The sequence below is a fragment of the Hemiscyllium ocellatum genome, chromosome 6 (assembly GCF_020745735.1).
Source record: "Hemiscyllium ocellatum isolate sHemOce1 chromosome 6, sHemOce1.pat.X.cur, whole genome shotgun sequence".
In the NCBI taxonomy this organism is placed as follows: Eukaryota; Metazoa; Chordata; class Chondrichthyes; order Orectolobiformes; family Hemiscylliidae; genus Hemiscyllium; species Hemiscyllium ocellatum.
The window spans coordinates 16628275-16772453 of NC_083406.1; the positions used below are offsets into that span (position 1 = coordinate 16628275).

Genomic DNA, 144179 nt, shown 5'->3' on the forward strand with positions numbered 1-144179 from the left:
TGAGTAACGCGCTGTGGATAAAGGGGAATGTGGATGCATGCTTTAATTGGATTTCCAGTGTCACGTCAAAGATTATTAGGGCTACCATATGGATAGAAGATCAACTGGCCAACGGAAAACAGAGGGTATGCATAAATGAGCCTTTTCCTGATTGGCTGGAAGCAATGATTTGAATGCTGTCAGAGTATATACTGGGGAGTCAGCATTTTGCAATTCATATCATTGATAAGGGTGTAAAGGCAAGGTAGGATGTTGTGAAGAGAATGTAAGGAGGTTGGAGATTGATATAGATAGGTTGAATGAGTGGATAAAAATCTGGCAGATGCTGTATAATGTGGTTGCTCACTTTTACAAGAGGAATGCAAAAAAAAAGCTAAATGCTATATTGCAGGTAAACTAAGTCCCCGCTTGCTCTCTCTGGGAGGCATATGTCATTATCTCAAAAAAGAGCAGGAGAGTTAATCCTCAGCAGTCCTTCGATAAAATGCTTTGGAACATCCTGACATTGTGGAAGGCTCTGAAGAAATATAAACTCTTCAGTCAAATATGGCCGTTAATTCCAACAACATAAGCGAACATTTTTAATTTTCACAGGTATTTATAATCAATCTCTGTCTGACCAGTTTAACCAAAATCTGTAAGAGTAAATTACTGCAGATGCTGGAGTCTGTATTGAAAATGAAAAACTGTGGAGATCACAGCGCATCCATGGAGAAAGAGCAAGCTAACGTTTCGGGTCTGGATGACTCTTCATCAGGCCTATGCTGCCAGATTTAGTGTGTTGGGTAAAGTACTAGTTCAGGTTTTACAGACCTCAGTTTAATTATGTATCTCTAATTTCTCATACATTGCCTATCTTTTTGGAAAATAAGAACGAGGAGTGGGAGTAGGCAATTCAGAGCCTGTTCCACCATTCAGTAAAATCATGGATCTCACTTCGACCGCAACTCCTTACCTGCCCGTTCACCAACACCCTTCAATCCGTTATCAATTAAAAATCTCTCTCTCTTCCTTAAATGTACTCAATATCCTGGCATCCACTGCACTCTGGGATAGTGAATTCCACAGATTCATAACTCTTTGTGATCAGTATTTTCTCCTCATTTCTGTTTTAAATTTGCCACCCCTTATCCTAAAACCATGACCTCTTGTTTTAGATTGCTTCCCCCCCCCCCAACAAGAATCAACTACACTAAATTAATTTCATTGTGATCATTTTTAAAAAAAATGTAGGCATATTATTTCTATGGGAAAGAAATCATTTAACATTTCTAATGTTTAATATTGACAATTCCAGGAGTTCTCAAGTGTTTTGCACTTAAATACAGCACTTCTTTTAAAAAAAATGTGCTCATGGTTGTAAATGTTGAAACCACCACAAGTGATTGCTGCACAGTAAGCTTTCACAAATGGCAATGTGATGATGATAGGACTATCTTTTGGTGATGTTGTTCGAAGGATAAATATTGATGAGGACACCAAAGCACAATGCTCTGTTCTTTTTCAAAATGGGCTCCTTTAAGTTTACCAGAGAGTAGAAATGGAGTCTCAACTTATGAGCATAAAACAGAAGGGAAACATTCAGGTGCTGTAATGTTAGCCCAGAAAGGTGTTGACAGTGCTGCATTCCCTTAGCCTACATGTGTGCAGGTCTCTGGAATGGGTGGGTGGAGGTCTCGCATCCATGGGCTTCCACTTCAAAGGCAAACGTCCTACCCACCAAACCACGGATGTACCACAAATTAGCTGCTCTGCCATCAAAAAATAATTGCAAATATTGTGCTAAAATTGCAAATACACATGATATTCGTATTCAGTTTGAGTTGCCGCTGTGCAAACCTCAAGCAGATTGTGTGTTGAACTAAACTAACCACACGACAAGTTGTACCATGTGTTCACGCCTTAATGCAAAGAAAAAAAAGAAAATCCCCTTAAAAAGTCACATAACCTTTGACAGGCAGCCCAATCCTTACGCTATTCATTTTGAAGCAAGAAGATGGGCAATAAATCTGTTTACTGCACAGCCCTTAGTGAAACTGGCATTGCTACAGGTAGCACACACAAGTTAAACTTTACAACATTCACCATCCAATGCAGTAAGGATTTCCTATCACCTGCAATATTGCAACCTGACATACCCATGAGGGAAGAGATATGCAGTTACCTGTTACCTACGCTGTTTGTTGGTAAAGCTGAAGTTGTAGCCTTTGCAGACACCCCCTGCAATTTCTCAGATGCGAGGAAACATGCATGTCAATGTTTAAGCAGAACGATTGAGCATCTTGTTAAAATATTGCAAATAAAATCAGATTTGGAAGTTATACTAAATATTTATAAGTCACTGCTTCAGCACCAAATGGAATATTATATCTAATTTGGGCTGCACTTAGAATCCCTATAGTTTGGAAGCAGGACATTTTTAGTCCATCAAGTCCATACTGATCCTCTGAAGAGCATCCTACCCAGACAAACCTCCTACCCTGTCCCTGTAATCCTGCATACCCCTTAGTTAATCCACCTAACCTACACATCCCTTGACACTCAGGATAATTCAGCATGACCAATTACTGATGAAGGGCTTTTGCCCGAAACATCAATTCTCCTGCTCCTTGGATGCTGGCTGACCTGCTGTGCTTTTCCAGCACCACTCCAATCTTGAATCCACCTGATCTGTACATCCTTGGACTGTGGAGGAAACCAGAGCACCTGGAGGAAACCCACGCAGACATGGGGAAAATGTGCAAACTCCACACAGACAGTCATCCAAGGATGGAATCAAACCCAGATCCCTCTTGCTGTGAGGCAGCAGTGCTAACCACTGAGCCACCATGCTATCCCAAAAGGATTGGAAGAATTTTAAGGCCTCAGAGAGGGTTTACAGGAGGTATATTAAAATAACACCAGGGAGGTGAGCTGAAGGGAGATCTGAGAAACTGGGAGTCTTTTCCTTTGTGTAGACAAAGTTAAAAGGAAATTTAACAGAGATATTCAAAATCATGTGTAAATACAGAGAGACTGCTCCAGTGACAGGAGGTCAGTAGTCAGAGGGATACAGATTGAAGGACATTGGCAAAAAAAAAGAGCTGGAGCTGAGGATTTTATTTAATGCAGGAGTTTTTTTTGATCTGAAATGGCATCCCTGAACATACAGGGAGCAGGTTCAATGCTGTAGTAACTTTCACAAAGGAATTGGACAAACATTTGGAAAGGCAATATTTTCAGGGCTATGAGGAAAGGAAAGGGGTGTGTGAGAGAAATAGCATAGCTCTTTGTAAAAAGCTAGTCCAGACACAATGGGCTAGCTGGCCTCCTGTGCTGTAATGGTTCATTTTGTCAAAATTGGCAGCACATTTTAGCCACGAGGGATCTGATATCTCACTGGCCAACAAGCAAAAAGTGTGAACTATTTTCAGGTTCAGCGCTTTCAGAGAGTTCCATAGGCATCAAGAATTCTGGGGATGCACAAAACCTTGATCTCACATATAAATTCCTCTCTTACCTCTGTTCCAGTTCTAAAGAAGACTGATATAAACAAGCTGAATAGGGAAGGGAAAAATGGTGGTTCCAATCCTGAATGAGCCTCTGCTATTCCCTTCCTCACTTTACTCCCATTTTGCACTAAGAAGGGATATTTGCTGATCATTTCTGATGATCTCCATCCGAATTATTCCTCTCAGTGTGACGATTGTGCAGTTTGAAAACATGAGCATTGAAAGTAAGCATCTAGTGGAGGCAGGGACAAAATATAAGATCGGGAAATCCCAAGCCAGCAACGTGTCCTAACTTAGTTGCAGAAGAATCTTCGAAGTATAGCTTGACATTATTGGTCACCTATGTGTCCAATGAAACCCTACCAAATACCCCAAATGACCAAAATGTTCATTTTCGGCTCAAAGGACAAATTAAAATACAGTTTACAGTCCTGGATAACTACAGAAATGTGGACATGTTCAGTCATTGTTTGGAGGTGGCCGTAGACATCTCTCTCGGTCAGAGATTGATTAGGGCAGGCAATGACCTACTGGTGTTATTGTTAGATTGTTAATCTAAAGACCCAGGTAACGTTCTGGGCATCTGGGTTCAAATCCAGCCACGGCAGATGGTGGGACTTGAATTCAATAAAAATCTGAAATTAAGATTCTAATGATGACCTTGAAACTATTGTCGATTGTTTGAAAAAAAAACATCTGGTTCACTTATGTCCATTGGGAAAGGCAAGTGCCATCCTTATCTGGTCTGGTCTATATGTGACTCAGACCCTTGATAATGTGGTTGACTCTGGGCAATTGGGGATGGGTAATAAATGCCGGCTTAGCCAGTGCTGCCCTCATCCTGTGAATTAATTAAACAAAAGACAAGTGGCTATGTCTTCCAGATGAACTATTGAACATGGTTGTGCAGGAGCTTCTCCTGCTCATATTGCCTGCCATTCAAAGCAGGTTAATTATCAACCAGCAGGAGGCGACTAACTTGAAGCTAACTGCTGGGTCTCGAGCTAGTTTATTTATAGATGCCAGGTGTCTTGGCTTGCAGCCCAAAGGAACTCAGATTCTGTTACTGAACCAGTAAAGGAAAGTTGGTAGGTGGTTGAAGAAATTACTGAGCGGATTGTAAAAGCCATGTTAACCAGGACATTCTCAGTTGTTCTTTCATCCAGTTCCCAATATGTTAAATGTAAGGTTGCCAACTCTGTTTGCCTGTAATCCTTTCTCAAGGTTTCTCAAAAAGAACTCCCCACTCCCAAATGAAGGGCTTACGCCTGAAACGTCGAATTTCCTGCTCCTTGGATGCTGCCTGACCTGCTGCACTTTTCCAGCAACACATTTTCAGCTCTGATCTCCAGCATCTGAAGACCTCACTTTCTCCACTCCCAAATGATCCCAATTAAACTGCCTGTTCCCCCACAGCGGAGCACATTTATGTCTAACAAATAAAAAATATGCAAAGAAAATGAAATGAAGTGAAAGCTTTTATTAAACACTATATTTTTCCCCTGTGTTTTTCTCACAGCAGTGAGATTTAGTGACCCCCTCAGATTAAAATAAAACAAAGAACTGCTGGTACTGGAAATCTGAAACAAAGACAGAAACTGCTGGAGAAACTCAGCAGGTCTGACAGCATCTTGTGGAGAGAGACAGCAGAGTTAACTCAGTGAGCCCAGTTCTGAAGAAGGGTCACTGGATGTGACACGCTAACCTTGTTTTCTCGTCACCGCTGCTGCCAGACCTGTTGAGTTTCTCCAGTAATTTCTGTTTTTGTCCTCAAGGTTAAATTTTAATTTTGGAAGATTCCAAAAGAGTCTTGTCAATCTTGGAGGATTGGAAACGTGCGTTTGATGCTAAATCCAAAGAGTTTTTAAAAACAGTTATATTGGTAATTCCATGGCATATTTTAGAGAAGTATTTGTCTATGCTTATTTCAGATTTCCATCTTGACACCATTATGCTGTAGCTACTGCAAATGGTCTGAAGCAGTCAAAAAGGCAGCTCACCACCATCTTCTCAAGGAATGGCCAACAATTGCTGACACTGTTGGCCATGTCTTCAGAGAGTCATACAGCATGGAAACAGACCCATGGTCAAACCAGTCCATGCCAGACATAATCCCAAATGAAACTAGTCTCACCTGACTGCTCCTGGCTCATATCCTTCAAAACCTTTACTATCCATGTACTTCTCTGAGTGTCTGTTAAACGTAACTGTGCCCGCATCCACCATTTCGTCAGGAAGTTCATTCCATCTGTAAACACCCTCTGTGTGAAACATTTGCTGCTCGTGTCTTTTTATAAAATCTCTCACTTTAAAAATATGCCCCTGAGTCTTGGAATCCTCCATCGTAGGGAAAAGATACTTACCATTCACCTTATCTATACCTTCATGGTTTCATAAATCTTTATAAGGTCACTTCTCAACCTCTGTACTCCAGTGAAACATTCTCAGCCCATCTAGCCTTTCTTTATAACTCAAGCCTTCCATGCTCAGTAACATCTCTTCTGAACCCTTGCTAGCTTAATGATAACCTTCCTATAACAGGGAGACCAGAAACTGCACTTTTCTTGTCTATATTCTTTTAAATATTCTGCAAATTGCCTTTCTGCATTTCCAGTAGAACTCTACTGTAATCCATGTTTATTTAATCAGTGCAAATGTCACTTCTTTAATGTGTGAGAATGGTTCCTGTGATGGAAGACTTCAGACCTTAGGAGACACTGGATAAGCTCGGATTGTTCTCTATGGAGCAGAAAAGGCAGGTTAGGGAAGAGTTAATGAAAGTATTCAAAAATCATGAAGGGTTTTAATAGTAAATAAAGAGAACCTGCTTCCATTGGAATGTGGGTGATGAGTTTTGGATGACATGTTGGCTCAGAATTTCCTGTTCTTGTGTTTTTCTCTGCCAATATCTCTTCATTTTTCAGTAGCACAGAGAACTTGGTTCAAAAATGGACAAAACCAGAGGTGAGGTTAGAGTGACTGCCTTTGACATCAAGGCCATATTTGATTGAATGTGGCATCTGGAAGCCCTAACAAAACTGGTGTCAATGAGAATCAGGGGAACATTCTCCACTAGTTGGAGTCATATCTGGCATAAAGGAAGATGATTTTTGTTGTTGAAGGTCAATCATCCTTCCTCCAAGACATCTTTGCAGGACTTCCTCAGGGTAGTGTCCTAGGTCCAACTATCTTCAGCTGCTTCACCAATGCCCTTCCCCACCATCATAAGTTCAGAAGAGGGGATTTTTGCCGATGATCGCACAATGTTCAGCACCATTCGAGGCTCCTCAGATATTGAAGCTGTCCAAATTCAAATGCAACAAATCTGGACAATATCCAGGACTGGATAGATAAGTGGCAAGTATCATTCATGCCACACAATTGCCAGGCAATGACCATCTCCAACAAATGGGAGTCTAACTGCTGCCCCTGAACATTCAATTATGCTACCATCATTGAACCCTCCAATATCAATATTCTGGGGATTACCATTGACCAGAAGTTGACCTGGACTAGCCATATAAACACTGTGGATTAAAAAAAACAGGTCAGAGACTAGGAATCCTGACTAACTCACTTTTCCTGACTCCTTAAAGGCTGACCTATCTACCAACCATCACACTCCACAGGAGTGTGGTGGAAAACTCAAAACTTGCCTGGATGACCGCAGCTCCAACAACACACAAGGAGCTTGACACCATCCAGGATAAAGTGGCTTATTTGAGGAGCACCACATTCTCAAACATTCATTCCCTCCACCACTGATGCTCAGTAGAAGTAGTGTGTACCATCTATAAGAGGCAGAAATTCAACCAAGCTCCCTGAATGACACCTTTCAAACCCATGACCACTACAATTGAGAAGGACAAGAGCAGCAGGTATGTGGGAATTTGAATTTGATTTATACAGAGATTGGTGAATACTGCAAATCCCATCAAAGCTCTTCTCTATGAGGGCAAGACAAGGTTTTCCTGAGAGTTTAACAAGTTAATCCATTGAGACATTGCACTAAAGATTCTACGTTTGTTCCCAGACAGTATTGGGATATCATAGGGATTTCACAACAGTATTCGAGGGAAAATTGCATCATGTTGAATCTTGCTGCAAGCACATGTGAAGAACAACAAGGCAATTTGTTTTTTCTGTGGCATAGCACAATAGTTTCCAATATATCATGTCAATGTTCACGTGATTGAAAAGAGGAAGGGATTTGTATTCATTTCGCCCTTTAGCAACCTGAGGGCATACATTTTAAAACAATGAAGTATTCCTCACATTATAGTCACTACTGGGGTAATGTAGAAAACTGGGCAGCCAATTTACTCAAAGCTACAAGTCACAATTAGCAATTGTTTAGATCATCTATTTAATTGATGCGATTGAGTGATAAAAATATGACAATGGTGAGAAACCCTTTGTTCTCCTTTGAAATATTGTCAAGGGCAGGTTTACAACAGCTGTGAAGGCAGCTGGGGCAATAGGTTAAGATATCATCTGAAAAACAACACCTCTGACAGTGCAGCACTCCCTTAACATAGCAGTGGGAGTGTCTGTCTGGATTATGTGGTCGATTGTGGGATTGAACCTATGACTCAGAGATACATTCATTCATCTTGCAAATGAAATAATAATTTCTCTATGCGAGAATAATAATTTCTCTACTTCCGCCCACACAGTCAACTAGGGAAGGTTTGGAACCTGCAAACAACACATGCTTGGAGTATGCTTTTAAAATAAAGTGCAATGCTTCCCACAAAGGAACCATCTTGATTAATGTTCCTGCTTCCTGTTCCCACCTAAACAGTTTTCTCACAATCATGATGACTGGCAGATAAACTGTGGTTTGTGCCTGCAGCCACAGTCACTAAAGGCATCGTTTGAAGCTATTGTAAGTAATATTTCCACTTTATACTCAAGGGTGGCATGGTGGCTCAGTGGTTAGCACTATTGCCTGACAGTAGATTCAAATCTAGCCTTGGGCAGCTGGCTGTATGGAGTTTGCACATCCCTGTGTCTGTGTAGGTTTCCTCCCACAGTCTAAAGCTGTGCAGGTCAGTTGAATTGGCCATGCTAAATTGCACATAGTGTTCATAGTGTAAGTTAGGTGCATTAGTCAGGGGTAAATGCAGAGGAATGAGGTTGGGTGGGATACTCCTTGGATCTGTTCGCCGAGCTGGGAATTTGTGTTGCAGACATTTCGTCCCCTGTCTAGGTGACATCCTCTGTGCTTGGGAGCCTCCTGTGAAGTGCTTCTGTGATGTTTCCTCTGGCATTTATATGGTTTGTCTCTACCGCTTCCGGTTGTCAGTTCCAGCTGTCCGTTGCAGTGGTCCAGGTCGATGTGCTTATTGATTGAATCTGTGGATGAGTGCCATGCCTCTAGGAATTCCCTGGCTGTTCTCTGTTTGGTTTGTGCTATAGTAGTGTTGTCCCAGTCGAACTCATGTTGCTTGTCATCTGCATGTATGGCTACTAAGGATAGTTGTTTCACGGTACTCTCACAAATCTTCTCACAAATCTTCTCACAAACATCAAATACTCCTTGGAGGGTTGGTGTTGGCTTGTTGGGCTGAAGGGCCTGTTTCCACACTGTAGGGATTCTAATGTATTAAGACCAGGCACTCTGACCTGTATGGAGAAACACGAAACACAGTTAAAAGTTTACTTTTTACTTTCTAATCCATGAAGCTGCAAAGTGGAATCTGTGTCTTGGTGTGTCATGAAGGCAAAGGCAACTCAAAAAATATCCAGGCAGTAAGGCACCAGTAGGGTCAGGAGCAAACCATTCAGGCCCTCAGCTCTTTTCCATTCATGGTTTCAATCATGGCTGATCTGCACATTAATTGCACGAATCAGACAGCACGAAACAAAAGGCTATTCAGCCCATCATGCCCATCATGTGCTGTCTCTTTGAAAGTGTGATCCAATTAGCCCCACTGCCCTGATCTTTCACCATGGTTTTGTGAATGTTCTCCTTCTCCGCTAGTTATCTCTTTCAAAAGTTACTATCGAATTTACTTCCATTGCCCTTTCAGGCAACCAATCTCAAGATTCAAGACAGGCTCCATCTAACGTGCAATCTTGTCAAAAAGTTGCAGTTTTTGAAGTTAAACTCAACTAAAATGTTAATTGGAAGTGCAAAAAGATGCATTTTGTTCCAGCAAAAGTGCTTCATGCCATGCAGGAAATCTCCATCCTTCATGCTGAAAAAAGGTGTGGCATGGTGGCTCAGTGGCTAGCATAGCACCAGGGTCCCAAGTTCAATTCCAACCTCGGACAGACTGTCTGTGTAGAGTTTGCACATTCTCCCCGTGTCTGCATGGGTTTCCTTCCACAGTCCAAAGATGTGCAAGTCAGGTGGATTGACTATTCTAAATTGCCCACAGTGCTAGGTGCATTAGTCAGAGGGAAATGGGTGGGTTACTCATCGGTATAGACTGGTTGGGCCAAAGGGCCTGTTTTCACACTGTAGGGAATCTAATCTAATCTTCACTGAGGACATCTGTGAGCCTTTACTCATCCCACTGCTACTGCCATCCATTGTGACTTTTGGTACATGTACTGTACCGTACTTAGATCAAGATTTGAGCAACTGACTTGCTGTGTTTCAGGTGAATGTGGGACATGAAAGCTGATCTATCTGAAATGTCATCAACAGAATGAAGTCCTACAATATAATTATCCCATGAAAAATCAGCAGCAGATTTCCATGGCTTGTTGGGGAATAATTTGTAGCTATAAAGAATTTTTCTGGTTAGGAAAAAGAATGGAAGCCAGACACTGGGTAGTACAAATATGATCAACATAATTTCCTGGATTCATCATGTAAGTGTTAAAAATATGACAATGTTGAGAAGTCCTTTGTTCTCCTTTGAAATAGTGTCAGGGGTAGGTTTACAAATAGCTATGGAGGCATTGCTGAGGTATTAATTTTGATTTTCTTATTTGCTGGTGGGGAGATAGTGAAAAGTTAACAGAAAGAGTGAACGTGTCTTTCAATAGCATCTTCCGCATCCTAAGAATGGCCCAAAGTGATTTACAACCATTGAGACACTCTATCTTTGGTAGTTGCTGGTGTGAAGTAGGGAATATACCAGGAAACTTGCACACAGAAAGATCGCACAGGCATCAATGCAACAATAACCCGATACTACTTTTCTTCAGTAATGTCGATAAGGAATAAGTATTATCCAGGACAACGAGGCGAACTTCTTCTCCTGAACCCCACTCTTTATCAAACTGTGAAGCTGCCAGTATTGGACTAGATTGGACAAAGTCAGAAGTCACACCACACTGGGTTATAGTCCAACAGGTTTATTTGAAATCACAAGCTTTCGGAGCTCTGCCCCTTCATCAGTTGTTTTCACCTACTGAAGGAGCAGCTGTCTGAAAGCTTATAGAGTTATAGAGTCAGAGATGTACAGCATGGACACAGACCTTTTGGTCCAATCCGTCCATGCCGACCAGATATCCAAACCATTCTAGTCCCACCTGCCAGCACCCGGCCCATTTCCCTCCAAACCCTTTCTATTCATGTACCCATCTAAATGCCTTTTAAATGTTGCAATTGTATCAGCCTCCATCACTTCTTCTGATAGCTCATTCCATACACGTACCACCCTCTGCGTGAAAAATTTGCCCCTTAGGTCTCCTTTATATCTTTCCCCTCTAACCCTAAACCTATGCCCTCTAGTTCTGGACTCCCGACCCCAGGGAAAAGACTTTGTCTATTTATCCTATTCATGCCCTTCATAATTTGTAAACCGCTATAAGGTCACCCCTCAGCCTCTGACGCTCCAGGGAAAACAGCCCCAGCCTGTTCAGCCTCTCCCTTTAGCTCAAATCCTCCAACACTGGCAACATGCTTGTAAATCTTTTCTGAACCCTTTCAAATTTCACAACATCTTTCTGACAGGAAGGAGACCAGAACTGCATGCAATATTCCAACAGTGGTCTAACCAATGTCCTGTACAGCCGCAACATGACCTCCCAACTCCTGTACTCAATACTCTGACCGATAAAGGAAAGCATACCAAACACCTTCTTCACTATTCTATCTACCTGCAACTCTACTTTCAAGGAGCTATGAACTTGCACTCCAAGGTCTTTTTGTTCAGCAACACTCCCGAGGACCTTACCATTACATGTGTGAGTCCTGCTAGGATTTGCTTTCCCAAAATGCAGCACCTCGCATTTATCTGAATTAATCTCCATCTGCCACTTCTCAGCCCATTGGCCCATCTGATCAAGATCCCATTGTAATCTGAGGAAGCTTCTTTGCTGTCCACTACACCTCCAATTTTGGTGCAATATATTTCAGATAAACCTGTTGGACTATAACCTGGTGACATGTGACTTCTGACTTTATCGATCTGGAATCTTTTATATTTACCCGAGAGGACAGATTGAACTTCATTTTAGCGTTTAGTTCACTCTAATTTACACAATGTAAATTCTTTCAGTATTCATGCATTTAATATTAATTAGTAAAAATATTTGCTTTAAACACATTTGTTAAATAATTATTATGTAAGAAATCCAAATTTAGAGCAGGTATCTGTAAATCATTCTTCATGTGACAAACATTTTACAAAAACAATCAAAATCACGTTAAGTTCCATTCATTGTCTAATTTAGTTATAAAAACTTAAAATATACAAATAGCCTCTTGACACAAGCCATTGTTCCTTTGAAAGCAGTGTCCTGTGCTTTGAAAATGAGTCTCCTGTGTCAAGTATCCAAAACCAGTGCAGTAAAATGTCCTTCTCTGGTTCAATGGTAGGATTAGATGGAATGAGAGTAAGGTGACATTTGCACTCTTCATGGTTGCTCCTGCTCATTGACAATAGGCTCGTTAAGTGAATTGTAAAGGGGCACATTCTTTGTAAATCCGGAACATCTCAAAATTAGTCAGATTATTTTGAAGATAGTACATGGAGCAAAGCACCTGTAAAGAGAGTTAGGATGCCCAGGTCCAGCGTAAGTCTTAAAAACAATAACAGAAAAAGAGCCGTCCTTCACCTTTGGTGTCATCCTTCTTACAAAAAAGAAGCATTGTTTAATTTTTAATATTTATGGCAGCATATTCTGTATCCTCTTCATTAGAGGCAGTGATAGATGACTTTCTGCATAACATAGACGTGTTCAATGAAGCATAAATAATTGTACAGTCTGAATCAGTGTTGGAGCAGCCAGCATCATTTCTGTGATTTTCAGGAGAATTGCAATTATCAACAGTTAAGGAGTTTGGAAATGCAGGGCCAATGCCTTCAGAACATTCATTTGTGTTTTCATAGATTGTAGATTTGCCATTAGCTTCAGTCATAGCCTTAAAACGAGAAGAAAAAGAAGCAATAATTTTTTTAGAGGTTTAATGAAACTGTGTGTGTAATGAGAACTGTCAACTTTGATTAACAAATATTTGCTTTTCAACAGAGTAATAAAAGTTTCAATATTAATTTTCAGTACTGACATCTATGTACTCAAAGTCCATGGTAAAATATAAACCTCAGGTAGTTCAGAAAATATGGAGGATTTTTCAATTAGAAACCATCTTTCTTTCTGTCAGGTGGCAGACATGAATTTAGGAAGAGGGGAAGGCCATTCAGTCTCTCAATCTGGTTCTATCATTTAATCAGTTGGTCTGCATTTAACTCACTGAGATCCTGGGAGTGGAGGGCTGTGCGTTGCGAAGGTGAGAGGTTGGAGTGGTAAGAGGGGTGGACAGGTTCAGGTGGTCAACGTCATGGCAGCAGTTGGAGATGAAGAGATTGAGGGCGGGTAACAGAAGGGCTTATGCCCAAAAGGTTGACTCTCCTGCTCTTTAGATGCTGCCTGACCTGCTGTCTATTTCCAGTGCCACACGTTTTGACTCTGCATTTTAACTCAACCTATGCACATTGTCTGTGTAACCCTTGATCACCTTACCTAACCAAAATCTGTCAATCTCACTTTTGAAATTTTCAGTTTGACCCAATTTAACCTCAACCCCTGGGAGACCAGAATCTTAGACTGACATTCTTCGGGAGATGGTATGGAATATGGACTGGATAGACACATTTCCCTCGGAGCAGGTACACACCATATTATGGACTTCCCCAAGCACTTATGCTAAAACTTTTAACAAAAAGCCTGGAGAAGGAAGTTAAGCAAAATTCGGAAGTAACCTGACAATTTCATTCAACACAATCAAGGGCCAACGGCAGACGATATTTTTTATTTAGGAAAGGAATACATATAGGCACAGATTGCTAATGATCTGCGTCCATTTCTAACCTGATAATGTTCCATCCCTTTTGGTGTGTGTATGTATGTATGTATGTATATAGGAGATACGAGGTACAATTCTCCTGCTCACTTCCCCCACTCTTCAACATCCCACTCCATTCTCACTTACTACTCCCTCGGGAGATGATGGCATTGTCATAATGTCATTGGCCTTATAACTCAGGACCCTAGGTTAATGTTCTAGGGCCATATGTTCAAATCCCACTTTGGCAGATGGGAGAATTTGAAGTCAACCTGAAAAAAACAAATTAGCCTCAGGATGGCTATGTTAGTTGCTGTACAAACCCATCTGGTTCACTGTGCACTTTACGTCATTCTTATCTGGTCTGGTCTACATGTGATTCCAGATGCACAGCAACATGGCTGAATCTTCTGTGCCCTCTGGGCAATTAGGGATGCCTTAAAAACCTTGTATCCTTCACTCCCCATACCCTTTATATCCCAGCTCGTCAAATAACACTCTCTTCTCACTACCCATACCGTCAAAGATTCCATTTTCCAGACTGTTTCAGTTTTGTAGCTGAGGTTTTTGTGTGTCTGTCCTGACCCTATATGGAAAGTATATTGGATGCCATAGTGGCACAATGGTTAGCACTGTTATCTCACAGAGCTCGGACCCAGGTTTGATTCTAACCTCAGGTGACTGTTTGTGTGGAGTTTGCATGTTCTTTCTGTGTCTATATGGGTTTTTGCTGGGTACTGCAGTTTCCTCTTAAAGTCCAAAGGTGTGTGGGTTAAGTGGATTGGCTAATGCTAAATTGCACTGTAGTATCCAGGGACGTGTAGGCTAGTGGATTGGCCATGTTAAATACAGGGATAGGGTAGGTTGCTTCTTGGACAGTCAGTGCAAACTTGATGGGCTGAATGGCCTCTATCTGCACTGTAGGGATTCTATGAAAAGGTCTTCTCAATTCTTATTGTGATTATGGTCAATTTGTACCTTCTTGTATCATCTGTGGAAATGATTATCATTTGTCTATCAGAACTCTTCATAGTCAGTGAGCCTTCTATTAGGTCACTCCATAACTTCCATTAATGAAAAACTGATTCAGATTTCGGCACTCCTTCCTCAGCAGCTGCAGTGTGAATAAGTCTGATTTGTTTGTGGCTGTCTCAACAAAGGCGTAACCAAAACAACTAAACATATGAATACAGCTAAGTATCGTGTCTAAGTGGCTAACCACTATTATCAAAGACCTGATAGATGCATTGTGCTGAATCTCCCTCAATTCTGTGCCTCAGATTTACAGCGATGTAACTGGAAGTAAATTTCATAAATATTATTATTTGTTTAACATATAAGTTTTCACAATATAGTTAAGCAATAATGAATAAGAATTTAACTTGGGAGCACTCTTATCTGCATACTGATTTAGGATAAAGGTCATTTGTAGCCTTCTAAACCTTGAATATTCTCACATTGACTTATTTCTCATTTTGTGGTGGAAACATAATGTTTTGTTCCACATAATGTGTGGGGTTTGTTGTGAATTGTCAATAAACTATTCAACAAGTCCAAGAGACTTGTAGAGCAGTTCGAAATGCATAGTTCATTGAAGGAGTCTGACAAACAGCACTGTTTAGCTGGGCTGCTGAAAAGGTGGTTAGAATATATTATACCTGTGTGGTTGGGAAGTCAATGAGAAGTTAAAGATAATTCTGTTGATAGAACTCAGGCAGAAATTCTAAGAATTGGTAGGAGCTAAGTGTTAAAATCATGGCTCTGGAAAATTCCTGGGGACTGTAGGGCTCAGAAGAAGCTGTTTGCCACTCAGAGTGAGTACAGCAGAGAGTGGGGTTGAAGGCCCACCAGCAATAATTGTTTGATACAACTCAGCCAGCTTAGAGCTCACTGAAATCAATTAAAAAGTCCAGGATCTGTATTGGGTTTGTGTAGCTCTTTGTTTGCATAAACTTGTGCCTGTGAGGATGTGTTAAAATGTGGTTTCCAATAATCCAAGTGAATTTAGTTTCAGGAAAGGCAAGAGTTAATCAGAACATGACTAATCATCGAGACAGTTCATGATGCAATGATTTTTGAGGAAATGCTGCAGCAAGATCCTTGAAAGAAAAGGATTTGGAATCTCTGATGTTTAATGAGATTTGGTGAGCCTGAGGAATTGCTGAGAAAACTGAGTTATGGCTTGTCCACATTCACAAGTTAATAGACTCTATACTGTGTTTGACCACAGTGTGTCTGCTATTCATATTTGCCTCAGGTTAATTCTGGATGTTAGAGTACAACTTGTATGTGTGGTAGATTATATGACAGGTCTAACTTTGTATAATAAAGTTTATTGCTGTTTGTTCAAAACGTTGGAACCTTATGACTCCATTCTCTCGGCGAGTACATGGGATCTCAGACTGTGTTTACTTTTTTTGAAACATTAGCCAGTTTGTAATATAAATTTGGATGAGTTGGTGTCAGTTCTAACAATTCCATCAAAGTGGAACTCCACTTTGTTAGAACTACTGCCTCACAGCGCCAGGGAGCTAGGTTCAATTCCAGCCTTGGCTGACTGTGTCTGTGTGGGGTTTGAACATTCTCTCCATGTCTGTGTGGGTTTCCTCTGGGTGCTCTGGTTTCTTCCCACAGTCCAAAGATGTGCAAGTTCGGTGGATTGGCCATGCTAAATTGCCCATAGTGTCCAGGGATGTACAGGTTAGCCATGGGTAAAAGCCCTATGTGGGATGATGGCGTGGGAGTTGGGATGCTCTTCAGGGTATCAGTACAGACTTATGTACTGATAGCCTCTTTCTGAACTGCAGTTTAGTTTTCTTTTTGGGTTTTTAAATCTATTTTATATTGACTGATTCTTAACTTTGACCTCACCCACAAGTGAAAGCATCTCTACAATGGCCATTTGAAACCTTTCATAACCTTGAAGTCCTCAAGCAGACCAGTGCCTCCTGTCTTTTAATGATAATGCCTCCAACCCCCCAAACCAGTTTACTCTTTCCTGGAAGATCACCACTTCTTAAAGAGCTGTGCTGCCTCTGCAGATTAGAGCAATTAGGGAGGGGCAAAAGCCTTACAGGGTTCTGAGGGATGAGAATTTGAACATCAAGGTTTTTCTCAGCAGAGAGCCAGCCAGTGAGCACACGGGATGCTGGATGAATGGGATTGGCAACAAGGACGCAGCTCGTTGGTGAGCTGAAGCATCTGGAAGTTGGAGGGAGGGGAAGGAGACAGCTTGGGTTGTGGGGCAGGGTCTTGGTGTTGGAGACAAACAAGAGAACATTATAATATTTTACTGTCGATGCATTAAGATATTTTGATGTGTTTCATCAACAGATGACTGCAGTTGGGGTTGAGATGTATGTGGAAGACAACTATCTTAAAGCAGGAAATTGTATCCAGACATCTTATAGGGCAATATGGTGGCTCAATGGTTAACACTGTTGCCTCACAGTGCTAGGAACCTGGGTTCAATTCCAGCTTTGGGTGACTGTCTGTGTGGAGTTTGCACATTCCCCCCATGCCTGGGTGGGTTTCCTCTGGGTGCCTAGGTTTCGTCTCACAGTCCAAAGGTTAGGTGAATCAGCTGTGCTAATTGCCCGTAGAGTTCAGGGAGGTGTGGGCTGGTTGCATTAGCAGGAGAAATGGAGAGTAAAAGGATAGAGGAATGGGTCTGGGTGGGTTATCCTTTGGAGAGTTGGTGTGGACTTGTTGGGCCAAATGGCCTGTTTCCACACTGTAGGGATGATATGATTCAGGAACAAAAGCCTATTTGCCCTAATCTGTTGCAGTCAAAATTTCAGCCTTGTGATTTCATTCAGACCTTTAAAGGATTAACTCAAAATGTTTATAACTCACTGTTTAGGCCTCAGCTGGTTAAAAACGGGCAGGAGCTCGAGGCCAGATTTGGAGGAAGACAGAGATTTCCAAGGGCTTGGGGATATGAGGAAACAGCAGGACAGTGGAAGTAATTGCATAGCTCCTTCAAGGAGAGCAACCTCACTTCGATTTTCAGCTCTAAATTATCTCCCTAACGTAACTGAAACATTGAAAAAATCCAGACTTACATGACATTCACTTCTTTCACACTTGTCAGTAGGTTCTTTAGTTTCTTGAGATTCTAGAAAAATGATGAAAGGCATCAATGCCACTGGAAGCGCGTTTGAAAATGAAGTTGTTATCGAATGGAAATGGCAGTGATATTTACTGCACTGGAATTCTCACCATGAAAGTTTTTGATGCAGAAATATGTGAACAGGACAAGAAAGAGGACTGTGCCCAAAATTCCCATGACGATAATGCTGTAAAAGATCCAAATCGGGGTACCGAGAGGATTGTGTCCCTTCATCGTAGAGTTTGTGGCAGTTACTGTAAACACAAAACATAGATGAATTTATATCAAGCTGACCACATGTGACCCAGAGATATTTTGCAAGTCCCACTCCCAGTTATATTTTAAAATGTGATCGCCAGGAAAGAATGTCTTGCATTTATATAGCACCTTTCATGGCCTCAGATCCCAACGAGTTTTGCAGCCAATTGACTGCTTTCAAAGTGCTGAGAAAGCACAGCATCCGAGGAACTGAAGAGTCGATGTTTCAATCATAAGCTCGTCATCAGTCGTCCTGCTTCTGAAGTGCTGTTGTAAGGTTGGAAATGTGACAGCCAATTTGCACACAAACAGTGATGAGTTAATGACCAGATTATTGGTGTTGGGATATAGCTGAGAGATAAATGTTCATCAGGAGAAACTCTTCTTTGAAACGACAGCCGTGGATGTTGTATTTTTGGCTGAGATTGCCCCTGAGATATTGCTGATGCTATTGAAAAAGAGAGGAATTGAGCAACAGCAGAATAGATACAGCAGAATTGAGATGAGATGCAATGTGTGATGAGATAGTCAATACAGTGCACTGCACAATGTATCAGTCTTGATGTGGTGCTTAGTGCATCAGATGTTGGAATCAGTAATTGGAGGTGCTTAAAACACAGGTAAGGTTCTCCACATCTCTCTTTGATAACTTGACATTCTAAAGGAGTTCACGAATAGGAACTGGACAAGGCCATTCAGTTAGATCATGTCAGATCTAACTCCGTCTCCCTTGGTACAGTAACCCCTTAGTGCCCCATCCCAATTAACTCTCAGTCTCAGGCTTGAAATTTTCAAATTGATGGCTCCTGCAGTTTTTGGTTTGGGGGTTTTTGAGGGAAGAGTTCCAGAGTTGTTCCAGAATCCTTATGACCTGGGTCTAATTTTAATGATTTCGCCCCTGCTCTGGACTCTCCCTCATCGGTGGAAATAATTTCATTTAATAATCCCAACTACTCAGTTAGATGATCCTGAAGCTTCTATATTCAAGAGAATATAATCCTAGTCAATGCAATCTTTTAGCCTGAACATCATTCTGGCCAATCAGTGATGAACTCCTTCTGCTGCCAATATTTCTGAGATGTCAATCTCAGAACTGTACATATTTACACCCAATTGGGATCTAATCAAAGCTTTGTATGAACTGTAGCACAACGTTCGTCCCTTTTTATTACAGCTCCTGTTGCAAAAAAAGGGGATTTCTGCTGTTTCTTGTACTGTGTCCTCAGGTTGCTAAGCAACAGAACAGCAAGCCAATAACAATGGAGACTGGGTATAATGTGGATGACAATATTGATTGAAATGAGAATCAGTGGCTCAGATCATTCAGTCGCTAGGCTAGTGGAGACTCAATCTAGAATCAGAGATATGTGTCAGGACAACTCTGGAGTCCCGACACAGCAATGTCATGGGCCTTTCCCAGGAAGCCCTGAGCGTCTCCAAGAAAACGACAACTCAGACTTACTTAACTGAGTAATTAACTGGAAATATTAGACAAATTAAAACCATAACTAACTCCTGGGTAACTATATAATTGATGCCCCGCATCCATCCAGACTTCATCCATTGGCCATCCAATGCCAACCCCTGCCTGATCCAACCTGACCAGACCCAAATTTGACAACCCTTTCCAACCTTTCAATCATCCCGCCAACCCACTCAACAAACACTCTCCACCAGTTTACTTGTCACCCTAGCCGACTTGTTACCCTAACGCCTTTCCTTTCTACCTGCCCACCTCCCCTACCCAGCTTCCCATTCCACCCAGTTATTTCACATCCCTACCCCTCTCTCACCTGCTTAGCCCACCCACATTCATTCATTCACTGACACACTGAAGAGCTGGTGGAACATCTCAGTGCCTAGTGAATGAAGACCGAGCAGAATGTGAGAGCAGAATGTGCGGGCTGGGAGCTTGGCTTGTCCTCCAGAAATTATCCTACACCAAAGGGAAGGCCTTTGATCTAACATGTGCTCAGCATTTCTGAAGAGATTAGGATTGGAAGATCTAGCTAGAAATGTGGAGCTCCACTTTTATGGGAAGAAACAGGAACTTAATGTGATCTGACAGTGTTCACCACTTAGTGATAAAGAGCTATACAGCAGGGAAGAGGTCCTTTGATCCATTGAGTCTGTGCTGACCTGTCTGCACTAGTGCTACCTTCCCACACTAGGCCCATAGACTTAAAGGTTCTGAGACTTCAAGTGCTCATCCAAGTACTTTTTTGAAGGTTATGAGGTGTTCTGCCTTGACTACCATCCCAGATAGTATATTCCAGATTCTCACCACCCTCTGGATGAAAACACTTTTCCTCAAATCCTCTCAAAACTTCCTGCTTTTCACTTTAAAAATATGCCTGTTCCTGGTTGACCCTTCAACTAAGGAGAACAGCTGCTTGCTATCCTCCCTGTCCATGCCCCTCCTGATCTTATACATCTCTGTCAGGCTCCCCCCAACCTCAAACTTCTTCATTCTAAAGAAAAGAACCTGAGTTTATCCAGTCTCCCTTCATCACTGAAATGCTCCATCCCAGTCAACGTCCTGGTAAAACTCTTCTGCACCCCCTTCTTGTACAACCATATCCTTCCTCTAGTGTGGTGACCAGAACTGCACACACTACTCCAGCTCTGACCTGACCAAAACTTTGTACAACGTAAGCTCCAACATAACCTCCCTGCTCTTAGAATCAATGCTGCAATTGATAAACATGATGTGGAGGAACCATTGTTGAACTGAGCTGGACAGCATTAAAAATCACACACAACCAGGTTACAGTCCAACAGGTTTATCTGGAAGCACTAGCTTTCGGAATGCTGTTCCTTTGTCAGGTAATTTTGGAAGAGGATTATTAGACATAGAATTTATAGCTGAAAATGTGTTGCTGGTTAAAGCACAGCAGGTTAGGCAGCATCCAAAGGAATAGGAAATTCGACGTTTCGGGCATAAGCCCTTCATCACCCACTCACCCTCTCACCCACTCCAACCGCTCACCCTCTCACCCACTCCAACCGCTCACCCTCAGAAGGATTTCATAGAATTTGTAGTGAAAGATTACAGTGTCATGCAACTGACATGATATATTGAATAAACTTACATTGCTGTTAAGTCTTTCATCTTGAGAATTGATTGCAGTTTTTGGTTCATTAATATGTAAACCCCAGAACTTCGTTTAAGTCAGATTATTGAGATAACTTAAGGTTTTATAAAAATAGGTGACATCTCAGCTTAGATAATGCATTAAAGGTGTGAGGTTAGAGTCTGTTTGTATCCCAGTCTTGAATCAGACTGGTTCTATTTCCAAAGTAGAAAATGTGTTGCTGGTTAAAGCACAGCAGGTTAGGCAGCATCCAAGGAACAGGAAATTCGACATTTCGGGCCAGAGCCCTTCATCAGGAATACTATTTCCAAAGTAGGAGTTTATAAAAAAATTACATGGATTGACTGCTTGCATTGACTGTCTGCAGGTTGTGTGCCTTTACAGCAAAATAGAATGTATCTGCAAATACAAATACACCCCATAGACTTATAAGTGTGTGTGCATGCATATGTGAGAGAGAGAGAGAGAGTCTACATGTGAGCATGTGCATGAGTCTGAGTGTGTGTGAAAGAGTGTGTGTGTGTCTGATAGTGTATGCGTGGATGCGAGTGTGGGGGCTGTGTGTGCGCATGTATGAGAGAGATCATGTGTATGAGAGAGGGTCTATATGAGTGTGTGAGTATGTAAGTGTTCATGTGTGTGAGAGAGTGTATAGTGCAATGGGGTCACCCGTAGTGCGACATGAACCCAAGGTCCCGGTTGAGGCCATCCCCATGGGTACCAAACTTGGCCATCAGCCTCTGCTCAGCCTCTCTGTGTTATTGTGTATCCTGAAGTCCGCCTTGGGGGACGGTCACCTGAAGATCCGAGGCTGAGTGTCCCTGTCCGCTGAAGTGTTCCCTGACTGGGAGTGTTCCCCAAATAAACGTGTTAGACTATAACCTGGTGTTGTGTGATTTTTAACAATTGATAAAATGTCCTGTATGCCTAACCACCCCATTAACCTGTCCTGCTCCATTCAGGGATTTATGGACAAGTATCCCAAGATCCCCCTGATCCCCTCAGAGATTCCTAGTGTTCTGCCACTCATTGAGTCCTTCTTTGTTGGAAGATTTGAGCCATTGTAACCTGACTGATATGTCATTTCATGAGAATTTCGTGAGGTTTCAGAGTAAATACGGAATAGCTAAAAGATGCTGCTAATAAGAAACAATTCATTTGCTTTTATTACAAACACACCAAGGGTTTGTCAGATTAACACAGAAGTGAAACCAAAAGCATAAAACTCATCTTCCAATGTAAACTAAAACATTTAGCTTAGGACTCACCAGTGACATTGATTGTGAGATTCTGCTTTTTTGGTTCTAGAGAGACAAAGAAATGTAGTTTCAAAACAAATATCTGAAAATGCCAGATATAACACTCATTGCATTTATCATCTGTAACTCTACATGGGCTTATGTAACCTTATCATAGCCCCTGAGCACAAACCCTACCAAGCAGGTTCACAAATGTTACATTTACCCAGGCAAGCAACATTTGGAGTTAATCAGGAGCAAAGCAGGAATTAAGAAAGATGTCAATAAATTAAAAAGCTGATCCTGAGTTTACTTTAAAGTACGATGAGTATCCATCCAGCATCTTAATGTGCAGCAGCAGTAGTGTGCACAATCCACAAGATACATTACAGCAACTAACCAAAGCTCCTTAAACAACACCTTCCAAACCTGCAATCTTTACCACCAAAAAGGACAAGGACAGCAGATACATGGGAATACCACCACTTTTAAGTTTCTCTCCAAATAACACACCATCCTGGCTAGGAAATGCATAACTACTCCTACACTGTCACTGGGTCAAAACTCTAGAACTTGTTCCCTAACAGCCCTGTGGATACCATTACACCTCACAGTCTGCACACCAACTTTTCAAAGTGTCACTGGACTTGGAAACAAATGCCAACTTGCCAGTAGTTCCCACATCCTGAATGAAAATAAACAACTTACCTTTGTAACAGGAATTTGGTTCAAAGTAAAGAACACGAATATAGACACAACGTAATGACTATGGCAGATGAGAATTAAAACTTCACATCTGCTGCACATCAATCTGAACCTTCAAGATTCTGAATTAATCTAAACCTTCACCCATGGTTGCTTTAATATTGTGTACATATGGTTGGTTATTATGCATTAATTGTGATATCACCCGCCTTAGTGTCATGTGGAGAATGCATTCTGATGTAACAATAAAGGGAGTGGTGGAGACTCAGTAATGAAGCATTGCACTATTAGTGGGGAGGGGTCAGTACTGAGGGAGTGCTGCACTGTCAGAGGGTCAATACTGAGGGAGTGCTGCACTGTCAGGGAATCAGTACTGAGGGAGCACTGCACTGTCAGAGGGTCAATACTGAGGGAGTGCTGCACTGTCAGGGAATCAGTACTGAGGGAGCGCTGCACTGACAGAGGGTCAGTACGGAGGGAGTGCTGCACTATCACAGAGTCAATGCTGAGGGAGTGCTGCACTGTCAGAGGGTCAGTACTGAGGGAGAGCTGCACTGTAAGCAAAGGCATCAAGCAGTCCTACCAGAACTGAAATCAGAGGGAATCAGGGACTCTCTGCCAATCCGAATCACACTAGACATAAAAGAAGATGGATTTCATTGGTGGAGGTCAATCATCTCAAACAGGACATCTCTCCAGAAGTTTTCCAGGGTAGTGTCATAGACGCAACCATCTTTAGCTGCTTCATCAATGATCTTCCCTCCATCATAAGGTCAGAAGTGGGGATGTTTCCTGACGATGGTATAATGTTCAGCACCATTCATATCTCCTGAGTCCATGTGCAAATGCAGCAAGATCAAGACAAACACCCAGACTTAGACTGTTAAGTGTCATGTAACCTTCACACCACAAAGGTGCCGGGCAATAAACATGTCCACTGATTCCCACTGATTCAAGTTCTGGGAGGACTGCTTGATGCCACATGCAGTCAAATGCAGCCTTGATGTCAAGGGCAATCACTTGAACCTGACCCCACAATTCAACTGTTTTGTCTATGTTTAAAGCAAGGTTATATTGAGGTATAGAGATATAGTAATGAGATATAGCATCTTCAGCTTATGAAACATCTCAAAGTGCTTTAGAGGAGTGCAAGTTGGAAAGAAAGAAATTATACTAAACACGTTAGGGGATATCAAGAGAAATATGGTGAAAGTTTGGTCAGAGAGACATGTTTTAAAAAATGCCTAAAAGGAGGAAAGAGATGTAGGTTTGCTCACTGAGCTGGAAGGTTTATTTCCAGATGTTTCATCACCCTACTAGGTAACATCTTCAGTGGGCCTCCGGGCAAAGCACTGCTAATAATTCTTGCTTGCTAATTATATGTTTGGGTTTCTTTGGGTTGGTGATGTCATTTCCTGTTCTTTTTCTCAGGTAGATGGCGTCTAACTCGATGTGTTTGTTGATAGATTTCTGGTTGGAGTGCCATGCTTCTAGGAATTCTCATGCATGTCTCTATTTGGCTTGTCCTAGGATGGATATGTTGTCCCAGTCGAAGTGGTGTCCTTCCTTATCTGTATGAAAGGATACTAGTCAGAGAGGGTCATGTTGTTTTGTGGCTTGTTGATGTTCATGTATCCTGGTGGCTAGTTTTCTGCCTGTTTGTCCAATGTAGTGTTTGCTTCTCACAGTTCTTACAGTTCTTGCAAGGTATTTTGTAAATGACTAATACTGATTTTATACTGGCCAGCTCAGCGAGCAAACCTACATCCAGAACCTCCACCTGAGCTACAAACCTTCTCAAAATTTGCTCAGAGGAAAGAGAGCATAAAGGGTCAGAAAGGTTTAAGAAGGGGTCACAGAGGCACCAATGGTTCTGCAATGCAATTTTGGGGAGGGGTGCAGCAAAGGCCATATTTAAGGCATACAGAGGTATTGGAGCAATATAGGACTGGAGGAACATCAGTGAGACCATGCAGAGCTTTGAAAAGAGCAATGGGAAATGTTGGACTGGGGACCAACATGGCTCAGCAAGCACAGGGGTTGATGGGTAAACAGCCTCTGGTGTGGAGGGGGAGAGTTTTGGATGGGTTCCGGTTTACAGACAGTGGACAATAGGAGACCAGTCAGGAATGCATTGGAGTAATTGAGTCTGGAGGTAACAAAGATGAGCTGTTTTGTTTGGTGTTGCTGAGGTTATGGGCTCAGAGACACAGCTCAGCTGAACTGGCAACATTTCAATTCCTCGGGTTCCGCTTCAGTGAATTTTCAGGCAACATGAAAAATGCAATTAAATTATTTTCCTTAAATGCAAAGGAAAAGTGTTTCAGTTGAAAAGTATCCTTAGTCACGCAAGTATCAACACTTACCAAACACATTCAAATTGATGGAGTGTCCCTTTGCTGTTATAGCATTTTGTTGAGCTTCACATCGGTAGGTGCCATTGTCAGTCAAGTTGATGGAAGAGATTGTGTAAACTACAAGCATTTGTTGCTCTGTAGCATTGGTATCCGTTAACTGATGTTGTGTTATTTTATTGACTGACTGACAGCTATTTGAGTGAATTTTACACCAGTGTACAGTCAATTCGATACCTTTACAATACACGACAGTACAATTCAATGTCAGACGGTCTCCAGTAGAACAATTGAACATCGCCCTTGGATATCCCACTCTTACTGGACACGAATGATTTTCTGTGAAAGAAAAATGCAGATATTTTCAGTTATGCTAATTTAAAATGTGAAAAACACGCTTGTTACAAACTGAGTGCATTGTTGTCACCACAATCACCCCTTGATTTTGTGCCGCTTGGTATGACCAGGAGTAGATTTTCATCCTCTTTATGTCCATTACCCCAGTACTGCTCCTCACGCTGGGGAGTCGTCCAGGATAACAGAGGAGGAAAGAGTAAAGAGAATAAGAGAGAAAGCAACAGGGGGAAAATGGGAAAAAAGAGTGATAAACAAGCAGAGCCAGAGATAGAGCAAGATAAAATCAGGGAGAAGGTGAGGGTGGGGGAAGTGAAAAAATGAAAGAGAGACACAGACAATGACAGGAACAGAAGACAAAAGCAGTGAGAAAGTGATAGGCAAAAGCAGAAGAGACAAAGAAGTGCCATTTCTCTTGAATTGGATATCAGGCAGTGACTGGGATGTGATATTGCCAAGTGTCCTGATTTGAAGATTGGATACTGGGGAATATCCTGTGAGTTGGAGATGGTGCTGTAGCAGTAATGTCATAGAGTTATAGAGTCGTACAGCACAGAAACTGACCCCTCAGTCCAATCAGTCCATGCCGAAATTAATCCCAAACTAAACTAGTCCCACCTAGCTGTCCCTGGCCCAAACCTTTCCTATCCATGTACTTACAGAAGTATCTTGTAAATGTTGTAACTGTGTCCCCATCCACTATTTGTCACTGAATTAGCAATATAGAGTTCCAGGTTAATGTTTTATATAGGATCAAATCCCATACAGGAATTTGAATCCAGTTAATAACTTTGAGAATTGAAAACTAGTCCCAGTAATGATGTCCATGTTACATCGACTGTTGTAAGAGCCGATTGGCTCACCAATGCTGTTAAGAGAGGAAATTTGTCTCCCTCACCTGGTCTGTTCTTAACTACCCTCTGAAACTGCCCAGCAAGCAACTCAATCTTTCATCGTTTAAAAGAACATGTTGGTTTCAGTTCTTTCATATGTAAATCGCAAAACTTTTTTAAAAAGTTAATTCTCAAGTGAACTGTAACAATTGGTGTCATGTCAGCCCAGATAAGGCAGAGAAGGTGTTAGCTCCCTGTGAGGATGTCTGTGCCACAATGGTCAGACTGATTCTAATCTAAAAAACAATGGATTTATAGAATCTTACATGGATTCATGCAGTTTTTGAGCAAAGTAAAATGTAATTCACTTGAAGAATTGAACTGAAACCAACATGGTCATTCTAAAAGATGAGAGACTTAATAAACAATCTAGGTCTTTTTCAATATATGATTTCAGTTACATCACACTGTAAATTCTGTGTCTTACAATCTTATTCTCCACAATCACCTGATGAAGGAGCAGTGCTCTGAAAGCTAGTGGTTCTAAATAAACCTGTTGGACTATAATCTGGTGTTGTGTGATTTTTAACTATGTTTTGAAGCAGCATCTGAACTGAAGTGAACCACGAGCAAACCTTTTTGCCGTATTAAAATAAGCAACTTCACTGCTTTCAATCTTGAGGAGTACAGTTTTCCTCAGAACCCACAAATATCTTTGATATTTTTCATGCAAAAAATTCATATAATTTATTTTTCTTGCTGATAACATTTGTTAACATATCTTATTTAAAGTCAGAAGAGGTACAATGGGACATGACATGATTTAGCTGAATGGCAGAACAGGCTTGGCGGATGGGGAGGGAGGGGGAGATGTTAAAGGTCTCTTCCTGTTCCTATTGACTTCTGATAATTGATTTGTTACGTCATGGTCAAAACATCATCAAGCAGATAAGCTAATGTATCAGTGGTGAAGGCTGTTAAGAAGAGAGATTGGTAAATAATACATGGAAAATACTTTAAAAGTGGTGATTTTGGTGTGCAGTCTCTTGTGCAAATAGCTCAAGATGAAGAGCTCTAGTAACCAGTGGTGGGGTGTGGTGGACTGGGTGTGGCTGTCAATGAAGTGGTCTGAGGTCAGTGGCAGGGACAAATAAAACAAGACAGAGTGATATGCTTGAAATAAAAGTGCACAAATACAGCTTTGTTATCAAATTACGACCGCCAAAATAAATTTAAGCTCTATTTTAAATCTTTTAGCTTTATTTTCAAAATCTCCCCTTCCAACCCCTCTCTGTAATCTCATCCACAACACTCTAAGATCTCTGCAATTCTTCAAAGCTAACTTCTTTTGCACCCTCAATATCTATCACTCTTTCACTGGTGGCCGGACATTTGCAACGCTGATTTTCTCTCCCACTCTCCAATTCACTGTTCTCCTTAAAGGCCCACTTTATGATCTACCTCTTTGATCAATGGTCCTCGTATGTGGCTTGATATCAACTTTTTGAACCTTTCCCCTGCCAAGTCTCTTGAGATGTTTTACAGCATTTAAGAAGCTATATAAATGCAAGCTATTGTTCAAAATCAACTACTTATAAATCAATAAAAAATGAATCCTAACTATCCATTTATTTTGTGCAATTTAGTTAGTTCATTGACCATTATGTCCGAGTTTTGATTTGGTACAGAAGAGTGTGTTAAAAATTATTACACGGTCAACCCTTATTCTTTGTGTTTTTGCATTTATAATTATCAAAAGGAGTTGAATAACTACTTGAAGAGGGAAATCTCTGTGGGTCTGGGAAGAAGGAGCAAGTGAGCCAGACTATTGGGATCACCTTTTGAAAGAGCTGGCATGGGAATAATGGCCTGAATGCTGCCCTTGTTGAACGGTACTATACCCGTCACACTGAATAAACTGTGCTGTTTAGCTGTATAAGCTCCCGAGAGTGAGGAAATGTTCAATGCAGACTTACAAAATTATTATTGAACACCACCCGATACAATAAATTGAGGATTTGTATGTTTAAAACATTTGCTGCTCTTTTTCTTTCCAGAAACAGATCCATTCCAGTAGGAAGTGCAAACATTATTTTTCTTCTTAATTTGACTCCCAAGTCTCAATCTGAAGTGTGAGATGTATTTTCCAAATGTGCAATTTGAAAGTTGTGCCCTTTACCTAGTCTTTCTGCACTGAATTTGAACAGGATGTGGGAGGATGATGCTCATAGGCTGTTCTGAAACCACCCCACAACAATGTCCCACCAGCAAAGGTTTCACCACCTCAGTACTCTCTCCGATCTATTGTTTCCACTCTGCTCTTCAGAAGGTGTATCTTCGCACGGCTGCAGCTCAGTAATTGTTTTGCAAGCATTTCACATCCTTCATAACCTCGCTTCGCTTTCATCTTCTGTTGCATTCAGGCAAAAGAAAGTGGATTGATGAGAGTTAAAAGTCATAAAACAAACATGAGATGGAGATTGCGGTTGTTTGTTGTGTGATTAACAGGAGCTCAAAAGTGTAGGAGTGCTGAACTGGGCAGGGCCAGAACAGGTACACATGTCAGAAAAAGAGTGAGACAGGCTGAAGGAGAAAAGCAAATAGCATAGAAAGCAAGAGCAGGAGAAGGTCTTCCAAGCCCACCCTGCCATTCAATAAGATCATTGGTTAGAGACAATAAAATTGCAGAGTCTGGACTCCAAGGTAGACAAGCAGGAGGCTGGAGGAACACAGCAAGCCGGGCAGCATCAGGAGGCAGGAGGAACACAGCAAGGCAGGCAGTATCAGGAGGCTGGAGGAACACAGCTAGGCAGCCAGCATCAGGAGGCTGGAGGAACACAGCAAGGCAGGCAACATCAGGAGGCTGGAGGAACACAGCAAGGCAGGCAGTATCAGAACGCTGGAGGAACACAGCAAGGCAGGCAGCATCAGGAGGCTGGAGGAACACAGCAAGCCAGGCAGCATCAGGAGGCTGGAGGAACACAGCAAGCCAGGCAGCATCAGGAGGCTGGAGGAACACAGCAAGGCAGGCAGTATCAGGAGGCTGGAGGAACACAGCTAGGCAGCCAGCATCAGGAGGCTGGAGGAACACAGCAAGGCAGGCAACATCAGGAGGCTGGAGGAACACAGCAAGGCAGGCAGTATCAGAACGCTGGAGGAACACAGCAAGGCAGGTAGCATCAGGAGGCTGGGGGAAAACAGCAAGCCAGGTAGCATCAGGAGGCTGGAGGAACACAGCAAGGCAGGCAGTATCAGAACGCTGGAGGAACACAGCAAGGCAGGCAGCATCAGGAGGCTGGAGGAACACAGCAAGCCAGGCAGCATCAGGAGGCTGGAGGAACACAGCAAGCCAGGCAGCATCAGGAGGCTGGAGGAACACAGTTAGCCAGGTAGCATCAGGAGGCTGGAGGAACACAGCAAGCCAGGCAGCATCAGGAGGCTGGAGGAACACAGCAAGCCAGGCAGCATCAGGAGGCTGGAGGAACACAGTTAGCCAGGTAGCATCAGGAGGCTGGGGGAACACAGCAAGCCAGGCAGCATCAGGAGGCTGGAGGAACACAGCAAAGCAGGTAGTATCAGGAGGCAGGAGGAACACAGCAAGGCAGGCAGCATCAGGAGGCTGGAGGAACACAGCAAGCCAGGCAGCATCAGGAGGCTGGAGGAACACAGCAAGCCAGGCAGCATCAGGAGGCTGGAGGAAAACAGCAAGCCAGGCAGCATCAGGAGGCTGGAGGAACACAGCAAGGCAGGCAGCATCAGGAGGCTGGAGGAACACAGCAAGCCAGGTAGCATCAGGAGGCTGGAGGAACACAGCAAGGCAGGCAGCATCAGGAGGCTGGAGGAACACAGCAAGCCAGGCAGCATCAAGAGGCTGGAGGAACACAGCAAAGCAGGTAGCATCAGGAGGCAGGAGGAACACAGCAAGGCAGGCAGCATCAGGAGGCAGGAGGAACACAGCAAAGCAGGTAGCATCAGGAGGCTGGAGGTACACAGCAAGGCAGGCAGCATCAGGAGGCTGGAGGAACACAGCAAGGCAGGCAGCATCAGGAGGCTGGAGGAACACAGTTAGCCAGGTAGCATCAGGAGGCTGGAGGAACACAGCAAGCCAGGCAGCATCAGGAGGCTGGGGGAACACAGGAAGCCAGGCAGCATCAGGAGGCAGGAGGAACACAGCAAGGCAGGCAGCATCAGGAGGCTGGAGAAAAACAGCAAGCCAGGCAGCATCAGGAGGCTGGAGGAACACAGTTAGCCAGGTAGCATCAGGAGGCTGGAGGAACACAGTTAGCCAGGCAGCATCAGGAGGCAGGAGGAACACAGCAAGGCAGGCAGCATCAGGAGGCTGGAGGAACACAGCAAGCCAGGTAGCATCAGGAGGCTCGAGGAACACAGCAAAGCAGGTAGCATCAGGAGGCAGGAGGAACACAGCAAGGCAGGCAGTATCAGGAGATGAAGAATCGATGTTTCGGGTGCAAGATGAATCAATAAGATCATGACTGATCTGCCTCAGACTTCAACTTCCTTTTCATGCCAGCTCCTCACAGATCTCAACTACTTGATATTTCAAAAATCTACCTCCTCTTTAAATACTTCCAGTGATCTAGCCTATGGAGCACTCTATGTTAAAGGATACCAGGCGTTCAAAAGCCTCTGGGAAAAGAAATTCCTTTCCATCTCAATTTTAAATGCATTTCCCTTTATTCTTTAATTATGCCCCCCTACACCCCAAGTTCAAAACTCCCCAAACATCTTCTCAATATCTATTCTCTAGTGAGCAAAGGTATAACCTGTTTAGCTGTTCTTGATAAGTCAACCTCTTCTTTCCTGGAATCGGTCTAATGAGGTTCTTTTGAACTACCTCCAGTGCCAGTTCATCTCTTTTTAAAAATGGGAACCAAAACTGTACAATGTTACAGGTGCAACCTTACCAACAACCTGCAAAACTCCAACCCTCTAGCAATAAAGGCTAAAATGCTATTTGTCTTCTTAACTACTTGCTGCACTATATGCTAACCTTTTTGTGTTTCATACACAAGAACACCCAGATCCCTCTGTGCTACACTTTTTTTGGATTCTCTCTCTATTTAAATAATAGGCTGCCTTTTGAATCTCCCTGCAAAAGTGCAAAACATCATACTTTCCTACATTAAACTCCACCTGCCAAGTTTTTTGCATACTCACTCAACCATTCTATATCCCCTTGCTGATTCCTCAGGACCACTTCATAGCACATCTTATCACCTATATTTGTATCATCAGCAAATTTTGATACATTACTCTTTGCCTTTTAATATAGTAAATAACTGAAGTCACAGGACTTAATCTTATAGCAGTTCATTGGGTTATGTCTTTCCTACCAGAAAATTACTCATTAGCCCCAACTCTGATTTTTGTGTGTTAACCAATCATCAATCCTCTCTGATACATTATTCCAAAACCTTGAACTCCTAACTCGGATAATAACTTTTTGTGTGGCACCATAATAAACACCTTCTGGAAATCTAAATTTACTGGTTTTCCTGTTACCAACTTCACTTGTTGCATCCTCATAAAACTCTAGTAAATTTGTCAAACATGATTTCTCTTCCATCAAACCATGTGGACTAAGTTTGATTGTGTTAAACCTTTCTAAATGTCCTGCTTTTTTTTCTTCCTTAATAATGGACTCGAGCGTATTCCCTATAAAAGATGTTAGGCTAACTGTCCTATAGTATCCTGCTTTTCATCTCTCTGCTTTGTCGAATAGGAGCATCACATTAGTGTTTGCTAATCCACTGGGACCCTCATTGACTCCAGTGAGTTCTGAAATGTTTCAACCAATGCCTCCACTATCTCAGCAGCCGTTTCCTTTAACATCTTTGAATACAGACAATCAGATCCTGGTGATTAGTTTGCCTTTACTCCCAATGGTTTTTCAAATATTTTGCCTCTTGAGACAGACCTGCTTCCTCTCATTAGCAACTTGTTTACCTGATATATTTGAGATATTCATAAAGTTCCTCTCTGTAAAGACTGATGCAAAATATTGATTTAAATTTACGACCTATTGCCAGTTTCACTTAATTCATTCCCCAATTAAATCCTTTAAGCGTCCCACACTTACTTTAGCAACTCTTGTTCTTTTTATGCATCCAAAGAAGCTTTTGCTGTTTGATTGTATATTTATTGCTAATTTACTTTCTTAATCAATTTTCTCTCTCTTCATTAGCTTTTTAGTCATCTGGTACTGGATGCTAAAAATCCCAAATCCTCTGGCCTGCCACTAGTTCTAGCTGCTTTGTGTGTCTTAGTTTTTTATTGGATACGCTCCTTGATTACCTTTGTGCACCATGAATGGTTTGTCCTTTGCATCAAGTTCTTCATTTTGACCAGAATTTATTTTGCAGAGCGTTACAAAATATTTGTCTGAATATCTGCCACGGCTCATTAATTTACCTTCTCCTTCATCTAATTTTTGCAGTTTGCCTTAAAAATCTCTTTCCGTGCACCTTTGTAATTGCCCTTTTTTTAATTTGAGGTAATTGCTTTGAGAGTGAGTTGCTCTCCCTCAAACTGAATTTGAAATTTTGCTTTGTCATCGCCTCACCCTGGAGGATCCTTAACTGTAAGCTCTCTGATTAATTCTCCCTCATTCCTCATCACTAGATTGAAAACAGTCTGGTCCTGGATAGATTGATAGAATATGTTTTTCTAGGAAACAATCTTTGATATCTGTTACAAATTTGTCTTTCATGTTATCTTTGCCCCCCTGATTTGTCCAGTGAATGTGCAGATTAAAACGACCCGTGATAATTGCACTACTCTTCTTACATGTCTCCATTATTTTTTGAAACATTTCACTCTCTACAGGTGCTGCCAGACTTGCTGAGCTTCTCCAGTATTTTGTTTTTATTTGTGTTGAAATATTGCGAGGGGTGTTATCACACGACTTCTCACTGGCTGCCAGCCCTGTCCATTCTCATGATGCCCTGTCTTCCATGAGTAATTGATGACCAAATTCACTTTCCATTCAACAGTAGGATGTTTCCTGACTGTCAATCAAAACTGCCTCCTCTCCAATTCTAAACATTTTTATTTCAGTGTGGAAAGCATTCAAATAAGTGCCTTTAATGCCCTAAGGTTCTTTCCCTGTATTTGCTCACAGCGGTGTTGAATAGTCCAGCGTCTGGCGACCCCATCTGTAAAGGTTGGGAATCCAAGGACGATAGATACACACACACACACACACACACACACACAAAACTCATTAGGATTGAGTTTAGTTCAACAACCTGTCCTGTTGGGATTTAAACTCTTACTTTCCAGGTTTCCAGTCTAAGACCATTTCCACTAGACACTACTCACACAGTGCTACAAAATGGCATCCAAAAATACAAACAATAACAGGAAAGTTAATTGGGTTAGCTTTATAAATACTGCGTGGAAGTGGGTACTGCAGATACAAGAGATTAGAGGCAAGATCAGAGTCGTGTTGGAAAAGCACAGCAGGTCAGGCAGCATCTGAGGAGCAGGAAACTCCTGATGAAGATCTTTTCATGAGCGAGTTCCCCTTCAAGTTACATGCCATACTTTAAAATACTCAACATAGTTTTCAAATCTCACCGCTCCCTGTTTCTGTATTCTGCTTCAATCCTAGAATCCTCTGTGATTACTATGATCCTGCAATTCTGGCTTCAAGCATCCCCATTACTTATCACTCTACCATTGGCGAATGTGCCTTCTGGTGTCTGAACACTAAATTCTGAGATTCCCTCTTTGAATCCCTCGAACAACCTCTCTTCTGTTCGGATGCTCCTCAAATCTATCTCTTCAACCATACTTTCAGTCACTGTCAGAGGGTCATCTGGTTCAATTTTGTTTGAAAAACCCTCCTGCAAATAACTTGTGATAATTTTGCTACATTAAAAGAGCTGGATAGATACAAGGTATCAGTTGTTTGTCGCATTAACAAATGTCATTCTCTGGCTGACAATATAAAAGCATCAAACAGAGAGAAGTAAAAGTTCAACAAGAAATTGCGGTGAGATTACAGTGAGACATTGATTAACTGAGAGCTGAGCATTGACTCATTAAAAAGCGGAAAAGATGTTCAGACAATGGGATGTTTTTTTCCAATATGTGTGCCAGCCATGACTCTGTGACTCACAGTCACTCTCACCTCTGACTCATGTGTTTGTGTGTTATAAGCCCCTATTATAACCTCTTTATAAACTGCTATTCTACAAACAGACCATCTCATAATGAGGAAGTGCGGCATTGCTAGAGGGTCAGTAATGAGAGAGTGCTGCACCGTCAGAGTGTCAGTACTGAGGGAGTGCTGTACTGTCAGAGGGTCAGTACTGAAGGAGTGCTGCACTGTCAGAGGGTCAGTATTGAGGGAGTACTGAACTGTCAGAGGGTCAGTACTGAGGGAGTGCTGCACTGTCAGAGGGTCAGTACTGAGAGAGTGCTGCACTGTCAGAGGGTCAGTACTGAGGGAGCACTGCACTGTCAGAGGGTCAGTACTGAGGCAGTGCTGCACTATCAGAGGGTCAGTACTGAGGGAGGACTGTACTGTCAGAGGGTCAGTACTGAGGGAATGCTGCACTGTCAGAGGATCAGTACTGAAGGAGTGCTGCACTGTCAGAGGGTCAAAATGCTGCACTGGCAGAGTATCAGTACTGAGGGAGTGCTGCACTGTCAAAAGGGTCAGTACTGAGAGAGAACTGCACTGTCAGGGGGTCAGTACTGAGGGAGCACTGCACTGTCAGGGGGTCAGTACTGAGGGAGCACTGCACTGTCAGAGGGTCAGTACAGAGGGAGTGCTGCACTGTCAAAGGCTCAGTACTTCCGAATTACAGCAGTAAGTATAGTCCAAATGCATTTAATGGGCTATAAAACATTTTAGAGATCTGAATTCACAAAAGGCGTTATAAAAATGCAAGTAAATATCCCTTTCGTAATGTTGTCTTCCTGCAATTGCCATCTCACATCAATTCAAATCCAGCACCTGCTCCATGTGCCATTGTGAGCAGGAATAAACAGGCTATGCAGAGGGCCATCAATGGATTCTTGTAGCTCATTAATGGATGTCGATTCCTTTGAAGAGTCGTTAAGATCACAAGATGTTGGAGCAGAAATAGGCCATTCAGCCCATCAAATTTGCTTCAACATTCAATGAGACCATGGCTGATCTGATAATCCTCAATTCTGCTCTTCAGCCTTTTCCCCATAGTCTTTGAGACTCTTACTTACTCTTCACAATCATATTAGTGTAGAACCCATGAAAATTCAGCTGGCCATTGTTTTACTTTCACAATATGTTAAGGATATTGGACTGCTTCACTGACAGTGATGTTGCGGGTAGGGGAAGAGTCCAGAGCAAAGGTGGGGGGGTCGGGGGAGTGTGCAGTTGCTATGAAATAACAGTGAGGCCATTCAGCAGTAATATCAGGAAGCAGTTCTTCATGCAAAATGGGAGGGGGTATCTGGAACTCACCCTGCTATCCCAATCAAAATTAAAACTGTTGGTGACGGTTGGGAGTGAGGGGGTTCTATGCGAAAATGTTAAATCTGATTGATTGACTTATGTGGGGTAAGGAGATTAAGAAGCATGGAACAGATCTGGGTGGAGGCAATCCTTCTTCTATTTGAATGGCAAAACAGGCTCAAACCTCTGAATAGCATCTTCCTGCTTCCTAATGCTGCAATTGGATAGCAGGTAATTTCTCTTGTATGAGGTTGATTGGCCATACTAAATCGTCCCGTAGCCCCCTGGATGTTAGGTGGATTAACCACGGTAAATGAGGGATTACAGGTTTAAGGGGGGAATGGAGGTGTGGGTGTGGGTGGGCTGCTTAATCGCCCCATAGCACCCAGAATGCTAGGTGGATTAGCCACCGTAAATGAGGGATTACAGGTATCCGATGGGGAATGAAGGTGTGAATTTGGGCGAGCTGCTTTTCAGAGGATCAGTGCACACTTAATGGGGCAAAAATGGCTGCTATCTGCACTGTAGGAGTTCTATGATTCTATCTGGTTTAAGACCATAAGACCATAAGACATAGGAGTGGAAGTAAGGCCATTTGGCCCATCGAGTCCACTCCGCCATTCAATCATGGCTGATGGGCATTTCAACTCCACTTACCAGCGTTCTCCCCGTAGCCCTTAATTCCTCGTGACATCAAGAATCTATCAATCTCTGCTACTGCACTCTGCGGCAATGAATTCCACAGGCCCACCACTTGAGCTTCAATCACGAATATGTCCTACCAGTGAACAACTAGAAACTCCACCCCATGCATTGCCTGGAAGTCCTTGTCACAAAATGCTCCCTGGAGTGGCTTTATCAAACATAGGATGTATAATGGATGTATCTTCACTGTATTAAAACCAGGACTGAGGTAGTCAGAAGCTTTTCCTAAAAAAGAGATCAATTTCTGACTAAGCAGGGTCAGTTCAAATTCTAATATTACTTACACTAAAATAATTCAGTTAAATTATTTTATTTTCATTTAAAGTTAATGAGCAAAAGTAAGTATCTATCGTGCTAACAATTTGAGCAAACACCTGGCTTGTTATCCGAAGAAAATACAGAGAGAATGTGGAAGTATAGTTGGAAATGATGAGCCATCCAGCCTTTCCTGCTTGAAGCACAGAGAGAGAGAGAGAGAGAGAGAGAGAGAGAGAGATGGTGATTGACAGTAAGATTTGCATGTCGTTCACATCTTTCATAACCTCATGATCTCCAAAGCAGTGGTTTTGAACCTGATCACTGTTATGTTGTATATCCAAACTTGCACACAATAGTATCCACAAAACTCATGTTGCAGTTGTATAAGACTCTGGTGAGGCCTCATCTGGAGTATTGTGTGCAGTTTTGGTCGCCATACTATAGGAAGGATGTGGAAGCTTTAGAACGAGTGCAGAGGAGGTTTACCAGGATGTTGCCTGGAATGGTAGGAAAATCTTATGAGGAAAGGCTGAGGCACTTGGGGCTGTTCTCATTGGAGGAGAAGGTTTAGGGGAGATCTGATAGAAGTGTATAAGATGATTAGGGGTTTAGATAGGGTAGATACTAAGAACCTTTTACCGCTAATGGAGTCAGGTGTTACTAGGGGACATAGCTTTAAATTAAGGGGTGGTAGGTATAGGACAGATGTTAGGGGTAGATTCTTCACACAGCGGGTTGTGAGTTCATGGAATGCCCTGCCCGTATCAGTGGTGAACTCTCCTTCTTTATGGTCATTTAAGCGGGCATTGGATAGGCATTTGGAAGTTATTGGGCTAGTATAGGTTAGGTAGGATTCGGTCGGCGCAACATCGAGGGCCGAAGGGCCTGTACTGCGCTGTATCCTTCTATGTTCTATGTTCTATGTAAAACACAATTGGAAATTGAAGCTGTGAAGGGTGCTAAATAAATAAAAATAGTTATACTTTTTTTCTTTCCAGGCAATTTTACATTCTAAGGAAGGGTTGGTTGACATTGGAGGGGGTCTCCAGGAGGTTCACAAGAATGATCTCGGAGATGAAGGGCTTGACATATGAAGAGAGGTTGGGGGCTCTGGGTCTGTAATTAGCGGAGGTTAGAAGGATGAGGGGATTTCTCTCATTGAAACTTACAAAATACTGAGATGCCTGGATAGAATGTATGTATCTCTTAAGGATATGCTGCATATTAATTGTGAGACATAACACAACATAGAATCTTGGAATGCCTACAGTGTGGAAACAGACCATTTGGCCCAACAAGTCCACACCGACCCTCTGAAGAGTAACCCACCTACATCCATTCCTCTAACCTATTACTCTATATTTACCCCTGACTAATGCAACTAACACATACATCTCTGAATACAATGGGCAATTTAGCATGGCCGATTCACCTAACCTGCACATCTTTGGATTGTGGGAGGAAATCCACACAAACATGGGGAGAATGTGCAAATTCCACACAGACAGTCACCCGAGGCTGGAATTGAACCCAGGTCCCTGGCACTGTGAGGCAGCAGTGCTAATCACTGAGCCACCATGCTTCCCCAGCCTGGCCACTGTGCAGCTTTGTTCTGATAGCAATGATACAATCAGCTATGTTACAACCACCTGATGAAGGAATGGCGCTCTGAAAGCTAGTGTGCTTCCAATTAAACCTGTTGGACTATAACGTGGTGTTGGTGACTTTGAATTTTGTACACCCCAGTCCAACACTGGCATCTCCAAATCGATCTTCAGACATGGAGAGATATTTCTACTAGTAGGAGAGATGAGGAACTCAGGGCACAGCCTCAGAGTGAAGGAATGACTCTTTAGAACTGAGATGAGGAAGAAGTTTTTTTACGCCAGGGGATGGTCAATCTGTGGAACTCATTGCCACTGAGGGCTGTGGAGGCAAACTCATTGAGTTTATTTAAGACAGAGATAGACAGATTCTTGATTGGAAAGGGGTTCAAGGGTTACAAGGCGAAGGCAGGAGAATGTGCCATTGTATCCTGCCTTGCTGGATTTAGCACTATAATACTACTGATCTCTCTGCCTTAATAGGCTAATGTAGGCTGCACACGCACTTTCCTTTTTATGTATGGAAAATTCTGACTCATGGACACTGTTCAGAAAAGTTTCCAATGAGAGTAATTGTTTACAAACGGTTTCAAGAGGGGATTCTGACATATTTGCGGCAACATTTGTAACACTTCTGTATTGGTGCTGAAATCATTGTTGGATCAGAATTACAGCCATTTGTCTGTGGCCAGACATAACTCTCAGCTCCACAGCCAGTGGAGAGCAAAGAAAATCAAATCTGGAATTAAATGTACAATATTTTCAATTTGGTGAAATTGTCCAGCATTGGATATATATTTGGTGTTGCTAACTTTGGTCATGTGTATTCCTAGAATTTTAATCTCTTGATCTTCTCCTTCAGTTGCTGCTTTCCCACCCAATTTTCTCATCATTGGCCAGCCAACAGTTCCATCCTCATCATCCAGAAGCTAACTATCAGAAACCATCCAATCAGTGGAACCAAACTTTCTCCTTGTCTCCAATATTGTTATTGCGCTTGTGTTATGCCTGACGGTTAGTATGCAGTATACCCTTCAGAGATAGGCTTCTGATTTCACCATCATATCAGAGTATGTGACCCAATCTCGGACTTATCTTAGCTAGGGCCACTTGAGACATGACGTGCTAAAGGAAATGAGCTACTATTTGTAACTGAATAGCTAAGTATTAACTGATGTGTCCGTGACTACTATATACATATACCAGTAGCTGCAACGAACATCTGTTTTAGTAATTTGTTGCCCATGTCTTGTTTTAATATTACGGGAGCGAACCTAAGTATTACCTCATAAAGTAAAAATACTGTATTGGAGGCAAAGCCAGCAATGAAAAAGAAAAACATTTTTAAAAATCATCTCGACCGTATTATTTCTTTGTCCCCTGGTTCCACCCCCCCTCCCCCTGCAGCATCCTGGAGATTAATCTTCAATCCCTGCAGACTTCATGCTTACTTTGGGTGGTTTCATTATAAATCATCAGGACTGGGGTCCATTTTTTTCACTACTATATATGTCTTGCTCTACATTATTCATATCTAAACTAAGAAGTGTTAGCCTGGCACAGGGGCTATAACATCACTAGATAAGCCAGGTGCTGTGTTTTCACTAACATTGATTGAATAACATGAATTCAGTTTATTTGAGAAATGCAAGCATGTTTATTAACAACTTAGAATACAGCTCGTAGTGACAGATGACAGCACGTGCAACATCCTGTTAGCATGGTTTCTGCTGGGCTGTTTATGGCAGTTGTTCATGTGGTTTACATACTTGTCCTTGGCTTATTAGCACTTCAAGCTCATAAATCAACACAGCTGCTAAAGCATCAACACACGAAGAACACTAACTCGGGTTACGAGTCACCTTCCCACCATCATGAGATCAGATTGCACAATTATCATTTGTGACTCCTCGGATATTGAAGCAGTCCATGTCCAAATGCAGTAAATTTTGGACAATATCTAGTCTTGGACAGACATGTGGCAAATAACATTCACATCACATAAGTGCCAGGCAATGACCATCTCCAGCAAGAGAGAAGCATGACACTCAATGGCATTACCATCACTGAATCCCCCACTATCAACATCCTGGGGTTGCCATGAGCCAGAAACTGAACTGGACTTGCCATATAAATGCTATGGTTAGAAGAGGAGGTCAGATACTTGGAATTCACCAGTGAGTAAGTCACTTACTGGCTCCTGAAAACCGGTCCACTACCTACTGGGCATGTGTCAGGGGTATAATGGCATACTCTCCATTTTCCTGGATGAAAGCAGCCTTAACAACACACAAGGAGCTTGACAACATCCAGGAATGAGCAGGTGACTTGATTGGCACCACATTAATACACATTTACTCCCTCTGTATTGTTGCACAATAGCAGCAATGTGTACCATCAACAAGATGCACTGCAGAAATTTACCAAGGCTGCTTAGCCAAATTTTTCAACTCATAACTGCCACTATCTAGAAATACAAGGACAGCAGATACGTGTGAATACTATCACTTGCAAGTTTCTCTCTAAGTCACTCACCATCCTGATGTGGAAATACAGCACCATTCCTTCAGGGTCACTGGGTCAAAGTACTGGAAATCACTATGACTGTTGGTGTATCTACACCAAATGGACTGTAGCAGTTGAAGAAGCCAGGTCATCAACCCACCTTTTCCTGGGGAAATTAGGCCATAAATGCTAGACTAGCCAGCAGAGCCCACATTTCCTGGATTTAAAAAAAAACCCACAGCATTCCCTTTTACCAAAATAAAATTGCATGAGTTCTGCGCGAAAATATATTTACATTAGAGTAACTGCAAAACTATTTACACAGAAACAATAATTAAAATGTTTAAGTGTTTCAGAGTCTATGAATCTATATCATATAAAGGTGTGTTGATAAGTAATGATTTCGCCAGAGATGGAAACTTCACGCTTGGGTGTTCTCGACTCACAGATGTGCTAGAGTCTTGTAATGTTAACATGTTGATTATTGTCCTGATGATAATCAGATCTTCATTATGCGAGCTTATTTTGCAATATGCAATCAGAGTGTAGTACAGTTCTTTGAGTTGGCTTCTGTTTCTCCTCAATATTGCTATGTGGTGACTTTGTAGGACCTAGGCTCACTGCACAGTTTGGATATTTCAGCAGGAAACCAGCAGGTAATCTCTGCATGCGCTTCATACAGATTAGGCAGCTGCACACTATCTTTATTCTCTTTTATTTTGAGAAGGATATCTTCTGAGAACTGGGGGCAGGTGATGACTTAGTAGGGTTATCTTAACCTGCTTTCCAAACATGCTCTGTGTTGGTCACATTAAGCCCATATCCTGAGGTGTAGCCATTTTGGTGCCAAGTTTGTAGCAGATGTTAAAGTCACATCCCTGTACTCTGATGAGAGGTCACTATAGTGCACCTGTCAGCAGTTTGTACCAAATCATTTTCAGTGGTTTGTAATTGAATGCCACTGTGAACTGGGAGAAAATCAGAACTGCAGATGCTGGAGATCAGAGTCAGAAAAGTGTGGCGCTGGAAAAGTACAGCAGGTCAGGCAGCATCCGAGGAGCAGGAGAATCGATGTTTCCTGATGAAGGGCTTTTGCCCGAAACGTTGGTTCTCCTGCTTCTCAGATGCTGCCTGACCTGCTGTGCTTTTCCAACACCACACTTTTCAACTTCCACTGCGAACTGCTTACCGAATAAGCATGCAATTTTGTGACACTAACAACCTGAGCTTGTGTTTCACGTTCAATGGAGAAAAAAATTGGATCTTGCATAAGATAGACTTTTGAATCTTGCATAATTCAAAATCCCAGCCTTTACAAGGATGCATTGACCCACAGGAGACCTTTTCCTTGGGTCATAATACTGTAGCACTCTTTTAACGTCAACACTGTGCCAGAAAAGGTTGATATGTGTGGCACTAGGAAATTAAATGTACAAAGCATCTATGCAGATCCTCTTTGCCTTGTGGCGTAGGCACGTATCACACACCTTCGACCTTGCCTAGCAGGGTAGGCATTGCGGGTAGTGAGGGGAAGTGAGGGTGGGGGATGTGACTAAATTAAACCCATACCTTTAATAGATAGAGCCAAAGGGTGATCTGATATCTCTTGCTGTTGAGTACAAGACCTTCATGATGAGCTACTACCATTGGTAAATGTTAATTTTGAATTCTCCCAATTCCCATTGTGAATCAGGAGAAAATCAGGACTGCAGATGCTGGAGATCAGAGTTTCCTGATGAAGGGTTTTTGCCTGAAACATCGATTTTCCTGCTTCTCGGATGCTGCCTGACCTGCTGTGCTTTTCCAGCATCACTCTAATCTCGACTCTGATTTCCAGCATCTGCAGTCCTCACTTTTGCCTAAATGTAGATTTTGGTCATCCTGTGTTTTGGTTCTGCCGAACATTGCAATATCATTGGCAACACATGGATATCCAGAAATATTTACTGTCGTTCTGTCCATATGCTGCTGGTATACATCCTGACTGACAGGTAGACTGAAAGCTGGTCTCTGTAAGCGATATCTTCTAGCAGTAACTTTACAATGTGCTGTCCTAAAGTAGTGATTTCTTGAGATTTCTTTGCCTAGTGATCCCAGGGATATGCCAAAATCCATGTTAGGCATTCAGCTCAGAGAGAAAAAGAAATCTTCTGAATTTGGCATTCAGTTCCTTCAATATTGGAATTTTCTGTTGGCGTCTCTTTTGAGTCCTTGGGTCCAAACATATTCTGATTGTGCCATCTTTCTTTAGCGTACCCATGTAAAACTGTCCAACCTGAGTTTTGATATATATAATGGATTACATCACTACATTCCATAAAACCGAGTGCGCGTTTAAGCTTCTCTTATAAATGAACACTTCACCTTCTGGGAGATACAGAATTGCACCTTCACTGATGTGCAGTACAACATCCCCTTTGAAGTTTCTCATGGTGTTGAATCTGCCTGAGTATATTTACATTAGTCATAGACTGACTCAATATGGCCATTTCTGTTACAATTGGTACCTTGGCATTCTCAGGGATAGTCACAATATTGAGACTTGTGCATGCCTATACTCTTGGTATTGGTGGTATACTCACATCCACAAGATAGAATGCTTTTTGGTCTTCATACAGAATTGTTACAGCTGCATTTCATGAATGTACCATTAGGAGGAATGAATGTCCCATTATATACAATTAATTTTGCCATCGTAGGTTGTAATATTGACTCCCAGTGGCCCAGATCCTTATTATTCTGGATTCTGGTTGGTAGTGTGACTACAATATTTTCCCTGCTAACTTCAGCCTTGGGAGATAACCCCTCTATTCAAGGAGGAAGGGAAACAGAAAACAGGAAACTATAGGCTTGATAATATGACACCTGTCATGAGGAATGTGTTAGAATTGACCATTAAGAAGATAATAGCAGTGCACTTAGAAAAACTCAAGATAGTTAGGAAGATTCAGAATGAGTTCATCCAAAGGAAATCATTTTTAACCAATTTACTAGGGTTCTCTGATGGAGTACCATTGGTTGTGGAACCTGTTATCACACAATACTTGGATTTTCAGAAGGCTTTCACTAAGGTGCCCCTTCACGACCCATACAGAAAGCAAAAGCTTATGGTGTAGTGGTTAACATATTCATTTGGATAGAAGATTGGATGGCAGAAAACAGAGAATATGCATGAATAGATCTTTGTCTAGTTGGCGGAATGTGATAAATGGAGTCCCCAGGGGTCTGTACTGGGGCCTCAACCTTTTGCAATGAACAAAGGCATGGTAGCTAAATTTGCAGACAATGTCAAGATAGATAGAAACTTATACTGTGAAGGAGACATAAGGCAGATGAGGATGGATCTAGATAGGTTAAATGAGTTGACCGATAGAGTATAATTTGGAAAAATGTAAAGTTGTTCACTTCGGAAAGAAGAACAAAGAAACAGAGTGTTACTTAAATGGGAACAGTTGTGGATTGTGTGGTGCAGAGGGATCTAGGATCTCTCATGCATGAGTCATAATACATTCATATGAAGGTGCAGCACAAGGCTATCTCTTATTATGAGAGGAATTGAAGATAAAAATAAGGATTTTATACTCCAATTTATAGACAATGGTGAGATCCATGTCTTGATTATTTAAATAAGATGTAAATGTCTTGGGTAGGTTTCAGAGAAAGTTTACTAGATTGATACTGAGAATGAGAAGGTGGTTTTATGAGAATACGCTGGGCTTGTACCCATTGGAGTTCAGAAGGACGAGGGGTTGCTTTTTTGAAATGTGTAACATCCTGAATGACCTTAACAAGATGGACATCAAAAGGATGTTTCCCTTGTGGCTGAGTCCAAAATGAGGGACCTGCCATTTTAGGACAAAGATGAGAAATAATTGCTTTCCCTCGGAGGATTTGTGACTTTGGAACTCTTTGTTTCAGTAGGCATTGGTAGCTGGTTATGAATATTTTTAAAATACACGTCGATAAATTTTGTCAGGCAGTGGAATCCAGGATATTAAGGGCAGTGGGAATGTGGAACTTGAAACACAAACAGATGAGTCATGATCGACTGAAAGATGGTGCTGACTCAAAGGGCTGAATGGTGTATGCCTGCTCCTATTTTGTATGATCATAGGAATATGCACTTGCCAATTTTCTTAGCTAACTGTTCGATTTTGTTCATGCAATGTGCTATATGCACAATGTGGAAACCTGTTTGTCTTCTGCTTGAAGGTTTTTTCACTCTGAATCGTAACACTGGTTAGTCTTTTCGCTAACTTCATTTACAGACTTGTGTTTGTACTGGCCTGCTTCAGTAGTTTGTGTTGCTGCTGTCGGCATGCTTCACATGCTTTTTGTTTGGTTGCATCCCTTTGTAGCCTCTGTGGAACTAAATTTCTATACGCAGTGTTTTTTTGCACTGTCTGACATGCAAAGCTCTTGAAACACAGACAGCGTTGCGATTGGTGTAATAGACCCCATTTCCCACACAGTTGAAAATGTGTTGCTGGTTAAAGCACAGCAGGTTAGGCAGCATTCAAGGAATAGGAAATTCGACGTTTCGGGCATCAGCCCTTCATCAGGAAACCCATTTCCCACACAGCTTGGTTTGTGACTATGTCCTGGCCACTGTCAATATTGATGATTACTCAGGATGTTTGCAGCTGTCGTCCGTTTATAATACCTTCATATTTTCTGCCATCTTTAAGCAATGCGCTAATATAATTTTCTTCAAGCAATATCATTAAAACAGTCATTTTGGAAACTTTCAATGGGAGTTGAAGCTAAATTCAACTCAGACAGCTCAACTATCGAAAAATCACAATTATCGCCCATGTCGCAACGCCTAACGACAAACTTATCAATTGATTCTTCTAGCTATTGGCTATAGGACTTCAGGGCCAGACAGTAAATTCTAAAATGCACGTTTACTCAAAGCTGATTTTCCAGAATTTCCCACAAGTTAAGCTGATTTCTCCGCCCTCATTGACACGGTTCCTCATTTCTAATCGCTGTCTTTGTTTTCACTGTGTTCTTGGCTGGTTCTGCAACAGCCATATGGAAAAAGGATAGCTCCATTCTTTCATTCAGATAAAGTGCCTGTGGCCTTCCAATTAATGCTTGGGAATCTGGTTGTCATCTTTTTGATGCACCCTGCCTTTTGCAAATGTTGTGAATGTTTCGAGATTGCTTTCTATATAAAAAAAACTCTGCTGAATGCTATTTTCAGCTGCAGCTTGAAATTCTATTTTCCACCACCAATTGAACAGTCACAGTTAATGTTGCAACTTTTTTCCGAGCTGTCCTGGTGTAGCTGTAACGTCTGCGTTGCTTCAGGTCTTGTAGAAGTCTTTTCCTGTGGAATTAAATCTTGTAGAGTGGCTATTATCAGTGCAGCAAACTATATTGTTTCATTTTGTGCTTTCAATTAGTAACAAATTGAGTAGCATGGATTCAGTTTACTTGAAAAGCTCAAACAGATTTATGAATACCTTAGTCACCTGCAACAGTAATTATAGTCTATGTATGCAACCTCTGCCAAATGGCACATGGCATTTGGGCATGTGGTTTATATTCTGGTCTTTGGCTCACAAACACATCAAATTCTTAAATCAACAGAGCTCTTAAAGCACTAACACCCGTGAAGAGTTTATGAAAAACTATATAAGTTGCGACTGAGATGGTAACATTCTCATCTCAGAGCCAGAAGCTTGTTAGCTCACTTTGAGTGGATAATCTAAGCAGGCACACCTCTTGCCTTTCTGACTGAGTGCTACACTGTCAAAGGTGCCCTTTTTTTTGGATGAGATGGTAAACTCTCTGCTACCTCAGGTGAACATAAAGGTTCCCAGGCAAAAGAAGAGCTGAGACCTTCTTCCCTGTGTTTTGGCCAATATACATCTAGCAACTAACATCATTTAGACATATGATCTGGTCAAGAACTTCAAGTGCGTATGAGAGCTTGCTGTACACAAATTGGATACCCCTGCATTTCCTACATCACCACAGTAACTGTACATCAAAAAAAAGCTTCACTGGTTACAAACTGGCTTTGGAACATCCTGAGGTCCTAACAGCCGCAATAGAAATGCAACTTTGGTATTTTCCTTTCAGACATGGAGAGTTTGAAGTATCCTGGGAGGTAATTAATTCTGATGAAAAGTCAATGATTGACCTGCGATGTTAACTCTATTTTGCTTACCACAGATGCTGCTAAACCTTCTGAATATTCTGAGTACATTTTGCTTTGATTTCTGTAAAATAGATTCTGTTTAAGGTAAGTCCAACTCATTAGCTGGAAAATGGAGTCAACGCTCACTCGATTAGATGAATGAAACAGCTTTTATCTAAAACAATCCCCTTAAATTGTAAAAATGTTTCTAACCCATTTTATAAATAGAACGCCACATGGTCAAGTGGGAGACCACATTTTAACTGATCATATAGTTGACCAGATAGATTAGATTTATGCTTCATGGCAAGTTGCCCATATGTTACTTGGTGTTATGTGGTCAGATAGCTCGTGTGTTATCTGAGTATAACCATCCATCAATCAGACCTCACTTTTATCAGGCTGCACTCAGAAGCTAACACATTTTAGGTAGCTGCTCCTGTTACATCATAGAAACTACCATTAATTAACATTTGTTATTAATTTTAATAACCTGCTGCTGTTCTGTTGGAATCCATTCCAGGAAAAGTCAGTGAAGGCAGATTCTACAATAACTTTCAAACATACTTGAGAAAGGACATATCTGCAGGGCTATTGTGAAAAAGTGAAGGGTGTGGGATTAATTGGATAAAAAGCTTTTAAAGAGCGATCAGAATAAATGGGCTGAATGGCCCTCTCTCTGCTGTCTGATTTTATGAAGCTGTCTCAGGTGATGGTGATATACTAGGATGCATTGTGGATTGCAGTTAACCATACTTACAGCACCTGACTTTGGAGGCAAGATCAGTGGGCCAGCTCTCTGTCTATCAGGACACCACAGAGAATCTGAAAATAATCCAGCCTTGACAGAAGGCATTTGGCCAGTTCAGCCTGGGCCCACTCTGCGTATGCACTGTCAAAACTAACCCCACTCCCTCTGCTGTTGCCTGACAAATAATTCCTCTTCAAATATTTACCCAGTTCCTATTTAGATGTTACTAATAAATCTACCTTCTACCGACCTTCAGATAGCCCATTCCAGATCCTGCTGCCATGCTGCAGCAAAATAATACTTCTCATCACTGCCTCTGGTTCTTTTGCCAATTATTTTTAAATTTATGTCTCTCTGGTTAGCAACTTTTCTGCCAACGGAAGCATTTTCTCTCCATTCCTCTTATTGAAATTCTTCATCGTTGTGAACACCTCTATTAAATCTCCCCAAGCCTTCTCTCCCCACAAGAGAACAGCCCCAGTTTCTCTAGGCTGTCTACATAATTGAATGTCTTTGGATTTGTAAACAGATGAAGAGCTCTGAGCCAATACCTCCAAGTACATAGCAACAAAACCCACACAAGTAAAAAGAAATGTTAAAATTAGAGTTATACGTTTTTTTTGTAACAATCTGATGCTGCAATGCGCTTTTTTTTTGCAGCTGCACTTAACAGGTTCAATCAGATATGGCAAAACACTCAATCTATTGCTCATATTTCATTGGGTAATCATGATCTTCACTCAATCTAACTCCAGGGTGCGCACAATAATCAGCAGCTTTAAAATGAATCTAACCCAGAGTCCCACTGCGAGAGCCATTTAATTCAGACAGTGTCAATGTTCAGTATTGGTACAAATATAGAGGCTGGCATTCTGAATCTGCCACCTGGTAGACTCCCTGCCAGGCTTTCTTTCATAATGAAACACTTCAAATGTCAAATACTCTATTTGTGAAGCATTGCCAACTGTTGTATTCTGTGGAGTTATTTAAATCCTAAACTGCAGAAAGAGAGAGTGTACTGAAGGGGCTCAGTACTCTGTTGGACAATCAGTAGCGACAGAGTGCTCCAATTCTTGGAGGGACAAGAGCTGCATGTATTGGAGAGGCAGAAATGAGGCACTGCCAGAGGTGTGCCACCATAGTCTTACCAGGCCTGCTCTCTTACTAAAGAGAAGCAACTGGTGATGATTTAGCCTGAGGGCCAGCAAACCTGAGGCAAGGGAAGCAGCTGAGGAGACTCTTTCATTGTATTTGCAAACCAGTGATGGGAACTGAACCCATTCTGCTACCATCACACTACTGTACAAACCAACCATCCAGCCAACTGAGCTAAACTGATTCCTCTGCCCACTCATAAACAACTATTGATGAACATTGATAAAACCTTTAATTATCTAGGGAACAAAAATTTGAAAGGAATCTGGATTTTGCATTTTAAATAGCAGTCTAGCGTCTAACTGATTAAAGGATTCTCCAAAGGCAGCTAGTTGTTAACTTTTTGCTTATAAATCATGTGGCTTATACTTCTGTATCATGCCACACCTGAGGAAGGAGCTGAGCTCCAAAAGCTTGCAATTTCAAATAAACCTATAATCTAGTTTTGTTTGATTTTTGACCTTGTCCACCCCAGTCCAACTCTTCATCTCAACGTCATCCCCTATTGTACTGAAAGGGTAGTATGAACCATCTCTCACAGGAGACTACATACAGAAGAATGTGGTCCCCTGTGACGTGCACAGACATGACGGCCCTGGCATGTGTGGAGCAGGCCTTATGGCCCACATGAACTTGCCTTTAGTTGTTTAGCTCTTTGAAAAAGCAGAGATACATTGGATGCAAAAATTGCCACAAACAGGCCCTTTGGCCCAACAAGTCCACACTGACCCACAACCCACCCAGATCCATTCCCCTACACCTAACACTACAGGCAATTTAGCATGGCCAATTTACCTGACCTACTCATCTTTGGACTGTGGGAGAAAACCAGAGCACCTGGAGGAAACCCACGCGGACACAGGGAGAACGTGCAAACTCCACACAGTCAGTTGTCTGAGGTAGGAATTGAACCTGGGTCTACTTGGTATTGTGAGGCAGCAGTGCTAACCACTGTGCCACCATGCCACCCAAAATTGTGATTGAAGCATTTAACAAGAAGGCAGGGAGAGACTTCAGGACTGGTTGAAAGTAGAATATTCAAAATGATTTTCATTTTTATGGCATCTTACCTGATCTCAGGATGCCTCAGTGTGCTTTATAACCTACGAAGTACTTCTTGTATGTCATCACAGTTGCAATCTTTTATGACCTTGGAGGTTTTTTACTATTTGCAATGTTTTAATGACCATAGAGATTTGTTTGGGTGACCTGGGGGAGTGGGGAGAGGAGGGTGAGGGTCGGCGGTGGAAGGGTTCTATGTGTCTGAACCACCCAGACCTGCTGAGGTTCATTTTGCCAGAGACAAGTGGACTCTCCTCTACTTGAGCTACTAACGCTCAGAGGGCTGCAGGAAAGTTGAAGGTGGAGGGCCCTGGCCATTTCTGGAGTATATGGAGAGGAAACCTCTGAGGGGACTCTATATAAGGTGACTCCTCACATTGCCCAGTCTCCTAGTGAGGAATGGGCAACTGAAGTGGTGTCAAGCCTCCCCATTTCCCTGTCATCATGCCTTTGTTCCTGAGGACTAATGACCGTGGCGATAACATTCGGGTCTGTACATTTCTCCTTCAGACCTTGATGGTGCTGGACCCAGTTCTCCATGCAGCCCAATCTGTCCATGGAGGCAGACAGACAATCGAAAGCTTGAGGCAGTTAGATCCTCCCATTGCCTAGCTGCTCTCCTTCAGCCTCTGGTCAATGATAACTATTGCTACTAACACTCTTGCCTGCTGCTCTGGTTCCTCTTTGTGCATATGGACAAAGTCTCTGAGTGCAGACACGACAGGGTCCTCTCCTACCTTGTGCTGAATAGGGTGTGTGTGTGTGTGTGTGTGTGTGTGTGTGTGTGTGTGTGTGTGTGTGTGTGTGTGTGTGTATGTCTATGTCTACTGTTGTGAATGTGCGAGTGTGCATGTGTGTGTAAGTATGTATGTGTAAGTGTGTTTATGTGTGTGTGCACGTGTGTATGTGTGTGTGTATGTGTGTGTAAGTGTGTTTATGTGTGTGTGCACATGTGTCTGTGTGTGTAAGTATGTGCATGTGTGTGTGAGTTTGTGTGTGCATCACATTTATGTGTGTGTGCGCGTGTGTGCACACGTGTGTGTGTATGCTATGTGTGCATGTGTGTGTGTGTATGCTGTATGTGCGTGTGTGTATGCTGTGTGTGCGTGTGTGTGCGTGTGTGTGTATGTGAGATTGATTGATTGATTGATTTATTGATTTCAGGCATGCTTCCAAGTGCCAGCAACCTGAGGAGGTTCTTCCTTGACCACCTATGGAGCTGTCATAATGATGTGCTCACCAGCTTGTGCTACCCCACTCTCTGAATCGGACATTCCCGCTCAGATTCAGTATCTGAGGTGATTTTGGGAGGGCCAGGAGAGGTGGCATGGTTAGCACTGCTGCTTCACAGCGCCAGGGATCGAGGTTCAATTCCAGCCTCGAGCAACTGTCTGTGTGGAGTCTGCACATTCTCCCCATGTCTGTGTGGGTTTCCTCTCACAGTCCAAAGATGTGCAGGTGAGGGTCGGTGTGGACTAATTCGGCCAAATGGCCTGTTTCTACACTGTAGGGATTCTATTCTATGATAGGCAGCCTTGCCAATGCTTCTGAATTCTCTTCCTCAGAGGTCAACGTGACGGCTCCTGATAAGAGCTTGCTGTTTCTACACAGGGACCACAGACATCCCATTTGTACCTGCAAGACATGAGGGAGAGACAGTGTCACAGCCAGTGGTTACAAATGCTGTGCACTGAATGACACTGACGGTGGGGTTACTGTGAGAGTTGCAGTGGAATGATGGTGGGACATAGGTGCCTCAGCACTCCCATAGCCGTTGGTGTTGTGCAGATGGTTGAAAGGCGGTGAGGTGTCCCAAATGAATGAGTAGGCTGTGTAGAGAGCAAGTGAGGGAAGAGTTGCAAGCAACAGTGAAAGTGGTACAGCATGACCCTAGCTGGGAGGTGGGTGCAAAAGCAGAGATTGTGTGCGCATGAAGTAACAGAGAGAAGATGGGGGAGCACTTACCCTGATGGAACAGAGAAAGACATTGACCTTCTTTCAGCACTGTGGGCCATCCCACTGGACAGTGGATATGTCAATGACCCAAGTGGTGACCTCAGGCCTTGCTGCTAGGGTTAGTGCCTCCTCTAGGTCCCATTAGGAAAATGACAGCTCTATTTTCCCCTTCTCCAACATTTTTGGAAAAACTGCCCTTTGACGAGCAGGGCATCTGCAGAAAGCTTCAGGTGCACAGTGACCTATGAACTATGACACAGGCTCTGAGGATGCCAATCTTTCAGCAGAAATCCCACGAGTTACAAGTTGTTCTGGGAATTGACATGTCGCAGGATGGAGCTAGCATTGGACGAGAGGAGCACCACAGCGATAAGGAGCTAATAACATCACTTTGGTGAGATAATGGCAAGAGATGTCGCTAGACCTCGGGCAGAGAAGCACTCCTGAATTTCAACTTAGCCAGATAAATATCCAACTTTCCACAGTACCTCGATTAGTACGGCACCCCCATCTTTAGCATCAGCCTGAATTATTCAATCATAGCTCTGGAGTGAGAGATGAGCATACAGTTTTCAGATTCAGAGACAAGAGTATTAAGCTTGACATCGGTGTAATGATTATGTTGCTTTGTTTGTGAAACCACAGGAAACGCTTTACAGATCACCCAAAATTGAGTAGGGTGATATTTCATTAAACAGACTCTCAAATTTCTTGGTTAAATTCTCAATCTTTATTTTCCACAGAATACAGTGTGGAAGCAGGCCATTCAGCCCATTTACTCCACACCAACTCTTTGAAGAACATCCCCCTTAGACCCAAACCCCCCACCCTATCCTTGTAATCCTGCATTTCCCACTTTAAAGCCACCTAACTGGGCGGCATAGTGGCTCAGTGATTAGCACTGCTGCCTTACAGCGCCAGGGACCTGGGTTCGATTCAGCCTCATGTAACTACCTGTGTGGAGTTTAGGTAGTATGTCGGTAAGGTGCATTAGTCAGGGGAAATGTAGAGTAACAGGGTAGGGGAATGGGTCTGGGTGGGATAATCTTCAGTGGGTTGGTGTGGACTTGTTAGACCAAAGGGCCTGTTCCCACACTGTAGGGATTCTATGATTCTAACCGAGACATCCCTGGATACTATGGGTAATTTAGCACAGCCAATCCACCCAAGCTGCACATTGTTGGACTGTGGGAGGAAACCAGAGCATGCAGACACAGGCACAATGTGGAAACTCCACATAGACAATTGCCCAAGGCTGAAATCAGACCAAGGTCCCTGTGCTGTGAGGCAGCAGTGCTCACCACTGAGTCACCATGTCAATCATTCATCAATTTGCTTGCCTTTATTTTGTGAATGAGCTGAAGCTTATTAATGGGGAAACGGGTGGGGATGATGTTTCAATATAAAACCTGACGCAACTTCTCCAAATGGGTGATTGCTTAAATTCCTTGTATTTTACCGAAAAAATAGACAATAAAGAGAAATTTAATTTGTCAAGTAGTTGCATTAACAAGCCTCATTTGAACAGTCTACATGGGCATAATTTAAAAGTTTCAATTTATTACTTCTCATTTCTGAATATTTTCTGATATTTGGTCAGCATGCTGTCGAGTATACACACAAACCCAAATGTAAGGATAAAAAAAATTAGACAAGCAATTAGAACAAGATTCTGTCTGCACTTTTGGGAGAAAAGAAAGATCCCACAGCCACTATTTCCAAGAAGAAATAGGAGTTATTGATGCCTCAAACAACTTCTGTTAATACAAGTTAACTCGTCATTGCTGTTAGTGGAACTTTGCAGTGTACAAATTAACTGCAGTATTTCCTATAGCACAACAATGAACACATTAAAAAAAGTATGTTCATTGTAATCATCTTTGGGATGTTCTGTGTGAAAGGTGCTATATGAATGCAAATCCTATTTTATGGGTCAATTGCTGGATGCCGTCTCAGATTGCTGTTGTTACCCAGAATTGTGGTAGCTATGAAATGAATCTTTTGGGCACGGTAATATTTATGGTCATGGGTGCTAATTACAGCACATTATCCCAGCGTAGAATCATTCCAGCGCAAAAGGATAGCAGTTGGCCAATTGCGTCCATGCTTTTTGGAGGAACAGCTTCAGTTAGTCTGACATCCTGCCCTTTCCCAGAAAGGAACTTCAAAAGAAGAAACTCATCCACCCAGTCAACCGAGACGAGTTGTCAAACTGAGGTTGATAACGCTGCTCAGTGTGGGCTAGTGACGACTACGGAAACAGTTGGCTCATCATTTCATTCATATCTTTCAGGGCAGTGAAGTGTTACCCTCTGAGTGTTGCTTTTATGTACTTCCAGAAGATCATGGTTGAACCTAATTGTGATTTCACAAACCATTCAGTTAAGCTCTGAATTAGGGGTTTGGGCATCATACAATTATAAGAAAACATTATTACCAAATAGTTTAGCGTCCAATAGTAATTTGAACAAATTGGAAATCCCAATCAGTCTTCAAGTCGAAACGTAACACAGAAGAGGAACTAAACTCCCACATCACTTTCACTAACCCACTGTGTGGTTGAAAAGAAACAACATGTACTTTTACATGAAAAATCCCAACAAATGCCTGGCTGAGGTGTTGGTTATCATAATCATAAAAAAATTTTGGTGAGGACACACAACTAGAGTATTGAGCACAGCAGGTTAGGCAGCATTCGAGAAGCAGGATAATCGATGTTTCAGGCATAAGCCCTTCATCAGGAATGAGGCTTCTGGGTCGGGTCTGAGAGATAAACGGGCTTTTGAGGGAAAGTAGCTCAGAAAGCAATAGGTGGCTGAAGGTGAGGGAGAAGGTGATACGTCAGAGAGGGGAGTGATGGACAGGTCTGGAGGGTGGTGCCGAGTTGGAGGCTTGGGACTGGGATAATGTAAGGGGAGGGGAAATAAAGAAGCTGTTGAAATCCACATTTATCCCGTGTGGTTGCAGGGTCCCAAGGTGGAATATGAGGCGTTCCTCCTCCAGGCATCAGGTAGTAACGATTTGGCAATGGAGGAGGCCTAGGACCTAGGACATGCAGGATTTGCTGCCTGACCTGCTGTGCTTTTCCAGCACTACACTCTCTACTCTGATCTCCAGCATCTGCAGTCCTCACTGTCTCCACAGCTCGAGTATTGTGCTACATAATATAGGAGGGGTGTGATTGCACTGGAGAGGGTGCAGAGGAGATTAACCAGGATATTTCCTGAGCTGGAGAGTTTGAGTTATGAAGAGAGATTGGTTGGACTGGTGTTGTTTTCCTTGAAGCGGAGGAGACTGAGTGTGGCAGGGACTTTTTTTTAGATTAGAATCCCTACAGTGTGGAAACAGACCCTTCAGCCCAACAAGTCCACATCGACCCTCTGAAGAGTAACCCACCCAGACTCATTCCCCTACATTTACCCCTGACTAATGCACCTAACACTTTGGACAATTTAGCATGGCCAATTCACCTGACCTGCTCGTCTTTGGATTGTGATACATAATTGTGATGTATAAAATTATGAGGGGCACAGATGGGCTAGACATGAAGTAACTTGGCAGAGGGATCAATGACCGGTGATTTAAGGTAATGGCAGGAGGTTTATAAGAGGTGTGAGGGAAAAGTTTTTCACCCAGAGGGTGGTGGGAATCTGGAACTCATTGTTTGTGAGTGTGGTAGAGACAGAAACCCTCATTATGTTCAAGAAGTATTTAGATGTGCACTTGCAATGCCAAGGCATATCAGCTATGGGCTAAGTTCTAGAAAATGGGATTAGAATAATTAGGTGCTTGTTTTTGACTGGCACAGATTCAATGGGCCGAAGAGCATTTTACTATGCTGTAGACCTCTATGACTTTACGCCTCTTAACAAAGATTATGTAAGGAAGTATCATAAGTCAAATGATTGGATTTATTGGTAACAGATTGCTAATCCCTTTCACTAATTTAGGCTGATCCAAAGCAATCAATTGAACCTTGGAAAAGTGGTCACATTTATTTGTGGACCAAACCAGCGGTTGGCTAATCTGTTTGTCAAATGTGTGGTCTGGTCACTGAGAGATTTCCCGTTCTCCTCTTTGAATAACGCACAAGAGAAGCTATATGCCCAGCTCAGAGGGCAGATACAATCTCAGTTCAGTGGCTGATCTGAAAACTGGCAGTGGTTCCCTCTATGGCTCTGCTTTCAACATGTCCTCAATAATGACCTTCCAACAGTGTAATGTTCCCTCCCGAAAGAACAAAGGAAAGTCTGTTCTTCAACATCAGTGGACATGAAATAAAAGATCTACTCCTTAATACAGGACAATTAAAATAACTGCAAATAGGTGTAACCCTGTATTTGTCTTCATGGGAAAGATTAAATAAAGCTGAACCTGTTCATTCAGATGTACACAGAAGATCCCAAGGTTTTGTTTGTGCAATGTGTGTGCATGTGTGTGTTAGGTGTGTGTATGTATGTGTGTGTGTGTGTAAGTATGAGTTGTGTGTGTGCATGCTCATTAGTTCTTCAAAACAAGATGACCACTTGTTTATGATAACAAACCGTATGTTCAGATTTTTACCATGGGAAGGTAGTTCCACTGCAATATCACATGGTTCTGGCAACCCAGAAGTTCTCCCACTCTTATGATCCATCATGGGTATATTGGAAGGACTTCCAGATTAGTGATCAATGTGTTTGGCCATCCAGTCCTGAGATGAGACTTCAATCTGAGGTGTCAAGCCCAGAAGTATGAACCATACCCATTGCATCACAGGATCTCCTCCCAGAGCATTAGTCCAAGAAGCACAGGGGAGATGTCCTCAGAGTCCTGACCAATATTTGTTCCTCATTTTCCATCACTTAAACAGATTATCTGATCATCTCTGTTTATGGGAGCTTACTGGAAAGAAATGGACTGCCTTGTCTCTTATTTTGCAAAAGCGATCAAAAGTTAATTAATTGGTTGTGAGAGCTTTAGCGAGTGATAAGGTTGTGAGAATAGTGCTGTCAAAACTCAAGACTTTCTTCCTTTAGTGAGAACCAGAGGGCAACTTTTGGGGCAGTTTTACTAAAAGGCAGTTATTGGATACCAACATAGTTTATCTAATCAGTATTAGATCCTGCTCTGTTCTGTAATACACTCCGCAAAAACTGTATGCACTAGTTTTGTTTCTCAATTTCAAATGAGACATTGAAATTAGTCATAATGTTTTCAGTTCCCTGATCAGCATCCTTTCAACAACTAATTCCGCATTTATATAGCGAAGTCAGGAAAGGATTTAAAAACAAAGATATGGCACAATTTAACCTGGAGTAGTCTAAGCAACACCAGTGTGACAAATAGTTGAACAGTTCAAGAAATGAACCATCACCATGTACGAAAGACATTTAGGAATGAGCAATATATGTCAGTTTTATCAGCAATCCATTACTCAAGAAGAAATATACACAGTACGGTTTATCCTCTCCATTGCTTTTGACACACCTTATTCAGAGACCTATTCAGGACACAGGTCGGGAGTGTGATGGAATATTCCCTGCTTGCCTGAATGGGTGCAATTCCAACATTCAAGAAGCTAATCACCATACAGGAAAAAGCAGCCTGCTTGATTGAGATCCCCCTGTACCTTTAAGATTCACACTCTTCATCACTGGCACAGAGTGGCAGCAGTTGTACCAGATGCCAACTACTCACCAAGGCTCCTTAGACAAACTTGTTACTCAACAAGTGCATGGGGTATCACCGCCTACAAGTCCCCCTCCAAGACAGGTACCATCCAAACTTGGAACTATGTCACTGTTCCTTCATTGTCATGGGACAAAACCCTGAAACTTCCTATCGTATGGCACTTTAGGCATATCCACACTAAGTGTACTGGAATGGTCCAAGGAGGCAGATCATCACCACCTTCTTCTCAAGGGCAATGAGCAAAGCTGGCCCTCACCTGTGACACTCACATTTAAAGAAAGAAACTTTAATAAACTTCTTTAAAAATCACACAACACCAGGTTATAATCCAACAGTTAAAAATCACACTTCCAATTAAACCTGTTGGACCATAACCTGTGTGTTGTGTGATTTTTAACTTTGTACACCCCAGTCCAACACCGGCATCTCCAAATCATAGTCCAACAGGTTTAATTGGAAGCACTAGCTTTCGGAGCGCTGGTCCTTCATCAGGTGATTGTGGAGTGTAAGATTGTAAGACGCAGAATATATAGCAAAAGTTTACAGTGTGATGTAACTGAAACTATCTATTGACAAAGACTGTTTGTCAAGTCTCTCATTTGTTAAAATGACCATGCTGGTTTCAGTTCTTCCATATGTAAATCGCAAAGCATTTTTAAAAGTTACATTCTCAAGTGAACTTTAACAATTGGTGTCATGCTGGCCCAGATAATGCATTTAAGATGTGAACTTCCCTGTGCGAGTCTATCTGTGCCACAATGGTCAGACTGGTTCTAATCTAAGAAATGGATTTACAGAATCTTACATGAACTATAAAGTGTTGGATTGACCTGCCCCGCACCATATGCAATGGAACCAAGCCTGACACTTTCCTATATCTAGTGTCCTTCTCTTCACTAAAACTCAGTTTGCGAGATATTCATTTGGCAGCAAGACTTACTGAGGCAGAGCATGATATCAGCTTAACTGCTTCTTCCTCAAGCTAGGGCAAACAGAATTGGTGTTGCAGTGCGGTCCTGAGGAAACATATCCCATCTTTCAGACTAGCGGTCCCAGCTTGTGTGGTGGACTCTAGGTTTGATCTGATCAACCTTTAGAAGGAGATAGATTGTGCTCCAGTTAAATAGATTAAGAGAACCAGGTGCCAAAATTTTAAGTTGTCTGAAGCTAGATCCAGGTTTGATGTCAGGAGTTGGTTACAGGATGCCATCCTGATTCACCAAGGGTCTTCGAGAGAGAGAGAGAGAGAGAGAGAGAGAGAGAGATAGAGACAGAGACAAAAACAGGGAAGGAGGAGAGCTGCATCTTTTCACACCTGAGACAGAATGCACCTCCGTAGGCTCTTTAGGCATTTCAGGGTTAGATTAATTTCCATTGCTGAAGAGGGTAAGAATTGCCAGGCGATAAAAAAAAGAGGTAATACGAGGAAACTCTTTGTTGTATGCAGCAAGCAGTTACAACCTAGAATGTAGTGCCTGGTGAGGTGGTGAAAGTAGATTCGATTGGAGTGAATTAGGTAATTATCTGAAGAGAAAAAGGTTCCAGGTTGCGGGGAAAAGACAACGGAGTGAGACTAGGGGAGTTGCTCTTATAGACCACTGTATTGACACTGTGGGCTCCCTTTTGTGCACTGGCCATTCTATGGTTTTTGATTTCTTTTTCCTCTGGTTTTAGCCTCTTCCAGAATATCATGTGATCTTTGGTAGTTTGATCTGTGTTTTTGTTAGAAAAGTGTTAGAAGTATGTGAGACATGTTAGATTACCTGCAGGGTGGTTTCCGGTTTTATGCATGTGATAGAGTCATAGAGATTTACAGCACAGGCAAAGGCCCTTTGGCCCATTGTGAATGCACCAGTCAAAAACCAACCACCAACTATACTGATCACATTATCCAGCATTTGGCCTATACCTTTGAATGTCTTGGCATTGCAAGTGCACATCTAAGTACTAATAGAGTCATAGTCTATGACTCCTACAGCATGGAAACAGTCTCTTAGGTCCAACCAGTCGATGCTGAACATAATCCCAAACTAAACTTGTCCCACCTGCCTTCTCCTGGCCCAAATCCCTCCAAACCTTTCCTATTCATGTACTTGTCCAAATGTCTTTTAAACATTGTAGCTGTGCCCTTCTTGAACATTATGAGATCATCTTCCACCCTCAGAGACAGTGAGTTCCAAATATGTTTATATCTATGGTGAAATATCCCAGAGTACTATTTAAAGAGATGATAATTCTTATGGATTCATCTGAACAGAAGGAGAGTTGACTCATTGGTTCTGCGCCAGTTCTTTGAAAGAGGTAGCCAAAGAATACCTGCATTTTTTTCTCCTTCAAGCATTTCTCAAATTCCCTTTTGAAGGGGATCAATTGGATGTGTGCCTTCTCCAGCTCGAGGGCACATTCAATATCCAGTCCTTCTGTCGCAGAAAAAAAGTTTCTGGTTCTTTTGCGAAACACTTGAAGTCATGATTTTAAGGCATATATATAATTATTATGAACAGCAATATTTTTTGTGAAATGGTTGGTGAAAATTGTCATTATCTGCTTCATTACTATGAAAGTTAATAAATGCCTTTGGATACCTCTTGTTTTGTTGAATCAGTTATAATGTGTGTTTGGCTGCATGGCCAGCATGTTACAGATAGTGAGGGATTCTGCCTGTTATGATGTAAGATATGTACATTAATAATCTCAAAAATTCATTTGCAAACAGTGGGAACACAGATATGGCTGCTTATGTGCACAAATCTTCAAAGGTGACAATACTATTTGGACCATAACTGACCTCTCAGTTAAGGTCATAAATAAGCTGATTAACCTGCTATTGATCTCATTGATCAAATATAAGACCATAAAATATAGGAGCAGAATTAGAGCTTCCAGCTTATCAAGTCTACTCTGCCATTTGATCATGGCTGATATGTTTCTCAACCCCATTCTGTTGGCTTCTCTCCATAATCTTTGATCCCCTTACCAATCAAGAACCTATCTAATTCTGTCTTAAGTATACTCAATGACATGATCTCACAGCCTTCTGCAGCAATGAGATCCACAGCTTCACCATCCACCTCTGGCTGAAGAAATTCCTCCTCATTTCAGTTCTAAAGGGTCATCTCTTCACTCTGAAGTTGTGCCTCTTGCCCTACTCTCCTCATGTCCACTCTATCCAGGCCTCTCAGTAATCTGTAATTTCAATGAGATCCTCCTCCTCATCCTTTTAAACTCCACAGTCCTCAAGCTCTCCTCATACAACAAGCCCTTCATCCCGGAGATAATTCCTACAAACCTCCTTTTGTATCCATCCTTGGATACAGGGCTCAAAACTGCTCACAATATTCCAAATGCCTTCAGACCAGAGCTTTATAGAGCCTCAGCAGTACGTCACTGCTCTTATTTTACAGCAATCTCAAAATGAATGCTAACATTGTATATGCTTTCCAAACTATGATCCATCTGATAGAATCATGACCCATATAATGATGGCCTCCATTTTAGGCTGTGGTTCTGTGAATAGCTCTATTTCTGCTAAGACTGATGGTCAAGTCCCATTCTGATAATGTTCTGATAATGTTCTAAGTTGACACTCCTGCAGTAAAGAGGTATTACTGACTTTCAGATGAAGTCTTAAACCCTGTGTGCCCTGATAGATGGATGTAAGGAGAGCAGGAGAGCTTGCCTTAAGATCGCGATCAATATTTATCACTTTGCCAACATCATACAATAAAAACACAGAGACTTGTTCATTATGACATTATTGTTTGTGGAAGATTGCAATGTGCAAATTAATTAATTTTCTACAAAAAATATTTTTCCCCGTGTATCACAGACAAGGCCAACATCATCTCCTTGACTGTGTGAGTTACTGGTTCATTTCAGGGAGTGGTTAAGAGGCAACTGCTCTGCTGTGACCCTGGAGCCATTTTCCTTCTTCAGAACATCCATAAATCAGACGGGTTTAATGGATACCATTATTGAAACTAGATTTTCAATTAATAAGATTATTAATTGTTACACCAGCAGCTATAGTGGGATTTGAACCCAAAACCCCAAAGTATTAGCCTGGATGTCAGGATTATTAGTCCAGTAACATTATGCAATCATTTCCCACACTACTATGGTGTATTTCTGCATTGTGGTGATTAAGCAGCCTCTCAGGTTCAATATGAATCTTGGTGTCATGTCAAAAAACAAGACCAATATTAAAAATGAGATACGTGAAACCCTAAACTACTGTTCTGAATCTAGAACAAAATTCCATTTCATGCTAATTGAACTTTCAACTTTCAACTCTGCAGCATTATTTTATACTTAATGGATTAATCAGCATTTTAACTGAGCAGGTTTTTAAGAGGGAAGGTTTGCCTGCTGCAATAACTAGAAGATAATAGGTTTGGAAATTCATTTTTACCAGAATAATTCTGTCGATAATATTTCTCAGAAACAACTACTTAAGTGATTTTTTTTGGAATCTTAAACATTGCTATCTTAAACGTTAGAGCAGAAACTTTCCAACATTCACATCAGACTTAGTAAGATAATACCTGCTGTAGCTGAGGCACTGTTTACAAGGAAGTGTTAAATAGCTGATCAAAATAAACAAATCATTGATAACATTGAATGTAGGGACTATAATCTTGACAGTTGTAGTTGCTGTAAAAGTTGACAGCATGGTTGATAGTGCAGAAGACTGCAGAAAGCAGAATTGTCTGCTCAGGTGCAGAGGCTGGTGTAGCTCTCTTTGGAGAGAAATGGGCTAAGGGGAATTCTAACATCTATTTCAAAATCCTGAGATGTGGGTGATCGTGACAAACTGTTCCCACTCATAAAGAATCGAGAATGAGAGGGCACAGACTTGAGGCAGTTTGCAAAAGTAGCAAATGCGAGGTGAGAAAACAACACTGATTATTTCCAGTCTGGAAAATTATTGCCTGGAAATATAATGAAGGCAGAGTCACTTGAGACATTCAAGGGGCATTAAACCATTATTTGAAGGGAAGCAATGTGCTAGGGTATGGTGAATAGGCAGGAGAATGGCACTAACTCATTATGCTCATTTGAAGAGCCGGTACATACACAATATGCTGAGTGGCTTTTTCTGTGTGTAATATTTCTGTTATTCTATGATTCTAAGGTGAGCAGAAGAGTTGCAAATGAAATCCAATCCAGTAAATGGGAGGTATTAGAGTTGTGGAAGATTAACCAGGTGAAAACTGCATAAAATATTTATTTGGTCACGGCAGATGAACTGCTGCTTTCACCACATTAAAGGAAGAATCTAGTCTTAATGGAAAGATTACAGAGGAGAAATACATGGACAAGAGGAAAGACAAGGGCATTGAGAACTGCAAAATTTCAGTTTGGAGGAAAAATTGAATAGTCTTGATATAGTCTTCTTTGGATCAGAGGAGACTGAATGGAGACTTAATTGAAATTTTAAAATGATGAGCGGCCTAATTAGATTGGATATGAAGGACGTTTCCCCCAGCAATGAGTTCAATAACACACAAACATACCAACAACTAAATTCAGAACAGAACGAGACTGATCGAATTGTTGGCTCAACTCCAGTTTCCTGCTCACTTCTGATATCTTTGTTAGTCAAAAATCTGTCTATCTCTGCCTTAGAAGTTTTCAATGTTTCTGCTTCCATTGCTTTCTGGGGAAGGGCATTCCGTGGACTCGCAGCTCCTGTTAAGAGATAACATTCTCTTATACTTTTTGGCTCAGTGTCGGTTGTGTCTTTGGAGAGTTTCTCACTGTGAAGCCTATCTCTCACTGTATTTAACCAAATGCCTCACTAACTACATACTTCACACCCTGTGACTAGCTGTCCTCTAATTCTAGCCTCATCATAGCACATGGCATTCTCAGAACGACTCAGCACTGCAAAGATATCCTACAGTGGACTGGCATTCCTGGTGCAAGCACTATCTTTAAAAGTCTGTTGTGCATTGTCAGCTCCCCCACATGGTTCCTAACATCTTTCCCAGACATGGCAGACAAAGGTAATTTTGTGAGAAGGTCCTGGTCGATCAGATGGCTTAGAGGTAGGACGACTCTTATTTGATTTGATCTATTATTGTTGCATGTCCTGAGATACGGTGAAAAGTACTGTTTTGCTCGCTTTCCAGGCAAAACATACTTAAATAAGTACATCAGGATAATAAAACAGAATGCAGAGTAACTACAGAGAAGATGCAGAGAAATATCAATTATAATATATGAGACGTCCATTCAAAAGTCTGATTACAGCTTCACAGAGTTTTCTATAGCAATCTTCCCAGGAGACTAGGCAGAGGAGACTAGCCCATCTCACCAGACAATGTTATCCTGGTCAAAGGCTGGATCAATACAGTCTCAAGTATCTGAACAATTACCTCAGACTCACTCTGCCTCTGCCACTGTACCTACCAAGGCTCATGGTCTACCACCCTTATTACTGCCTGCTTCATTTTCCCTCACTCGCTGTCACCCACCCCACCAACACCAACACCAACACCAACACCAACACCAACACCACCTGATGGAGGAAAGTGTCCTTGCAGTAGCCAGACAATGATTGCGGCCAGTGCAGCCTGAGAGTGCAGCAGTGAAACGTGGCCAGTGCCCACAGAAGGTGCAGTGAGTGTCCAACATGGAGCTCCTTTGGAGCAAGTGCAACACTGAAATTGGCACAGTAGCTCAGTGGTTAGCATGGGTTCGATTCCAGACTCAGGTGACTGTCTGTGTGGAGTTTGCACATTCTCCCTGTGTCTACATGGGTTTCTTTCAGGTGCTCTGGTTTCCTCCCACAGTCCAAAGAAGTGCAGATTAGGTGAATTGGTCAAGCTTAATTGCCCATAGCATCCAGGAATATGTAGTGATGGGGTCATAGTAGGGTAGGGGAATTGGTCTGGGTGGGATACTCTTCGGAGGGTCAGTGTGGGTTTGTTGGGTCAAAGGGCCTGTTTCCACACTGTAGGGATTCTATGACAATACATTGCTCATTGGATATTCTATGACTGCTCAGCTATCCACACCAAGATTTTCAGCATCTAGTTTATTTGGCATGTTCAATAAGATGGGAAGCTGCATATTAATGAGATGAGACATGTCAATAATCAGGTTACTGAAAATCCCCTTTATAGGCAACTCATTGGTGTCCAGTAAGAAACTCGCTTCAATGCTTAGCACATGTATAAAGGGTGCAGTGAGATGCTCCCCCCGATTGAGATAGGCCACAGTGGACACAAACCTTTTCATAGCACACATCATTGAGGCCTTGGTAAGATTTGTCCCTTCATCTCTGCCTTAAATAAGAATCCTTTATTTTTAACTGTGTCACCAGTTCCAGTCTCTCTCACAAGGGGAAACATTCTCTCAGCATCCATCCTTGTCAACTCCCCATGATCTTATATGTTTCAAGAAGATCATTCTTCTTAAGTCTAAATGATACAGAGCCAACTTGTCCATAAAATAGCATTTTGGGAATCTGGAAAATTCTGTTAACTCCCTGTAAATTAATTATATCATTTCTTAACTAAGGCACCAACATTATACACAGTACTTTAGATGTGGTCTTACTATATGCTCAGAAAAGTATTAAAAACCCTTCCTTTTATATGTCATTTTTCTTGCAGTAGATGACAACATTCATTTGCTGTCTGTGTAGGCTAACATTTTCTGATTCATACCAGAAAGCCCAAGTCCCTCTCTACCATAGAGTTCTGGGATCTCTCTGTTGAAAAGAAATGCTGCTTTTCTATTTGCCCGGCCAAAGTAGGTAGGTTCAATTTGTCCACATTGTAAATCATGATTTAAGCTATCTATATCCCTTTGCAGATTCCTTATGTTTCTTTACAGCTTATTTTCCTCATAATTTTTTTTGTCATCTGCAATTTTAACAACCATACATTTAGTCTCTTCATCTAAGTCATTGATATAGATTGTAAACATTTAAGGCCTCATACTTGCAGCACTCCATTCAGCACATATTGCCAACCTGACAATGACCCATTGATATCTGCACTCTGTTTCCTTTCAGCTAACCAAATATCTATCCTTATCAATGCCTCTATGGGAAGAGTTCCCATCTTCTGTAATAACTTTTGATGTTGCACCTTGCTAAGTGCCTTTTGGAAATTGAAATACACCACATCCACAAAACCCTTCATCCACATTGCTTCTGTCCAAACACAATTCCCCTCTCACAAAGCCCTGTCTGATTGAATTGAAGTTTTCTAGGTGCTACAAACACCTGAACAATCGATCCTAGCATATTTCCTGTGACAGATGTTAAGCTAACTGGTCGATACCTTCCGACTTCCCTTTTTTTTTCTTGATTATCTGATATTCACTATTTTTCAATCGATGGGGACTTTCTAAAATCGAAGGAGTTTTGGAAATTTAACCAAGCAAAACTATGAGTTCATCAGGTGCATCATTTAATACTCTCTGCTGATGTCCCTTAGGAATTGGAGACTTGCCAGGTTTTAATTTTAATGATTCTCTCAAAACCCGTTCCCTGCTGATTTGCAAATATTTTAAGTTCCTCTTTCAAATGTTGGTTCACAATTCTTTCTGGCATGCTAAGTATTTGTTCAGTTTGTTTGAAATTAATGAATTCCCCAGACTCTCTCTGTACAGTCTTAGCTGTTTCTTTATTTACTCTTCTGCCTTGTTTCAAAATAACTGTAGAGGCTCTTACTTTCTGTTTTTATATTTCTAGCTAACTTTCTCAAGTACTCTACTTTTCCCCTTTTTATTCTTCCAGTAATTCTCTTCTGTTTTCTCAATTTTCTGTACAATGCTCTAACTGTTACAATGCTGTAATATTGTATGCTTTTACTTTCAATTTGATGCTATCTTTAATTTCTGTAGTTAACCATGGATGCTGTGTTCTTTACCTAAGTCTTTCTTTCTCACTGGAACATATCTTTGCTGAGTACTGTGAAATATCTCTGCAAAGGTATGTTATTGCATCTCTATTGCCCTATCATAAACCTAATTTCCTAATTTATTTTGGCCAGCTCTGTATCCATATTGGTATGATCACTCTTATTTGATTTTAAAACACTAGTTTTAGCCTCATTCTTAGAATATAAAACTTAGAACATTACAGCGCAGTATATTATGCGCTGAAACTGAACGTGACCTTCAGTCATGTTATGATCACTGTTACTTGGGACACCCTTACCATGAGATAATTGATTAATTCTGTCTTGTTTTACATTACCAGATCTCTAAGCGCCAGGTCTCTGGGTTATTGCTAGAACATGCTGCAGTAGAAACTTCCCTGAAAATTCCATGTCACACAAGCTTGAAGTGATTGGAACTCACTCACAAAAAGGTGGTAAAGGCAGAAAGCATCATTACATTCAAAATAACTACTTGGAAAGGCCTTTGAAATGCCATAATCTACAGGGTCACAGGCCAAGAGCTGGGAGGTGGAATAAGGCTAGATAGCTGGTTTTCAGCTAGTGCAGACTTGTAGAATTAAGTGATCTCCTGTGTTGTATATTTTCTATGTTCTTTCTATGCCTTTTTCTTTCAAAAGGAGGCCATTCAGCCCTCATGCTTGTTAATGACTATTTAATGATATTGTTATGATCTTTATTTAAGGGTAAGGGAAACAAGTGATTGCTATTAATTAAGTAGGGAGTGGTTAATAGATTAAACAAAGCGTGCGATTTGGTGATGGAAAAAAACTCAATTATGCGTAAGAGCACTTCTGAATAAAAAAAACATAAAATTTAAATAAAACAAATCAAAAATAAAGGGAGTGGCTCTTATGGTGCACTGACAGTGTCCCTACCTCTGAGCCAGGAAGCTTGATTTCAAGTCCTACTTATTCCAGAGGTGTGTAAAAACATCTATGACCAGGTTGATGAGAAAATATCTAAAAGTAGGGAACAGGTCTGACACTGGGTATTGGGTAGCAATCAATAAACTACCCTGAAATGGAAAAGGTATTTATGTCTTGGTTTATAATCTATTAACAAAGCCAGCTCTTTTGCTGGATCGATCAGTTCTGATCTCATTTACGTTTGCCTTCCCTGTATAATTTTATGTTTTCATATTAAGTACCAATCCACATCCTCTTAAAATTAGGTTGCGATTGCCTCCATTCCAATTGTCCACTTTATGATACTTTTCTTCCATCTGTGCCTTTAGTCTTGAGTGAGAACCCTCAGATTGATTGAATGAGCTGAGTTTTTTTTCCTGATAACCAGTCTGAGATGATTGATTCCAGTGAAGGATTTGATTTGCAATCAATGCTTTGAGGAGTGTATAGAGGGGATTCACTGAGATGGCTGTATGGATTTCACATGCGTGGACAGATTAGAGAAGCAGTAATTGTTTTCCTTGTTGCAGAGAATGCCAAGGGGAGACTTAATGTTCAAAATTACAGAGGGGATTGATAGAATAAATAACGAGAAACTGTTTCCACTAGCAGGGTGGACATTTAATAGAGAATGCAGATTTAACTTGAAAAACTGACAGGAAGCAAGTAGGAGGATGTTTTATGTTGCCATTTATGTTGTGGAATGTATTGTCTGAAAGTTGGGAGAAGTAGATTCAACAGCAAAGTTCAAAAGGGAGTTGGGCACAGACTTGAAAAAGAAAGGTTCATGGGCTATGAGGGAAGACCATGTGGACTTCGACTGACTGGATAGCTCGCTCAAAGAGCCAGCACAGACCCAATGGGCTGAATCACATTGTTCCGAGCTCTGTTGAAAGCCTACAGCTTCTGAAGACCTGCTTTCTGTTTATTTGATAAAGAGTTTTTTAGTAGTCTTCTCCTAGATTAGAATTACTCTATACTGAATCCTTTCATCTTCTACCATAAAACAGTCATTAAAAATTATAATAATCTAAAATGATATTGAGCACAATCTACTGAAGAATGAATACAGTGTATAAGATACATTGTTGATACACTTAAATTGTGAACAGCATTTATTTGCAAATAATCTCCAACTAGTGTTAACAATATACCAACTGTCTGTCTAACAAACACATGGATAATTGAACTATCTGTGACATTAACCATTCTCAAAATATTAAGCGCACATTAAAATTTAACACATTCCTGTTTTAACTGTGATCAGAGCTGAAAAATGTGTTGCTGGAAAAGCGCAGCAGGTCAGGCAGCATTCAAGGAGCAGGAGATTCGACGTTTTGGGCATAAGCCCTTCTTCAGGATCAGTTCAGGTTGTGATTGATGGAGCATGTTTCAGTAGAAAAAGTTCCTTACTAAACTACCCGATAATGTGTAGTACCACGCCGTACAGCAATTCATGTCTCTCTTACCTTCTGGATATACGGCAACATAAAGAAAGGCAGCTAGGACCAAAAACATTTGAGTTCTTGTACACCGCGTCATTCTCCACTGAGTAGTCATTTACCCATCAGAACAAGTGACTTGGACAGGGTAAAGAATCACGCTCGGCTCTCAATGTTTATCATAAAGTGTTCAAGGAATACAAATGACATCCTGTGAAAGCAGTCCTGACCTTGTGTCTGTCACAATTCTAACATCATGTGAGTGAGCCGCCTGGCAACTATTCTACCGAACCAGAAGTGATGTAACTCTGTGGTTAGCTATGTGAACAGATGTGCTTCAGATTTTACTGATAACATTACAATTAAACTCAGAGCGTTCATTCTGGTTAGGATTTATTTGTTCATGAGCTGGCAAACTCTTCATCTATTTCTTGCTGACTTTTATCTCCAAAATTATACTTTATTCAAAAAATTGATGTTGGATATGACCCCATTCAAAGCTGACATTACATGAGGTGCCAAAACACATTTGTTCTTTTCAATGTTGTATGTTACACATTACATTTACAAATACCGTCAATATTTATAATTTTTATTATGGGCAAACATACAGCCTGAGGTATTTTACTCACTTTTCAAAACCCTCTGTGCACAAGGCCTTTCTAAGAGACCTTTCCCAATGTGCCAATGCATTGGCTGCCCCAAGCTTCAAGTGAGTCCATCAGCATTCCTGTTGGAATGCGCAAAGCTGCAACCCTTGGTTGTGGACAAATCTTTGCGCTGGAAAATCAGTACGTTTCAAACAGACCAAAAATAGTCTTCCAGCAAGCTGATAACTCTCCAGCCCAGTTGATGTTGTTCTATGTGTGTTGTGTGGGAACAGCCCACAGAATGCAGAGTCCTGAACTGCTGAGCTGATCAGAATAAAACATGACAGAAACTGTGGCATTTCACAAAAGCGCATTCCAGAAGGAAATAGGCAATAGTCTCATCTCCAGCACAGTCCCCTTCAGAGGGTGAATGGAGATATCTTATATCTCTCTAGCCTTTGATCCCTTGTCTAAAACAAATTGATTGACCTGGGATTTTAAATTATTAATTGACCAACTAAGCGTGAAGATGTGTTTCCTTACATCTCTCCAGTAATGTCCTGGCTCCAGTTTTAAATTTATGTCCTCTTATTTTCCAATTCTCCGCCAACACAAGGGTTTTTTTTATTTTCTGCATCTACCCTATTAATTCCTTTCCAAATATTAAGCACCTTAATCAAATCTGCCCTTAGCCTTCTATATTCCAGGGAATTACAAACTTTATAGAGTTTCTCCTCATAGTCTGAAGCCCAAAACCCTGATCGCATTCTCTGTAAGGTGTTAAGACCATGAGATATATGAGCAGAATTAGGCCATTCGGCCATTTTGTCTGTTTCACTAATTGATTGTGCCTGATACGTTTCTCTGTCCCATTCCCCTGTTGTTTCCCCTTAACCCTTGATGTCCTTGCAAATTCCCTGTCTATCTCTGTCTTAAATACACTCAATGACCTGATCTCCACAGCATTCTGCAGCAGTGAGTTCCACAGATTAACCACCATCTGCCTGAAGAAATTCATCCTCATCTCTATCTAAAGGGTCATCCTTTCACTCTGAAACTGTGCTCTCAGATCTTAGTCTTCTCCGGGACCACTTTATCCAGCCTCCCAGTATTCTAGAAGTGGAAAGTTTGCCCCTCAACTTTCTAAACTTCATCAAGTATACAGCCAGAGTCCTCAACTGCTCCTCATATGAAAAACTCTTCTTCCCCAGCATCATTTTCTTAACTCTCATGTGGAGCCCCCCATCGAAGGCTAGCACATCCTTCATTAGTTGCAGGGCCCAAAACGGCTCACAATATTCCAAATGCAGTCTAACCGGTGCTTCAAAGAACCTAGTGGTATTATCGCCAATGTGGAATGAAATGGGAAAAGGACTGTTTGAAATTCAAGGATTATGTGCAGCATTTTTTACATGGGAATTATTGACAATCATTTGAGTTGTGTTTACATTGCTGCTTTGTTCAAGCAGTAGGGGAGTCTGTTTGTAGACAGATCAGCACCAGGGGCTGTGTCCAATGTTATTACTGGACAAGCCTGTTCACAGGTAACAGCTGGCTTGATCAATCATATTTTGATTCGTTTTGGTTTTAACAAAATGGTCTCCAGCTGAAGCTTATGTAACAATGCTGTGGATTTTGCTTTAACAATAAAATAGAAGTTTATCATCAAACAAATGAAGATAGATTGAATTAAACCTAACTATCTACTGATAATACAGTTTCACAGATTTGTAGTAGTTACTCCCCATGGTCTTACACCTTGGTAGGTTGGGTCACATTGATGTCAACTTTTTGACTGGATCTACAGATAGCTTCTTCATGGAGCTACACTCAATCTAAAAGGTACTGAGGTTCAAGTAATCTCTTCAGGGTTGGATCCCAACATTTCTGGTCTGGGACTAAGACTAACTCTTCTCACCAAGGCACCCTAGTTTACTACATATCCTTCCCTTCTCAGGAGCACTGGTCTTTACAGCCATCCTCACACAAGAACTTAACAATGCTACTCAGAACTCCAAATGAAACTGTAAGCAAATGACTCCCTCTCTAAGCTAAGTGTGTTTCCCTTAAGCATAAAAAGAAACAATTTCCAGAAGTCTCTCACAAACATTGAGGCCATGTTATTTACCTTGCCAGGTCAGAAAATCCATTCACTCTAAAGTCAGACCTCAAAATCTATTTTCAAATAAATCACCACGACTGCAGAAATACTTATAAGTTCTTCAAACACACAAAATGGATAATAACTCAAAAGTCAGAAACCCAATCATTTGCATCATTAAAAAAAGGTTCAACTGGCAACAAGTAGCTGATTGGTTGGTGGGGTTATGACCAGTTGTGGACGACAAAGGCCATTCTCTTATCTATCAACATCTGGTCATTTTATGCTCCTCTGTATTACTTACTGTACCACCAATCTTTGTGTCAATGGCAAGGTGCTCCCATGCACTCACTGCCCTTGCCTTTGTAGTGTAGGACACTGTTGCATTGCTGACTTCTAGTCCATGAAGATGATTTTTCTGAATTCATTCTCCCATTATTAAGTATTATAATAGACACAGTGGATGTAGCCCTGTGGTTTAATAGCTGCATCCATATTCCCAATACATAATCTCATCTCGTAAAGCTCTGTGATGGGAGCATAGGAGTAAATAGTGGTAAATGTTTAAAACTCTGAAGCATATTTTTGTCATCTGTAGATTTGACTGTTCCAGTTGACACTTGGCTAGTCTCTCATATTTTACCCTCTATTAACTAATTCAAATCTCTGCTACCTATTTCCCTTACTTATGTTCCCTATCACTATGTGCACTCTGAACTCAATTGGCATGTGATCAAACAACACCTTGATGTTAAAATTGTCATCTTTGTTTTCAAATTGCTCCCTTACCTCACTACACCCTATCTCTTTCACCTCCCCTACCCTCACAATCCTTGGAGATCTCTGCACTTGTCAGATTCTGGCCTCTTTTTTTTTCTCCCCTTATTTAAACGCGGGCTCCGAGTTTTAGGCCTCAGTTTCTCGGAAGACTTCGCGACGGCTGGTGGGTAAGTTTGGTCGCTTATTTATGAGTTAAAAATTTAAAGTTTTCCTTCAAAAAAGCGGTAGCAGACCCGGAAGGCGCGCTAGGTTACCTGGGTAAGGTTTTTTTTTTCTCCCCTTATTTAAACGCGTAGGCGAGTCACCCGAGGCACTACACGAGTAGTGCCTCCCACCCTTCCACCTCCTCTAACCTAATAATAAGACCAATTGTGACTAGCGGGTAAGTGCTGCATTTTCCTTGTTTGTTTCTTTAGATTTAGTTGGTTTTTGTTGTTTTTTTTAAGGAAAGCTTACTTTTAGAGGGATGGCAGTGCAGAGAGGGCAATGTTCCTCTTGCAACATGTATGAGGTGAGGGAAGCCATTAGCGTCCCTGCTGAGTACACTTGCAAGAAGTGCACCCATCTCCAGCTCCTCCAAACCCGTGTTAGGGAACTGGAGCTGGAGTTGGATGAACTGCGGATCATTCGGGAGGCAGAGGAGGTCATAGATCGGAGCTTTAGGCAAGTAGTTACTCCGAAAGTTCAAGATAGATGGGTGACAGTGAGGGGGAGTGGGAGGAGGAAGCCAGTGCAGGGACCCCCTGCGGTCATTCCCCTCAAGAACAAGTATACCGTTTTGGATACTTGTGGGGGGGATGACTTACCAGGGGCAAGCAACGAGGTTCAGGCCTCTGGCACGGAGCCTGGCCCCGTTGCTCAGAAGGGTAGGGTGGAGAAAGGTAGAGCAATAGTTCTTGGGGACTCGATAGTGAGGGGTACAGACAGACGGTTTTGTGGGGGAGACAGGGACTCACGTTTGGTATGTTGCCTCCCAGGTGCAAGGGTACGTGATGTCGCTGATCGTGTTTTCCGGGTCCTTAAGGGGGAGGGGGAGCAGCCCCAGATCGTGGTCCACGTTGGCACCAACGATATAGGTAGGAAGAAGGGTGAGGATGTCAGACAGGCTTTCAGGGAGCTAGGTTGGAAGCTCAGAGTTAGAACAAACAGAGTTGTAGTCTCTGGTTTGTTACCCGTGCCACGTGATAGAGAGTCGAGGAATAGGGAGAGAGAGCAGTTAAATGCGTGGCTACAGGGATGGTGCAGGAGGGAGGGATTCCGGTTTCTGGACAACTGGGGTCCTTTCTGGGGAAGGTGGGACCTCTATAAAAAGGATGGGCTACACCTGAACCTGAGGGGCACCAGTATCCTTGGGGGGAGGTTTGCTAGTGCTCTTTGGGAGGGTTTAAACTAACTCCGCGGGGGCATGGGAACCAGGACTGTAGCTTTAGGGTACAGGACCTTGAGTGTAGGGAGGTTAGGAATAATGCAGCGATCTCTAAGGAGGGTGCCTGTAACCAGAAAGGTGGATTGAAGTGTGTATACTTCAATGCCAGAAGTATAAGGAATAAGGTAGGTGAACTTGCAGCGTGGGTTGGTACCTGGGACTTCGATGTTGTGGCCATTACAGAGACGTGGGTAGAACAGGGACAAGAATGGCTGTTGCACGTTCCAGGGTTCAAATGTTTTAGTAGGATCAGACATGGGGGTAAAAAAGGGGGAGGCGTGGCATTACTTGTCAAAGACAGTATCACAGCAGTGGAATGGACGATGGAAGAGGACTTGTCATCTGAGGTAGTTTGGGCTGAGGTTAGAAATAGGAAAGGTGAGGTCACCCTGTTAGGTGTTTTCTACAGGCCTCCTAATAGTCCTAGAGAAGTAGAGGATAATATTGCGAGGATGATTCAGGAAAAGAGTGAAGGTAGCAGGGTGGTTGTTATGGGGGACTTTAACTTCCCAGATATTGACTGGGAGAGCTATAGCTCGAGTTCATTAGATGGGTCGGTGTTTGTACAATGTGTGCAGGAGGGTTTCCTGACACAATATGTCGACAGGCCAACAAGAGGGGAGGCTACATTGGATTTGGTTCTAGGTAATGAACCAGGCCAGGTGTTAGACTTGGAGGTAGGTGAGCACTTCGGGGACAGTGACCACAACTCGGTGACTTTTACTTTAGTGATGGAGAGGGATAATCGTGCGCCGCAGGGCAAGAGCTATAGCTGGGGGCAGGGAAATTATGATGCTGTGAGGCATGACTTAGGATGTGTGGATTGGAAAAACAGGCTTCAAGAGAAGAACACTAATGAGATGTGGGGATTGTTCAAGGAGCAGCTACTGCGTGTCCTCGATAGGTATGTACCAGTCAGACATGGTGTAAAGGGCCTTGTGAGGCAGCCGTGGTTTAGTAAGGAATTGGAGTCCCTTGTGAAAGGGAAGAAGGCGGCATATGTAAAGATGAGGCGTGAAGGTTCAGTAGGGGCGATTGAGAGTTATAAGGTAGCCAGGAAGGAGCTAAAGAGGGAGCTAAGAGAAGCGAGAAGGGGACATGAAAAGTCTTTAGCTGGTAGGATTAGGGAAAACCCAAAGGCTTTCTATAGGTATGTCAGGAATAAAAGGATGACTAGGGTAGGTATCGGTCCAGTCAAGGATAATAGTGGGAAGTTGTGTGTGGAGGCGGAGGAGATTGGAGAGACATTAAATCAGTACTTTTCATCAGTATTCACTCAGGAACAGGACACTGTTGCTGATGTGAATATGGAATCACAAATAATTAGAATGGATGCCCTGGAAATATGAAGGGAAGAGGTTTTGGGAATATTGGAAAGGATGAATATAGATAAGTCTCCTGGGCCTGATGGCATTTACCCCAGGATCCTATGGGAAGCTAGGGAGGAGATAGCAGAGCCATTGGCCTGGATTTTTATGTCGTCATTGTCAACGGGAATAGTACCAGAGGACTGGAGGATAGCGAATGTGGTCCCATTGTTCAAGAAAGGGAGTAGGGATAGCCCTAGTAACTATAGGCCAGTGAGTCTGACTTCAGTGGTGGGCAAAGTCTTAGAGAGAATGGTAAGGGATAAGATTTATGAACATCTGGGTAGGAATAACGTGATCAGGGATAGCCAGCATGGTTTTGTGAAGGGCAGGTTGTGCCTCACAAACCTTATTGAGTTCTTTGAGAAGGTGACTAAGGAAGTGGATGAGGGTAAAGCAGTAGATGTTGTGTATATGGATTTTAGTAAGGCGTTCGATAAGGTTCCCCATGGTAGGCTAATGCTAAAACTTCGGAGGTATGGCATTGAGGATACATTAGAGGTTTGGATTAGGAATTGGCTGGCTGGAAGGAGACAGAGGGTAGTAGTTGATGGATTATGTTCATCTTGGAGCGCAGTTACTAGCGGTGTACCACAAGGATCTGTTTTGGGACCATTGCTTTTTGTTATCTTTATAAATGATCTAGAGGAAGGACTTGAAAGCTGGGTAAGCAAGTTTGCGGATGACACAAAAGTCGGTGGAGTTGTGGATAGTGAGGAAGTGGTAGGTTACAGCGGGATATAGATAAGTTGCAGAGCTGGGCGGAAATGTGGCAAATGGAATTCAATGTAGCTAAGTGCAAAGTCGTTCACTTTGGTAGGAATAACAAGATGATGGATTACTGGGCTAATGGTAGGCTACTTGGTAGTGTGGATGAGCAGAGGGATCTTGGTGTCCATGTACACAGATCTCTGAAAGTTGCCACCCAGGTAAATAGTGCTGTGAGGAAGGCATATGGTGTACTGGGCTTTATTGGCAGAGGAATTGAGTTCCGGAGTCCTGAGGTCATGTTGCAGTTGTATAAGACTCTGGTGAGGCCTCATCTGGAGTATTGTGTGCAGTTTTGGTCGCCATACTATAGGAAGGATGTGGAAGCTTTAGAACGAGTGCAGAGGAGGTTTACCAGGATGTTGCCTGGAATGGTAGGAAAATCTTATGAGCAAAGGCTGAGGCACTTGGGGCTGTTCTCATTGGAGAAGAGAAGGTTTAGGGGAGATCTGATAGAAGTGTATAAGATGATTAGGGGTTTAGATAGGGTAGATACTAAGAACCTTTTACCGCTAATGGAGTCAGGTGTTACTAGGGGACATAGCTTTAAATTAAGGGGTGGTAGGTATAGGACAGATGTTAGGGGTAGATTCTTCACACAGCGGGTTGTGAGTTCATGGAATGCCCTGCCCGTATCAGTGGTGAACTCTCCTTCTTTATGGTCATTTAAGCGGGCATTGGATAGGCATTTGGAAGTTATTGGGCTAGTATAGGTTAGGTAGGATTCGGTCGGCGCAACATCGAGGGCCGAAGGGCCTGTACTGCGCTGTATCCTTCTATGTTCTATGTTCTATCCCTAATTTTAATTGCTTTACAGTTGATAGCCATATCATCAACTGCCTGGACCCTAAACCCCTTCTCCTCTGTACCTCTAAGACCCTCATTCTTTGACAAAGCTTAAGGACAAAATTTCTAATGTTATTAGATTAGATTCCCTACAATATGGAAACAGGCCCTTCAGCCCAACAAGTCCACACTGACCATCCAAAGAGTCACCCACCCAGACCCATTCCCCAACCCTATATTTACCCCTGACTAATGCACCTAACAATTTGGGTAACTTAGCATGGCCGACTCACCTGACCTGCACATCTTTGACTTGTGGGAGGAAACCCATGTAGACACAGGGAGAATGTGCAAACTCCACACAGACAGTCACCTGAGGCAGGAATTGAACCTGGATCCCTGGTGCTCTGAGGCAGCAGTGCTAACCACTGAGCCACTCAAATCAGCGCCATCATCGTTTGGCTTTATAATCCTCCTGTGAAGCACCCTGAGCTATTTCCTGATATTAAAGTTGTTTTTTAAACATGAAATATTATTGTTGTTATGTGTCGATGTGTTCTTAGCCCAGGCTGCACTTGCAATGCCATTAAAACCTTACTTCTGTTAAGATTCTTGAGCACCTCTATCTGATCAAAAACGATAAACTGGTAAAACAATTTTGAGATGTAAACATTTTTACACACAGCATGGATCAAAGTGAAAACCACAATAAAGTGCAATAGTTTGCAAAAGGACACAATGATTTTTAAGAGCTGCGATGATATGAAAAATGGGCCTATATTGTGTATGAACCATTTGTCAGGTTGCGATCTCAGCAGCACATCTGTCAAATTACAGGCACAGGGCAGTTACTGAGGTGCACATCACATCCATTCAAAAGAAGCCATGCTTTCTGTTTACAGTATACCTCCTACACATTTTCCACTAACCCATAGCTAACAGTAGGGAAAGTTATACACAATGTTCACCTGTTACCACACCTTTAACATTTAAATCACACATTGTAAACTTGCTGTGGAACACCCCACTTTCCTCAGAACACCTACGCACATGTTTGTGGAGGCAAGTCACTCACTCAGACACACGCACAAACAAATATTGATACAAGCAAATAAACACACTGAGACACAACCACCGTCACATCACACATCATGGGCATTTATAATGTCCTTGTCCATCTTCAAACTTTAATAACTGTGCAAACTAATGTCACAAATTTTAATTTAAGCAAGAGAATATAATTCATAATGCTGTTTAAAGTTATTGCATTCAGTTGCACATGAAGCATACAAAAACACACACGTGTTGATACACATATGAACACACGTTCACATTCACACTTAAATATACTCAAATATTCACAACAGGATGAGAGATACAATGTGTTGGTACCTTATCAAAAGTCTCTTGGAAATGCAGATCTATAACATCTGCTGGTTCAGTCTTATCTATTCTGCTTGTTACCTCCCTAAAGAATTCTAGTAATTTTGTCAAGTGTGATTTTCCCCTTCACGAAGCCACGCCCACAGTACTGGATCGTATTATGCATTTCTAAATGCCCTGCAATGACATCTTTTTATAATTTTCCCAATAGCAGAGGATAAACTAATGGCCTACAATTACTTATTTTGGTCTCCTTCCTCATTTTGAATATAGATATTATATTACACTTTTCCAATCTGCTCAATTTCTCCAGAATGTAAGGATCCTTGGAAGATTATTATCAGTGTATCCACTACCACTATAACTACTTCCTTTAAAGTCCTAGGATATGGCTTTAGGTCATATTAGTTCTGAGTTTATTTGTTTACTGCAACACAGATGCCTTGGCATTGCCACATAAGCAGACATGGTCCTTTGCTGCAAGGGGACAATTGTCCACCACACCATCACCTGCAAGGAACAAAGGAATGGATTGATTAAGATATAAGCGGGCTTGTTCAGCTGTTAGTGCTGGTGGAGGAAAGGTGCACCAAGTGAGTGAGTAGGAAATGCAAAGAATGCTTAATAGTCTGGGGGCGGGTTGGGGAAGTGAGAGTCATTGAGGGAAGATGCTGCACACAGTAGTGAGCATGGCAGACCAGGAGTCTCAATGGAAACTGGGTGCAATGTCAGGGTTAGTGAAGGTGAGGTAGGAGCAGAGGCGAAGATGTTGGCATTTACCTTCTGGAGCACAGAAGATCATTGACCTTCCTGCATTGCTGGATGTCCTCCAAACTGTGGAATGTTCCCAAATGGCAACTTTGGATCAGGCGGTCAGGGCCATGGTCTCATTATGGTGGTCCTGGGAAAGAGGATGGCCCTCTTTCCCACCATCCACTATCCACCAGGTCTTCCAAGTTCCTCTCCACGTACTCAGATGCCAGTTTGCTTCCGTTGGCCATTTCCAGTGGACTTTATGCATTCAAACTGTGTCTGGTGATTCTTGGTGGAGAGCATTTGAAATGGTATGCAGCTGGGGTTTAAACATGGTGCCTGCAGTGTGACTGCCATATGTGTCCAGCACCAGTGACCTGCTCTACTTCTGCTGAGAATAAGATTGTGTGAGAGGTGGTGCTGTGGGGGCATGGTACAGACTTAGTGAGGTGAGCAGCATAGTGTGAGAAAATACGCAAGAGCTCATGGAATCAAACCCTCCATTAAACTCCCCAAAATTGACCCGTTGCCAAATTTTAGCCCATTCTTTCCACATCTACCTTGTCAAGGTCATATAAGATCTGATTCATCAATCAAATCATCCCAGTGCTGTTCTAAACTCCAGTGAAAACAACCTTGGCCTGTCCAATCTTTCTTCACCAGACTACCTGCTCTTTCTAGGTATCAATCTAGTAAACCGCTGAACCATCTTCAATGCATTTACTTCCTTCCTTGAATAAGGAGACCAAAACTCTACGCAGTATGTAAGATATGGTCTCACCAATGTGTTGTATAACCAAAACATTACAGCCTTTATTTTATATTCAATGCCTCTTGTAATAAAGAATTGAGTTCCATTAGCCTTCTTGATTCCTTTCTGTACCTGCACAGTAACTTTTAACAACTCATGCTCTAGAAGATCTCAATCCTTCTGCACCTCAGAATTCTGCATCCATTCTCCATTTGATTCATACTTTGTTTTTTTTTATTCTTCCTGCTGAAAGGAAAAGCTTCAAGTTTTCCCACATTATGCTCTATACGCTAGATTTTTGCCCAGTCACTCATTCTACCTGTATCCATTTTTGCTATATCATCTTTATGACATAATTTCCGACCCATCTTTCCAGACCTTTACCATGTCCTTAATCTCCTCACCTGAGTCATTGATATAAATTGCAAAACATTGAACACCAAGCATTGATCCCTGCAGGATCCCACTCATCACATCTTGCCAATCTGAAAAAAGGCTCACTTATATATACTCTCAGGTTTCTGCCAGCCAGACTATCTTCTATTCATACTTACATGTTACTTCCCTCCCCCTACATCATGAACTCCCAATTTGCACAATAACCTTTTATGTTTGTTATGGACTAGGTCAGACCACTCAAAACATTCTTAATCAGGCAGTCCAGACCATAACTTTGCAATTTGTTTCGGTACGTGTACAGTGAAAATTACCCGGATTAAGTTAGCGAGGTTAACTATCAGGTTTAAAACAGACAAAAAAACGTATTCACAAAATTACACAATGCAACATGAAGAACAGAACTCAGTTTATCCAAACTAGACTTAAGTATGTTGTTCTGAATATACACAATAGTCCCAATAAACAAACCCCCTTTAATACACAGGATGAAAAAGAGTCAGATGCTCACAGGTTGAAGTTAGAAGGGCAGAGAGAGAGAGTTTCCACACAGTTCAGTGTTGAACTCCCAACCAGTTCTGGACTGAACTAAACTGCTCATCTAGAGAGCTGACCACTCCCCCTTCATTATACAGGTCGCTTCGAAAACATTACCACTTTGGCCTGAAGTCTCATCTGTTTACATATAAACAAAAGGCCTCTCAAAATCCTTTCAATCTCTGTACCAATCCGGTCTGATCGGAGCCCGGCCTGGTTTATAACCCCTATGAATAAAATCAAGGACAGAGTCTCCTTGATCCAAGGAACAGCTTTTAGGAAAGGAAAGGATTAGCTTTGTGACACCTTTCCCCTTTTAAAAAAAGAACCATTAATATGAAAAGATGGCTTCATTTTTAACCCTTCAAAAACCCAGTTAGTAGTCTAAAACACACACATACACTACTACCTATAAAAATACAAACATGCATAATCACATGCAAATTCAGACCATGGCACACCCACCACCGAACACCCTTGTATCTCAGTCGAGTCTCAATAATGCATCAGCAATCACGTTTTCACGACCTGCCACCTGCACAATTGTCAAATTGAACGGCTGCAACAACAAACTCCATCTAAACAGTCTGACATTTTTGTCCTTAAATTTTCCCACAAATGTCAATGGGTTATGCCCAGTGTATATGATTGTCTGAGATGCATTGCTGGTAATATAAACACTGAAATCTTATAATGCCAACACCAAGCTTAAAGTCTCTTTCACAACCGTTGAATATTTCTGTTGATGAATGTTCAAATTCCTGGAAAAAATACCCAATGGGTCTTTCTATTCCCTCATCATCCTCCTGCAGGAGCACTGCATTAACACCCACATCACTGGCATTGATAGCCACCTTGAAAGGCTTCGTGTAATCCGGTCTGGCTAATACTGGAGCAGTGGTTAACACAGTGTTTAGGCTGTCAAATGCCTTTTGACAGTCCACTGTCCACAGAAACGTCTTGTCCTTTTTTAACAATTCAGTGAATGGAGCAGCCACACTGCTAAAGTTTTGCAGAAACTTTTGGTAAAATCCATTCAATCCCAGGAATTGTAGTTCTGCTTTTTTCATCAACGGTGTGGAAAATCCCCCAATTACTTTCATTTTTGCATCTTGTGGGACTATTTGTCCACGTCCAATCACATAGCCCAGGAAGGTGACTTGGGCTTTGGCAAATTTACTTTTAGCTGCGTTTACCACAAAGCCTGCCTTTCGCAGTCAATCGAACAAATCCCATAAATGCTGGGAAAGTCCCTTCCATGGGTGACTAAAAATCACTAGGTCATCAATAGACACCACACAGTTGGGCAATCTGGCAATTACCTTATTAGTCATTCTCTGAAATGTGGCTGGAGACGTTTTCATACCAAATGGCAGATATAGTCCATTTGGTGTTACGAAAGCTGAAATTGGCTTTGCTCTCTCTGACAGAGGTACTGGCCAGTAGCCTCTGAGCAAGTCCAACTTAGAAATGAAAGTTGCTTGTCCCACTTTTTTGACACAGTCCTCCAACCGTGGAATTGGACATGCATTAGTCTTTGCAATGGCGTTGACTTTGTGTTAACAGTTGGGTACCATCTGGCTTTGGCACCATGACTACGCGTGAGCTCCAGTCACTGTAACTCACTTCGATTATGCCATCTTGGAGCATGCGCTCTATCTCCTTTTGAACCTGTACTAACTTTAGAGGGTTATGCCTATAAAGGAGAAAGTGAGGACTGCAGATGCTGGAGATCAGAGCTGAAAATGTGTTGCTGGAAAAGCGCAGCAGGTAAGGCAGCATCCAAGGAGCAGGAGAATCGACGTTTCAGGCATGAACCCTTCTTCCTGAAGAAGGGCTCATGCCTGAAACGTCGATTCTCTTGCTCCTTGGATGCTGCCAGACCTGCTGCGCTTTTCCAGCAACACATTTTCAGCTATGCCTATAAGGATGTTGCTTCATTGAAACAACATCTCCTATCTTTACATCATGCACAATGAGATTAGTAATTCCCAGCTTATTTCCACATATCTCCCCATGTGATAAGAATAACTCTTTCAGGTCATTTTGATTTCCTTGTCGAAGATAACTCAATAATTTATCCCAATTTTTGACAACTTCCTCATTGTCCAATTTGATTTGAGGAATGATCAATTCAGAATCCTCTGAACTTGGTTCTTCCTTCTGTGCTGTCATCAGTAACACCTTCCCCTCTTGCTTTCCTTCCCTGTCAAAATACCTTTTCAGCATGTTCACATGACACACTCTGTGAGATTTCTTCCTGTCTGGAATCCTTATCAAGTGGTTCACCTCACTAAATTTGATAAGGTTGACTAAACCTGGCTTTTAAAGGGCTAACCTGTCATTGGAAGTAACACCAATACCTTATCCCCAATTGCAAAATTGTGAATTTGTGAGTTCTTATCCACTTCCTGTTTCATTGTATGCTGTGATATTTTTAAACGCTGTCTTGCCAACTCTCCAACTTTATTTAATTGTTCTCTATAATTTGACACATAGTTCAAATGGGTGGTCTTTGAATTCTAACTTATTAATTTTTCCTGAAACAATTTTAACAGTCCTTCACTTCATGTCCAAACATTAATTCAAATGGACTGAATTTGGTTGATTCATTCAGTGCACCTCTGATCGCATAAAATATAAATGGAACTCCCTTATCCCAATCATCTGGATAATCCTGACCATAAGCCTCAATATGGTCTCTACATTCTACCTTTGGTGCTATCTCTCTAGTGCTCTCTGTGATTTTGGATGGTACACAGTAGTTTTGAATTGCTTTATTCCTGATTCCTGATGAAGGGCTTATGCTCGAAACGTCGAATTCTCTATTCCTGAGATGCTGCCTAACCTGCTGTGCTTTGACCAGCAACACATTTGCAGCCTTGAATTGCTTTATTCCCAAGTTATCTGTAACATCCTTGAATAGTTTGGATGTGAAGGTTTATCCTTGATCTGACTGGATCTCTATTGGTAGTCCATATCTAGTAAATAATTTAAGTAGTTTTTCTACAACCCTTTTAGCTATGATGTTGCATAATGGGATTGCCTCTAGAAATCTAGTCGACACATCCATTAATGTTCATAAATACTTAATCTCACTTCTTGCTTGAGTTAGGGGATCTATGCAATCAATCAAGACTCTTGTGAAAGGTTTGTCAAAAGCTGGTATAGGTATTAATGGTGCAGGTTTTATTACTGCCTGTGGTTTTCTGATTAGCTGACGTGTATGACATGTCTAGCAAAATTCAACTATATCCTTGTGTAGTCCAGGCCAGAAAAAATGTCTTTGTATTTTAGCCGGTGCTTTCTTCACACCTAAATGACCTCCATGTGGTAGCTGTTGCGCCACTCGCAGCATCTCCTTTCTATACTCTACTAGCAAAAGAATTTGATGAAGCTCTGCCCATTTCTCATCTGCTTGAATATGTGGTGGTCTCCATTTCCTCATTAAGACATCATTTGTTAAGTAATAACACACAGGGATGCATTCACTCTCCTTCTCTGTAAATGCCTTTTGATATAACTGCTTTAAGTTCTCATCTTTCTGCTGTAATTCAATTAGCTTAGCAGAGCTAAAGATACTGGCATGTTTACCTATTTGCTCTTCCTCTGTTCCACTTATCTGATTGAAGAAAGTTTCTGATAGAGCTATGTCAGCTTCCTTATCTGTGCCTTTTGATCTCTCCTGCTTCAACTTATGCCTCTGTGGTGTTGTGATCACAAAATCAGGGAAAATTCCTAGATAAACATTCCTCATTTCTTCAGTTGCCTGTGTCTCCACTGGCTTTTCAACTAGAGTAGGTAGCACGCCTACTGGCGAATCAGCTATTCCTGGAGTTGAGAGTTTGTCCAGTACTCCTACCACAAATTCTCCACTCTTCTCTGGACTCTCTAGCCTCACTTTACATAATGGAGCGCTATTTATCTCACCGTGAATTCCTGTTACCAGTGCCTTTTCTGGCAATAGTCCCTCAGGAGTTCTTATCTCCTCATCCTTCAGCATTACAGACTGAGAGGATCCTGTCCCTTAATATTGTAACCTCTTTACCTGCTGGTCCTGGCCTATATGAATAAACTTTACCCTTGCATGTACATTTTTTAAGCAGATCTGGCTCTTCCTCCTTAATCAACATCTGACCATCTTGTACACTCTGAGGCAGTTCTCTAACTTCCCTTGTGCTTTTTGTTACTAGTCCAACAAAACTTCCAGGCTTGTCTGGTTTTCCTACATCTACCTTTCTCCTAGCCCACGAACACTGTGATTTAGTGTTGCCCACTTTATTACAATGAAAACACTGGAGCTTTTTAATGTCTTTGTCCCCCTCAAGGGTTTCTTTTGTACCCTTTGATAAATTATCCTTATGATCCTCACTGAGATATACCTTTCCCTTTCTATGTGAGGATTTCTCTTTGCCCCAGTTCCTATCCCTCATTGTCTAAAATTGATTCTGGAAGCCAAACCGTGTTTTATGGACCAGCTCATAATCATCAGCTCCTTCAGCTGCTAACCTTGCTGTTTTAACTCTCTGCTCTTCTACATGAGTTGACACTACTTCCTCACTAAGGTTACCTTCAGCCTTTATCTCCAGCCTTTTAAGCTGAATTTCCTTTTTAAGTGTCAGTTTTTGAAGTTCAAAAGCTCTCTCTTGTATTTTCTCTGCTCTCTTTTTCCCTCTCTTCTGCTTTTAATTGTAACTCAAACTGTTTAATTTCTGCTGCCCTTTCCTTATCTCTCGTCTCTAACTCAAGCTGCTTCATTTGCAATTGAATTCTTGCCATCTCTATAGATTCTGATGGTGTTTCCAGCAAGTTTAAATGCTGCACTACTGCTGTAATGATCTCTTCTTTCCTCACAGAAGCAGATAGTTCCAATTCCAGCTTCTCTGCTAATTCCTGCAGCTTGGTCTTATTTACCTTTTGCAAAATTTCCAGAAAATGTTTGGTGACTGAAAGAGCCATTACTATCCCAAGCTTTGCCTACTCAACCAAACAACACCTGAACTAAAGACACTAGCACCTACTCCTTACTGTTTAAAATCCCACAATCTGTTATGGACTAGGATAGACCACTCAAAACATTTTTAAGCAGGCAGCCCAGTCCATATCTTTGCAATTTGTTTTGGCAAGTGTACAGTGAAAATTACTTGGATTAAGTTAGCTGAGTTGACTACCAGATTTAAAACAAACAAAAGATTTGTTCACAAAATTACACAATGAAACATGAAGAACAGAATAAAGAACCCTTACAGAACTCAGTCTATCCAAACTAGACTTTAGTATGCTGTTACATACACAACAGTCCCAATAAGCAAATCACTTTTGAAACACAGTACAAAAAAGGTCAGATGCTTCAGGTTGAAGTTGGAAGGGCAGAAGAGAGAGACTTTCCACACAGTTCACTGTTGAACTCCCAACCAGTCCTGGATGAATTAAACTGCTCAGCTCAGCTAGAGAGCTGACCATTCTCCTTTCATTATACAGGTCACTTCTAAAACATGACCACTTTGGCCTAAAGCTGAAAATGTGTTGCTGGTCAAAGCACAGCAGGCCAGGCAGCATCTCAGGAATAGAGAATTCGACGTTTCGAGCATAAGCCCTTCATCAGGAAGGGCTTATGCTCGAAACGTCGAATTCCCTATTCCTGAGATGCTGCCTGGCCTGCTGTGCTTTGACCAGCAACACATTTTCAGCTGTGATCTCCAGCATCTGCAGACCTCATTTTTTTACTCACTTTGGCCTAAAGTCTTATCTGTTTACATATAAATAAAAGGCCTCTCAAAATCCTTTTCATCTCTTACCAAACCAGTCTGATCACAGCCCGGCCTGGTTTATTGCCCCTCTGAATAAAATCAAGGACAGAGTCTCCTTGAGCTAAGGAACAGCTTTTAGTTGAAAAAGGACTAGCTTTGTGACATATTGGAATTTTGTTAAAATCCCTCTGGAAATGCAAGTGCAGTACATTAATGGGCTCTCCTTTAATCACAGCATATGTTACTCCTTCAAAGAAATCTGATGAATTGGTGAAGCAAGACTTCCCTTTCACAGAATCATACTGCCTCTTTCTGGATGCCTTGGATTTCTCCAAGCATACAGTTACAATCTACTCAAACACCTTCCACATTACAGACACCAAGCCAAATGAACTACAGTTTTGTGCTTTCTGCCACCTCCTTCCTTCAACAGAAAGTTATATTTGCTACTTTCCAGTCTGATGAAATGTCACTTTAAACATGGGTGCCTTATTGAGGTCTTTATTTTTTGAATTAATAATATATGCTTTGTTCACTTGTCAGTTTGTCAGGAAATGAGCAGTTGTGTAAAAGCTTTATTGGTCTACACCTTGGAGTATTCATGAACAGTCTAAAGCATCATACCTTCGGCAGGGCATATTGGCCTTGGAAGGATTGATCAATGGACCCCACAGTTTAAATGATACGGGGAGATTACACAAATTGAGATTGTATCCCCAGGAATTTAGAAGGCTTTCAATACATTAATGCGAACTGATAGAAAGAAACAATTTCTACATGGCAGTTTAGTGTAGTGTCTGTTCAGATTAATGCAGTAACTTTGCAGATGACACCAAAATTGGAGGTGTAATGGACAACGAAGAAGGTGACCTCAATGGGATCTTGGTCAGATGGGTCAATCCAATGGGCTGAAGAGTGGCAGATGGAGTTTAATTTAGACTAATATGAGGTGCTGAATTTTGGAAGAGCAAATCAGAGCAGGACTTATACACTGAATGGTAAGGTCCTGAGGAGTGTTGCTAAACAAACAGACCTTGGAGTGCAGGTTCATAGCTCTTTGAAAGTGGACTGACAGGTAGATAGGATAGTGAAGAAGGCATTTGGTATGCTTTCCTTTATTGGTCAGAGCATTGAGTATAGGAGTTGGAAGGTCATGTTGCGGCTGTACAGGACATTGGTTAGGCCACTGTTGGAATATTGCGTGCAATTCTGGTCTCCTTCCTATCGGAAAGATGTTGTGAAACTTGAAAGGGTTCAGAAAAGATTTACAAAGATGTTGCCAGAGTTGGAGGATTTGGGCTATAGGGAGAGGTTGAATAGACTGGGGCTGTTTTCCCCAGAGTGTTGGAGGCTGAGAGGTGACCTTATGGAGGTTTGTAAAAATCATGAGGGGGCAACCTTTTCATGCAGTGGGTGGTGCGTATATGGAATCAGCTGCCAGAAGAAGTGGTGGAGGCTGGTACAATTACAATATTTAAAAGGCATCTGGATGGGTATATGAATAGAAAGGGTGTGGAGGGATATGAGCTGAAAATGTGTTGCTGGTTAAAGCACAGCAGGTCAGGCAGCATCCAAGGAACATGAAATTTGACGTTTCGGGCCAGAGCCCTTCATCAGGAATCAGAGGAATATGAGCCAAGTGCTGCCAAATGCGACTATATTAGGTTGGAATATCTGGTCAGCATGGACAAGTTGGACGAAAGGGTCTGTTTCCGTGCTGTACATCTCTATGACTCTAATCTCTACAGTCACCTGTGCATGTATAACCAATGTCCATGATGTTGTGTTTGCCTCAATCTGGCCCTTGCTGCAAACTTCTGGTAGTTTTGGTTCTCCAAGTCAGACTGAAGTGAAACGATTTGGTGTTGGTTTCAATGCAGTGCTCTATGTGCCTACAGGCTTGCAATTGTGCTGTTTTTTTTCCATTCAGCTGCCTCATCTCAATGCACCTGACTCTGATAGATCCCTATTGCTGCTAATGATCATCTTCCTCCACTTTCTGGGTCTCACTTTAAATTATTTTAATGGTCACTACCATTGCAGCTCGTGAGCACACTGATGCGTGTGTGTGCTTGATGCTCATTGGCCATAAATGCAGGCAATCCAAAAATTAGTCTTTGTTGCAAATGGCAAATCATACTGAATCAATTCTAAGTTTAAATGAGTTTGGTGGATGCCTGTTGGCCAATATTAGTGGCAACATGGCGAAGATAGCTATCTGGGGTTGAGCATCAATCAGCCATAATCTTATGAAATGTATACATACACAAGAGGTTGAATATTCCCTGTCCCACTCCAGTTATTAGATTTGATTTTTCTGTCTTTTAAGATGATTTTAGGTAAAAAGGATCCACAGTTCATCATTTTTAAAAAAAATTAACTTTTTTTCATTGAGATATGTGACATACAGAAAGAAATGACAGATTACAGGAAAGAGCTGGATTAATTTTTATAACTGAGAGTTGGCTATGAACATCAAACTAGACCAGAACTGGATTTCAGCTGATACACCTTGTCAAACACCTACTCAAGGGCAAACAGAAACAGGGCAATACATGCTGGCCCAGCTGGTAACACCCACATCCCATGAATGTTTAAAAATTAATTTTACTCAGCAGGCTAGCAACAGCTGTGGAGATCAAAACAGCGTTTGTGGGCTGAACCTAACGTCTTTTTGGCTGCGTTCATTTCACTGAGCTTCATGGATAGTTTCTCTCCACATGGCTGAACAAGTTTTCCTACACCACCATCTCCTTATCAATGATCTACAGACAAATTCTGTCTGACCTGCTAAGCACTTGCATAGTTTCTATTTCTATTTTAGATTGCCAGCATTTGAAGTTTTTTGCATGTGTTTTCAATGTTTTAAATAACAATTTAATAGATATTTTTGATATTTCTGCCAAACTAAATTACATAGATTTATGTTTTCCTTTGTGCACAATTTAAAAGCGACTGCAGAAGGATAAACTTCCATCAGTTGTAAACTCTGTCAATCTCTAATGACAGGCTCAAAGCTTTTCATCAAGTTTCTGCTCAGCGACGCTGCCACTTTGTTACTGGAAGTGGCCTGTCATGAAACAAATATCAGAGTCTTACAGATCCCAATCCCCCCAAAAAATCATTAAACAAACAGGAATCATGATCTGTGACAAAACTGCAGACACAAGTGAAAATCATGCAAGACCCAATCTAGAAACTAGCAGAACATGCAGCCTGACATGTGATGCAGTACTCAGGGAACACTGCAATCAGATGGATCTTTGTTCAGCTGAGACAGTAAAGCGAGATCTCATCTACTTCCTGGGTCACGTTGAAACAAAATCTTGTGGTGTTATTCGGAAGAAGTGTCAGGAAGCTATCTTTCCCTCTTCCTTGGCGAATATTTATTCCTCAATCAAAAACACCAAGGACACAGATGATTTGTTTGTTTTGTCACAATTTGGATTAGAATTAGCAATCTGATTCCTGTGAACAGACTAATAAGGGTTAGTTAGGCTGAATAGATTATGGTGAATGCAGTTGACAGTGCCCAATGCATCATCGGTTGTCCTTCAATTTGACGACGTGTGTACTCAAGATGATGGTTTTCTGCATTGGGACTCCATATGACTGAGCAGGCTGATTATTGATCTGCAGATATTGGGACATGTAGGACAGGATGTGTGTTGTGGTTGTAAAGTCCAGAGCAGGATTTACTTTCTTTCCCTCTTTCCTGCTACATCACCTCATCATTAAGGCTTTTAGATTCGAAGCAAGATGCAGCTAGATAGACAAGCTGATACCATTTTGAACAATTGGTAGCTGGAGTGATTGTACTGAGGTTACCTAGATGGACCTCATAGAAGATGGGTTCATTGATTGGGGCTGTGAATCAGGGAGCCCTGGCTGACAGATATAAACAGGAGTATTACAGGGTTCTGGGAGGTGGCTCTGAGGAAGCCAGACCAGTGTCAAGGACTCTTCAAATGTAGATAAAGGGTGACTCGGTAAAGGGATACCCACCTCTGTGGAGTTATTTAGGTAGCAAACTCTTCCCTGTCAGTAATGTCATTACTTCTGCTCTTCAAGGTGAGCTTCAGAGTGTCTTTGCAGTGATTTATTTGTCCTCATGGATCATTGATTATTTCAGAGTTGAGAGAACATGTCCAGGGGAGATGCTTTACAGCTATTTGGGCAGTATCCAGTCATTGGTTTTACAAGAGTTTTGCCTCAATGCTAGAGACTTGGCTTCATTCAATCCACAGAATGTATGGAGGCAGCCAGCACTTTTATGTCTTGTTAATACAGATTAACTGAAGTCAGGGGACAACAACTGACATGTACATTAGCAGTTTAGAACTAGATTGTGAGGTTGGATAACTTAGTTGCTTTAGGTTTTATTTAAATACCAATTTCATGGAATCTTGCCTCCTCGTTTGCCCCAAACACATAGATTGGTGTCCCTCTAGCTAAACACAACCGAATCTCTCTCCGTCTGTCTCTTGTAGCATTTTGTAAGCTGTGACTAATAACCTTCCTATCTCTTTGTGTAACTATGATTTACAATTGGCTATTTTATTAGGAGATATTGCGTTATCTTTCAGTCTCTACATAGAAAAATAGAAATTGGGAGCATGAATAGGCCATTTGATCCTTCAAGCCTGTTCCCCCATGCAATATGCTCATGACTGAAGCTGTGTCGCATTGCCATATTTCTGCTCTCTCCCTATCCTGCCTTGATGCCTTTAGAATCTAAACATTTATCCATCTCTTTCATTAATATATTCAGTAACACCCTCCACAGCCTTCCGCTGTAGCAAATTCCACAGGTTCACAACCTTTAGAGTGAAGAGATGTTCCCTGAGATCAATCCAAAATGGTATCCCCAGTATTCTGCATTCACTCCTGGACTCCTATTCAGCTCCAGTGAATTTGATGTCTGTATATTTGTATTTATAACTAAGAAAGGAAAAAAATTGCATTTATATCATTTGATTCATAACCTCAAGACATCAATGCATCAATCAGATAAAATCCTTCATGTTTCTACATTGGAGGGCATAGGTTTATGGTGAGACCTGAATAACTGAAAAGGAATCTAAGGAGCAACCTTTTCACGCAGATGGTGTTGCATGTATGGAATGAGTTGTCAGAAGAAGTGGTGGAGGCTGCTACACTTACAACATTTAACAGGCATCTGGATGGGCATATGAATACAAAGTGCTTTGAGGGATATGGGTCAAGTGCTGGCAAATGGGACTGTATTAAGATAGTGAATCTGGTCAACATGGACAAGTTGGACTGAAAGGTCTGTTTTTGTGCTGTACATCTCTATAACTCTATGACTGGATCCAAAATGTTAACTCTGCTTTCCTTCCCCAGATGGTGCCACAATCCAGCTGAATTTCTCCATCAATTTCTGCTTTTGTTTCAGATTTTCAGCATCCGAGGTTCTTTGCTTTATTTTATTATAATAAATGATCGACTTTTAAAGTCTAGTCTCTGTTGGAACATGGGACACATGACAGTCATTTTTTTTAACAACACAATTCCGCATAACAACAACCTAATGAGGACCAAATAATTGCTTTTATTTTGATATTGGCTGAGTTAATAACATTAAACAACCAAGAAATATTGACCACGGCAGCAGGGACAACCCAGTTGTTCTTTTAGGTGGATGACAGTTTACAATGGCAACAAGTAAGCCAGATATTAACAAGTTGTGTGATTATTCATTGCAAATATGGTTTTAATATCTCCTCCAAAGCTATGAAATTGACCACCTAGAAAGTCAAAGGCCATGGGCAATTTGGAACACCGATATCTGCAAGTTCCATTTTGGTTTGTTCCACTTTGGAAATCCCAAGTCATTGAAAACCTCAGAACTCTTATCCCAACAGCACTCGCAGTGTTCCTGCAACACAATCACATCAGTCATTTAAAAAGGCAGCTCACCACCATCTTCTCAAAGTCAATTTGGAATGGCCTAAAAACACTGGCCTAGCCAGTGACACTATGACATCATTGGATGAACTGATACAGAAAAAGCATAGCCATGATTGAGATATTATGAAGAAAATCTTCCACTTACATGTTGAAAAATTGAATGCAGTGACCCATTGCAGAAGGAGCATTAAACATCCAGAGTTTACCACAGAAACCTTAAAGCGTTTATCCCAATGTTTTTGGCATATCTATCTCATCTTGAAGTTTTCCTGTAATATTTGGCAAAGTGAAGAATTAATTCTGCTGATACTTGGGAATCAAATGTGAAAAGATCATCCAGACAGGCACCTCTTGAGGTGAATTAAGGGCTTGTATTCTCTCAGGTATTGGGGATTGAAGGATGATCAGATGGAAGTGTTTAGGATGGTTGAAGGGGTTGAAAAGGTTGAAAGGGTAGGTAGAGAGAAACTTTCCTTGAGGTGTGGGATAGCCCAGAACAAGAGGGAGAACTCTCAGCTTAAAGCCAGGCAGCTTGGATGATGTGAGGAAAACTGATAACTTAGTGGCATTATCAGGAGTTTATTAATCCAGAGGTCTGGGTAATGTGCTCCCAGGACGTGGGTTCACACCCAACCTGGCCAGATGGTGGAATTTGTTCTCAGTAAGAATCTGAATTTAAAAGTCTAAGGATGACCATGAAACTATTGTTATGTGGGGAAAGCCCATCTGGTTCAGTAAAGACCTTGAGGAGCGGAAACTATTGTCCTTACCTGGTCTGGCCCACATGCAAAGTGGTTGACGCTTAACTGCCCTCTGGGTAATTCGGGATGGGCAATAAATGCCAACTAGCCAGTGATACCCTCACAATACAGATAGAGAAACACTTCTTCATATGAATGCTCCTGAAAATCTGGAACTCCCTTCCTGAGAAAGTTGCTGAAGCTAGGAGTCAATAGAAAATTTCAAAATCAAGAATGACAGACTCTTTCCCCCTGAGTAAACTCAACTAAGAGGAAACAACTCACTATCTATTTTGGATTGATATTTTATGTATGTTGAACCAAACGCTGTTGTGTTTTCTAAATCCAGCAAAGTTTAGAAACATTGTAATTAAAGGAATCCTTTTGGATCATTAGGGCTGATGAATATTCGTCCATAGGTATTGATGTTCTGGGAATGATTGTGACTGTGCAAAGTACTAACAACACAGGAACAGGTCAGTCGGCTCAACTTGTCCATTGTGTTTATGTTCTACATGAACTTCCTCCTCTTCATCTTATGTGACCCCATCAAAACATTGTTCTCTTCCTTTTTCCTCCATCCAGCTTCCCCTTAATGGTATCTACTCTACTCACCATGACCACTCTCAGTAATATTGTGTTCCACATTCTTATTACTTTCTGGTTAAAGAAGTTTGGTTTGAATTCCCGATCGGATGTATTAGTATCTGACCTTTATTTATGGTTCCCAGTGTTGGCCTTCTTTACAAATGGAAACACCTTCTTTATGTCCACCCTACTGAATTCCTTCCTTGTTTGAAGATCTTTGTTAGGTTGCCTGTCTGTTTGTCCTTTGTTACAGTCAAGAGCTCCAACCTGGAAAGTCTTTCTTAGCGCAAGGACAGAAAGTAGAATCTTGTTCATACATCTCTCTGGTTGAATATACAATTATAGGTGATGCATCTGAATTTCCAACATTGTCAGAATACCTACAATCAAGGTGACGAGGTGCCCACGTACTGTTATTGTAATGATACCAGTTGTATGGCCTGGCACTCATACTGTCCACTATCTGGTTGATGTCGCTTTAAAAACCGAAGCATGCCATTCATTGCAAAGCTCCCACCTTCATATTGTTTCAATTCTGTGAAGTCAACTTCTTATTTGCTGGTAGGTACAAAATAGAATATTTTGTTTCACAACCCAATCTCTTACACTAATGAACCTGAGGCCTTTCATTCCTCAAAGTGTTGTATTTCACAGTGCAATTCAGTGTCCACCTGTCTCCTTCACAGACCTCAATGTATGCTGATCCATAGATGATCTGCAGTGGTTCATGACATGCTGCAAAAAAATAGGAAAGAAAGGTTAAGTGTTTTAGTATAACTCAATACTGATAAGAACATGCTCCCAACTTGGATTCATACTGGATGGCAGCACAGCACAGTATTAAGGCCTTTGGGTGGTAGGTTTTACACGAATTGACTCCTCAAAGCAAAAGCTCTGAGGAAGGATCACTTGACCTGAAATGTTAACTCTGATTTCCCTCCACAGATGCTGCCAGACCTGCTGAGCTTTTCCATCAATTTCTATTTTTGTTTCTGACTTACAGCATCCGCAGTTCTTTTGGTTTTTACTTAAGAGTATTACGTCATTGGTTCTGTCATAATATTCAACTACAATATTCTCAGCCATTAAACTATGGGACAGAGCACAACTGTCTGACAGCTATTTAGTACAAACATCATTTCTGTGAGCTTGAAATTTATGAGCAACAACCAGATGTATCAGAATAATCACTGACAGCAAGCGAGAAACAGAATAAAATGTAAAGGAAAAGTTATGGATGGAGCGAAATGATAAGAGCTGGATTCCACTTCGTCATTAAATGTTAGATTAGGTTGCCTCTATGTTGTATCAGTTTCCTTTCTATATCTTTACGTAACTGACTCTACTCTTGAGCAACTTCATCATTTATATAAATGATTTGGATGTGAGCATAAGGAGTATAGTTAGTAAGTTTGCAGATGACACCAAAACTAAGGTATAGTGAACAGTGAACAAGGCTACCTCAGATTACAATGGGATCTTGATTAGATGGGCTAATGGGCTGAGAAGTGACAGATGGAGCTTAATTTAGATAAGGTCCTAGGGAGTGTTGCTGAACAAAGAGACCTTGGAGTGCAAGTTCATAGCTCTTTGAAAGTGGAATCGCAGGTAGATAGGATAGTGAAGAAGGTGTTTGGTATGCTTTCCTTTATTGGTCAGAGTACAGGATTTGGGAGGTCACGTTATGCCTGTACAAGATATTGGTTAGGCCACTGTTGGAATATTGCGTGCAATTCTGGTCTCCTTCCTATTGGAAAGATGTTGTGAAACTTGAAAGTGTTCGGAAAAGACTTACAAGGATGTTGCCAGGATTGGAGGCTTTGAGCTACAGGGAGAGGTTGAATAGGCTGGGGCTGTTTTCCCTGGAATGTCAGAGGTTGAGGGGTGACCTTATCGAGGTTTATAAAAATATGAAGGGTATGGATAGGATAAATAGACAAAATCTTTTCCCTGAGATGGGGGAGTCCAGATCTAGAGGGCATAGGTTTAGGGTGAGAGGGGAACGATATAAAAGAGACCTAAGGGGCAACCTTTTCACGCAGAGGGTGGTGCGTGGATGAAATGAGCTGCCAGAGGAAGCGGTGGAGGCTGGTACAATTGCAACATTTAAAAGGTATTTGGATGGGTATCTAAATAGGAAGGATTTGGAGGGATATGGGCCAGGTGCTGGCAGGTGGGACTAGTTGGGTTGGGATATCCATGCTGTCCATCTCTATGACTCTGTAACTGTGAATAAACACAATTACATGTCGCATACAGAAATGCTGACTGTCCAGGATTGTCCTGGAGTCTCCAGAAATTACGAATTAATCTCATTCAAGCGATTTGGAGGAAAAATAATAAGTACATTAAAAAGATTTTTTAAATTCCATTGACTTTCTGTATTAAACATATGGAAAAGGTTGCCAAAAAGATGGCAAAAGCAGATTCAATATTAACTTTCAGAAGAAAAGTGGATAAGAATTTGAAACAGGAAAGATGTGCAGGTCTTGAGAAAGAGAAGGAAATGAGACTAATTGGATGGTTTTTGCAAAGGGCCAGCACAGATACAATGGGCAAATGGCCTCCTTCAGTGTGGAAACATCTATGCACTAAATATTGCAATAGCATCACTTCCAGCTGCTATAGATTGTGAAAAGCATTTATCAAAGACAAATGTGTTGGTCAAGTTCTTAAAAGAAGCGTTTTGAGGATGGCAGCGATCGTGGTTGGGTGGTATTTCCATCTCTGGGTCTAAATCCCATTCTAGGGAATTGCGAACAAAATCTGGTCACTTCAGTTTTCTGAGGATTGTAGGGCTGAAAGAGGATACTGAAATAGGGAGGGCGAGAATTTTAAATCTAAGGCCTTGGCAGACCAGAAAAGACAGCTGCTGTGGACAGGTTAGGCCAAATGGCCAATTTGGATAACCAAATGTAACTATTTTATGATTCTGTGGGAGCAGCAAGCACAGAGGGTGATAGGGTTCTTGGGATTTATATATATTTGGTGAGTCAGGAAACGGACAGTATAGGTGATAGGAAAAATGTTGATAAAGTGTTTCTATGGCTGTGAACTGATCTTGAGGTTGAAAGAACAGTGATAAATGATTCAAACTTTGGTCTTTGAGTTTATGAAATGATTATAATGACTCTATGATAAGATTGTTCAGTCAGATATTGAGTTCACTCTGATAGACAAAACCACATGAAGTGCAAACTATAACTGGATTTCTAAATGATTCAATTATAATTTTATCCAAATAATGTGCATAAAATATTATTTAAAGTAAAATTTTCTACCATTCATTGTCACTGAGCTAAGTAAATCCACTGATTGCATAAAAGTTAAAAACTGGATCAAAATAAGACCGTCACTCTGGGTGGAATTTTATCGGGGCTTGAACAATTTGTTGAAGAATTTGGCTGAATCATGCAAGACCATGGTCACTGGGAACAACTTGCTGCATCTTTCAGGATGTTGAGATGAGATTTTGCATGGCAGTATTGAGTTACCTATTAAGGGGGATTATTGCTTGTTAAAGACCTTGTTAACAGTAGTTCTCATTAGCATGCAGTTTCCTATCCTTCTAGCTGCCGTGAGCAACTGGGATGCCGAGAATTCTGAGCACAGATACTTAGCATCTTCAGCTTGTGACTCCCTCCAAAGAAAAAAGTGGGCGGCACGGTGGCACAGTGGTTAGCACTGCTGCCTCACAGCGCCTGTAGACCCGGGTTCAATTCCCGACTCAGGCGACTGACTGTGTGGAGTTTGCACGTTCTCCCCGTGTCTGCGTGGGTTTCCTCCGGGTGCTCCGGTTTCCTCCCACAGTCACAAAGATGTGCAGGTCAGGTGAATTGGCCATGCTAAATTGCCCGTAGTGTTGGGTAAGGGGTAATGTAGGGGTGTGGGTGGGTTGCGCTTCGGCGGGTCGGTGTGGACTTGTTGGGCCGAAGGGCCTGTTTCCACACTGTAAGTCTAATCTAATCTAAAAACCTCCCTCTTGGAACACGATCTCAGGGCATACTCTATGGGCACTGGCCACACATACACACGCACACACACACACCTCACAGTCACAGCATTGAAATCCGACAAGAATCAGCCTTTAAGAACCCCCACAACAGATTTCCAACCCATTTACTGGATGCTTCAACATGTCATGGCATCACCTCTGGGCATAATGGTAACTTTCGTTGAAATATTGCAGCAAAATCACTTTGTGCTCAAGGTCACACACCCAGCTCAAAGACTACATACCTGACAAAGGGTTTATGCCTGAAAAGTTGTTTCTTCTGCTCCTCAGATGCTGCCTGACCTGCTGTGCTTTTCCAGTGCCACACCTTTTGACTCTGATCTCCAGCATCTGCAGTTCTCACTTTCTCCCAGCTCAAAGACTGGACCAGGTTGTACCTTGAGGATGTGCACACTCAGGCCAACCTAGATGCTCATACTGTCCCTGTCGTATCCTGCTTTTCTGCATCTTGCCCCCTCAGCTGGCGATAGCAGCATCATAGTGCCGCAGTATTGCTTCACGGTTAAGTGCTGACACAAAGCCAGGAAATTCGTCATGGCTGTCAGCAGTCCTCAGTCAAGGGAGACAGTTCAGGGGATCCGAGCACAATTTGTCAAGGCAGACTGCAAGGTCAGTCCAGGCTCTCGGTCACCATTGGTCAGCGATTCAGGGCAGTCAGACTCAGGGATGAAGAGCTGAATGCCAGGCAGCCTAGCTCCCAGCCTGGCTCTTTCTACCCTATTGGAGGCTGCTTTCCTCCTGGAATGAGAGTGTGCCAGGTATTCCAGGAGGTGAAAGAGGGTGGCGCAGCTATTACTGTTGGTGCAGGTACGGAGGTGCCCCAAGAAAGTGAGTAGGCAGCACAGGAGCAATACAGGCTTACTGCTGTCGGGAATGGGGATGGGTGACAGTAAGTGAAGGGAAGGTGTTGCAGGCGATCGTGAGTGGTAGAACATGAGCCTTAGTGAGAGGTGGATACAGAAGCGGAGATAGAGTGAGTGGAGAAAGTCATAGGCTCTTTTACTTCTGAGGCATGATTTTGTGTTCACTTCCAGGTCCCTGCCTTCCATCAGACACCAGCTTCCCCCCAGAGATCTGATGAAGAGTCATTTGGACTCGGAGCATTAGCTTGCTTTCTCTCCATGGATGCTGAGTTGAAAAGTGTGGTGCTGGAAAAGCACAGCCAGTCAGGCAGCATCCAAGGTGCAGAAGAATCAACGTTTCTGACGTAAGCCCTTCATCAGGTCATTCCTGATGAAGAGCTCATACTCGAAATGTTAACTCTCCAGCTCCTTGGATGCTGCCTGACCTGCTGTACTTTTCCAGGGACACACTTTTCCACTCTGATCTCCAGCAACTGCAGTCCTCACTTTCTCCATGGATGCTGCCTGACCCGCTGTGATCTCCAGCACGTTTTGTTTTCAGTTCAGATTCCAGATGACTCAGTAATTTGCTCATACCAGTTTTCCTTCCTCTTCCGTATCTCAAGCAAAGGTCAGGAACTGTGCAGGGCAGATCTGGGCTGACAGCATGTTTGCCTGGGTGCACAATGGCCTTTTACAGATAGTCCCAACACTAGAGAAACCAGTCAATTCCAGGCTCTCAGGGAGTGGCGATTTCTCCAGGTACAACCAGTGGTGGAATGGGACCAGAATTGGTCAAGAGGCTGTGGGATAAATAGGTAACGAGTCATGTTTGTAAGGATACAGTGAGAAAATTCACTAGATCTCAAAGAGATAAACCCTCTATGAAAGTCACCCAAGCTGACACTTAGCTAGTAAATGTTAGATTTCTGCCTATGTTATCATGATGATGGTCCCAGGAAAGGATTTGGATTGACTGTTCATTTAACATGCTGCAAACTATTTGCATCGTTAGGTTTTAAATGAAGTTATGCATGGAATCATCTCTCTCTGGAGTCTACTTTAGTGGGACCTAACACCCCTGACATAAGCTGACAACATACTTAATTGAGTAGTAACCCTTGCTCAACAGTCACTAATGAATCAGTCAGAGATTCAGGAGAAATTTGTTCAACCTGGAGAATGTGGAAACATTTAAGAGAAGCTGGATGCACTCATGAGGGAGAAAGGACTGTAAGGATATACTGATAGGATGAGATGGGCAGTGGATGCAGGAAAGTTGTGGTTTGTAAACAATAACACAGACCACTTGAGCTGAGTGGCTTTTTCCTGTGCTCCAAATTCTATGAATTGCTCCTGACACCCAGGGACTACACAAGTGGGAATGATAATTTGGTGTTTAGAAGACCAGCCTGCATTTTTACAGCACCGTTAATGCTCAAAGACATCATAAAGTGTTTCCTGAGAATAATTGCCAAACAAAATGGGACATTGGAATCAATAACCAAAAGCTAGAGTCAGAAAGGTGAGAGTAAGGAGGATGGGAGAGGGGAGAGGAGGGAAGAGGAGATGAGAGGAGGCACAAGGAGGAGAGCAGAGGGGAGAGAAGGGAGAGAAGAGAGAATAGGAGAGGGGAATAGTGAGAAGGGGAGACGAGGTGGAGGAGGAGACAGGAGGGGCTAAGAGAGAAGAGGAAGCGTGAATAGAGAGAAGGGAAGAAGAGAGGAAGGGAGAGGAGGAGAGCAGAGAGGGCAGCGAGGAGGAGAGGTGTTTGGATGAATAGGCTGAGGCTTGAGGAAGGAAACGAGAAACAGAGAAACTAAGTGGGGGGGGGGGGGGGGGGGGGGGGGGGGGGAAGATTGAGATGCACAGGGAGAAAAAGGCAGACAGGCTTACGCCGAGACAGGTTATTGAGGCTCACTAGGCTTCCTGCCATTTAGAAGCTGCTGCTGAATGAAGAGTTGGAAAATACAGTGTTGGTCTCCCTGGGGGTGTTCTGTTTTTGTGTTCCACTGATTGGGAAGCATTGATAGGGTATTGTAGAACCATAGATCCTTATTCCTCACCTATTTCAGAAATTGGAAGTGCAGCAGTGTGGAGACAGACAATTATTATATGGTGGCAGTCTTTGAGTTATATCTCTGGATTGTCCACCCATAACCCAATCCAAACGATTATCAACTAGAATGCTATAATCAACCCCTTCTTGAACTAGTAACAAGGATAAAACAGTTAAGCACAATGTGAAATATGAGAATTACTGGAAATAATTAGCTATGTATCATTGAAGAACAAAGCATAAAAGTCTGAGCAAGTTATGGCAAATTTGAAATAAAGCCAGAAAGGCCTGGAAATGTTCTGGCAACATCTATGGAGAGAGGAACAGGTATAATGTTTCAGGCCAATGAACCTTTATCAAAATCTGGAAGAAATTGAAGTGTTAATATTTATTTATCAGAGGCACAGAAAGGAAAGGGGTACATTTTGGTTGGGAGGCAGGGAAAGAATTGCTAAAGTGGAGACCAGGAGTGAATAGATTATAAAAGTATATGTTATCTCTATCTAACAATGATATAAGAGTGACACAATATCTTACGTCGCCTGAACTCTGCTAAACAATAGTACAGCTGATTAAGATATCAGGTTAGTTCTCAGCAGTTATCTGTGCAGGAGTGTTAAGCCTGAGGAATCTGCCAGCTGGCAGTTTTACTCAGGTGCAATTACTGGTGGCCTGATTTGACCTCAGAATCGCTGACTAATGCACAAGGAGTTGTTGATGTCTCCTCTTCACTGAAATGCCACGGTGTTTGCAGACTGACAACGGTATTAACCAACATTTTTATTGAGCCTCTCGCACAATAGCATATCCTGACGGACCTCGTTGGAGTGTTAGCAAATTGAATTCGATTTAGAGCTGCTCAAGGAGCTATTATGATAGGTAGCTAAAAGCCTCAACAATGAGGTTTGGGTTAAGGAGCATCTTAAAGTAGGACATAGAGAGACAGAGAGATTTAGGGAGGGATCTCTGGAGCCAAGGGCCCAAGGATGTGGCCATCAATGATGAAGCAATTCAAATCTGGGATTTTCACATTGGAGGAATACACAAGGTGGTGAGGTTGGTGGAGATCATGGAGGTTGGAAAGGGTTGAGGCCATGGAGGGATTTGAAAACAAGGCTGAGAATTTAAAATTTTAGATGGTGATTGTGTGGGGGCCAATGTAAAGTGAGCACTGGGGTGACAGAGAAATTGTGAGTAAGGGCATGGACTGTGGAGTTTTGGATGGCCCTAGGCTTAGGAAGGATAGCATATGGGAAACCAGTCAGGAGAGTATTGGAATAGTGAAGTCCATATAAGTAAAGGTATGAGTAAAGGTTTTAAGCTGGAGATGAACTGAGACAGAAGCAGAGCTGAGTGATTTTACAGAGATAGATACATGAAGTCTGAGCAATAGCATAGGTATACACCTGTATACATGAAATTTCATCTTGGGGTCAAATGTGACAGGGACAAAAAATCTGATTCAACATCTCAGATAGTGGAGACATATGGGTGAGAAAGCTGAGACTCTTTCCAATATGTAAATTGAAGAATTTCACCTCATCCAATATCTTAAATGGACAGGCTAATCATTTAGAGATTGAGCAGTTAGATGAGGTAGCAGTGTACTGAGTGGAAACTGGTCACTGTGAAATCCACTTAGTCATAGCTTGCAACACAGACTCTGAAAGGTCTATAATTAGAAGGAAAGTCACAGTTTATAGCTAATAAAATGTTAGCATGTAGTGTCCCTCAAAAAAAAAATTGGTTATTGTGGGTGAAACTAGAGTTCCCCAAACATAACCTATTTGTCATATTTTCCAATAATAAAATCTTGTCTGAAAAGCTTTTGATCAATAATGTGGTCAGTGTTTACATTTGCAGTTAGAGTCGCCTGCATCTTCACAATTTCAAGCTTACAGCGTGATGGGTTTGAATGTAATGGGTTCCCTTAAACTTGGAAAAGTAAATGGCAGAAATAGGCCATTCAGTCCAATTAGTCAATGCTGGCCTTTATGCTCCACACAAAACCCTCTCACTCCTGTGCATCTCACCCCAAATATTTTATTCCTTTCTCCATCATTTATTTATCCAGCATGTTTTTAAATACATCTATGCCACCAAATGTGATGGTGTGTCCCAAATTCTCACCACTCTCAAAATAAAGATGTTTCTCCCGAATTCCCCTTTAAATTTATTTGTCTTTATCTTGTATCGTGGGCGGCACGGTGGCACAGTGGCAAGCATTGCTGCCTCACAGCGCCAGAGACCTGGGTTCAATTCCCGACTCAGGCGACTGACTGTGTGGAGCTTGTACATCCCCCCCGTGTCTGCGTGGGTTTCCTCCGGGTGCTCCGGTTTCCTCCCACAGTCCAAAAATATTCAGGTTAGGTGAATTGACCATGCTAAATTGCTGTAGTGTTAGGCGAAGGGGTAAAGGTAGGGGTATGGGTGGGTGGTGTGTCGGTGTGGTCTTGTTGGGCCGAAGGGTCTGTTTCCACACTGTTAGTAATCTAATCTGTATTATTTTTATTTATAACCCCTAGATTTGATCTAGGACTTCTTTTTTCCTCTACATCTAACCAAACAACTTGGTTTTGAAGATCTCTATGAGGTCACCCTTTATTAGTCTGAAAGACTGCAATGTGAGACCTAGGACCACCAAAACTCAGCACAAAATTCCATAGCATTCTGACATCAGTGTACGATGTTACAGGCCTGATTTTGGCCATATAAATTAACTCTGACAATTTCACTGTTGCACTGAAGTGTTAAGTACATTGATTAGCATCCATGTTTGATTTACAACCTCAGAGGTTCCTGCCTGTCATATTATTAAGGACTGCTGTGCCTTCAAAAAGGGTTTATAAATCACTGAATAGCTGCTTCAAGCTCCCTTTCTACAAAAAAATGTTAATGGCTGATAGCACAGAGTCAGCAATCTCTTGGCAGCCAAATCAGTGATTGTTAAAGGGGTGCTGGAGACTGGCTCTCAAAACGTTCAGCTTTTTGTTCGTTCACGTAATGAACTTTGGAGCCAAAATGCAAATGAAAGAAAATTCGAGCTCAATATGAAATTGTGTTTGGAGGAACACTCCGTGTTTTGGAATTTATTTTATAGCCTGGGCTGGAGTTTGAGTTGACTGAACTTTGTGGACCATTTGAGATCTCTGTGCCCCACCAATTCTGGCTGCTTATTTTAGCACTAAATGCCTTCAGCTATCTGAGCTCTAAGTCTGGAATTAATTCCCCATATCTGGAATTCTGTGTTGAGTTCTGGTAGTTCTATTATAGGAAAGATATTATTAAGCTGGAGAAGGTTCAGAAGAGATTTACCAGGATGTTGCCAGATGTGGAAGGTTTGAGTTGTAAAGAGAGGCTGAATAAGCTGGGACTTCTTTCACTGGATGTAAGAGGTTGAGAGGCAACCTCATAGACGTTTATAAAATAATGAGGGCTTCAGATAGAGTTAATGGGAGTTTACCTTTCTTCAGGATGTGGGATTTCAAGACAAGGGGGCATATTTTTAAGATGAGAGGAGAGAGATTTAAAGAAGACAATGGGCAAATTTTTATACACGGGGGTGTTTCGCATGTGAAATGATCTTCCTGATGTAGTGCTGGATGTGGGTACAATTACAGTGTTTAAACGACATTTGGATAAATACATGAATAGGAAAGGTTTGGAGGGATATGAGCCAGGAGCAGGCAGGTGGGACTAGTTTAGTTTGGGATTACGTTTGATGAGGACTGGCTGGACTGTAGGGTCTGTGTCCATGTTATATGACTCACTGACTCTATGACATCGCTCTCCTTCTTTAACACCTACACCTTATACAAGGCTTTTGGTCACTTGTCTGAATATCTCCTCGTGTTTGGTGACAAAATGTAATTTGTAATGCTCTTGCAAACTCAGTTAAAAATGCTGAGTATACTCAAGTTGTTTTTGATCTGCTGGTTGATACCAAATTCTACCCTGGCAACCTTCATTTCCTACATCACATCAGCAATAAAACTTCATCAGTTTTCCATTGGCTTTAGTACTTTAGATGTCTAATGATCATGCAAAATGTTATATGCAAGTCTTTCATTCTTTCTTTTGCTTTCGTGACAAAGTCTCTGTGATTTTTCTCATTTTTAGAAACCACGAAATTCAAGCTGCAAATTGCTAATAATAGCAAAGCATTTGAGTGAAAATTAATGTTACCTAATGGAACCACGACTATAGGTGCACTCGGTTCTATTATATGCAGGAAGCCTTTGGAACAAAGGCATAAAAAGCATTTCTATTAAGCACAACTAATACTCAACTCTTCCTGTTTGCAAAGCTATGGAGAGATAGGCGCTGTGGTTTAATTTAAAAGGAGCCTTAAGCTCTGGGCTTCATTTCGAAATAACTTGCTCATTCTTCAAAGCTCTAAGCTACTATATTTTCTGTTAATTGCTTTTGGCTGTTAAATCACATTGCAACAGACAATCTGAGATTGACAGAACTTGTAAGGCAGAGGTAGGAAAGGCACATAATTGGAGTTAAGGTAAAGTTTGGCCAGGGTTTACTAATGGTATTCTGGACCAACTACATAATGGCACATTGTAACTAAGTTTGCTAAAGGAAATGCATCTATCAACCTTGAACATAATAATCATCTTTGAAGGTCTCTTTCTTTCTTATTTGTCTACGTCCATAACCTATCTTTAAATTTAACCGTGTCTCCGCACATCACATTTTGTTGCATATACACATAGGAAAAGAAAGAGGTCATTTTTCTCTTGAACTATTCCAGCCGTTCAGTGAGATCATGGCTGATATGTGACCTTACCCACTTTATCCATCTTTGCCCTAATGCCTTAAGATCTTCGAATAACAGAAGTCGATCAAACTTCAATCTAAATTAATAAGTGATCTACCATCAACTGCCATTTGCAGAAAGGCATTCCAAAGTTCAACCACCTTTTGTATTTTGGAATCTCACTTTTGAAAGTTCTGGCTCTACTTTTTTGACTATAGCCCCCAGTCTTCGACTGACCAGGTACTGAAATTGTTTTTCTCTTTATGTCCCACCATCTGCTCTAATATCTCAAAAACTTTCAAGGTCATAGAGTAATGGAGATTTACAGCATGGAAACAGATCTTCAGTCCAACCTGCACATGCCGACCAGATATCCCAACCCAATCTAGTCCCACCTACCAGCACCCGGCCCATATCCCTCCAAACCTTTCCTATTCATATACCCATCCAAATGCCTTTTAAATGTTGCAATTGTACCAGCCTCCACCACTTCCTCTGGCAGCTCATTCCATACACGTACCACCCTCTGTGTGAAAAGGTTGCCCCTTAGGTCTCTTTTATATCTTTCCCCTCTCACCCTAAACCTATGCCCTCTAGTTCTGAACTCCCCGACCCCAGGGAAAAGACTTTGTCTATTTATCCTATCCATGCACCTCATAATTTTGTAAACCTCTATAAGGTAACCCCTCAGCCTCCGATGCTCCAGGGAAAACAGCCCCAGCCTGTTCAGCCTCTCCCTATAGCTCAAATTCTCCAACCCTGGCAACATCCTTGTAAATCTTTTCTGAACCCTTTCAAGTTTCACAACATCTTTCCGATAGGAAGGAGACCAGAATTGCATGCAACATTTCAACTGTGGCCTAACCAATGTCCTATACAGCCGCAACATGACCTCCAAACCCCTGTATTCAATACTCTGACCAATAAAGGAAAGCATACCAAACACCTTTTTCACTATTCTATCTACTTGCGACTCCACTTTCAAGGAGCTATGAACCTGCACTCCAAGGTCTCTTTGTTCAGCAACACTCCCTAGGACCTTACCATTAAGTGTATAAGTCCTGCTAAGATTTGCTTTCCCAAAATGCAGCAGCTCGCATTTACCCAAATTAAACTCCACCTGCCACTTCTCAGCCTATTGGCCCCATCTGGTCCAGATCCTGTTGTAATCTGAGGTAACCCTCTTCGCTGTCCACTACACCTCCAATTTTGGCATCATCTGCAAAATTATTAAATGTACCTCTTATGCTCACATCCAAATCGTTTATATAAATGACAAAAATTATAGGACCCAGCACCAATCCTTGAGTCACTCCACTGATCATAGGCCTCCAGTCTGAAAAACAACCCTCCATCACCATCCTCTGTCTTCTACCTTTGAGCCAGTTCTTGTATCCAAATGGCTAGTTCTCGCTGCATCCCGTGAGATCTAACCTTGCTAATCAGTCTCCCATGGGGAACCTTGTCGAACGCCTTACTGAAGTCCATATAGATCATATCTACTGCTCTGCCCTTATCAATCCTCTTTGTTACTTCCTCAAAAAACTCAATCAAGTCCGTGAGACATGATTTTCCACGCACAAAGCCATATTGACTATCTCTAATCAGTCCTTGCCTTTCCAAATACATGTACATCCTGTCCCTTAGGGTTCCCTCCAACAACTTGCCCACCACCGACATCAGGCTCACTGGTCTATAGTTCCCTGGCTTGTCCTTACCACCATTCTTAAACAGTGGCACCACGTTAGCCAATCTCCAGTCTTCTGGCACCACACCTGTGACTACCCATGATAGAAATATCTCAGCAAGAGGCCCAGCAATCACTTCTTTAGCTTCCCACAGAGTTCTCGGGTACACCTAATCAGGCCCTGGGGATTTATCTACTTTTATCCATATTTTACAGACATCCAGCACTTCCTCCTCCATAATATGGACATTTTGCAAGATGTCACCATCTATTTCCCTTCAGTCTATATCTTCCATATCCTTTTCCACAGTCAATACTGATGCAAAATACTCATTGAGTATCTCCCCCATTTTCTGTGGCTCTACACAAAGGCCCTATTCTCTCCCTAGTTACCCTTTTGTCCTTAATGAATTTGTAAAAACTCTTTGGTTTGTCCTTAGTTCTATTTGCCAAAGCTATTTCATGTCCCCTTTTTGCCGTCCTGATTTCCCTCTTAAGTATACTCCTACTTTCTTTATACTCATCTAATGATTCACTCGATCTATCCTGTCTATACCTTATATATGCTTCCTCCTTTTTCTTAACCAAACCCTCAATTTCTTTAGTCATTCAGCATTCTCTATACCTACCAGCCTTTCCTTTCATCCTAAAAGGAATATACTTTCTCTGGATTCTCGTTATCTCATTTCTGAAGGCTTCCCATTCTTCAGCTGTCCCTTTACCTGTGAACATCTGCCCCCAATCAGCTTTCGAAAGTTCTTGCCTAATACCGTCAAAATTGGTCTTTCTCCAATTTAGAACTTCAACTTTTAGATCTGGTCTATCCTTTTCCATCACTATTTTAAATCTAACAGAATTATGGTCGCTGGCCCCAAAGTGCTCCCCCACTGACACCTCAGTCACCTGTCCTGCCTTATTTCCCAAGAGTAGGTCAAGTTTTGCACCTTCTCTAGTAGGTACATCCACATACTGAATCAGAAAATTGTCTTGTACACACTTAACAAATTCCTCTTCATCAAATCCCTTAACACTATGGCAGTCCCAGTCTATGTTTGGAAAGTTAAAATCCCCTACCATAACCACCCTGTTATTCTTACAGATAGCTGAGATCTTCTTACAAATTTGCCTTTCAATTTCCCTCTGACTATTAGGGGATCTATAATACAATCCCAATAAGGTTATTATCCCTTTCTTATTTCTCAGTTCCAAACAAATAACTTCCCTGGATGTATTTCCGGGAATTAGATTACTTACAGTGTGGAAACAAACCCTTTGTCTCAACAAGTCCACCCGCACTCATTCCCCTATATTTACTCCTTCACCTAATATTATGGGCAATTTAGCATGGCCAATTCACCTAACCTGCACATCTTTGGACTGTGGGAGGAAACTGGAGCACCCGGAGGAAACCCATGCAGACACGGGGAGGATGTGCAAACTCCACACAGACAGTTGCCCGAAGCGGGCATTGAACCCAGGTCTCTGGCGCTGTGAGGCAGCAGTGCTAACCACTGTGCCACCGTGCCGTCCACAGAATATCCTCCCTCAGCACAGCCGTAATGCTATCCTTTATCAAAAATGCCACTCCCCCTCCTCTCTTGCCTCTCTTTCAGTCCTTCCTGTAGCATTTGTATCCTGGAACATTAAGCTGCCAGTCCTGCCCATGTTTCTGTTATTGCTATGATATCCCAGTCCCATGTTCCTAACCATGCCCTGAGTTCACCCACCTTCCCCGTTAGGCCCCTTGCATTGAAATAAATGCAGTTTAATTTATTAGTCCTACCTTGTCCCTGCCTGCCTTGATTGTTTGACACGCTTCTGTTCTCAACTGTACCAGTCTCGATTGATCTCTTTCCTCACTATCTCCCTGGGTTCCACCCCCCTGCCCCCCACCTTACTAGTTTAAATCCTCCTAAGCAGTTTTAGCAAATCTCCCTGCCAGTATATTTGTCCCCTTCCAATGTAAGTGCAATCCGTCCTTCTTGTACAGGTCACTTCTACCACAAAAGAGATTCCAATGATCCAAAAATGTGAATCCTTCCCCAATACACCAGCTCCTCAGCCATACATTCATCTGCTCTATCCTCCTATCCTTGCCCTCACTAGCTCATAGCACTGGGAGTAATCCAGATATTACTACGCTCGAGGACCTCCTTTTTAAATTTCTGCCTAGTTCTCTGTAATCTCCCTTCATAATCTCAACCTTTTCCCTTCCTATACCGTTGGTTCCAATGTGGACAATGACCTCTTGCTGGCCCCTCTCCCCTGTGAGAACATTCTGCACCCTGTCTGAGACATCCTTGATCCTGGCACCAGGGAAGCAATATACCATTCTGCTTTTTCACTGCTGACCACAGAAACATCTGTCTGCACCTTCAACTAGAGAATCCCCTAACATAATTGATCTCTTGGAACCTGACATACCCCTCGTTGCATTAGAGTCAGCCTCCATACCAGAAACTTGACTGTTTGTTCTATGTTCCCCTGAGAATCCATCACCCCCTACATTTTCCGAAACAGCATACCTGTTTGAAATGGGTAAAACCACAAAAGACCCCTGCACTAGCTTTTTACCTCTCCTACCTTTCCTGGAGTTAACCCTTCTATGTGACTGTATCTGCGACTTCCCCCCCCCCCACCCCCCCACCTTCCTATAACTGCCATCCATCACATACTGTTTGCAAATTCTTCATTGCTTCTCACTGTCTCTCCAACTGATCCATTCAATCTGATAAGATTTACAGCCAGCAGCATTTATGGCAGATATAATCCGCAGTAACTCTTAAACTCTCTTTAAACTCCCACATCACTCTATTAAAGGCTATTTTTGCTCCTTCACAATCTACAGAAAATAACACCGTCTTACTCCTCTACAAACACTGTCCCAGGTTAAATTAATAGTTATATTTTAAGTTTAATGAAGAGACATATCTCCAAAACATATAATCAATAAAGAACCCACTGTACTCACTAATGCAGATTCTCTGTAGGCCACACTTAAAACAACAATTAACTTATCTGATCCTGTGCTGTGAACTTAGCCCAACAGTTCCTCCAAGATCAGTTGTGAATTTCACTGTTTGTTAGTTTTCCCAGATGCACTCCAATGTCCAGCGATACACGAATTCAAACATCAAAGGCAGTAACTGTGCAGGTTCTCTCTCTCTCTCTCTCCTGCACTGTCCTCACCATGTACTTCCTTTGTCTGACCTTTTCCCTTTTAAAACTGCTGTTGTTTTGACTTTTTTTTCCAAAGTTCCAAAACAATGCAACAGCATATAAAACAGTAATTGCTGTTCCTGCAATTCAAGGAAATCACCTCCAACACCTTAAATACCTCAAAAAAAGGAGCAGCTGTTACAGCCAGAAATTTTTCCCATCCTGGGAATAAAATCCTAGTTTGTGAGATATATTTTAATGATCTAAAGCTTGGAATCCAGAATTCCCTCCAGTCAACGTACAATTCACTCTGTCCAAGATCAATATGTCCTTCCTGAAGTTCAAAGTCCAGAATAAAGGTTACTCCTTTGTTGTCTAACCAAGGCCTTGCACAGTGATAGCATCTATCCTCATGTACCTGAGCCCTCTAGAATGCATTCCTTACAGAGTTAAAGCAGTTTTATAAAGCTGGCAATTTCAAAGCTGCTGTTCCTCCCAAACCACAAAACTCCTCAACCACTATTTTAACACGATTGTACTTTATTCATCTAAATTGTGAGCAGTAAATAAATAATGTCTGTAAAACAGGCAAAGTTTTGAGGCTAACAGAGAGTACAGCAGTGAGAAAATAGCATAATATCCAAATATGCAAATATACCTCACCTGATAGCCATTAATGTACTGGTTACACTAGGGCCAATGTTAAGAGTCTTAAGTATGTGAATAGTTTAACCATAAATATTGGTGCATTTTATTACACACAATCTTAATTACTTGTGCTGACAATGTTCAGCAAGTAGCTCTCTCCCATCTTATGCAGAACAACATTGGGTCAAAACCCACGCCAAAGACTTGAACACAGATTCCGGAAAAACATTCCCAATGCAGTACTGAGATGGTATTGTAGTTTCAGAGGGTTGGTTTTGAGGGAGCGCTGCAGTGTCAGACAGTTATTTTTGATGAGTGCTGCAGTGTTGGAGGGTCAGTTCCGAGGGAGTGTTACACTTTTGGACGGTCAGTACTGAGGAAACACTATCCTATCAAAGAGTCAGTACTGACAGAGTGCTGCACAATTGGAGAAACAATACTGTAAAAATGCCACACTGTCAGAGAGACAATAACAAAGGATCACCACACTGTCAGAGAGACAATACTGATGAAGTGCCACACTGTAGGATAGACAAGACAGAAGGAACGCCACACTGTCAGAGGTGTTATATTTTAGCTAAACTATTAAACCTAATATTTTCCCATTCTTTTTAGGTAGATACAAAAGGTCAAATGGCAATGTCACAGTGTGCATAGTAAATTAGCAAAGTCATGAAAGCCACAGAGGGCCACTCTCTCAGTGAAGAGAAAGAGAGAGACACTGTTGGTGGGTTTAATCTGAGGATCACCACAGCACAGAAACCAGCCATTTCGAAAGTGATTTGCATGACACAAGTCTCCCCAATTCTTTCTCACCTCATTTTGTAAGAGCATGCTTTTTTCCTTTTTTCAATTTAACCTATTTTTCTCATCCACTTGTTCAGAGATATTATTACACACCTCTGGAATAGGTGGACCTAATCCTGGGCCTCCTGGCTCATGGGTAGGGACACTACCATTGTACCACAACTTTACCTTTCATGTATCAATGTCATTCCCTATGTTATAGCAAGTTCCACATTATCATCACAGTCTTGGTGAAGAAATCTTTCTTGAATTTCTTATCGAGCTTTTTAGTTACACCCTTTTAATTATATCCCTCAGTTCTCCTTCACAAGTGGAAACATTTAATCTACTTGTACCCTATCAAAGTTCGCCATTACTTCAAGAAGGTCACTCCTCAACCTGTTTATCTCAAGAGCCTGTGCCAACTCAGGTATAATCTCTCAATTCTGATACAATTCTTATCAATCTTCTTAGCTGCTGTATCATTTTAAACTCTGTGCAGTAAAACTTGAGCTTGCTCAGAAATTCAATGTGAAACAGGAATTTTCTTTCTTCAAGTGATATCTAATGTTAGTAAAGATCATTGGAGAGGCAGTTCACTGATAATTACGCAAATGTCATTGCAGCAATAATTATAACAAAACATTCAATATTTTACTATTCTACAGCCACTAGAACATTCAAGCATTACAACTTGCAATGACCACATGTAACACCAATTAAATTAGATTTAATCAGTACAAAACTTTCAATCAGTCTGCAGAAAGCTGAACTCTTCACTTTTTAACTGAGTTTCTTTTACGATGCTGAGTTCTTACCTTGCATTTGCACCATCCGTAACGATAACCACACCGTATAAATGCATCTGATGTTTTCACGCTCATGCATATTGATCACCCTGCTTAATCTAAACAAAGAAAACAGTTTACAGTTAATATTCTGTTCTAATGAGCACGGCTTGGGGTATTAAATGACACTTGACATCGAAACCAATTGAATTTTAGTGTCCATTGAAGATATAAATTGTGTTACCTTCGAATGAACATTAATAGCACACTGCTTTTGTTGAATTGTACTGTTAAATCTGATGGCTGCAAAAACTTAGCAGACAGAGACACTTTCTTGCACATTGCCACGGCAACCAAATAGTTTCCATTCACCTTGATCTCCTAACATATGAGACCCCAAGACGGTTGCTGCTTCTGGTCCATACACCACTAACTTGGAACAGCACATCATCTATCACTCAAGGTCCAGACAAGGTGGCTTGTAAACGGTGTGTGGAAAAACCTCACAATCTTGTCACAAGGAAAGAAAGCTGAGTATGGTATGACTTCTCATTGGTTTCCTGGTAGCTCAAAATAGCATTTGTGAGAAAAAGGGCTATACAGTCATCAAGGATATACTTTCAAGGGGCAGAGAATTACAGAATCATAGAGGCCCGGAGGAGGCCATTCAGCCCATTGTAAATGGAGGACAGTCCCTGGACCCAAAACATTAACTCTCCACAGATACTGCCAGACCTGCTAAGTTTCTCCAGCAGCCACTGTTTTTGTTTCTGAAATAATTTAATTGTGTTTCTAATTTGATGTGACAGTAATTGCGACTAAAACACTTTTGACTGGGCGGAAAATTAAGTTCTCCTGCTTCTTACATTACAGTGACTGAATCCCAAAAGTGCAACATTGGCTGTAAACCAATTTAAGGCTTTTTGGTGCTTTTGAAAGACATTGCATAAATTCAAACCTCCTTTTCTTTCGTCTCCTGGACGAAACAGCTCTGATTTTTCGATTACATTTGCTTGTTCTGGATACTGTCATCAGGGAAACATGTTAACTGTATGTGCACCACTGAACCTCTATTATTTTAACACTTTAATTAAATCACTCCTCAACATTATAAACGTAAGAGAACACACGTCAATTTTATTTAACCTGTCTTCATAATTTAAATCCTTTAACGCTGGAATCTTTCTGGTCAAACCATGCTGTGCCCTCCACTCATATCCTTCCTGAGGTACAGGACCAGGATTGAAAGCAATGCTGTAAGTGGAGTCTAGTCAAGACAATGTACATCTGAGTCTTTATGTGAAGCCATGGTGTCTGCCTAAGCCATAGACTCAACAAGAGAGAGCTTAGGTGAATATCATATAATTGAGTGGTATCTTGGAGGGTCTTAAAAATGAGAAAGGAATTATCAAAATGGTTACAGGGATGAGGCACTTGAGAAGCTGTGATTTGTTCTTTTCAGAGAAAAATGGTTGAGTGGGGATTTGATAGATGTGCTCAAAATCATGAGGTCTCTGGATGGAATAGATAAACAAAAGTCATTCCTACTGGAGAGGTCAATTGCTCAAACCTTTGTGTATAGGAGTTGGGATGTTTTGTTGAGGTTGCACAAGACATTGGTGAGGCCTCTTCTGCAATACAGCGTCTAGTTCTGGTCGCCCTGTTATAAGTAGGATATTATTAAGCTGGAAAGGTTTACCAGAATGTTGCCAGGAATGGAGGGTTGGAGTTAAAAGGAGAAGCTGGATAGACTGGGACATTTTTTAGCTTGAACATAGGAGATTGTGGCATGACCTCATAGAGGTTTATAAAACAATGAGGGATGTAGATAAGGGGAATGGCAGGTATCTTTTTGCTAAGGTGGGGGATTTCAAGGACACAGTTTTTAGGTGAGAGGAGAAAGAATTTAAAAAAGACTTGGGGGACAATTTTTTTTACACAGAGAGCGGTTCGTGTGTGGAAGGAACTTCTAGAGGAAGTGGTAGATATGGTACAGTTACAACATTTAAAAGATATTTAAGCAAGTACACGAATAAGAACTATTTGGAGGGATTTGATCCAAGTGCAATTAGTTTAGTTTCGGAATATGTTCACCATGGGCTGGTTGGACAGAAGGGTCTGTTTTTGTGCTGTTTGACTCTACGACTCATAACCAGAGGACACAGATTTCGAGTGAATAACAAAAGAAGCAACTATGCCTAGAGGAAAAATATTTCTGATGCAGCAATTGATTAGGAACTGAAAAGCACTGTCTGAAAGTGGAGTCTGATTCAATCATGGCTTTCAAAAGCAAACTGGATAACTTATCCAAAGAGAAAAAAATATTGAAAGGTATGGGAAAGAGCAGAGAAAGAGTCTGCATAGGCACGTGGCTGAATGGTCTCCTTCCTTTCTTTAACCATCTTCTACAGGAATAAGAAGCTAAAGTCGGAGGTTTTAGGCAGCCAGGGTCAATGGAGGCAAAATAGAAAATCATTACAGCAACAACCTGCATTTACCTAGCACACGTTCAATGAGGTTAACTACCCAATGTGGTTTATAGAACTAAAAAAAATGACACTAAGGTACAGAAAACTTTTTAAAAAGTGACTAAAGGCATGCCCACAGATGTGTGTTTGAAGGAATGTCTTGAAGAAACAGAGAGAGAAGACAAGATTTGAGGAGGGAATTCAGAGCTTAGAACCCACAGAGGAGGTGACATGCCTAATAAAAGTAATAGTTAAAATCAGGTGTTACAGGTGGAGTTCAATCCAGAGAAGTGTGAGGTGATGCATTTTGAGAGGTCAAATGCAAGAGGAAGGTATACAGTAAATGGCAGGATCCTTAGGAGCACTGATATACAGAGAGATCTTGGGGTGCAAGTCTATACCTCCCTGAAAGTAGCAACGCAAGTGGACAAGGTGGTAAAGAAGGCATATGGCCTGCTTGCCTTCATTGGTTGGGGCACAGAATATAAGAATTTGCAAGTAATATTGCAGCTGGATGAAACTTTAGTTAAGCCAGTTCTGGTCACTACTCTGATAGGAAGGATGTGGAGGCTTTGGAGAATATGCAGAAGAGGTTTACCACTGGATTAGAGAGTATTAGCTATAAGGAGAAGTTGGACAAAATTGACTTGTTTTTGATAGTGCATTGGAGGCTCAGGGCAACATGATAGAAGGAAATAAAATGCGTAGGGATAATCAGAGTCTTTTTATGCAGAATGGGAATGTCAAATACTTGGGGGCACTGGTTTACGGTTAAAAGGGGCAAGTTTAAAGGAGATGTGCAAGGAAGGTTTTTACACACAGGGTGGAAGGGGCCTGGAATGCACTGCCGGGGAGGTGTTGGAAGCTGAAACGATAACAATGTCTAAGGGGCATTTAGACAGACACATGAACAAATAGGGAACAGAAGGATATAGACAAGTACAGGTGGATGGGATTTGTTCAGAATGACATCATGGTCCTCACAGACATGGTGGGCTGAAGGGCCTGATCCTGTGCTGTACTGTTCTGTGTTCACAAAAAGCCAGCATTAGAAAGTTGGGCAAATTGGGATTCTGGTGGCCTGGTTTTGAATGGATTGAACTTTATTGAATGCTGGATAATTGTCGCAATGAGAACTGTTTTCACTAGACAGTTGAAGGACTTAAGGAGAGAAATGTTGTGGAATCTGAGTTGATATATTAATTAATTTCTTGTTATAGAAAATAATACTTTCTAAATACTGGAACTAAATTGTTGCCTTTCTATTTCTGAAGAATCTCAGACAACAGCTCTGTTTCTATCCAATTTATTCCATTTAACTTCTTTATTCTAATTTGCTGCACACTTTTTTTTGCAAACACAATGCGTTATTTGATTTATATTATTCACTAACTGGCTGTAAATGATTAACAGCATTTATTTTTGGAAACAAAATTGGACTTTATTCAAACTGAAGAGATTCTGAATGAAGTGATATGGAATAAACTCTGATGGGAGGTCTTCAAAACCTGATATCAATCGCTCTGCTTAACTTACAGCACCTTTCTAATTCTGTCTTTAACGCATGGTGGCTCAGTGGTTAGCACTGCTGCCTCACAGTGCCAGAGACCTGAGTTTGATTTCACTCTTGGGCGATATCTATGTGGAATTCACACATTCTTCCTGCGTCTGCGTGGGTTTCCTCCCACAGTCCAAAGATGTGCAGGTTAGGGGGATTGACTGTGCTAAATTGTCCATAGTGTCCAGGGATGTGTGGGCTGGGTGGATTAATAATGGGAAATAGGGTAGGCTGGGTGAGATGATCTTCAGAGGGTTGGTGTGGACTTGATGGGACGAATCGCCTGCTCCCATACTGTAAGGATTTTTGAATTCAAGTTGTCATATTGAAAGAGAACTTTGAATACTTCCTAATCTGGCTTTGCTGAAGTTTTTTTAAATCAAATCCCTATAGTGTAGAAACAGGCCCTTCAGCCCAACAAATCCACGCTGACCCTCTGAAAAGTAGCCCACCCAGACCCAATCCCCTATATTTACCCCTGACTAATGCATGTAACCTAGGTAATCCTGAAAACTATGGACAATTTAGCATGGCCAATTCACCTATCCTGCACATCTTTGGAATGTGGGAGGAAACTGGAGCACCTGGAGGAAACCCACACAGACGCAGGGAGAATGTGCAAACTCCACACAGACAGTCACCCAAGGCTGGAATCAAACCCGGGTACCTGGCGCTGTGAGGCAGCAGTACTAAGGAATTATAGGAGTGTTATAACTCTTAAGGTACCAGAGTAGAGAGAAATTTTGCTTTACATATGCAAAAAATAGTTTGGAAATTAAGGAATTTTGTGATGAAGGCATGAAATATGAAATAATCTGGATGGGTCAACTAGATAGAATTAACTATTCGAGGATTACTGCCCATCCCAGCCCAGTTGAAGGAAGGTTGTAGAAAATTCTATAAAAGGAGATCATAAGGCCTCAATAAACTCATTTTGTCATATTGATTAATCAATTCACTGCAAATTTGCTGAAACTTCAGCAACAAAATGTTTAGAAATGTAAATATGGAACTGGATTAGTTGTGGATTCACTGAAGAGGCTTTCCTTACTACACTGAGTATGTTATTTGGTTGATGTACTGATGTATGTGTCCAGTATTGAGACAATGTATCCTGCAGAACTGCAGTAGTCAACTGTGCATTAGCCCCTCAATTCTGCCTGTCCGATTGTACAGAATTTCTTAGATACAGATACTCATAAATTGTTGTTCTTGATCAGTACTGATCCTCTGACAGTGCAGCACTCCCTCAGTACTGACCATCTGACAGCGTCGCAATTGCTCAGTACTGACCCTCTGACAGTGTAGCAATCCCTCAGCGCAGACCCTCTGACAGTGCAGCACTCCCTCACTACTGACCATCTGACAGCGCAACGCTCCCTAAGTACTGACCCTCTGACAGTGCAGTACTCCTTCAGTACTGACCCTCTGACAGTGCAACACTCCCACAACACAGACCCACTGACAATACAGCACTCCCTCAGCACTGACCCTCTGACAGTGCAGCACTATCTCAGCACTGACCCTTTGGCAGAGCAGCAATCCCTTAGTACTGACCCTCTGATAATGCAGCACTCCCTTAATACTGATCCTCTGACAGTGCCACACTCCCTCAGTGCTGACCCAAGAAACAAGCTGGTGCTCCTGCTAAGTTGTGGAAGATGGTTTTTAATTCTGCCAGCCGAAGGAGATTGTCCGGGATACCCTTACCTTTTGATGGTGCCCTGCTCAAAGAGCAGGTGAGCGGTAGAAAGAAAAATGCACCTTTCTCTGCTCAGTATTGCATGCTATTGCAAATATCTGAAAGTGCAATTCACGCGTTTTGCAGGTACAACTTCTAAATTAGGAATTGAAGTTTTAGATGTAAGATTAGTGAAACCATCTGATTGAGAAATCATGTTGAATTAAGTGCAATTCAAATACATCTGGATTGTCACAGTTTCATAGGAGGCCTATAAGTATTTCAGTCAGGGATTTAAATTATTTGTATAGTTCCCAGATCGAAGAATCCAAAAACACCTTTGTAAACAATGGGTTTCCTTGTCTGAACCAGCACATCTACAGAAAAGGGTATTCAGTCCATCAGACAGACAAATCATTCATGAGGGTGCCAGAATGTAAGGGGTTTTTTTGAAAATTAAAAGTAACTAGTTTGTCTTTCAGTTTGGAACATCCCAAGCATGTCACATTGCCATTTTGATATTCTGTGGGGCTTAGAGATAGTTGTTAGATTATTTTCTGGTGAGTTTGCGCAAAGACGAAGACAATCAAGAGTTCAGTCTGTAAACAGAAGCACACAATGCAACTTACCGGGGAAAGGATCCAAAGAGATAAATGCTAGCCAACTTTAACAGGAGAAATTAGAATTTATCATCCACCATGTGGAATGCAAATTGGAGCTTCTGCTGAATTGGGAAGCAAAGTTCATGAGGGAGAAGAAAGATTTGCCTACTGAATGAAGAAATTGATATTTGTCCTCACAGGATACAAGTAGTTAGCTTGAAGAAGGCCGAGAGTATATTAAAGAGAGAGGGTCTGTGATAGGGTTAGGGGTTGGAAAATGGAACCAAGAGCTACACAGGTGTTTAGAGGCCATTAGGAACCAAGGGTGTTCCTGATTTTTAAAATCTTGAGTGTGTATGCAGTGGATGCAAAGTGCAGAGGCCTCAGCTGAGCTGTGAAGTTTACAATAATGAGGTTACGAAGAAATGCTGGAGGGTCTCTTGGACAAAACCTAATGGAAGAATCCCTACGAAATCTCATACCTTGAAAAATGCTGGAGCACTGAGAAGAAATGAACGTCAATTCTGTCGAGCCGTGACGTACTTTCGTTTGAGTTTCAAAGGAGAAGTAAATGAATCCACAAGATCACATAATGTATAACGAAACTCACGTATGGTTTCAGGAAGCAAGGGGAACTGTGTTGCCTTAACAAAATAGAGATCCAAATAAGTTGTGTTTGCATTATATGACCTTTATACATCTGGAGTAAAGTTTATTTTTGTTCAATACTATGAAATCTTGCAGCTTGTTTCTGTCAGTCAATCACTGAATGTTTGAATTTTTCTTTAAACATGAACGGTCTCTGTGGAGATTGTAGCATTGCTCAGATAAATTTGCCAACTATAATAGAATGAGGCAGAAGAGCAAATCAACAACAGCATTTCTATATGGATCGGTACAAGGAGAAGTCTCATGACCTCAACAGAACTATAAATGTGAGACTCCCCTTCAACGTTTCCCCCTAACTTTCTTCTTTGCTTCAGCAGCAGGAGTTTTTCTCTCCCAACTCTCCCCTATACTATCCATTTCTGCCCATTGGTTATGATGGATTCTTCACTGCCTGTACTTGCAGATTCCACAACTCACAACTATTCCCCTCATGTTAATACTTGGTGTCCTCTTCTCTCATCACCCTGTTTACGTGAAATGAAAGATTGAATACTGTCTCTGAATAAATGCTGTATTCTGAGGCATGCAATCCTGAGCAACTTTTATGCTGCTAATATATTCAAAACCCCTTCAGCAGGTTACAGGCTAACCCAGTAGAAGAAACTTTGTTAACTTAGCCACTTAGCTGTGACAGTAAACAATAAAGAGCTTTAAAAAGTTGCCAAGTGGGAGCTTTATAGTCACATTAATTAATAGAGGTTTATGATTATTGGAATTTCATAAATAAACATTGCCTCGTTAAAGGTTCATGGAAGCAGTCATGTCAGATAAATATTGGACACTTAGATAAAGGGAATGTATCGACATTCCACAATATGTTGAGTGCCCTGCTGAATTGTTCAACCTTTTAACCAAACCTTGATCAAAGTCCATAGGAATAGATTGCACCTAGAAAAGAGAACATTCATAGATTCACTAGCAACTGAACCGGCCAGAGTTTGGTAAGCACTTTTTCTGAGCAATATTTTGGCCAGAATTAATTTTGGATATTAATATGGCTTGAATTTAATTGTCAGCTGCAAACATTCATATGTAACTAATGTCTCCGGGTTCCCCCATGTCTGTTTTAACCATTTATCATATTGATAATCTGTATCTTGAATTTCACTGCTGTTCAAATATTGACTGCGAACATCGAGTGTTCAGGATTAATCAAATAAGCAGATAAATAAGTTTTCATTACAAATTATACTCTTTCTGTGAAATTTAAGCAAAGCAAAAAACTACAGCCACTTTGGAATTCTCAGTGAATAGACTTTGTATCGCAATGACTTTGCTATAGTAATATCCTATAGTCTTGGTTCAATTTTCCAAACTAATGCAACACTATTCGTTTAAGTATAATAACTTACTTCTGAAATAGTACCCTGCAAATTGGATGATTAACCAATATAAAATGCTTGTTCATTACTTAAGGTATAGCAATATCGTATTACTTGTCTGGGGACAGACGTAGACATAATGGACCGAATGGCCTCCTTGTGTGTTGTTACAATTTTGTGATTAGGAGATGTTAGCTAAAATATTTTTTATATTAATTGTGCTCTTGGTCCTGAGCCAAAGGCAATATCTAAGCACAAAGGTTTTCTACGTTGTTTTTGCATACATCAATAATGCTGTTTCCATTAGAGATGACAGTGGTACATTGGAGGGTAAACATATGATCAGGAAACCAGAACATAGAAGCAGTTTGGGTGGAGGTGACACATGATAAAGGTAAGAAGCAACTTGTGGGAGTGATTTACGGACCTCCTAATAGTAAATACACATAAGATGGGATGTATAGGAAGCAACCATATGAGTTTGTCAGCAATAATCACGGAGAATTTTAACATAGGTATTGACTGGAAAATTGAATGAGCAGAGGCAGTCTTGATGAGAATTTCATGAAGAGTTTTTGGGATGGTTTCTTTGAGCCAACCAAACAGCAAATAATACTCGATCTAGTATTGTGCAATAAGATACGATTACTTAATAACCTTGAAGTAAAGGTCCCTCTAGTTATCAGAGACCATAATATGAATTTTACATTCAATTTGAGAGAGAGAGAGACAGGAATGAGTCAAAGACTAATACTTTGGACTCAAATAAGGGTAATTATGTTGGCATGAAAGGAGACCTAACTATAGTGAAGTGATTAAGAGACAGGTAAATAAAGATGCAGTGGCAGGCTTCAAGGGAATATTTTAAAAGATATAATGTAAGTACAGTTCCACCAAGAAAGAAAAAAAAATCTCAGGAGAGGGCTCACCAGCTATGTGGCTAACTAGAAAATTTCAAGATACTATCAACCATAAATACAAAGCACAAAATTGAACAAAGATGGATGACAGATCAGAAGATTGGATAGAATATTAAAAACAACAAAGAATAACTGCAAGAATAATAAGAGAAGAAAATAAAACAGTATAAGAGAAAGGTAGCGAGAAATATAAAAACAGACAGCAAGAATTTCTATAGCTATTTTGAAATGAGAGGAGTGAACAATGTGAGCATTGGTCCTATAGCAAGTGAGTCTTGAAATTAATGATAGAAAATAAGTAGACTACAGATTAATTGCAAGTAGTTTGCATTGATCTTCATTATAGAATATACAATTAAATTGCAAGAAGTAGCTATATATCAAGAAATGAAAGGATGGGAAGAACTCAGAAAAATTACAGCTGCCAGGAAAATGTACTGAGCAAATTGTTGGAGCTGTGGGTGACAAGTTCAAGGCTCCAGATGGACTTCTTCCTAGGGCCTTGAGATATTTGCTTTGTTAATTTTCCAAAATTCCCTAGACTTGAGTATAGTTCTGTTAGGTTGGAAAAAAGCAAATGTAACTCCTTCATTCAAAAAAAGTGGAGAAACAGAAACCAGGAAAATATATTGCCATTACTTTAACATCTAGGAAAGATGTTAGGAGCTATAATTTAAGATGTTAGAACAATCAGGCAGAGTCAATCTGGTTTATGAGAGGGAAATCATGTTTAATCAATGTATTGGAGATCTTTGAGGAAGAAACGTGTGTTGTGGATAAAAGGGAACTAATTGATGTGCCAGACTTAGATTTCCAGTGCAACTCAGAGAGACGCAGCTAAAACTGAAGGAAGTCTCTCCCAAATGGGAATTTGCCTGTTTTCAGTGATATTAGTGAAGACAGGTACACTGAGTAATGTTGAACTGGTTTGGACTCTACAAGTATCCAAGACCATGACACCATGTTAAGAATTAAACTTAATGATTGACCTCTTGCTTGGAGAGATGTAAGATCCATTAGTGGGCTTGTGAGGGCAAGGTGAGAATAAAGCTGTTTTCTAGGAGCACTGCCCACATTTATAGCAGCTGTAGGCTTCTACCAGGAGCAGCTATGATCACATGGGTCTCAAAAGCTTGGCAAAGCCTGCCTTTTATTTAGAAATCTCCTTAAAACCAACCACACTTGTTCTAATACATTGTATATGATTCAGGTGTTAAATATTAGTTGGTAATTCTACTATGAAGCACCTTGGGACTATTTATAGCCTTTTGATGATGATCAAATGTGAACTGTTGTTGTATTCCTCAAAAATGTTGTGGGGCCATCATTGCAAACTACCAGGTGATACCGGCAGTGATCCTGAGTCAAGCTTTGTCAAATAAACACATATTCTCTATTCTCATATGATGATCTTCATTTGAAAGACCATTCCTCAATGTCCATGTGACCTCAGTGTGGATTGGTCTTGCTAACCCTCAAAATTGGACCGGAGTCTCCTGGAATTGAAGGATAATCTCGAGATTACTGCTGGTAGCAAAAGCCCAGAGCAAAATCTCTGGAATGTGTGAAAAAAAAATTGTGCTTTTATTCACCCAAATGTGATCCTTTCCATTCGGCATCTGTTGGAGACAGGAGAAATGAACAACTATTTGACTGAGAGCCATGCATCAACCAATCAGATCACACAGGAATCTGTTTACACTCTGATTGGCTGGTGGAAGGATGTTGAATCAGGTGACCGACTGGCCAATGACAATACTGTGGGGTGGGAAAGAAAAGCATTTTTAATCAACCTATTCAGAGTTGCTATCACACATCTCTACAGCAGGTGGGCCTTGAACCTAGGCTTCCTGGTCTAGGGGTAGGGACACTACCACTCCACCACAAGAGAACCCCATAACATGAAAGCAGTGATAACGTTTTTAAGATTTCATTGGCAAACCCCAGTATGGATTGGGAGTGAATTTCAGCTCACTGGGTCTGGTAGCCATCACATCATGAGCGTAAATAGCATGATATTTATTCAATTAATGAGGGTCAAATTAAACATCTTTCTGCCATGCAGATTTTAGGGTGCAATCTGGTTTCCTGAGTGAACAGAGTTTCTGACAAAGTTACAATGATCAAAACGTGGGGCAATTTATCCCTCAACATCCAGTCATGTGTGAGATGCATTCACTACTCAGCATGGTAAAACATGATTTGGTGTGTTTTGAAATAGAGTATGTATGTTATTATCTTCGAGGAGAAAGTGAGGTATGCAGATGCTGGAGATCAGAGCTGAAAATGTGTTGCTGGAAAAGTGCAGCAGGTCAGGCAGCATCCAAGGAACAGGAAATTCGACGTTTCAGGCATAAGCCCTTCATCAGGAATGTTATTACAAACGTAGCTTGCATTTATACTGCATTTTCAATATATTAAAACATCTTGTCTGCAAAGGAGCAAATATTAAATGAAATTTGATACAGAACCACATAAAGAGATACTAGGCAGATGATCGATAAATTGATCAAACATGTAAATTATAAGGAGAAGTGAGAGAGAGGGGCTGGGAAGTTTAGGGAAGAAATTCCAGAGCTTAGGACCCAAGCAACTTGAAAACAGAACTGCCCAATTGTTGAAAAGCTCACGTATACAGAAAGCAGAGTTGGAAGAACACAGAGGCCTCAAAGGGTTAGGCACTAGAGTAGGTCACAGGAATGGGGATGGTGAGACTTTGAAGAGATTTTGAAATAGAACGAAAGTTTTAAACATTGAAGCATTTCTGGACCAGGAACCAATGTAGAGGGTGATAGATGAATGGGACTTGCTGTGTCTTAGGATAAGGCAACTTGTGTTTTGAATGAGTTTAAATTTACTCTACTTGTGCTGGAACTGGGCCAGGTTCCAGGCTGCCTGAAGCTGTCCCCAAAGACAGTGTGTGAGATGAACTCTCCTTACTTCCTGCTGTGTATTTAAACAGGCTGCAAGTCCAACCATACACAGATCTTTTACATTGGGTAATCATTGTCGATGCTACCAAGTTAATCATGAACATGACAGAAAGTTTAGTAATGCTGTTACTGCTCTCAGCGCATAACAGAAGTGGGTTGTCAGCAGAATTCCTGTGCACATGCTGCATGTAACCTTTAAGTAGATTAGATTAGATTAGATTCCCAATCCACATTGACCCTCCGAAGAGTAACCCACCCAGACCCTTTTCCCTCTGACTAATGCACCTAACACTAAGGGCAATTTAACATGGTCAATTCACCTAACCTGCACATCTCTGGACTGGGGGATGAAACCAGAGCAACCGCACAGACACAGGGAGAATGTGCAAACTTTGCAAAGACAGTCACCTGAGGCTGGAATCACGCCTGGGTCCCTGGTGCTGTGAGGCAGCAGTGCTAACCACTGGGCTGCCGTGTCACCCCTAAACAGACCTTTGCTCCACATGTTGCGGCATTAATAAATCATGAGAAATAATGTGTAGCCTCAGCTCTTAAAATGTATTTGGCAAATGTTAATTACTTTCTTGGAAATCCTTTTCCTAGAAACTGCTAGTAATTTTCCAACTTGGACGGTAGAACTTTCTGCTTAATAGAGGTGGAAAATCCCCAATATAATTTTCACCTCAAACCAGGTGGACAGCAGTATGGAACACTGATTGGTTCATATACAAATAAAGATCCCTCCACTCCTGTTAGCTTAACATCTGTCACAAGGAAGATGTTTATTCGGTCGGCGCAACATCGAGGGCCGAAGGGCCTGTACTGCGCTGTATCCTTCTATGTTCTATGTTAAAAGGTTATACTAAAGAAGTTATAATGTCGCACTTCAATAAGTTTGAAGCCATCAGGCAAAGTCAGCATGTTTTAGTGAAAAGGAAATCAAGTTTAGCTAATGTTCTGGAGGAGTTAACACATGCTGTAGAAAAAAGGAGTACCAGACATTTCTGGAAGACTTTGATAAGGTATTACATTAAACGTTTTGCACATAGTAACAGTTCATGGTGTAGAGGATAGCATATTGTCAAAGAAATAACATTGGTTAGTTAAGAGGAAACAAAGAGTAGGCATAAATGGGTCTTTTTCAGGTTGGCAAGCTATAACGAGTAGTGTGCCTGAGGGTTTGTACTGGGATCTCAACTGTTTACAACTTACATAAGTGATATAGATAAAGAAATGGAAGGTTTGGTTGCCAAATTTGTGGATGGCACAAAGATAGATGGGGAAGTAAATTGTAAAGAGTACATAAGAAGGTAGTAAATATAGATGGGTTAAGTGAGTGGGCAATTATGTAGCAAATGTAAACATGCTTCTGATGGTACAATCAGCCATGATTTTATTGGTTGCTAGCATGGGCTGGGGGACAAAACCCTGCTTCTATGTCTAAAGCTCTGGTTGAATCCATCGTTGGTTTTGAAATCTCATTGCTGCTCATCTGCAGCTACTCACACATCTTGTAAAGATGTTTGTCATCAGAAATCTCCCATCAGAGATTTTGTCATCAGAAATCTCCCATCAGAGATTTTGTCATCAGAAATCTCCCATCAGAGATTTTGCCATCAGAAATCTCCAATCAGAGATCTGCCATCATAAACTACCAATCAGAAATCTCCCATCAGAGATTTTGCCATCAGAAATCTCCTATAAGGGACCTGCCATCAGAAATCGCCCATCAGAGATTCTAACATCCGAAATCTGACACCTCCTTCAACAGCATCTTCCAAACTTGCAATCTCGAACACTTAGGAGGATATGAGACCATCACCACCTCCAAGATACCCCCAAGACACATACCATTCTGACTGGGAAATATATCACTGTTCCTTTAATGTTGCTGGATCAAAACCCTGAAAATTCCTCCCTAACAACACTGTTGATGTACTTACAGAATATAGACTGTCCATGATTCAAGAAAATGGCTCATCATCAGTTTCCCAAGATGAGCAGTAAATGCAGGTCAGAAACATATCCCTTGAACAAATATATATATATATATAAAACTACATCAGCAGATATATTGGGGACTGTTTCAAGTCCATAGCCATTTCCTTCCTCTAGTTCTTCTTTTAACACCATGTTTGTTCAGAATCTACTCTCAGTCAGCAGACACATGGTTTCATGCCCAATACTGAAACCTGCGTTCATGGCCTCATACGTTGACATATTAGTGCTTCAAAAGACTTTGAAGAATTGGAGTTTAGAGACCATTGAAATCATAGAATGCATACAGCCCATTCCGAAAAGCAAATGCTCACATTCTGATTGCTGCTACTCAGCTAATGCTCTATCAACAATACCATTGACCATAATACCATTCCATCTTATAAGTTCTTTAGAGTCCTATCCTTTATTGCATATTGCTTGCCTTGTTTTTCCTATCAAAATGCATCACTTCATATTACTCCGCAATAACTTTCATTAGCTACACTTTTACCCATTCTATCACCCTGTCAAAAACATTTAAAGATGATTTTTTTTTAATGTAGTCTCTTTATAAAGTGCCTTTTACACCTCACGACATACCAAAACAGTTTTACAAATGATGAAATTAAGTCACTGTTGTAATTTAGGAAAAACCGTGGAAAATTTGCTGACAGCAAATCCCACAAAAAGCAATGACTGGATAGTGACCCAATTACCTGTTTGTTTTGTCGGTTAGGGGCTAAATACCACTCAGACCTCTGGTGGCAATTATTAATATGTAAAGTTAAACTGTATTGCATTTAAAGCTAAAATACAGACACTCATTTACATAAAGGACAGACAGAAAAAAAAACAAGACAAGCTGGCATTTTAGGAATAATGCGGATTAAAAGAAATATAGGCAAAAATTCTATAGACAAGAGTCTAAAACAAAAGGGGGATTGTGGTATCTTTCTCAAATTTATTTCATGTTTTTGGCGATTATCTCACATTATTGTCAACTGCAATTCCATAGCAGATCAGTTGGAGGTTGGCCTTGGCTTGAATTAAAAGTTTTCTTTCATTTAGTAAATCCTTTGAGTGTTACATCTTTTCCACTTTAAGGAAAGATTTAAGAAGGAGATACTTTGCTTGCTGGTAGGGTTGAAAGTCTGAGTCCCGACTGCTCTCACTCCCCTCAGTACTGTGTTAAAAATAAACACAACCAATCCAAACCTTATTTCTGAGCAGTTACTTGGCAGTTTAAAAATATTAAATCTAGTTCCAGCAAAATAATACATGTTCACTTTTTCAGAACTAAAATTCCAAACATTCATTTTCCATTTCCATTTCCAAAGAAAATATGTACAATTCATACAATGGGAGCCTCAGTGAGTAGCTGCACTACATCTTCCAGATGCACCAAAGTGATGAGAGTGAATGTTTAAGCTGGTGTTACAATGTTCCTAAATTCTTTGTTGTCCTATTCCTCCATTGGTAACATCAATTTTTAATTTGTCATTTGGTGGCACAGGACTTGAGTACTTTGAAAAGACATATTTTGCCAAACTTTTTCACCTTGCACATATCAAGTTAATTTGTATGAATACTAATTTAAGGTGAAAAGCGACATATGAATTGTTTTGGTTGGCAAATGCGCACTGATTGCTGATAGCATTGCCATGGAGAAGATACCATTTAATGATAACTGACAGTTAACTGCCTATAAGTTTTAAGCCAGATTAGTTGGGTCCAATTTATCAAAGCATTGCCCAGATAAATGAACTGGCAAATGGTTGTCATATACTTTGTGGGATTGGAATAGGAATTTTTTTTTGCACATTTTTTTTTGTTTAAAGGACCCAATGTATTAATGTAGGTAGTTTCCAGTCCACACTGCACCAATACATGAAGCCAGTGCCAGAACAGATGGCTGAACACTGTGATAAAATACAATTGGATACAAAACAGATACGAGCATTACAGTAAACAAAGGGTATGCATCACACATCACAAACTGCATATCCAAAAAACGATGAGCAAGACTGCAAACTTGGATAATGAGATGGCCAGTGCAATAACATATATAGTAAGGAGGCATTCCATACAGTCAACATCATAGACTATAATGTGGGAAAATGTGAAGTTATTCACTTTGACCTAAAGAATAAAAATTATTAATTAAATGGTGAATGACCACTGAATTCTGAGGGCAGAGGGACATGGGTGTTCTAACATGTAAGACATAAGATGTTGATACGTGATATGAGTAATTAGGAAGGCTAATGAAATACTATCATCTATTACAAAAAATAGAAGTATGGAGATTATTCAGGGCATTGTTGAGACTTGAACATGAATACTGTCTGCAACTTTGTATGAAGAATTATATAAAGACATCGGTGAAAGTTCAAAAGAGATTTATTAGATGTATATCTGCAATCTTACAAAGAAAAGTTGGAAAGATTTGGATTGTTTCCACTGAAGTTCAGAAAAGTGAGTGATGACTTGATTTGAAGTATATATGGTCCTGACAAGGTGGATATGGAAAGGATATCTCCTCTTGAGACCAGATAAAGGGGACAATGCTTCAAAGTAAGGGAGCCATCCTTTTAGCGTGGAGATACTTTTTCTTTCAGAAGGTCTTGGAGGTCAGTGCGACTTGGAAAATCTGCCTCAGAAGTTAATGGAAGCTGGACCTTTGAATATTTTTAAAGGAGAGAGAGACTGATTGTTTCTCGGGAAGTGTTTTAAAGGTTATCAGGGTTTGAGAATGTGGAATTCAAAACACAAGTCAGCCATGATCTTTTTGAATCCAAAAATAGGCTCATGGGGCTGAATGGCCTATTACTGCTGCTAACTTGACTGACATGTTGACACCACTGCACCACACAAAGCCTTAACCATTATTCACATTGTAGCTCACAGTGGCCCAGGACATACATACTGTGAACAAAAATCGATACTGTGCAAGCACTGACATTCTTCCTCTTATTAAAAATACTTACTGGCAGAAGTGGAAAGTAATGGCTTAAAAAGTGGGCAATAATAGATGAAACAACTAATGGCTGATAAACTCGCAGCCAAACACATCTCAAAGATTCTGTCTTGGGAGCCATCATTAAGTGTTCTTTATTAGGAGAAGTCCTTAAGAATTATTAGTCATCAAAACCATAATTATCTCATTTGTGGACTCACAATTTTGGGAAATGAGACAACTGCTGCCTTAATAGAAATTAGGGACATGCTTTCAGAATTGCGCCTATTTGCCAACAAAACCGATTACATACTTGCGAAGGAAGGTGGATTTTGTGCTATTGTTAAAGGGAAATGCATTATGAGGGTCACTGATCTTTTCGAAAACATTACTAGACATATTGATAATATTCACGCTTTTGTCAACAAATGAACGAAGTTGCAGGACGGGAAGATTGGGGTTTTGGCTCATGGTACAACTAATTAATTAGTAAGTCTTTGTATGGTGCTACTGTTTTAATTGGTCTTTTTGTTGATATTGCTATAGTTAAGCGTATTATTGTTAAAATATTAACTTCTATTGACAATATTGGTTCCACCCAGAAAATGCTTCTTCTTTGCTTAAATCATGATGCGGAAACATCATTGCCTGCCCTTGATTCCCCTTCGGAGAAAGAGGAAGTATTGCAGTCTTTTGCTGCCATTGAATGGATTAATTTGATCCATGCCTTTACGGTCATAGAATGACCAAAGGGGGGAATGAGGATCTAAAATTTGAATTTAAGCAACTAAAATATGTAGATTTTTATTATAACAAAATGGTTTCTCGATTTAAAAGAATACTATAAAATGGCCTGTGACTAAGAGCTGCAAATGCCAATGAGTGTGTTTTACTTCTTGATATGGTCTTTGGATTCCTCAACTTCAATGTTGCTCCAAAAAGTCACCATGGTCAAAGCAAATATTCAATATTGTGCACACCATAAGTCATGTGATTGTAGGTGTACAGGTGCTTGGCATCAACAAGACAATGGCTGAAATAACTTCACAGAGACTGATATCCCATCACCAAGTCACCCTTCATTTACACATGGAAAGTCCTTGACACTGATCCAGCTCCTTCAGAGCCAGCTGTCAGAGTGAACAGGATGTTGGGCACTCCTGTTCTTAACTGTCAGCCAGGGCTCCCTGATTAGACCTGATTAACAGCCTCAATCAGGGAAACCACATTCTATGAGGTCCACCTGGCTGACCTCATTACAATGGTAAAGATCACAAAGATAACTCCATCATTTTCATAACTGATCCAACATCATTCTATGGGTTTGCGAGATTTGATGTTAAATGTTAGATGGTTTGCGAGGTTGGATTCCTGTCACCAATCCTTTGCACTACTGTAGCATCCATAACAAGGGTAAGCTGTAAGTAGAACTGGATCAAATAGCATGATATGGCAGAATCCATAAAGTACAACACATCAATGGTTGGTGTATCACCATCTCATGCATCATCAAAAAATATCTCTCTATTCAAGATTATTAAGACCCAAAACATTTTAATGTGGCACTCAAATAATGTCTAGATAAAAGTCTTATATATGAGGCATCAAATTTTCAACAAACCTGACATTAAAAATGGATGATAGTTGGTGCATTTAGAAAAAACTTTTCAGGAGCCAACACTATTCGATACTGTATTCAGGAGCTAGCATTTCCAAAGAATATTCCCATAAGCCAAAGTGTTTTCCAACATGACTGTGAATTTCCTGGCTTTAGTGAATAGCACTGCTACTCTTGGCCAAGCAATTCAGGAACATGATTAAGTTTGCATCCCCTCATGGATGTAGAACATTGACGCTTTTTTGTTTATTCATTCACAGGATGAAGGCATCACTAACTGGGCCAGCGTTTAATGCTCATCCCTAATTGCCCAGAGGCATGGTAGTTTCCTTCCCTAAAGGACATTAGTGAACCAGGTGGGCTTTTCTGACAATCGCCAATGGATTCATGGTCATCATTAGACTCTTAATTCAGTTTTTAAAATTGAATTCAATTTCCACCACCTGCAGCGGCAGGATTCAAACCTGGGTCCCCAAACCATTACCTGGGTCTCTGGATCAACAGTCCAATGCTACTATCAACAGGCTATCACCTCCCCAAAAGATTTGGGTTCAATAGTCAAAAATATAACACTAACATAGGACAGGTCAACTTGTTTCAGGCTAACCTATTCAGACAATGGCATCATTCCTGATCCTAGCTAACTGGAGGACACATAACATAATGATTAAACTGAAAGACAAAAGTGACCTTCAATCGTGTTTTGGTCCATTCAGTTTCTTCGCCATACATGTTAACTTTAACCTCTTCAAATAAACTAGCCCTCCTAACTAACACATCAATTATCTTGCATTAGTTGTGTGTTTGTGTGAAGTAGGAAAGACCAAACCTGGCCCTTGTGTAGTATTAGGATTACTTCCCATTTATGAGCCCAAGCCTATTAAAATCAGATGGGATATGAACTCAGTGTCTAGATCAGAGTGGTGCTGGAAACGCACAGCAGGTCAGGCAGCATCCGAGGAGCAGGAAAATGGATGTTTCGGGCAAAAGCCCTTAATCAGCCCTTACCTATGAACTCGATGCTGCACCCAAACCAGGCAATCTCCTGACATACAAGTTGGCTCAAATTTGGCTGGAAAATGCAATTACAGCTTCATCTATATCCCATTCACATGAACAAGATTCTCTGTATCTATTGTTAACATGGTGGTTGGGTTTCCAAGCTTTCCAATCCAGAAACAAAACACTGAAGAAATTCTGTTTTACTTTCCAAAACACGTTTTGCTCAAGCATATTTGTGTAATCACAAATGAGAGATTTTACATCAACTAACCCAATCAGGTAGTATTGTCTTACTTTCAAACATATATTTGAAGTAACCACCTGTTGCAGTTTTATGACAACAGATGAAAGTAGATCAATCAAGAAATATTAGTCCAGTAATTCATGGAATAGAATCCCGACAGTGCGGAAGCAGGCCATTCAGCCCATTGAGTCCACCTTCTGAAGAACATCCCAACCAATCCCTGTAACCCTGCATTTCGCATGGCTAATCCACCTAAACTACACATCCCTGGACCCTATGGGAAATTTAGTATGGTCCATCCACCTAACCTACACATTTGGACTATAGGAAGAAACCAGAGCACCCAGAGAAAACCCATACAAAAGGTGGGGGTGGGGTGGGGGGGAAGTGTGCAAACTCTACACGGATGGTCACCTGAGGGTGGGACTGACCCCAGGTCCCTGGTGCTGTGAGGCAGTAGGGCTAACCACTGAGCCACCATGCCACCCTTGTGATCAACTTGATTTGAAACATCAGTAAATGACTTTTAAAAACTGAAAGAATTAGTTTCCTTGGTATGTATACTAGCTAACTTCTCAGAAAATGTACTGATATTTTCAAAAATATTAACAAATATTTGTTATTGTTTGTAAGACTAAATACAAGTTTAATCTTAAGAGCTCCTGGAAGATTCACGGGAAATAGGTGAATAATGTGATGGTTTGCTGTTAGATATTTTGCTGCTTTAGGTCATTCAAACACCAAGTGATGGCAGCTGAAATTCAGCCTCGGCTTTGCAAACTGTCCAAAAAGGAAGGTGAAAGCTTTGGCTTTTACTTAAGGATAGAGAAAGACATAGATGGCCACCTGGTCCGTTCTGTGGTGACAGGAAGTCCAGCTGATAATGTTGGACTGAAAGATGGAGATCGAGTCATCAGGGTCAACACGGTTTTTGTGGATGGTGAAGAACATCAAAAGGTATGAGCTGTACGTCCTGAAAGTTGATTGTTAGATACCCCAGTTGTGCACAGACATACATATGGGGCTAGGATAATACAAACAGAAAGTGCTAGGGAAAGTCAACAAGTCTAGCAGCATCTGTGGAGAGAGAGAAACAGAGTTAGTGTTTTGAGTCTGCAATGACTCATCACAGAATTGTTATAGTGTGGAAAGTAGGATAGATGGCCCATCAAGTCCACACTGACCCTCCAAACAGCATCCCACCCTCACCCCATAACCCTGCATTTCCCACGGATAATCCTTAGACACTATGGGCAATTTAGCCTGGCCAATCCACCTGATCTGCACATTTTGGACTGTGAGATGAAACTGGAACACCCAGAGGAAACTCATGCAGACACAGAAAGAATGTGCAAACTCCAAATGGACAGTTGCCTGAGGGTGGAATCAAACCTGGCTCCCTGACACTGTGCTGACCACTGAGTCATCATGCTGCCCCTGTTTGGAACTCAAGATTCATTTCAGATCTCCCGCATCCGCAGTACTTTATTTCTATTTATGTGGGTCTATGGTTTGAAGTAAACAAGTATAATTTACTGTTTATTGTTTTTTACTCAATTAAATGGTGAAAAGTTGCTTACCCCTAGGATGCTGTGAGGTTCTGTGTATCAGGGTATAATTTAACTCAGTTTGAGCCGTTTGCTGAAATTATAGAATTTGTGTGCTTTCATGGCAACATTAGGAACTTGGCAACACAGCTTAGAGAGATACCAATAACATAATGGAAGTAAAATGAAAATAGTTAACATCCATTATCTTGAAGGAAATACATTTCTTTTGGGCTCATGTTCGTAATAACACTTATCATATTTTAATTAGCTATCACTGATTACTATGTTCATGAAGAACAGACTGGCCCTAATCTTTTCTTCAGAAATTACAGAGAGAGTTGGATTTAAAAAAAGAACAACAACAGAGTTATATTTCTACCTGGGGGAAACCAATGGAAAGGTATCATTTAGGTTTCTAAGGGTTGACTGCTGAAAACCATTGTGTTTTTCTGGTGTGATTCAATCCAATAAGCAGCGAGTTGCAAACTTATATTCAGGTGTCGGAAATTATACCAATTAGATGATCCAATATTTACGTTTACTGCCCAGCACTCCAACCCATCTTCCCTCTAATCTGACCACACATGGCAACGGAGAAACTCCTTTTTAATTAAATTGAGATGCTCACAATAAGCCAAAACATAACAATATACAGAAGAACATACAAACATAACATCTAAATGTACAAATTAGAAGCAGGGGTAAGACAGTCAGGCCCTGCTTCCTCCTGTTCCATTCAATGAGATCATGGTTTCTCTGACTATTGCCTCAACTTCACCTTCTATCTACCCCCAATATCATTTGATTCCGTTGTCAATCAAGAATCAAGAACTCAGCCTTACAAACAGACAAGGACCCTGCCTTCACTGGTCTCTAAGGCAGAGAATTGCACAGACCAAAGATTCTGAGAGGAAATTTTTCCTCCATCTCCAAAATATCTCCAAACAGTGTCCTCTTGTTCTAGTCTCTCTCACAAAGGGAAATAAATATTCTTTCAATATCCTCCTTGTCAATTTCCCTCAGTGTGTTGACATAACTTTGCCAAGAGGCATTGAGTACAAAAGCACCAATGTTGTGCCAACCCTTAATTCAGTTTTCAAATCATTTCATGTTAGATCTCAAATGGAAATGGTGTTCAGTCCTGGACTTCACACATTACAAGGGAAGTCAAGGCTTTGGAGAAGGTGCAGAGGAGATTTAGTCAAATGCTTTCAGTGACTTCAGTTATGTGGAGAGATTCAAGAGGTTGTGGTTGATCTCCTTAAAGGAAAGAAGTTTAGGGAGAAATGTGATAAAGGTGTTCAAAATGTAAAGGTTTTTAATAGAGTAATTGATGAGGAACAGTTAGGCTTGGAATGAAGGTTATTAACAAGAGGAGCCATGTTACAAACAACTGATAAAAGAATCGGGAGGAGGGGATGATGATTTTTTTTTGTTTTACAGAAGTTGTTGTGATCGGGAAGCAGATTCAATGGTAACTTGCAAATTAGAATTGTATAAAGACTCGAAGGGTTACAAAGAAAGGGCAAGTGAGTAGAAATATCAAAGAAGCATTGGCACAATGGGATGAAGGAAAGGTAGAGGCAGAGAATTAAGCTTGCAATAACCAATTGCTGACACTTACAATTGTAGAGGAACCTGGCAAAACCCCATGCTTAATGCCATTCTCTGTTTCAGGTGGTAGATTTGATTAAAAAGTCTGGAAATTGTGTTACCTTTCTGATACTGGATGATGCCACTTATACACATGCCAAAAAGCAAGGTATTGATCTATCTCAAGTGAACATTCCTAATCCCACCCCAGTCCAGCCCGTGGTGAATGGAGTCAGCGGAAAAACGCCACGGCCCAAGCTGTGCTACTTGGTGAAACAAGGTTCGAGCTTTGGATTTTCATTGAAGACCGTTGAAGGTAAAGCTGCAAAATTATTTGGTACACAATGATTAGTTAATAAGGATAGGACATGGGGTGAGTCTGCATGGGGTTAGTGCCGACGCATTGGGCCGAATGGCCTATATCTGCACTGTAGGAATTTTATGATTCTATATTGCAATTTAAAAAGCAAATGGTATGTTAGCGCTTATTGCATAAAGGTTATTGTATAAAAATAAGAAAATTCTGCTGCATGCATGCAGGATTTGATGATGGTTGGTTAGCCATAATCTTACCAGACCATAGGGACTGCTCTCTCATTAGAGAGAGAAGCAACTGGTGGAGATTTAACCTGAGGTCCACCAGACCTCAGGCAAGTGAAGAGGTTGAGAAGGAGAAGCCTTCATAGTAACTCAAACTGGTGATGGGAATTAAATCCAAACTGTTGGCATCACACTGCATGGTAAACCAACGATCCAGCCAAATGAGCTAAACCAATTCCCAGAGCTTTGATGAGACCACATCAGAAGGATTGCATAGGATTTGGCATCCTTATGTAAAGAAAATATATATTTGCTTTAGAGGATGGATGTATGGTCTACCAGATCAATTCCGGGCTGGTAAGACTGCTCTATGAGGAGATCTTGAACAAAATGGACCTGTATTATCAGGTCAGAGAAACTAAAGCTAATGTTATTGAAGTATATGAAATTCTGAGAAGGTTTGAGATGGGATATGCCGAGAGGTTGCATGCACAACTGAGAAGTCTAGCACTGCTGCCTCACAGCACCAGGGACCTGGGTTCAATTCCCGCCTCAGGCGACTGACTGTGTGGAGTTTGCACATTCTCCCCGTGTCTGCGTGGGTTTCCTCCGGGTGCTCCGGTTTCCTCCCACAGTCCAAAGATGTGCGGGTCAGGTGAATTGGCCATGCTAAATTGCCCATAGTGTTAGGTAAGGGGTATATGTTGGGGTATGGGTGGGTTGCGCTTCGGCGGGTCGGTGTGGACTTGTTGGGCCGAAGGGCCTGTTTCCACACTGTAAGTAATCTAATCTAAGGAGCCGGTGTCTCCGATTAAAGGTTTGGTCATTTGTGATGGAAACAAAGTGATTCCTTTTTCACTTGGAGGGCTATGTACCTTTGTATCACAGAATCCTACAGTGTGTAAACAGGCCCTTCGGTCCAACAAGTCCACACCGACCCTCTGAAAAGTAACCTACCCAGACCCAATGCCTTATCCTATTATCCTATATTTACCCCTGACTAAGCACCTAACCTACACATCCCTGAACACCACGGGCAATTTAGCATGGCCAATTCACCTAACCTGCACATCTTTGGACTGTGGGAGGAAACCAGAGCATCCAAAGGAAACCCATGCAGGCACAGAAAGAATGTGCAAACCCCACACAGTCACCTGAGGCTGGAATCGAACCAGTGCTCACCACTGAGTCACTGTGCCACCCCACAATTCTGTAATTCTGTGCCCAGAAGGCATTGTATGCTCAATTATCGAGCATGTTCAAGACTGAAAACATTAGATTTTTAGGCACTAATGGAATTCAGTGACATGAGAATAGGGCAGGAAAGTGAAGTCAATGTAGGTCAGTTATGATGTTACTGATTTTGCAAACATGCTCTAAGGTCTACATGGCCTACTCTTCTACAAATTCTTGTAATTTTATGTTTTTCACAATATTAAAACTCAAGATAAAGTGGATATTAATAATTATCAAATCCACAACACATGAATGAAGCTAGAAGTTCAGACTGTAGAAAAAAGCAATACTTCTACGTCTGCAAGAATGTGCATTGTGTTGAATAAAGCAATAACTCATTGTTTGATTATATTACATACAGTTCGTAAACCTACCAGAAACTTGAAAAGAATGGGTGATCTGGAAAAATCTATACTAATTAGAACACAGAGGGCATAGGTTTAGGATGAGAGGGAAAAGATATAAAAGGGACCTAAGGGCCAACTTTTTCACGCAGAGGGTGGTGCAGGAAATGAGCATGCTATTTCCCATCGATTCTTGCGGATCTAGAATCTGAATGAATTAGCCTAGGAATCTCTTGCCATTAGTATTTACTCAAATCTTCCATTTCACAGGAGTCCCTGGTCTGTTCATGACTGAGATCACCCCTGCTGGTGCTGCTTTCAATGCTGGAGTTGAATCCAATGACCGAATAATTGAACTAAATGGAGAAAATGTTGAAAATGTCTCTCATCCGCAAATGGTTACTAAGGTACTCATGCCATATCTTGACACATTCCCTGAATGTATAATAACAATTGTTATATATAGGTCTGAAAGGATCTGAAAGACTTTGTACAGAGGAGACCAATAAGCACCACCCACTATGGTGATATTATAGTTCCTCAATCAAGAATTCTCACACTTGAGTAAGAATGAGTGTTTTGATCTCAAACTTCCTCAAGTAAGAGTTAAACTAGTTAAAGGGAATGAATGGCCAGTCAAGGACCAACTTGCCAAGGAACATCTGTTCAAAGAAAAACCCATAGAAGATTTCGTAGGCTCCCTAGACTCATGGTGGAACCCAAACAGAAAGTGGAATTCATTGAGAGTATCTAAAAATTGCTTCATACTGGCAATGAAATGGGAACTTGTGACTATACTGGTTTGGCAGAAAAGAGTTCTACTGCTATCACTACAAAAGGGAATTCAGACTGCAAGAATCAGCAAGGTTTCTGAGGAATGATATACAGTGAAACAGACCATGAATAAGGCACCCACTGGAGTCAATTGATATACCTCAGCGTGCAACACAGGCTGGTGAACTAACAGGTATGATAGGTTGAAGTTTGGTTTTAGACATTGTGTGACTTGGAAGAGATGTCCAAGCAAATATGTTTGACATCCTTATCTTCACAGGACTAGTACTTAATAAAAGTGACAAAGATCATGCCAAGAAAGAAGCAATCCTCAAACAGCAGAACTGAGGAGAGGAACATGTTGATTTCAGCAATAATGTTGTCTCTGAGGGTGATTGAGAATGTCTAAACCAATCAAATAGTTGAATCAATGAGCCTACATATTTCAGTACACATATTCAGGCACATTGAGAATAAACATCTGCTGAAGCTGATTGAAGATGCAATGTATATGATTCATGGAAGCCACCACTAAGAAAGGCTGACAAATATCCAACCATTTGAGATAATGCAAAGGAGAAAACAAGTCATCCACTGTGAAGGTTTAAGGTGGGAATTCCAGAGTTCAGTTTTGGAAGATGAAGCAAAGGAAATCAGAAATGAATAAGAAATTACTATTGGTCAGTTTGAAGTCAGAATTAAGACACAACATACAGCAGGACGATACCTTAGGCCTGACGATATTTTAGAAAGTTTTGAGAAGATTTGTAGCTCAGGTTGAGGTTCTGGATGTAGGTTTGCTCAATGAGCTGCAAGGTGCATTTCCAGACGCTTCATCACCTTACTAGGTGACATCTTCAGTGGGCCTCCAGGCAAAGCACCGCTGCTGATTCCTGCTCTCTATTTATATGTTTGGGCTTCTTTGGGTTGGTGATGTCATTTCCTGTTCTTTTTCTCAGGAGGTGATAGATGGGGTCTAACCCGATGTGTTTGTTGATAGAGTTCTGGTTGGAATGCCACGCTTCTAGGAATTCTCCTGTGTGTCTCTGTTTGGCTTGTCCTTGGATGGATGTGGTGTCCTTCCTTACCTGTATGTGAGGATACTAGTGAGATAGGGTCATGTCGTTTTGTGGCTAGTTGATGTCCATGTATCCAGGTGGCTAGTTTTCTGCCTGTTTGTCCAATGTAGTGTTTGTTGCAGTCCTTGCACGATATTTTGTAAATGACATTAGTTTTGCTTGTTTTCTGTATAGGGTCTTTCAAGTCCATTAGCTGCTGTTTAGCGTGTTGGTAGGTTTGTGGGCTACCATAATGCTAAGGAGTCTGAGTCATCTGGCAGTCATTTCTGAGATGTCTTCGATGTTGGAGATACTGGCTAGGGTTTCTGCCTTTTGTCTGCTTGCTTGGGTTTGTTGCTGAGAAATCAGCGGACTGTGCTCATTGGGTATCCATTCTTTTTGAGTATATGGTATAGGTGATTTTCCTGTGCTCTTTGTAGTTCCTCTGTGTTGCAGTGTGTGTTCGCTTGTTAAAAAAAATCTTCTGATACAGTTTTTTTTGCGGATGTTGGAATGATTGCTTCTGTAGTTCAATATTTGGTCCTGATGATGTTTATTTGTCAATGTGGATTCCAATCCTGTGACAGAGTTTGCATCTGGGTGTTTATGATTTAATCACCCCATTTCACAGCCAAATCATGGAATCATTATAAATATTCTGAAGTTGACCTTTGATGTGGAATAAAACACTAACAGGTGGCAATCAATATCCAAGAGATCAAAGTTTTCCAGTCTAAAAGGACCTACAAAGCTCAGGTTATCATCAAGAGAGTCAAAGACTCCACCCCAAAAACTATCAGTCTTCCAAGTCTGAAGAGAACATGATCTGGGGAAAAAACTGAAATCGCTAGGGAGCTTGAACCTATAAAGTCTTGTAGGGGAGGTTGGGTAGTTGTAAGTGAAATTAAATACTTTGATGTATAATATTAATAAGGGGAAAAAGAGCTTGGGTGAGCTGTATATCGGTCTGAAAAATACTGAGGAATATCATAATCACCCCCTGTTCAATACAAGATTCTTTTCTAGTTTGTGGTTTTCCTTTCACACAAACCAAGTAGCCCCATAGACTCTTGAAATGAATGGTGACAGCAAACCTACTCCACGATGAGGTGCAGGCTCTGTTTAGCTACACATACATAATTTGAATTTATGTATCACCTTTAATGCAGCAAAATGCTCGTAGAAGCAATTATAAAGCATTGAGCTAAATAAGATGATAGTAAGACAGATGACCAAAGCTCAAACAATTAAGTAGGTTTTAAATTAAGTTTTTAAGGATTAAAGGTAGAGAGGTTCGGGAGGAAATTCTTGCTAGACAGTGAAAAGTTTATAAAATTTTCAAGAATAGTTACAACGACTTGAATCTAGGGAGTAAACTAATACTTGGTCAGTTGCTAACATTGAAACCATGTCAATAGTTGCTACAGAGAACTTCTCACATCCCTCTGCTACCGACAGCAAGTCTCATTTTTTTCCGTCACCTTGTGCTCATTGGATTAATACATCTCATTTGACACTTCATCCTTGTGTTCAAATTCTTCCATCACTTCATCCTGACCCATCATTTCTGTAACCCCTTCAAAACTTACAAGCTTCTGAGATCTCAACCGATGTTCATCTCTTATCCAGCTGTCACAAGGTTATAGTCCAACAGGTTTATTTTGGAGTGTTGGTCCTTCTTCAGTTGAAGTCACTTCAGCTGATTAAGGAGCAGTGCTCCAAAAGCTTGTGATTTCAAATAAACCTGTTGGGACTATAACCTGGTGTCGTGTGACCTCTGACTTTGTACATCCCAGTCCATCACTGGCAGCTCCATATCATCCCTTATCCATCTCTGATTCCCTTTGTTGTATCTTCAACAGCTGAAATCTGGAATTCCCATTCTAAACATTTCTACCTCTCTATCACTTTCTCTCTGTTAAAAGCCTACCTTTCAGAGAAAGATTTCAGGTATCAGGACTCCTTATGTGAGGGAATCAGAATTTTTCAAAATATTATTTGTACTCTATAAATGCAGTGCTTACTGGGACAGTCAGTTTGAAGTTGGAATGAAGACACGTTGTACAGCAGAAGGTCATCTGAGGCCTGATGATGTTTGTTTGCCAAGATAAATTATTCCAGTCCGGGCACAGTGTTTGTGATTTAAACACACCATTTTACAGCTAAATCACGGAATCACCTTAATTATCCTGAAGTTGACAATTAATATGCAATAAAACAATAATGATAATGTTGGCAATCAGTATTCTGTCAAATCTGTAGTTTATTTCTTTATTCAATCATACATAGTGAAGGAGGCCATTTCATCCATTGTGGCCAAGCCAGTTCTTCGAAAAAGTTATCCAATTTGTTCTCTCCCTATCGCCTGGCCAATTATAATTGATTCTGCTTCCAAACCGTCCTTTCAGTGAACATGCTATAATGGGTCACTTAATAAAAATTTCCTCATCTCACCTTATTTGTTTTCACTTTATTAATAAGATCTTACCAGTAGAATTGTATGCAGATCTGTGTTGATGGATACATAACATCATTTGCTGGTAGGGTTGTTATAAGGCAGTTGATCCAAAAGGCTTAATTCTGAAGCCTTTGTTTTGCTCTGTCCATTAAAATATTTATGTAGACACTGGAAGGAGCTAGCCAGTTCTCGTTGGCTGTTATAGTTCTAGTCTCTTAACCTCCTCTCAATTGTTAACAACAATGTAACTTACCTAGTATTTGTTCTGATATTCATTCCCAAAAGAATTTACATTATGACTCCATTGAGGCCCGAGAATTGTTGTAATTCCTGACTAATCAAGAGCTGACCATTGCTAATTTCTCACTGAAGGGAGGGCTGATAGTAGGGGACAGCGAACTTGAGCGATCGAGATTGGGAGACTTGTGAGATGTGGTGCGGGTTGTATGCAAAGCATCCTCCCATTGCTGTCCTGGAACTTGTGATCCCAGTATTTCAATAGATGAGCACATTTGCTATGTTAACCTCCACTTTGGGAAGCCCTGGAGACACCTTTGTCCTGTGCCTAATGATATCTGTTCTTTTTTCATCTTAGCTATTTTTCTAATTAACCTGTTCAGAGATGTCATTACACACCTCTGGAGCAAGTGGAACTTGAACCCAGATCTTCTGGTCCAGGGGAAGGACACTACCACTGGCCAACCAGACGGCCCCCACCCGAATGTTATCGAGTTCACCAGCCTTAAGCTAATGCAGCTGTTATGTTATTGGTTTTCCTTAAGAATTTAAAGTAAACAAAACAACAAAATAGTACAGATAAGCTAGTGACGACCAGAAAGAGTCCCAATGAAGCTACAAGGAGATAAGCCTGAATTGCAAAGCAGGAAATAGTGATTGACATCAGGCTCCAGCAGTAATTTCAGTCCCTGAGAGGAAGACTGAAAATCCTTACTGTTGCAGCAACATTCTGGGCCAGAAAACTCAAAGCAAGCTTAAGTCATTATATTTAATAAACATATACTTTTTCTCATTGTTACAAATTGTAGTTACAAGCCACAGAAAAAAATGGTAATTCTTTTAAACATTCTTCAGACTGACAACATTGTTCAAGAATTTATAACCTAAAAGTTAAGGGTAGTAGATTTTATTAAAGAAAATAATTTTGAAGATTAAACATTTTTTATTGTACAGATCTTGACATCCTAAATGCAATCACAAGGAGAAGTTTGTAATCTCATTACCATTCAAGCATTCAAGAATTATTTTGCTAAGTAATAGAATGACATCTGGACTGTAAAGAGCATATCTTTGATTCTTCTGGCCAATGCCAGGGAGAACAACAAATCATTTTCTTCCCTGAGCCCATGAACTCCTGATACACACATGACTGTGTGGCCAAATTCCACATCAACTCCATTTACAAGTTTGCTGACAACACCACTGTTGTAGGTTGGATGTCAAACAATGACTAGACAGAATACAGGAGATTGAGTGCTTAGTGGCATGGCATCAAGACAACAATCTCTCCACCAACATCAGCAAAACTAAGGGGCTAGTCATTGACTTCAGGAAGCAGAGTGGAGGGCACTCCCCTGTCTGCATCAATGGTTCTGAGGTGGAGATGGTGGAGAGTGGTGAGTTCCTGGGAATGGCGTTCACCAGCAATCTATCCTGACAACAATCCACTCATGTTGACACTACAGTCAAGAACACATAAAACCTCCTTTACTTCCTCGGGAGGCTAAGGAAATTCATCATGTCCATAAAGACACTTACAAATTTTTATAGATTCACTAAAGAAAACATCCTATCTGGATGCATCACAGTGTTGTATAGCAACTGCTCTTCCCAATACCCCAAGAAACAAGAGGGTTGTGAACACAGTCCAGTCCATCATGCAAACCAGCCTCCCATCCATTGACTCAATCTATACTTTCCATTGCATTGGGAAAGCAACCAACATGATCAAAGACACTGTCCACCCCGGTTATACTTCAATCATCTTCCATGACGCAGAAGATATAAAAGTTGA

General features: G+C 41.3%; 2 protein-coding genes across 3 annotated transcripts in view; one reads left to right on the plus strand and one right to left on the minus strand.

Annotated features, from left to right (window-relative positions):
* Positions 1-12045: 12045 nt before the first annotated feature.
* Positions 12046-69473, minus strand: si:ch211-214p13.8 (B- and T-lymphocyte attenuator). Of its 2 annotated transcripts, XM_060826490.1 has the most exons (6): positions 69270-69473; positions 25514-25840; positions 22473-22508; positions 17962-18105; positions 17805-17857; positions 12046-12819 (listed from the first exon to the last, which is right to left on the minus strand). In XM_060826490.1, the coding sequence occupies exons 1-6, from the start codon at positions 69358-69360 to the stop codon at positions 12550-12552; spliced, it is 921 nt and encodes a 306-aa protein (XP_060682473.1). In that variant the 5' UTR covers positions 69361-69473; the 3' UTR covers positions 12046-12549. The 2 variants fall into 2 exon arrangements, with proteins under 2 accessions (XP_060682473.1, XP_060682474.1); XM_060826491.1 differs by lacking the exon at positions 22473-22508.
* A 63868-nt stretch (positions 69474-133341) lies between these two features.
* The window catches only part of pdzk1 (PDZ domain containing 1), a gene marked incomplete at its 3' end in the record, with an annotated part of 18786 nt that continues 7948 nt past the window's right edge, over positions 133342-144179 (plus strand). Inside the window, exons 1-3 of the mRNA XM_060826430.1 lie at positions 133342-133551; positions 135822-136053; positions 138128-138264. Coding sequence (XP_060682413.1) covers positions 133342-133551; positions 135822-136053; positions 138128-138264 — 579 coding nt within the window. The remainder of the gene's footprint in view (positions 133552-135821; positions 136054-138127; positions 138265-144179) is intronic.

Bases quoted from the DNA above. Each gene is read 5' to 3' on its own strand.
- si:ch211-214p13.8 (XM_060826490.1), bottom strand. From the start codon at position 69,360: ATGACTACTCAGTGGAGAATGACGCGGTGTACAAGAACTCAAATGTTT. The intron at 25,841-69,269 runs GTAAGAGAGACA...TTTCTTTCACAG, and splicing joins TGTTGCCGTATATCCAGAAG to AAAATCATTCGTGTCCAGTA. The intron at 18,106-22,472 runs GTGAGTCCTAAG...TTGTGTTTACAG, and splicing joins TCTCACAATCAATGTCACTG to TAACTGCCACAAACTCTACG.